This window comes from Vanacampus margaritifer, chromosome 5, assembly GCF_051991255.1.
Source record: "Vanacampus margaritifer isolate UIUO_Vmar chromosome 5, RoL_Vmar_1.0, whole genome shotgun sequence".
NCBI classification, from domain to species: Eukaryota; Metazoa; Chordata; class Actinopteri; order Syngnathiformes; family Syngnathidae; genus Vanacampus; species Vanacampus margaritifer.
The window spans coordinates 16,108,606-16,230,501 of NC_135436.1; the positions used below are offsets into that span (position 1 = coordinate 16,108,606).

Consider the following 121,896-nt stretch of genomic DNA (forward strand, 5'->3'; position numbering starts at 1 on the left):
TACAATTGGACCCAACTTTGAGTCAAGAAATGGGTCTTTTAGTGTAGAACAACTTATAAATATTGGTCAGATCCTTCCTTTGGGTCAAAATTTTTTGTATAAAATAACCCAGAAAGTTGGGTCAAATTGACCCATAAAGTGGATCGGTCTATTTTTTTTATCCATGATTGGGTTACATTTGACCCGGCTGTTTTAGGAGTGTAAAAATTAGTTCTTAACACTTTCAAGCTTAGATTCTATTGAACCATTTATGACCACAAAAAAAATCACACACATTTTTTCCTCAAAACAATGTGGTGAATAAAGATAATTATGAACATTAATAATTCTCAAGTAACTGTTTTAAAAATGGTCACTTTGCTATAGTTAGCTTTTGTTTTGGTTGTGAGTGTTGGTCGCTATTGAGTGCAGGGGCGGATCTAGTCTAGTGGGATACAGGGCCAAGGCCACCCCAAAATCTTGGAAACTGCTATAAATTCACTAGAAAATATAAACAATATATTGCTTGCTTGCTAAATTTCAGTGTGTTTAATAAATTAAAATGAAAGAATTTCAAAGCAGTCCTTGCATTATTCCTTGATACAACCTGTGGGGATTTCTCTTACACATACTGTACATTATTTATTGCCTTGGAAGCTGAACATAACTCACATGAAAAAAAGAGATTACAATCAACTTTAAAGTAACTAGCAGCACACATTTTCAAAAATCACATTTAGTTTGTCGAATTCCATAAGGTCAAGGTCAGGCCCATGCATATGAAACATCAGCTTACATGTAACCGCAGTATGTATAACAAAAACACTTCACTTGCTTCCCAATATAATAATAAAATATACAGTGAATGAATAAAATCTTGACTTTTATGGTGTTTACAATTAAATCATTCGGACAACAGCAAAATGAGAAATAATGCACACTTTTTGGACACTTTATAAAGTAATACCGTTAAAATTGAGGTTAGCATCATAAAAACTTCATGGCGGTGGTGTATTATCTTTTTTTGTAAAGGCAGATTTGTTGCTACAGCTCTTGCATTGGATCCTATTAGATTATGCAGGAATGTTTATTGTAGTGAGCTGGAAATATATAACAGCAAAACTGTGCGAGCTTGTGCGTAAAATTTGATTTACAATACAACTGAAGTAGCATTAAGTTGTAACCGACGTGACCAACTACACATTTCTTCCACTGTATTGTGCTCAATTATTTGAAAATATTACAAAAAGGAGTCCAGCGTTCACAACAATTTGGCCGTAATAGGCCTAAATGTTCAATAAGTACTGAGTGGAGTTTGATCATCCAAAGAAGAGTTATTTTCCTGACATTAAATTCAAGGGGTTTTAGTAACATTTGCCCAACTGGGGAAGGTGTTCAGATCGAACATGGCCACCCCCCACGTGTTAATGCCAATGTTGATGGTGAGGACTCCAAGGAAGTTCAGGATGAATCCAGCCTTGGCCTGAAAACACAAGCAATGCCATGGTTTAGCTTTTAAAGTGTATAAAGTTTATACACACGGATTCCAGTGTAGTATGTATTTTTGAGGTTTTTGTTTATACAAATAATTTATTTGATCTGATCAGACATAGGATTAATATAAGCGTCTTATGTCCCAAATTGGATTTCAGATCTCTGGATCCAAAGCGAACCAGCACCACACACTGAGACTTGACATTGCAGGAAGGCCTCACCATGTCCATGACTTTAAGGTTGCCGTAGGAAAAGGCGATGGCATTGGAGGGCGTGGCCACAGGCAGCATGAAAGCCAGGGAAGCAGCAATAGTGCCGGGAAACATCACGTACAGTGGGTGGATCTTAATGGCAGTGGCCTAAGGGAAACGACAGAAAACAGTTTCATGGGAGATGTTCAAATGTGATTAGAACTGTTGAAGAAATTAATCTTTTTCTTCCGCGTGTTTGTTTTCTTTCGGGTAGTAAGAATGTTGGTTATCCGAATGCAGGCTGGAGATCGGTGAACAGTTCCTTCGAAGGTTTTATTTCTACAGAATATTCTGGGCACAAGCGAGCTCCCAGCAATGGTGGCAGCCTCTCGCAAGTGCCCCGATTACAGACACTTACAACCTTTTTATACTATCTTGAAGGGTGGTACCACAACGCCCCCACCAATGAGATAAGACTTTAAAAACATCATTGATTACAGACACTTCAACCACAGACAATGGCCCATTGTTGTGGAAATTGATGAGGTCACAGTCATGACGATAAGACTTTAAAAACGTCATTGATTACAGACACTTCAGACAATGGCCCATTGTTGTGGAAATTGATGAGGTCCCAGTCTTGACGATAAGACTTTAAAAACATCATTGATTACAGACACTTGGCAGAAATTGCGACATCACTCACAAAGACACATCCACATATAAAAGTTCTACTGAGGAAATAAATAAATTAAAACAGTTATGACTAAATCTGGGCAGAAGACCCTCTTCAATCCCTCTTTCGGACTCAAAAGAGTCCGACACAAGCAGATAAGCATTTCAGAGAAAAATCCCAGCGGGATCTTCGTCCTCTTCGTCGGATGAGATGATGTTCTTGGGTTGCTGTTGGAGGGCGCTGTCAGCTTTTTCAGGTCATTAGGTTAGACTGCCTGGTCCCAGGATGAGTCACCGAGATTATTCTGCCCGTATACTGTGAACTCAACCTTTGTTGAATTGCTTCTCGGTTGTTGTTGGGTGATTGCCTGGTGCAGGGACAATGGCTTCAGCCGGTGTCCTTGCCGGTCGGGTGGAGGAGATGTGATACCACGTATCACCTTTTCCGTGCAGGCGAACTGCAGAAGATGTCCTCTCCGTCACCTTGTGGGGTCCAGTCTACCTGGGCGCAGGCCATTTTTGTTTAATCACTTTCAACCATACATATTCACAATCATTTATTTCTGAAGGCGCATCTGGTTGTTTTTCTTTTGTTAGTAAATGTTAGTTGTTTGAGTTCTGGAGGTCCTGGAACGTGCGTCTCTTCCAATGGAGATGTTGGAGCCGGAAAAGGTCTGATGGTGTGAGCCTTTGGCTGAGTTAAGTAACATTCGCACATTCATTAACGCAACAGGAAGAGCTTGTAGCCAATTCAAATTTGATGAGGCCAGTGCTTTAGCCAATTTTTCTTTAATATTTCTAGTGAAGTGCATCTTTGTTTCAATTTAATTATAACTGTTTTGATTTAGTTATAACTATTTAGAATTGGACATAATGGATTTGATTTACTTAGTATAGTTCTGTGTGAGAATTCAAATGATGTGAGGGGTGGATTTCTCTTTTCACACATTCCTGAACCATTTGATGGGGGCAAAGCAAATGTGTCCTCTCTGTCCACAAGCTTGTGATAATAAATCCTTAAGGAAAAACCTGAATTCACCGATCTCATTGTCTGTTTTGATAATCAACATCATGAACACGGGACAACAAAGAATCCTTCTTCCAACACTATTCATTCGCTCAACCTGTCCTTGGGATTGGGGATGATACACTGAACCAAATGTGTGTTTTAGCCCCAATGTTTTTTCTACTGCTTGTAGATATTTGTTTTTGAAATGGGTTCCATTGTCTGATCAAATTTTTGTAGGAAACCCATGATTAATCAGATGTTTTACCACGATATGTGCTGTTTCAGATTTGCAGGGATATGCCTCTGGCCATCCTGAAAAGGAATCCACTATTACCAGCAAATATCTGTATCCTGACACTGGTTTTATCATGTCAGTGAAATCCATCGAAACCACCTGACCAGGAGCAGTCACGTCCGGCCGGATCGTGAGTGCCCATGGGGAGGTTTAGATGTAGGCAAACTGTTATACCAGCTGCAAACACTGCAGTCCTGCAGTTCACTTTTAACAATTTGTCTCATGAAAGGATGCCATCGGGTGTGAAGTCGTTTCAGTGTTTCATCCACCCCTTACATGGCATTTTTCCATGGGCTTAAAAAATTAGACTTTTCAGTTGTTTCTGAGATGGAATACATTTACCTTCTTTTCACCATATACCTGATTCATCTTTTTGTCCCCCTTTGGACATCCACACACTCTTTTCTTCTGGACTTGCTTTTTCCTGCCACAACTTAGCTGTTTCTGTGGTTACTTCTTGTCCTTCTCCTAATTCACTTTCGCTCACCATCAATTGTAATGTTGGGCTGTAGCCCACCGCTTCCTTTGCCGCTTGGTCTGCCGAATCATTTCCTATCTCCCCCTTCTGATAAAGAACAGCAGAAACACTGCTGGGGTTTTTTCAGAAACATCCAGATAGAACATGCGACTGTAATCATGAATCGCAAGAGCTGCAGCAGTAGAAAGATGCTGTTTCAAGGAGATGAAGAGCAAAGACCTGGTGGCTTCAAGACAAGAAGTTTCAGATGGAGCTGCCAGCAAGAGGTCATCCACATGCTGCACCAGGAGAACAACAGGGGGTAGTTCAAGTGGAGACAGCAACTGGCCAAGACAGTCGTTGAAGAGTCCAGGTGAAAGGACAAAGCCTTGAGGCAGGCGATTGTAGGAGTAGCAAACACCATTCCAAGTGAAAGCAAAAAATTGCTTCATTGAAGGGTGAAGTGGAATGCAAAATAAAGCATTAGCCAGGTCAATGCAAGTGAAATGAGTGTGGGTTGATGCAATTTGGGACAATGCCGAGTGAGGGTTTGGGACAAACAAAGTAGGAGTTAAGACGGCCGCATTAATCGCTCGCAGGTCATGGACCATGCGAAACTTTCCAGAATCTTTCTTCTCAACGGGTAAAATAGGCGTGTTATAATCAGAGCCGGAAATTTCACACAACACTCCTGCTTTGAGCAAACCGTCAATTGTTTCCGAAATGCCAATCATCCCAACCTCTTTTACAGAGTATTGGGGAACATATAGTTGTCCTGGTTTCATCTAAAACACAACAGGTGAGACGTTACAGAGACCAACATCAGTGGTATCCATGGACCACAGCGATGAGGGAAAGAAATCAAGAAGGTAACCAGCAAAATCGCTGTCGGTTGTTTCACTTCCATGGTGCCTATCCAGAAGCTGGTGCTCCAAAACGGAAGTGGGTAAAAATGTATTAGACTGAATCCAATAAGCATCAAGTGACGAGAAATGAATTTTGCCAATCAGTGGCCTGTGTGCATGTCACTATAAGTACTCAGGCCTCAGGTAACAACCAATTGTGGCTCAGCTTGCTGACGTCACATGACCAAATTTAGAAAACAGGTGAGCTGTGATCGGTCGTGACTTGAGCCCATAGACACCATAATGTCATTTTCAGTCAACAGCAAGGGACAAAATGGCCGCCTCCTGAGATGGATAAAAGTGTGGATTTTGCAGCTTTATTCATATTCCATCAACACAATATTAATCAATATTACTCAGAATACCGCGCGTAGACTAATGGTGCCACACATATTGTAAAGATAATTTTTGACACGACGTTCACTTTAGAGGTCAAATGTTTGTTTTCCTTTTTTCACAATTTTTTAATTAAAGTGAAGAAATGTGACCAAAAAGTTGTAGTGTTATAACTTTATATCGATAATGAAATTTGTTGTGAAGACGACAAGAAGGGCAAGGGGCAGCGGCAGGGCCGCAGAGAGAGGGGGAGAGGAGGAGGAAGAGTGACGAGGGAGAAGGGACAGGGAGGCGGAGGACGGGCGCCGCCCCGGACACCAGGGAGAGCCCCGCAACGCAGCACCCCCAAGAGACCCAGGGAACGGCCAAGATGCAGCCGCCACCCAGCAGCCAACAGAGGGGCAGACCCGCCCACGGCCAGCCAGGGGGGGACAGCACCTATAGAATTAACCCACTGGCATGCAGTGAATCCGATTATTAACCCTTAGTGCCCATTGGAGGTGAATCTGCTCGATCCTGTTGGCAGCAACTGGGTTCCTGATTATAAAAACACAACCATTAGTTACAAATTGCCAAATACAGAAACATCAATGTAAGTTATCGCGATGTAGTGGCTCTCGCTAACAGGCAGAATTAAGTAACCAGATTTAGGTTAAAATATTCTATATACGTAGACCATGTTTCTATAAATTTTGATATTTGGTTTTTATTTGAGGCAGATATTTTTTCCATTAAAATGTGATTTATGAGGAGGTTAGACCATTGGTTGATATTCAGAGTTTGTTTATTTTTCCAGTTAACAAGAATTGTTTTTTTTGTGATAGTAAGGGCTATAAGTGTAGATTGAAATTGTTTATGTGGTAAGTCAGTTGTTGTTAGGTCACCTAGCAAACACAAGTTTGGAGATAAAGGTATCCTACAGTCCAAGATAGCGGAAAGTTTTTCTAAGACTTTAGTCCAGAAATACATAACCGGAGTGCATAACCATAAAGCATAAAAATAAGTGTCTGTAGTGTTTTGTAAGCACTGGAGACAAATGTCGGAGTCTGAGAGTCCCATTTTCTTCATCATATATTGAGTAATGTATGTTCTATGAATAATTTTATATTGGATAAGTTGTAAATTTGTGTGTTTTGTCATTTTAAAATACGTTTTCACAAACTTGAATCCAAAAGTCAGATTCCAGAGCTATAGACAAGTCTGTCTCCCATTTCGAGATGGGTAGAGACATTTTATCAGTATACGAAAGTAACTTATATATTTTTTAGAGGTTTTTTGTTGTTGTCGGAGAAAGCTTGGTAATATCTTTAGCTAAAACAGGCGGTTGGAGCGTGCCCCGAAGTGTTGGAATTTGTTGCTTTATCATATTTTTAACTTGTAGATAATGTAAAAAAAATTCCGTTTTTTATTTTATATTTTTGGAGCAAGGATGTATATGATATAAACATATTATCTGAGAAGAGATGGTGGAGATGTGTAATTCCTGTCTGCTACCACACACCTAAATAAAACGATTGGTTGTTAAGTTGAAAGTCGGGGTTATGCCATAGGGGAGAAAGCCCACAGGGCTCCACTTGGGCTTTTGTAATTTCTAGTGCCTTCCACCAGGCAGTCAGGGTGGCGGAAATCATTGGGTTTTTAAAACAATTATGTCGCTTAATCGATGTTGTGATAAAGAGTAAATCTAGAAGTCTGAGGTTATTACAATCCTTCTGTTCTAGTTCCAGTCAACAGTTAGTATCTCTGTTGGGTTGTGCCCATAGAATGATATATTGTAGCTGGTTAGCTATATAGTAGTGCATAAAATTTGGTGCCTCTAGACCACCTTTGGAAATTGATTACATTTCCAAGAACAGCACCTAGAGGAGTGAAAAAAATCGCAAGTGGTTCATGAAGCTTCATTTCCTCATCACGAGATGGTGGTCATGGTGGGAGTAAAAGGATTGACAGAACTGAGTGTTGGTTCTCACCATTGCGCCGAGTATTGGCAGAAACAAACTGGCGGTGGCGGTGTTGCTGGAGCATTCCGTGAACATGGCCACCATTAGACACAGCAGGATGCAGATAGCAAAAGGAGGGATGCTCTGCAGCGGTATGAGACTTTCTCCCAACCACTTGGACAGCCCCGACACCTTCACCGAGTGGGAAGAATACAAAGCTGTGTCCAAATATTTGCCGGAAACAATTTCGTCGGGAAAATGTGGTGTGAGCTTACCTCACTACCGTGGGCTAAAGCAAATCCTCCTCCCAGGAGCAAAAGTATGTTCCAAGGCATCTTTTTATGGACAGTGTCCCAAGTAAGCAGAGGAGGTGCAACATCAGCGGGGCCATCTATTTGAGCAAAGACGAGAAATTAGTTGGAAAAGTTTAGATGTGATCAACCACAGCTATGGTAAAAGCTTTCACACACAACATGCAAAGATCATAAAAACACACCTTCAAGAGAACGTAAAAGGTCATAAAGTAGTAAAAGACATATGTTGACAATTCATGGACGTTTTCCACAAAGTAAACACCTCAAAGTCTGCCTCTTAAAAGTGCCTGTAGATTAGGCACGAAATACGCTCAATTTGAGTTGGCCAAAAAGAGAAAATTATTCATACACACATTTTGCTTTAAAGTTTAGCATGTACAGTAGTTTGTCCAAACTTGACCTTGAAGATATCAGATTGCAAGTCCGGAAGGAGATCTGATAACAGTCATTTAAAAACACAGAATCGGCTATGTTGCTTTTAACAAGCCCTAAAACGTACAGACATTATCTTTATGTGTTAGTGTCCTTTGAACACATAAGCACAATTGTGAACTACTAAGATTTTGTTAGCGTACTCTCTGCTTGCGCACAGCAGACAAGTGCTGAAAAGCTTGCCTACCGTCCTCAGACGTCCTGCCACATCTGGGAAATTTGGAGGGGATGCAGAAGAACAGCGCTGACATTAAAATGGCCACAGTGCCATCTGTGACATACCTGATGAGTAAACACATGTATCAAATATCAATATTAAAAATACAGCCAATGGGTTATATTATGCTCACTTGACTCCTACTCTACTCTAGACCGAAACTATTTCTGTCACTGTTACTATTCCTGGTCATACTCACTTTTTATTTTGGTTGAAGAGAACAGTGGCCCAGCCTGGTATGAAGCCAGGCTCCCTGGTAAACCACAGAAGAACCAGCAGCGTGAAGATTATCAGCACACAGGCCTCAGCGAAGCTCATCTTGCCCAACTTTTTGTACTCATCTTTGATTACCTGGTAGGCCTCTTTGTCACCTGCGCTCTTTTCACCGCATCCAAATGATTCTTTCAGACTGCAAAAACACAATAAAATACTTGTAAAGGGGGTTGGCTGTTAAAAGGGAAGTCAACCATAAACATTTCTTGAAAATAATATGTTATATGTGACCTCACTAGTCGAAACAGGACATTCTGATTAATATTACGTTTGTGGAATATGAGTTATGCAGCAAAATCCAGCCATTTTTATCAATCTCAGGGGGCGGCCATTTTGCCACTTGCTGTCAACTGAAGATGACATCACAGTTGCTCAGGGCTCAGGCAACAACCAATCCGAGCTCACCTATTTTCTGAAGCTGAGCTGTGATTTGTTGTTACTTGAGACCTGAGCAACTGTGATGTCAAATGGCAAAATGGCCGCCGTCTGATATTGATAAAAATTTCTGCATTTAGCTGCTTATCCACTAACACAATATTAACCAGAATACCGTTTTTAGACTAGTGGGGCTGCATATTATTGTCAAGATTTTTGGGGGGTGTTGACTTCCCTTTAAAATTCGGAGAGACTTTGACTTACTTAAAGCCCAGAAACATAAACTGCAGCCACAAACACGCTAAGGCCAGCATGATAATCATGTTGGGGAATGCAAAGCCAAACCAGCTTGCAAAATTGAGGATGCCACCATTTTCTGGATAAAGTCTGTGGGTGAAGATAGACAACAATGAAGCTGCAAAATGGTGTCAATAAATTATCATAATAGTAGGCGCAAAAAACTTCCTAAACTCTTTTTCAAAACAGAAAACACTTATATGGCAGTCGAGTTTTGATTCCTAAAGCATACAAAAATTCTTGTTATATAGGCCTATCATAACAGTGGTCCAACAAGGTACACAGTAAATTCTGTAGAATAATTTTTCTTCTTAACACAGTCTTTTTGGTCCCACTCTAAACTGAGAAAAAAATTACACTTGGAAGAGAGTAAAATAAAAACTAGGGAAAAAAATAAGTCACTCAAGGGTTGAGGAACAAACCCACAGCTTCAGGTAGGGAGACAGCTAATCTACTCCCTGAGCAATGCCACTCCTCCTGTGTGTTAATTATTTTTCTGCCAGGATCATACGTACAGTATATGTTCCCTCCACTTACTCAGCTTGAATCTTCGTAACTTCAAGAGACTAAAAACTTCATTTTTGGTCTCCTTTTGGATATAAACATACAGTAAGAGTGGCATACCTCAGGTGGTAGAGTGGCAGTTTCCCAAGCTAAGGTGGTGCGTTTGTTCCCCAACCCTTGTGTTTTTTTAATGGGATCAGCAAATTCTCTCGTACACACTAAAAATACTTGGAATAAAATTTACTCTGAATATGTTACTCTCTTCTAAGTGTAAATTTTTAGAGTGAGAACAAATGTTTAGAGTAAAATTTACACTTTGCTGTGTATGCTAGCTCTAATGCGGAGCTACACTGCTGTCCCTTAATTCAATGGTCGGATGTAAAGTGAAATAGCTTACTGAGCTTACTGAGATACAATTAAACCTCTACAGTCATGTTCATATTTTCAAACAAATTTTCCAAAAGGAAATGAAAATTTCAAGTTACTCATTCACTCCCAGCCATTTTCACTGAAGCAATCCCCTTCGCTCCCGACTGTTTTACTGGATTTTGATTGATTTTGCAAGGCCCACAGAATATTGTGTTCTAGTATTATAAAAACATGGAACCTACTAAAAAAAAAAGAGTGGGGGAAAGAGCTTTTTGCAACATGGCCCTGATTGATGGCCGTTTTTGTAATAACTACCATTGCTTCAAGCATTCTCTGCAGCTCAGAGGCTCCATCAAAGTTTTCTGTATGCTCCAGCATAAAATAAAAAAACATAAAAACTTATAAATATGTCTTTGGGAGCATGGTAATATTTAAAATAGAACATATTTATACGTTTTTGGGAGCAAATGAGTAATTTTTTTGCTAATTTATAGTGTCAATCATAATCAAAATGGTCTCTCTTGGTCCAGTCTGTCAAATGGTCGGTGCGTCACATTATGGCAGGGAGTTTTTGGGGTACGGGTTAGGGTTAGGGTTTGAGGGTTGGATTTAGGGTTAGGATTTGGGGGGTGTTGGTTTTACAGTTAAGGTTTAGGGGTTGAGTATAAGGTTAGAATTTGGTGGCTAGGGTTAGGGCAATATCTGGTAGCTTAATTGTTACCTGCTAATATGATATGATCACTGTTTACGGAGCATCGCTAGGAGCAACCCGTCTAATCACTCCCCAATTATGATGTCATGCAGATCAGCAAAGGTGGTCACTTCCGTGTCTCTGTCGGCCTGTCGTTGACGGAAGCCCACCTTTTCGATGAATTCTTTATGACACAACGCCTCGAAAAAATACATCGACTGAATACCGACTTAAGCAGGTTTTCGTCCTTCTCATTCCGTGTATTTTTACGAGGCTTGGCGTCATAAAGCACTCGCCGAAAAAGCTGATGGTGAAACCAACAGAAGTGCCCACCATGAAAAAATTGGTAGCATCCAATCAGATCACTCATTCTTATATTACTCATCTTGAAATTGTTGCAATCTGTGATCTGTTAACCATGTTTTTTTATTATTATTAGATTTTCATATTTCTTTGACATAACTGACAGTATCTCCAAACCTCAACAATGAATTTCTAAGGGAATAGCATTTTGTAGTAATATTAAGCATCAACATTGAAAAGTAAGCACCCCCCTCCCCCCCACACACACACACACACACATACAGACAGGATGGATAGAATGAGCTTAGCAAATTTGTGTGCCGTATAATACGAGCACGTACTTATCAATCTGGCCCAGGAGGATGACGTTGGTTCCCGTGAGGGTCGCTGTCCCTCCAATGCTGGCAGCATAACACACGCACAGATTCATGCCTTTGGTCAGCTTCAAGTACTTCTGCTCCCGCTTGTTTTGATGTTGATCCGCCATCTCTGGACTCCAAGCTTGACCCTCTGAAGGGAGACAAATGAGACTTTCGGTGGAACTTTCTATCTAGCAACCAAATGAGCCACTATGAACATTCAAGGGATTTGGTACTTTGCATATTTGATGATATTATATTGTGTCATCATCACTGAATGAACAGGGGTTAATCAGGGTTATAATAGTTTGGGATCTTTCATTACAGGTAGTTAAAATTTTATTTTGATTTTTTTATTTTATTTTTTTATATTCAGTTAGTTTTAATTATTTTTTTCAAGCAGGATTGTTATATCTGTTTGTTTTATTTATTATTTATTATTTATTATTTATTATTTATTATTTATTATTTATTATTTATTATTTATTATTTATTATTTATTATTTAGTTAACTACAATTCCCATCTTTCTTCTGTACGGCAACACAGTAATACTGAGATAATATATTTCCTGAAAGGTCATGTATGAAATTAATTAGCAAAGATGAAAACATAGGACATTTTCCTATAATTATAGTTAGTTTTTATCTCAGTAGTTTCAGTTGGGTTTTTGTCTTCATTTAGTTTTTTTGTTTTGAGTTGTTACTACTTCTAATTATAATAACTTTGAGGCTAATAAGATGTACAAACCCAATTCCAAAAAAGTTGGGACACTATACAAATTGTGAATAAAAACTGAATGCAATTATGTGGAAGTGCCAATTTTTTATATTTTATTCAGAATAGAACAGGTCAAAAGTTGAAACTGAGAAAATGCATAATTTTAAGGGAATACTATGTTGATTTTTAATTCCATGGTGTCAACAAATCTCCAAAAAGTTGGGACAAAGCCATTTTCATCACTGTGAAGCATCCCCTCTTCTTCTGACAACAGTCTGCAAACGTCTGGGGTTCGAGGAGACAAGTTTCTCAAGTTTAGAAATAGGAATGGTGGCCCATTCAGTCTAACACGCGTCTCTCGAACTGTTCAACTGTCTTGGGCTTTCTCTGTTGCACCTTCCCCTTTATGATGCGCCAAATGTGCTCTATAAGTGAAAGAAGTGGACTGCGGGCTGGCCATTTCATACCCGGATCCTTTTCCTACGCAGCCATGATGTTGTAATTGGTGCTGCATGTGTTCTGGTATTATAGTTTTGAGAAATGCAAGATCTTCTCTGAAAGTGATGATGCCTGGATGGGAGCATATGTTGTTCTCCAATCTGAATATACCTTTGTGCATTGACGATGCCTTTCCAGATGTGGAAGCTGCCCATGCCACACACACTCATGCAACCCTATACCATCACAGATGCAGGCTTATAAACTGAGTGCTGATAACAACTTGGGTTGTCCTTGTCCTCTTTAGTCAGTATGATATAGCGCCCCAGTTTTCCACAAAGAACTTGGAATCGTGATTCGTCTGACCACAAAACAGGTTTCCACTTTGCCACACTCTGCCCTGGCCTGCGCTTCTTGGTCTGCTTTAGAAAGGGCTTCTTCTTTGTACTGTCAAGTTTCATCTGGCAACGCCAGCTGGCGCGGTGGATTGTGTTCACCCACAATGTTTTCTGGTATTGCTGTACCAGTATTGCTGATCCCTTTCTGTGATTTCCCTTACAGTAAGAATTCCTGCTTGCGGTGCTGTGCCGTTTAAGGGCCCGAAGATCATGGGCATCCAGTATGATTTTTTGGCCTTGACCCTTACACACAAAGATTGTTCCAGATTCTCTGAATCTTTGGATGATGTTATGCACTGTAGATGCTGATTACTTCAACCTTTTTGCTGATAAGCACCTTTCTGATATTTCTCCACTATCTTTCTGCGCAACATTGGAGGAATTAGTGATTCTCTACCAATCTTCGCTTCTGAGAGACACTGCCACTCGGAGAAGCGCTTTTTATACTCCAATCAAGTTCAACCAACCAAACCCCTCACCACACGCTTCTGCACTTCTCATTGAGGCATTTACATTTTCTCATATTTCTCTCTTGTTTAAATATTCTCAATGTTCAAACCTTCATAAATGTTATATAATAGGTACATTACTGTAAAAAAAAAAAAAGCATGCGAAATTGCACCCAAAAAAATCACTTCGAAGACTTCTCTGCTTCTCTACGGAACACCCACCATAATTTGTATCTCGTTAAAAAAAAAAAAAAAGTAAAAACCTACTTGAAACATCAATGTCTGTCACGTCCATATTATCTCGATTTGTAAAGACATAAGCAGAGCTGAAGACAAGAAAATGAACAACCAATGAATCACTTTAGTAAATTATGACACACTCACCCATGTTAATGCTGTTGTCCTTTTGTTTGACCTCCTTTCTTTCGTGAGGTTCAGTCATCTCAAAGCCCTGATTTTCCACGCCGACTCTGGCAGCATGGAGTTCTTTTGCTCGTTCTTCAGCATTGGCCTCCGAGTCATTAAGCTGCTGCAGCACGGCATTGGCGATGGGCAGCATCATGGCCGTGGACGCCGTGTTACTAATCCACATGGACAGGAAGGCCGTGGTGCCCATGAAGCCTATCATCAGGCTGGAAAGAAAAGAAACTAGAGGTGTCAGGCGATTACAATTTGTAATCGTGATTAATTGCATGACTTCAATGGTTAACTCATGATTAATCGCAAATTTTAGATATATTCTAAATGTACAATAAAATACGTTTTTCAAAGTTTTCATACTCTTGGAGAAATATTAAACTAATAGAAATATGGCTGCATCTTTTTGTCATTGATACAGTATTTTTTTTAGTTTACTTTATTTATTATTTATTTTAGTTTAGTTAACCAATAATAATGAAAAGAAAAAAGAAATATACATATAAAAACAAAGACCAAAAGGTGTAGACTGAAGCCAAATCTTATACTGTCTACCCTTTTTGCATAATTCTACTTCAAGGTAACAGAACTATCACATACATTCACGTACTGCATCTGCATAATTTCATAATAATTCATAAAATTGAGTTAAAATGTAAAAGAACTGTTAAAAAAAACTGTACAATAAAAAAACGATCTTGAGGTCATTTTTCTGCCACTAGATGGCATAATTGCATTTGTAAGATATTGGTGACAGCTAAGTGCATTTTTCTTTTCCTACGCCGATTTGATTGGCAGCTCATTGAGTACCTCTTTGAAGTTCGCTATGTAACTAATTAAGTGTCTTTAACACCATTTAACTACATAAATGTGTTCTCTTCTGCATGTTAGACATTAGTAGAGAACTTCACTAAAGTTTTGTGTGATTATTTGCATGTTTTGTCCCACTTTGCACGTAATGTCTGGCGTCAGTTTGGGACATTATGTTCTCACTGCGCGGCGCCATTACGCGACGTCCACAGCCGTAGTCGGCCACAATCATGTTTTGTGATTTGTTACTTACGTCATACTTTTGAGTAATTAGCTCATGTTTAGAATGTTGTACAACTTTGTGTGTGTTTATAGCCATTCATGTGCACAGTGTTGAGGGTCTTCTGCCCAGATTTAGTTATAACTGTTTTAATTTACTTATTTCCTCAGTAGAACTTTTATCTGTGCATGTGTCTTTGTAAGTGCTGTCGCAATTTCTGCTTGTGTCGTCATGTCTGAAGGACCTCGTCTGTTTCCACATTAATGGGCCAGTGTCTGTGGTTGAAGTCAATGTGTATTGGATGAAATGCTGTAAGTCTTATCTACTTCCGGCTGTCGTCATGTGTATTGAACTCATGGCTGGGGGCTGTTTCCTGGGGGTTTGTGGGGGTTTGGAATACTGCCTTTCAAGATAGTATAAGAATGCTGTGAGTCCGCTGTAACGACGCACTTGCGAGAGGCTCCCACCATTGCTGGAAGCTCGCTTGTGACCGGAATATTCTGTAAAATAAATCCTTCGAAGGACCTGTTCACCGATCTCCAGTCTGTATTCAGAAAATCAACATTCTCTCTACCCGAACAACAACGAACACGCGGAAGACAAAGATGGTCTTCTAACAACAGCTAACATAGTTCATGTAAAATTGGTAATATTGCAGCCCAGTTATTTGGCCAATCAATGTGTGCTGTTAAGTAATGCAATACTGTATTTGTGTTTATTAGGAGTCAAGTATTTACACTCATACGCTGTATTGTTTTTCTGTTTATTGCAGAACCACACACACGTTGAACCACACACACATAGATGATCAGACCATGCATACACCGGACTTTAGGATTACAAGCATCCATAGTTAGCCACAGTGCCTGCATCATAGCAGCCCATGCCTGTATGCCTGTACAATAAAGTGCAACTACTGTAACCGCCTCTTGCTGATGTTCCTGGATTAAAGCTGCCAATCCACATCTTCGCTCCACTGTTGCTTTGTGTTCTCACCGACACCCCGAGGGCGAAAAGAGATACTCTATTTGAACCGCACCTATACAGTCCAAAACTAGCCTCTCCAACAATATGCATTATTATTATATTTATTATTATGACGTTTAGGCACTAATTTTGACACCCTGAAAAAAACACATTCATTAGGCTGTTATTTTGAAAAACGGCTTCTGCAAAAGAAGGATTTGAAGTCTTACAGCGAAGGTTTGACACCGACAAACAGCAGAACCTGGAAGGCAATTCTCTTGTGCAGGTTCCAATGCTCCACAGCAATAGCCACCAGCATCCCACCGATGAAGAGCATGTTGGTGTCTTGCAGGTAATGGATACACACCTGGGCCACAGTGACATGTTGTCCACGTGTTAGTGAATCTTTAATGACTACTGTAGTCAGCCACTTCCTGTTTGGGTAAAGACCCACAAATGATCATACTACACAGTTGCAGATACCTCATCTGACTCCATGATCTTCATCATGGGGAAAAGAATGACAGGAAGCAAGGCCGTCGCAGCCAGGGGGATGCACTCTGTGCACCAGTAGAGTGCCATCAGGATGATCACAAAGCCACATTTAGCCTCCTATAATATATAATGCACCATTAATAGATATAAACATGTTTCCAGGCTGAAACTAGAGAGTAAAGCACATTCAGTTCCCAATTTTGTCACTGCTCTGTATTAAATATAAAACACGTTAGAAATAAAAATGCTGCTGATTACTTATAATTCAGTGGTCTATTGCCAACCCCAATGTGTTCACCATTGGAATTGTACTTAATTTTTTTGTATATCATTAAAACTCATCTCGAATAAATGACAAATACTGAACAGACGATGTTTGAATGATTGTAGAATTGATGATATGAAGAGAATGATTGTTTTATTAGGGATTATCAGTCTTGACAATTATACAATGAAAGGTCACTGATGGGAGCTTCTTCCTGGATATTAGCATCTATATAGATACACACACACATTACAGCCCATAAATGCAATAAAGATACAATAAAATGTGATTGAAATATTATGTTTTGATTATTTTCACAGCAACACAGTTATTAAGGTAAAAGATTCAACTCATACAACTCCAGACATTTCATTCATTTCTGCAATGGACATGTTACTTGAGAAATTGGAGTGTGAAAAGTATGTTAGCAGAGAAATAATAAGCCAGCAACATAATTATGACGGTTCATACATTTTGAACCAGAACTCAAATTTTATTTACACAAATGATTTGTTCTATGTTACCTATGATGAGTGATTTATTTCATTGAGGCAGTACATATTAATTACATTCATTTTGACATTTAACAGAAAAGTTGTCAATGAAGCCAATTGGTGTACTTTTAATTGCATGTACAAAAGCCAGAGTGATTACAAAAGCATCCATTTCACACCCTGACACCTCGCAAGTTGCCATCATCGTGGGACTGAAGTTTTATCGGTCAAAATCACCTCAAATGCATGATTAAATCACCGCAAAGGTCTACTAACGAAAATAATGCTTATTATTCCGACACAGCTCTTACATTGCATCTCATTAACGCTTGCGTGAACACCCAAAGAATTGTGCAGCGACTGAACATTCAACAGCAGTGGAGGATTTCCAAAGGTCTACAAATCAGCATCAATCCCAAATGTGAGCTGTTCTTACCGAGGTGGGGATGACGAGAGGCAGAGGCAGCAGTAGAAGAGGTGTGACAACTACCACAATATAATTCCTATACCTCCACAGCCATGTAAGAAATCCAGCCATGATCGAGAAGTTCTGCTACTCATTCAAAGTATTGAAAGAGTCAGCGGACCAAGAAAAAAAACATCAGTGACACAACTGTTTCTATCTATCACAGTTTAACTAGTGGTTGACTTCATGTCACTCTTAAATCCATTAAAAATTAACCTCAGAGGGAAACAGGGGCCCACGTGTGCTTCCATGTGTTTTCAGATAAGACAATGTGCTATAGAGACCATAAAAGCAGAGAAACTAATCTTAACCTTAATCTTAATCGGACTCTAAAACTCTTGTTAAAATGTTAAATGAATAGAATTGCTTGCAATGAATGTTACATTTATTGTCCTAAAAAAACAGATTCTCCCCAAAGCAGAATGGTTCGACCCAAACTGTTATTATGCATCTGTCAATCATTTCAAAGCTTTATTTAAAATTAAGTCAGTGATCTCTCTTTGAGAACAGATCTTTGCTATGACCCCAAAAGAGGTCAGTTAATTGTGATCATTTTAATGTGCACAAATCTTTATTTATAAATTATTTCCTTTTTTTTTAGTTATATATTCTCATTTCCAAAAGGGGGTTCTTGGCTGAAAAAAATATTCCACAGGGGGTGTATCAGTGAAAAAAGGTTGCGAACCACTGACTTAGGGCATGCGTTAGCATTAGCATATATACAGAACGTTTTGGATCATGTAACAAGAACAGGTTAGTTTCCCATTTAGGTATATTTAAAATCTACATTCAAAACCCGGCCCAAAAGAATACTGGAACAATGCTTGCAAGACAATCATCTCATGACATCACACAAAAGGGTGCAGGGAAAACAGTTGTCATTAAGCATCCAATTATGTCTTTACCAAGCCTTCAATGTGTCACAGGTCAACTAGTTGACAGACAAAAGAAAAGCAGATGTTTAATTACATACTGTACAAAAAAAAACCATCTTCTAGATCTTCAATTGGTAAGCAATTAAAGTCCATTAAAAGTACCACCCTGCAAATGATCAGGTTGATTATATACAGTACATCACTTAACCACTGTTGGAATAGACACTCTTTGTCTTTCCTCGTGTTCATTGTTGTTCGGGTTGAGAGAATGTTGATTCATTGAATACAGACTGGAGATCGGTGAACAGGACCTTCGAAGGATTTATTTTACAGAATATTCTGGACACAGCAAGTTACAGACAAATGGCTGCAGTTCCTCTCGCTCAGTGTGTTATTTCAGCGGACTCACAGCATTCTTATACTATCTTGAAAAAGTATTACAACGCCTCCTTTTCAAAATTAGACTAAAACCACTTAGAAGTGAACCTAATTTGACCTCTGAATATTTGAATACACATGTACAACTGTTTAAGGTTTCAGTACTTTGCACGTCTTACAAGGAGCTGAAAGGCAAAATTTACACAAATGATGTTTGACTAATCGACTAATACATCAACTGGTTCAATTACAGCAGATATTAAACAGATAAATGGATGGACAGACAGACAGACAGATTACATTGATACTTTACTCATCTCAGGAGTGAAATGAAATTTACACAGCAAAATGATTGTTTTTGTTTGTTTTGGTGTAATTGTGAATATTACAATTACACCAAACAAACGAGAGTTCCTACAGAATGGCAAATTGGGCAAAAATATATAAAAAATACAATACTGAAACATTGGACAGTACAGTTGGACACAAGTTCTCAGGTGGTCAAATCATGATCACTTATAAATTGTACAGTAGTGCATTTTAGTTTCATTCTAAAACTCAACCCAAAAGCCAAATATCCATAGTAACATCAATATTGGTGGGGCGAAAATGCTCTATATATCTATATCATAAAATGTGTAAAAGTAAGCTAATTTTAATTAACAATCACAATATAGATATAAATGTTTTTGTGTGTGTGTGAATTCTCAGTTATTAAGGTCGTGGTAATCCGGGTATAAAACCCCCAACCACCAAAAAAAAAAAGTAAAACACGTAATTACGCGACCATATTTTCTCAATAAAGCTTTGGAAACGCTGGATTCTTTTTCCTTTTGTTGTAATTCACGACTTAGTCCAGCAGATGCCGCAAAGTCCCCACCTGTAATAAACCAGAGCTTCCTTTTGTCATATCTGCTGAGCTGTACAAAACACTGCCATTAGCTTTTTTAAATAAGTGGCAAAAACTCAACGCGACAACAAAAACCCTTTTCATAACGACTGATCAGTGCAGCGTGCATGAAGGAGGATGTTGCAACAAGTAGGTGAAGATTCAAGTTTGTTCATGTTTATTTGATACGAGTCAACATGTACGAGCCGGACACGGCTGCTATCCTTCCCGGCGACGAGGAACTGAAAGCCGACGATTCCAATGTATCGCTCGGCCATGAGGAGGAAGCCCAGCCGCCGTCTTCCAAACCAGTGGGACCGCCGTTTGCATGCCCGCTCCCGGTGTCCGTGGAGCCCGTCATTTTCCTATCCGTGTTTGCGGTGGTGCTCCAGACGCCGCTGGCCACTCAGTATCTGTGGGACAGAATTAGCGAGGACCTCGGCTACAACGCTTCCAAGAGGTCGGAGTGCGGCAACAGCTCCGCGGGGCCGGACGCTCTTCACAAGGTAAACTTGTACACTAATAGGGGGACGTTGCAAACGTTGATGGTGGTTGCCACAAAAGCGTATCGTCCGATCCTATCCTGATTCGTTTATTTGGGGGTGAGTCTAGCAAGCCTCACCAGGCTTGCGAAGCCAATTATCCGTAACGAATGACGTCACGCGACGTGGAAGTGTTTTTTTGTTTTTATTTATTTATTTACTAATGATATTTCCTCAATGCAACGCAAGTTACTTTCACGGTGCAAACAAACGACGTATTGTATTGCTTTTGCCTGTGACTAGAATACAAACAGGGTGATTTTTAGTTTTGTTTTTAATCGTTTACTGTATTTGAATACGCTTCCGTTTATTTGAACACAGTAGTCAACATATAGTCAAAGTCAAACATGCAAAGTACACATATAGGCAAATTGTTATAGTCGCCAAACGACATATCATCACATTTAGAAATAAAAAATAATCCTCACAAATCAAATGACAATGATGCGAAGTCCAAAGCTTTTCAGTGGACGTAGGTCATTTCACCCGTATTTTGACTTGTGACGTAAGATAATAAAAAATAGGATACATTGGCAACAAAAGTACTGTTAAGTACAAGTAACAGAAAAAGAAAAAAAAATTGAAACTTAGTAGCTGAACTGTATAAACTAAACAATTTCCCTCTTTTATTAACCTTGTATTCGTGTGAAGAAGAAAAATGTTAAATTGAGTGAATTAAGTTTTTGATATTCTCCAGGAACTGCTGCACATTTAAAAAACCTGCATGTTCTTAAGACCCTAAATTGTCCATATGTGTGTTTTCCGTAGCTGTGTAGCTGTTTTCAAGTCAAGCTGTACTGATTTTCTTCCTCATTTGTTCGCTAGAGGATTTATTGTACTGTCCTTCTCCTTTCCTTCTCTAGGAAGTAGAAACACTGACAGCACACTGGAACCTGTACATCAATCTCGCTGGCTTTTCTGTCAGCTTGCTCGTGGTGCCTCTCTTGGGCTCGTGGAGCGACTTTGCAGGTCGCAGGCCGGTCCTCATCATCCCCAACTTGGGTTTGGCCATGCAGGTGGTGGTCTACCTGGTTGTGATGTACCTCAAACTGCCTGTGGCCTACTTCCTTGTGGGTCGACTGCTCAGCGGACTTTCGGGGGATTTCAATGCTATACTGGCTGCCTGCTTTGCGTATGTGGCCGACACGAGCGACCGAAAAGCCCGCACTTTCAGGGTGGCGGTCCTGGAGGCTTGTATTGGTCTCTCAGGGATGTTTGCCAGCATTATTGGAGGTCACTGGAAGCGGATGCAAGGGTAAGGAATTCTTACTTTTTGTTGAAATGTTTCTCAGTCAACAGTTGACCACCATCTTGTTTTTCTGGCTATTTGTAGCTACATCAACCCCTTCTGGTTGGTTCTGGCGACCAGCCTGGCATCGGCTCTGTATGCTTTCCTGTTTGTCCCCGAGTCTGTCAAGAAAGACCCCAGCGCCAAGCTTCTCACCCTTCACCACCACAAAGCCGTGTGGCACATTTTCTCCACCGGGGCTAGCGAGGGCGGCGGAAGGTTCCCGAGATGCAAGCTGTGGCTCTACATGCTCTGCTTCTTCCTGGTGGTGACCGTCCACATCGGGAGCCGCGAGTTGTACGTTCTGTACGAGCTTAGCCCGCCGCTGTGCTGGGGGGCAACGTTCATCGGCTACGGCTCGGCGGCTCTGCACTTGAGCTACCTGAGCAGCCTGCTGGGGTTGAAGGTCATGCTGCGCTGGTTGGAGGACTCATGGGTGGCCGTCATTAGTCTGGCCTCCAACATTACTGGGCTGCTGGTTTTCTCTGTGGCGGACTCCACTTTGCTCATGTTCACAGGTGACACGTCAGTATATTTTCTGTTGTGTTTCCCAGCGCTAATGTGTCTTCTTTGTCTGTTACCAGGATACGGTTTGTTATTCTTCTTTGTGGCTTCTACACCTGTACTCAGGTCCAAGCTGTCCAAACTGGTGAGCCAGTCTGAACAAGGTCAGCCATTTGCACAGGGGGCAAATCCAGGTCAAGAAAGTAAAAACACTGCCACAGTTTTGCTTTAGCCCATGTGCTAGCTAGCGAGCTCCTTAACTAGCTCCCCATATCATGAGCTAGCTAGCTAGCACAAGGGGTTAAAGCAAAACTGTGGCAGGGTTTCGACTTTCTGGACCTGGATTTGCCACCTTTGTCACATATCTGAGCAGCTTTAAGCATTTAAAATCTCAAAGACTGTCTACTGGCTTGTTGAAGTCTGCGTTTGCGTCTGCCAGGTGCCCTCTTCTCGTCTGTGGCCTGTGTGGAGAGTTTGTGCTTCCTAGTGGGTAGTGGCCTCTTCAACTCCGTCTATCCAGCCACTCTGCACTTCATGAAGGGCTTCACCTTCCTTTTGGCTGCTATCATCCTCCTCATCCCAGCCGGAATAATTGGGTGAGTCTCCTCTTCTCCTAATCAAAACACAAAAGACTTGAGTATTCAAAATGAATGCCGATGTGTCTCCAGGAGTTTGCGCTGTTTAGAGATGAGATAACTCAGCGACTCCACAGCATCCTGACCTGTACAGTCGGACCATTGTCTGTGAGTGTTTGGGGTGAGCAGCTCAACTAGAGACATGGGACCACTATGCAGCAAAGGGATGAAGACAAAGCATTCTTCCTACTAGCGCATTTTACTTGAAAAATGTTGGCGCCAACCAATTAGTGATTAAGTTCACTAAAAATGTCCTAAGAGTGCACAACGACAATGAAGGGAAATCTTTTTTGCTTTGATGCTTTTATTTCTTGGCTGATACGTTGGGAATCATCAAAGTGCCTGCAAGTGTTACTTAAATCAATGCATTTTTTCATATTTTGAATTGATTATTCAATGTCAACAAATACAATTTCAACACTGATTTTCATCCATTCATTTAAATGGGAAGTTAACCCTCCAATTTCGACAATAATATGTTCTATGTAGTCCCGCTAGTCTAAATACGGTATTCTGGTTAATATTGCATTAGTGGAATATGTGTTAAGCAGCAAAATCCAGCAGTTTTTATCAATATCAGAAGGCGGCCATTTTGCCACTTGCTATAGACTGAAGATGACATCAGTGTTGCTTAGGTCTCCGGTAACAACCAATCACAGCTCAGCTTCAGAAAACAGGTGAGCTGTGATTGGTCATTGCCTTAGCCCTGAGCAACTGTGATGTCATCTTCAGTTGACAGCAAGTGGCAAAATGGCCGCTCCTATCGATATGAAAAAAGTGGTCATTAGTTGAACCCCACTAATCTGAATTATAAAATACAGTATGATGCAAAATGATCTCTCATTTCATACATCCTGTTTTTTACTTAATGACATCACATGTTACAATACTGTACATATATTTCTGGTAACGGCATCATGAATGAATGTCCACTTTCATTCTATGGTACTTGACTACTACTTGCCATTTCTTGACACTACACGCTTCAGCTAAATTGTGGTTTGCAGTCCATAAAGAAAAGAAAAATCCATAATGGTCAATTATTTAACTGACAAATTAATACAAATTTACTGAAAATTAGCAAATGGAAATCAATTTCCTCCATCAACAGTGGGTACCAACAATTTAGCCTGAGTGTGTACATAACATAAATAATTGACAGCACAAAAAGGGGAAGAGTGTAAAGCAGACGCAAAGCAGCTGGTCCAACACTGGATAGTCCCCGAGCACACGGCCACACACAGCATGGAGCCGGCCGGGGGGTTACATCCCAGATGCGCTGTCAACTGACAAATCGGCTTCAAAATGCACAAAGGGAAGAGCAGAGGTTAAGCGGCATATTGGCTTGTTTGGATTGGGCTGCATGTTTTCTAATGGCTGTCTGAAGATACTTGCAATAAATACAAATAAGATGCATCATATTTGTTGTATCAAAGTAATAAACTTTACCATGATAATATGTCAGGTTTACAATTACGATTATGTTAGATTTTAGATTACTGTAGACAAACCAAAATGGTGTAGTTATTTTTTATTTGTAACACCGTCCTTGCTGTCCATTGAAAAGCATATATTGTTCAAATTGTGTGATTTTTTTTTTCTTTTCTACATGAGCTAGTTATTTAGTGGGCTGTTTAAGTCAATTGACAAACCCACACAATTTGGAGGTGCATGTTTTTCCTTGGACTGAGTTTATGTAGCCTATTTACAATGCAGTATGAGTGTGACAATGATTGTAAATGCAAAATGCTGAACAAAATGTGTTTGTCAGGCTGTAGCTGTTTTATTGAATAAAATATGGCATCTGACAAATATTAAAGCCGGCCTCGCTGCATCATTGCACAGCAGACTGCAAGTAATGTCAACAGGTCTTATAGGCCTGTGCTTTTGTTTGTGTTTTGTCTATTGATGTATGTACAGTACAGTTGCTTTCATTAAATACACAGAGAAAGGAACAACAATGAATTTTGCCTGGCTGACCAATATTTACATAACATATGGCGTAGACAGTAGGACCACAAATATCAACAGGTAGTTTCTTGGATTACACTATTGTATGTTCCAATGTCAAAGGCAAATGTTGTGATACAGTGTAAATCATTTATTTTAAAGCTACTGAACGCAGAAAATTCCATTTTGAATCGCTACTGCCACCTGTTGATGAAAAATGAAACTGCACACACCATTCTTCTGTAGACATCGCGCACACGACGTCATATCCACAGACAGAGGATGGGAAATACGAACCCGAATCCAGTCTGAAAACTATTGGCCAGAGGCTTGCAGGAGTAACCATTGTGAACAGCTAAGGTGTTAATCTACGATTTAGAAGATATTTCAGTCATAAATGGTCCCAAAAAAAAAGAGGCTATTATAAAGCTATTTTGGGGCAAATTGTTACAAAGATCAGCTTTAAATGTAATTCTGACAAAAAATGACATTCTGATGCTATGAGTATACTGACTGAACGACGTGAGTGTTAATCTTTTTACTGTTCCTGAGAACCCCCAAAAAAGGCATACACTGTACCTGACAAAACATTATTAAGGATAAAGGAGTCACAGTTTTTATGCACAATCCATAAAGACTTCATGTTATTGTTTGCAATATATTATTCGTATAAGCTTTTAGCATTGTCAAGTTAGCTTCACATGCGCATGGGCTGAGCTGGAGAACGTTTTTTTGCCATTTGATTTGGCATCAGAGTTATTCTCGCCCAAATGTGTTCATTTCTTCTTCTGCTCTTTGGAACTATCCAGAAGGTCTTGGTTTCCCTTCAAAAAGCGGAGGATCTTCTCTATCGAGGCCTCCTGATATTCATGCGACCACCTGTGCCGAGAGAAGGCGACATGCAGAATGTTGACCATCACAATGTGTTCATGAAATAGGAATGCGTGTGAGCAAATACAAAGACGTCTCAGAGATGGAATGCAGAAGATAATGGCTACTCACTTGATGCCATTGAAGTTGAGAATTGATCTCATGTCCTCAGGCAGAGACATGGGATCGGGCCATACGAAGTTATCCGTGACTGGCACAATGTTCTTCTTACCACCCAAAGCCGTGACTATTTCCTGTAACATCACATCCATGATAAAACCATAAAAGATTTTTGTACTCAAATCACATCATCAAAGATATTTGATCAATCCAACTCTCAACATGAAAAACGGGGCCGAGAACTGAACTGACCTTATGTACCCAGTCTTTCATAGCCGCGTCCCCCATGCACTTGTCCAGAGCGTTGGCAGACAGCACCAGGATGAAGTTTCGAGCCCGCTGGACACTCTGGATCAGTTTGTCCTCGAATTTGCCGGCCTCCAGCTTCTCCACATCAATGAAGACGCTGAATCCTCGAACCTGCAGGTGCACCTTTAGAAGGCTTTCAGTGCCAAGACGGGATGGAGAATATATTAGTTAGAACAAAGAAAATAAAAATTCATGTTTTTGGAATTCCCCTTCTTCCTCATGTCTCCTTTTTTTCCCCCACATTAGAAACTCGGGCGCTAATTAGCGAACCACTAGGCTTACCGTCCTGCGCCCCCTGTTGGTCATTGTCATTCTTTGTGTTTCTCTGATGGGTTGTGACTGTGAAGAATATTACTTATAATATATTTGATTCTGATTCTGAAATCTGATTCTGATCTAAATGTACACCATTGACAAAAATATTGTGTCTATAGGTATAACAATTATGAGTTTTGGTGATCGTGGTCTTGCGAGATCATAATGGACTGCACTACTTGGCTGTGACCAGCCGAGGCACGATTGATAAAAAGTCAATCAACTACTGGTTTTGTTAGAATAAATGTACATAAGTTATCCCATATTTACTCCTATAGTCTTGCAAGATAGCGGCTGAAACACTTGAACTTTGACAGTTGAAAGCGTCAGCGCCGAAGAAAGAAACGTCTGTATTATTATCTGCATAATAACTCATATCCTTGAAGGTTGCTGCTGTGTGTTCACCCTCCCCTTTAGAGCAGCAACATTTGTGTAAACTAGGGGAAATCCTATTAAAAATAGAGGACTCTGCGGAGTGTGCTCAGAACAGGTAGGCGATTGTAATCTCTCTTTACGAGCAAAAAATAATCTAAATCTCTTGTCTTCCTTCCTTGTCTGCTGTTCATTAAATGTTCTGGATTCACTGAACCTGAGAACCTTTAGAACACTATATGGAATTGGAACGTGTCTTGAGGCAGAAGCAAATTTGAGTGCGCTATTGGCTGTAACCAGTAGAGGCGCTCTTGATGCTACAGTGTTTTTTGTTTTTTTTTATCTAAAGAAGAACGTGACTGGGGAGGATGGCAACTCCACCATATTTTCCCCATGATCGATCAAGGACATTTAGTCAATATAGTTTTTACTTTTATCAAAACTAGGGCTGTCACTAAACGGAGAAACACAGAGAAGGAGATCAATACAAAGATCACATTAGAGCAACACGTTGTTTAAAAACCTACTTTTGTTATAGGTTTGGAGTCTCTTAGCCATGCACTTTATGTTATCAACATATTAGTTCTTACTTATTTCTTGAATGAGGCCTAAATTCTATCTCTATGCAGTATTGGTAAAGATAGGTGTGGAAAGTAAAAAAAAACATCTGATTATAACAGATCAATTATTGATAGTTGATGGCTTATACATTTTTAGTCACAATGTGCCCATCAGAGTCTATAGTGACGGTTAGCATAGTACAAAGTGATATCAATTAAAGTTTACCACATTGAATTTGGATCACACGTGTATTTAGTTCTAGTGTTTATATAACAATAAATAAAACAATACTTTTGAATACATCAACATTTATTATTTTCTAATTGATGTAGGCCTACTGTATAATTTACTGTAAACAAATATTTAACTAATTAATTATCATAGTTATTTAATATTAGAATTCTAAAAAAAAATTGTACGTGTAAAAATATGCCTTTATATATAATTAATGGATTTAGTATTTTAAATTACAAGTTGCCCAGCCATAAGAATGCGTTCCGCATGCGGCGTCGAGAAAAAATAGAACGCTTGCGGAAACCTTCCGCAGCGCCGCACCCCTTCCGCACCGCATACGCAACGCACTGCAGCTGGTGGGAATTGACACGCAGACTCGAATGCTTTTTATTCCTTGTAGCGGCCCTACGGAAAACGCACCGCGTCCGTTCCGCAGTCAGTGTAAATTGGGCGTAACCGTACTACTCTGACCTTGCGAGTTGTGATCCGGTGGTTCGGCGGTAGCTGATAAACACATCCGGTCCTGCAGGTTGGGCGTCTGTGTTGCAGGGTCTCAGCGGTTTACGGCTGACCGCCAGGATCTTGGCCCGGTGGACTCCGTTGAGTATGTGGCAGTCCTGCAGGAGCTGCTGATCCGTCAGACTTTGGATGTTGTTGCGGTCCACTCCCGACTGGACGAGGCCATATGTGTACTGGCGAAAACGAGGGTCCGCCTCCGTCAGCCAGTCAGCCATATTGTGTGGGTCGCATGTGGCGTAGTTGGCGTAGGTCTTTAGCACGCGAAGGTCTCTTAGGAACCTGGAGGAATGACGATGCAGCGATACTTTCATAAAGTGGTGCAATATGTCAAACTGAATTTTACTGGAAAAATATACATTTAGAGAATCCAATTGAGCAAAGATGGGAAATCCATGTGCAGAAATTAAAAACCCTGCCAATTTGGCCACAAACGAGCTCATTTACCCGCCAATTGAGTAGAAGCACCTGTGCCAGGGTCTTTACTTTCTGGAACGGGATTTCCCATATCTGCAACTTTGTGCCTGGACCTGGAATTTTTCCAAGCTCCTTTTGAATCATCCAGCATCATCTAAAGCAGTGGTCCCCAACCTTTTCTGTACCACGGACCGGTTTAATGTCTGACAATATTTTCACGGCCCAATCTAAAGGTTTAGCTGATAAAGACAAAATAAAATGACAAGAAAAAAACTGTGGTATTTTCTCTATAATAATAATAATGAACGTAAATCTACTGTGTAATCATGTGCAACTTTATTAACGATGTCCGTAACGTCGCACCAACAACAGAGTTGTCAAGTGAGACGGATGTAACAGACAGAATCCGGCCACTTTTCAAAATAAAACATAATTTTCGAAAAAAGTAAAAAGAATGCAATTTTTTTTCTTTCGGTACCAAATGACCCACGACCCGGTACCGGGCCGCAGCCCGGTGGTTGGGGACCACTGATCTAAAGGACTGGAGGTTTGCCTTAAGTACAATGAACTTACCTCTTACGACAGAGGCCAGCAGTCATGCCCAGGTCTGTGCTCAACTCTTGCTCTGTGATGTTCAGCAGGAGGTCTCCATCCACCTGTAGCTCCTGGCTCACCAGAAGACACACATTTATCAGACATATGTGTGAATAATTCGACGAGCAGGAAGTCAAAACTGACCTGGAAGCGGTCGCAGAATGCGCTGAAGCCGACCTGCTGCAGCCAGGTCTGCACCTCGCAAGTCTTCCAGTTGGGCACACTGGACAGGATGCGCTTGGGCACTTCCTCGCCCATCATTCTCAGCGCCCGCTTCGCCAAGGAGCAGGCCGTGCCATTGCTGGAGTACATGACGATTCTTTTAAGGCTCTGCACGGCTCCGATCTCTTGGAAAATCTGGAACCAGGCATAGGAAGTTGTACAGCGGACCAAATATAGGAAATTTTGTTTTATTTACATAACAAACACCACACTGAGTTTCTCCGTCTATGCTGTGAAGAGCTAAAGGTCAAGAGGTAATTAAATCTGCATCTGCAGTTTTGTTGGATGCACAGATTAGCATTCCTAACAGTGTTAGCTTCTGCTAAGAAGAGCGTACTTGAATGCTTGGTGAAGTTGTCAACCTGTGTTGGATGTGTCCACGTGCCACATACAGTACACACAAGTCCTCACTTAATTCCCCACAGTCCTCTGCTCTTGTCGCAAATTCGTATTACTCAACAGTTGAGCATGTACGGTAAAATGTGACACATTCACACTTCTTCATGTAGCATTCAATTAACTCACATTTGTTACCAGCTAATGCTGTTAATCTGTGCATCCAACAACATTCATTTGCCTTGCGCAAGGCCGCTACTGGCTAAATCATATCTCCCCTCCACGTACACACTCTTAAAGCAAGCGCTCATGGATTATCACTTGTGAATGCAGCATTTTCTCACCAAGTAAGAAAATTACTCCCAGTTAATGTAGCACAAATACCCCCCATGTTGACAATTAAGCTAAACGTTCTCATAACATTATTCTCAGAAGCATTAGCTAACGTTACTGCAGCTACGCTACGTTCCCCTTTTGGCTAGGATGACATCCCGGTTAACCGGGAGAGTCCCGACTTTGACGCTTGTGTCCAGGCAGATTTCGCCAGCCCCATTGTTTTGTCCCACTGTTTACGCAGGTCCCGTCCTGGTTGTGTTTTTTTATTTTTTTATTTTTGTCCAGTCGGCAAGCCAATGTGTTTGGCCCTGCCATGTGTATGCCAATCACACAGTTGTCATTCATACGAGTAACCTAAGATCTAATCGCGCATTTTCGTCATACCGTAACAAGAAATACTTCCTGCTTCCACATTTAAGAATCGTGGGAAAAAAGGTCTGATTATTGTGAGTGCATTGACTTGTTTAGCGCTGCTGAACTGTCAACCAAGATAGCATTTAACACAACCACTGGTCCTGGTGAGAATTTGTTCTATATTTAATTTTCATCTAAATTGCAGTGAGCCCCTTTTTAATTTTGAAAATCTGGTCACCCTACTTTTGTCTTTGACATGATAGTGATTTGGCCACTGCGGTTCTTTTCCACTGATTTCAGCTATCTTAGCTGATCATGTCATTGGCTAAGAAACTGGGTTTCTTAGTGTGGGAAAATGAAGCTTCATGAAACATTTGTGATATATTTTTACTGCTTTAAATTCCATTGCGCTAGCCTTTATCTTTAAACTATGAGCACCATCTAGAGGAGTCAAAAATATTGCAAGCGTTTCATTTTCTCATCACTATAGTTCTCCACTGTGCCACCACAAAAAAGCAGAAACCAAGTGTACCTTGGTGTTGCGTTGACGGGACTTGATGCTGGTCTCAACGCAGAGGTAGAAGGTCGCGATGCACTTTCCCTCTAGTCTCGTTCCATCCAGCAGCGGCAGGAGGTGCTGCAGATCCGACGCCGTCTTCCCCTGCATGCAGTCGGCGCTGTCCGACAAACTGCGAGCAAAATCGTCCGGGTCCAGAGATGCGATGAAAGGCTCCACCAGCTCCAGCGTGCCAGATTTCACCACCTCCTTCTCGATTTCTCTGTTGGCCGCCAAGACGGTGACGGCCAGGCAGGCGTGGAAGCGGATGAGTTCGTCCTCTTTGGAGAAAGCCAGAGGGAAGAGCCATTCGGCGGCCTGTTTTTCGATCATCCATCTCTGGCAGCGGTGGCCTCCGTACATAGCGCAGTTGGCCAAAGCCACGGCGCAGTGACGCAGCACGGTGGGGTCCGTGCCTCTGCACCAGTAAAGCAGAGCATCAAGGGCGCCGTTGGTGATGAGGTGCACGGATGTCTCCTCGGTGTGTTTGAACATGTGCTCCAAGATTCCTGACACGCTGCGAGCCAGTTGGGCATCTTCTTGCTGCCGAGTCAGGTTGAGGATGACCCCCAATCCCAGGCGGGCTACGTAATCTCTGGCAGAAAGAATTGCATTAGTATTACATACTCTATTGGAGTTTAGCTAAAATAAGAAGACCATGAACACAATATTAGAATCTTCTGTGTTAACTCATTCACTGCCATTGACGGCTATAGACGTCAAACATTCATTTGAACTATTTCTATTAGTTTAACATTTTTTCCACTTTTGTTAACAAGAGTATGAAAACCTAAGGAAAAAAAATATTGACCATTTAGACCAGATATAAAAATTTTGATTAATCGTGAGTTAACTATTAAAGTCAGGTGATTAACTACAATTAAAAAATGTAATTGCCTGACGCCCTAATTTTTAATAATCTTTTCTTTTTTTAAATAATCTTTTTTTCAAAAAAGAAAAGATTATTAAAAATTAGCTCATCAGGCGATTAAAAGTTTTAATTGTAATTAAATTGAATCGCCTGACGCCCTAATTAAAAAAAATATTTTCTTTTTTTAAATAATTTTTTTTCAAAAAAGAAAAGATTATTAAAAATTAACTCGTCAGGCGATTAAAAGTTTTAATTGTAATTAATCGCATGACTTAGTGAGTTAACTCGCGACTAATCTTAAAAAAGTTATATCTGTTCTAAATGTACAATAAAAACTTTTTTCTAGGTTTTCAAACTCTTGTTGACAAAAGTGAAAAAATGTAAAACTAATAGAAATAGTTCAAATGATTTTTTGATGTCTAAAGCCATCAATGGCAGTGAATGAGTTAAAAAAAAAAAAAGGCCAGTTGGTGGACTGTATACTTGGTGGGTTTGCTGTCACGTTATTGTCCTATGGGTCTGCTGAGTGCCTTTTATAAAATGTTCTTAAAGGGGAAGTCAATCTTAAACATTTCTTGACAATAATTAATGTGACCTCACTAGTCTAAACTTGACATTCTAATTAATATTACATTTTTGGAATATGAGTTATGAAACAAAATCCAGCCGTTTTTATCCATCTCAGGGCTCAGGCAACGACCAATCACAGCTCACCTGTTTTCTGAAGCTGAGCTGTGATTGGTTGTTACCTGAGCACTGAGCAACTGTGATGTCATTTTCACTTGACAGAAAGTGGCAAAATGGCCGCCTCTGTTATTGATAAAAACTGCTGGATTTTGCTACTTAACTTATATTCAACTAATGCAATATTAACCAATATACCATATGTAGACTAGTTTGGCTGCTTAGAACTTATTATTGTCAAGAAATTTTGGGGGGTTTGACTTCCCCAAAAATTTAAATCTGAATGTTTTTAAGGCTAAATTTAAAACATGTGTGCATATCAGCAAAACTAGACTGAGTTGATTTTTGTTTAAAAAAAAGTGATTTGATTTGTTATTTTTTTCTTGTCCATCCATCCATCTATTCATCCATTCATCCATTTTCCGTACCGTATTAACTTTAAAAAGTTCTGATTATGTACTTTATATATGACAGTATTCTAACTACGTGAAGCAGTTTGTGACTTCTCTCAGTGAAAACTGCTACCTGTGTATAAATAAACTTACTTCCCTTTAAGCACTTCACTAAATGGCTTGCACTTCCTGAATTTTACCTGACCCACTTTATCGCACCTGTTTTATTTTTATTTATTTTTTAATGCTTTTGTATATGCTTTTGCACTTTTTTTGATGCACATTATTGTCTGTCTGATGTAATGTCTCTCTGTTTTTTTTTTAACACACACACAATGGAACCAGCCAAAATCTAATGAGAACCAATGTAAGAACTCTATTGAACATTCTACCTTTACAAAGATACAGTTTTGCACTATAAGAGGTACATATTCATTTATTATTGTGGCTTCTCTGTGACTACCCTGAGAAGCAAAGCTGTACAGAAAATGGACGGCTGGTTGCATAGATTGATTGATGGACTGTTTTTTTATTTCCGGGATGCACAGGGACAGGAAGTTCTTCTGGAATTACACGTCTGACGCATCTTGTGTGTGTTTTCTTCTCCATGCTGGCCTACAGCCACTTTCATAATCACATCAGCTGTGATAGATCATCTTTATCATGGAGGAATGAACAATCTCAGCTAGAAACTTAAAATGGAGAAGTGACATTTTTACACTTTTGGTAGATTCTGATGGAGGAAGAATGTGAGTCTACTGTGGTAATAATAGATAGATTAGTGTATGCTGTACCTGAGCGGGGTTCAAATGAAACTAGTTGCAGATAAGAGTATGTCTGTAAAAGGTCAATATTGGCTGATAACATTGTGCAAGTTTGCATTCTTTATGTGTGAATTGCTGGTTTAATTAATGTTTACATTTATTTTATTTTATTTTTAATGAACTGATTTTCCAAAAATGAATGAATTAATTATTGACATTGCTATTTAATATAATTATCATTATTTTCTGGCATGCCATTAATATTTACCAATACAGCTTTTTATTTTAAATTCTATTTTGAAACCTCCATGTGATGTAATGTGGAGTAAGCACATTTTTCAACAAGTATTGGCTGTTACATTGCATGACACAAGCTCTTCTTCCTGCGATGTAAGCCAATAGGCCTACACGATGTGTTCATTATTTGTCTTATGAGTATGCATTTTGTTTAATAAAAGTGTGATTTTGTTTGCAGTGGTGCAGAAGCACTCCATCATTGTGGTAGGTGTTAATATGCCTTGCTACATGTGAGCTTTCTCAGGAGTGCATTTTTAGACATTCTCAGACAACTGTTACTGTATATACTGTATAACGTGTGTCTTACTTATTATATATGGTGCTATTATGTTTCGATTTTTGAAAGTTGGACCCAAATTGTGTTGTATTTGCGCCATATAATGAAAATAAAGACGTTCTGTTCTATTTCTATTCTAGGACAATTTTGCATCATCTAGTTCCAGCTCCTCTATTGGGTGATAAGGTGCAAGTGTACCGTATTGGCCGCAGAGTGGTCCATACCTGTTCTCTGCAACCAGTATCTGCTCCAGTAGTTTAGCGGACTCATAGGTGATCTCCACAGTAGGTGTCTGCTGGAGCTGCAGCAGGAGTTCCAGGCCTCCATCCAACCGGATCCTGTTGCATATCTCTTCGGCCACCTGACGCCCGACGGCGGGTAGAACCCAGGCCTCTTCTACCAGCTGGTAGATCTCCGCGATGGCTCCGCGCATCTCGTCGGAATCGGACGTTTCCTTAGCGCGTTTGAGCCGCTGGATGGCGGAACGCAGCGCGGGGAGAGAGCCGTCCAGAGCCGCTTGCACGTCGGCGTGGATCCCCGGAGACACCGCTCTGGGCTGCTCGGCCCCGGAGCCGCTCCTCCCTCGCTGGAGCCGGCTGACGTATTCGGGCACCGTGAGGCGGTCTGAGCTGAACATGACGGACAAGTGTCTGTAGAGCCTCCACAGGAAGAAGGTGAGAGAAAAGAGCATCTACCGGCAGAAGCAACGGTGACTGTCTTTGTTTACAAGAGCATCAGATTGGCTGACGAACGTGTTCGGTCGAGTTGGTTAATAGCAAACAAACAAGGCCTCTGGTATTAATCCCAAGTGACAACTCCCTCCAAATTATTAAATGATCAACTCTCCATCGATGTGTCCTAAATCCGCCAATATTTAAAATAAACATAACATCATCAGAAGCTGGCATGCAAATGAAGCATCAAACACACAGCAGTTCCTTTTGTCTCTTCCTGGTGTCAAGTCTGTTCACCACACTTTCTCACTCCGACTCGCGCTTTGTATGTTCTTGTCAAAAGAATCAGATCAAAAAATAAATAAACATACACCGCTGCTCCAGTTACAGAAAATGACTTGTCACTGCATTGGCATCGGTCAGCAGGACTCAGCAGCATCCGCGAGCTGCTGGCCTGTCCGCTGCATCCTCCGGAGACTTGCTCAGGTTGCACTTTGCACCGCCCGCCGCTCGCGGAAACAACCGGGACGTAGCTTCTACTAAAATAAGCAGCCCCTCCTCTCCTCGACTGCATCGTAGCAGCTAGCTGGTTGTGTTGGAAACAACAAGTAGGCTGGCCCTCTTCTGGACGCACCAGCATATACAATATCTATCTATCTATCTATCTATCTATCTATCTATCTATCTATCTATCTATCTATCTATCTATCTATCTATCTATCTATCTATCTATCTATCTATCTATCTATCTATCTATCTATCTATCTATCTATCTATCTATCTATCTATCTATCTATCTATCTATCTATCTATCTATCTATCTATCCTTATGGTTGGGCAACTTGTAATTTAAAATACTAAATCCATAAATTATATATAAAGGCATATTTTTACATGTACAATTTTTAAATAATTCTAATATTAAATAAATATGATAATTAATTAGTTAAATATTTGTTTACAGTAAATTATACAGTAGGCCTACATAAATTAATAGATAATACATTTTGATGTATTCAAAAATATTGTTTTATTTATTGTTATATAAACACTAGAACTAAATACACGTATGATCCAAATTGGGGTCAACTTTAATTGATATCACTTTGTACTATGCTAACCGTCACTATAGACTCTGATGGTGTTGCCAGGCACATTGTGACTAAAAATGTATAAGCCATCAATTATCAATAATTGATCTGGTAAAATATGATGTTTTTTTACTTTCCTCACCTATCTTTACCAATACTGCATAGAGATAGAATTTAGGCCTCATTCAAGAAATAAGTAAGAACTATTATGTTGATAACAAAAAGTGCATGGCTAAGAGACTCCAAACCTATAACAAAAGTAGGATTTTAAACAACGTGTTGCTCAAATGTGATCTTTGTATTGATCTCCTTCTCTGTGTTTCTCCGTTTATTTACCCAAGCAGAAAGAATGCTGCAAACTTGGCAAAAGCAAACCCCGGAAGTGGGGTGACTGACACATGTTTCTAATGATTGGGAGCACACAGTCCATCGTTTCCATCTCATTCTGTCCTCTCCCACTGCAGAGGAAACATGAGGCGGTGGGCCGTGCTGCTCCTTGCTCTCGTCGCTCGAACCTTAGCGGCAGACGGTGAGTACAAGCACAATTTACATTTACAATTCAAATAAAAGATGGTGAATATAAAATTTAGAGGAGATTATACTGTATGTATTGCCCAGCAATTGGCTGCCGAAATACGCCTCTACACTGTCAGATGGAATTAATTATCTTTGTTGTTCTGCTTTGTAGTCAAGCAGAACAGCAGCCATTTTAAACAGTAGGCTTTGATTATCAAAATAAATAAAACCATGATACTTTTAAAAAAGAATGTGATCTCTAACATTATAGGTAAATAATTTGGTATATATGGAGAAGTACATGTACAGTAAGATGGTCGGAGTAAGTGTGCACACCCTAAAATAGTTTTTTTGTTTATTTTGTTTTTCAAATCCATGCCAGACATGAATGCTTTTCTTAGACAGAACAGTGAAGTGGTTCCCTTGTCTGACTTATTTGCAGGTTCAGTTCCTAGTACTCAGTAGCCACTTGTAATCGGGTTATGGCAGCTCACTTGGAATTTGACAGTATTATACAGAAAGTTATAGTCTTACACTAAAGTACGATCGTCTTATGGAATCAATTTTTAACTCTCTGGCCTGACTGCCAAGCGTCAAGACAGCGAGGCACCATTCATCACTTGGCCAATAGCAGATAGTGAAGACGTTGAAGTCTGACGGTGGCGACATCAACATGTGACAAGTCAGGATCAAGCAAAACACAGCTAGATTTTTTTACAAAAAAATTCCTCCTGAGGGCTATGGATCTAAGACTGGAACAAAGGTTTACCTTCCAATAATCCTAAACACACAGGCCAGATAACAAAGGAATGATTCAAGGACAAGTCTGTGAATGTCCTCAAGTAACCCAAACCCTTTCGAAAGTTTTTTCAAGGCCTTGTTTTTTTTTTCTCATCAGATAACTGTGTATGTGTGTGTTGACTTTCTGTAGAATAGTAACGTGACTTCTTCTCGCCCTCAGAGTCCTGCATGGGCCGCTGTGAGAATGGCTTTGACTCGGAGAAGAAGTGCCAGTGCGACACCATGTGCAAGTACTACAAAAGCTGCTGCATCGACTTTGAGGCCACTTGTGGCATGATGAGTACGACTCCCCTCTTGTGGTGTCACTGAGCTAAGCTATAATATTGAATAATTGAAAAAGAACATTTTTACTCTCTTCCCTCAGCTCGCGGAGACACATTCGAATTGGCGGAAGACGATGAGGATTATCTTGAAAGTACCACGCCATCCGCGCCTTTTGTCCGTCCCACTCTGCTGCCTTTCTCTGACTTTGTCCTCAGACCACAACAGCGACCAGAAGCCACATTAGAAATGAATAAACCCCCGCCAAGAACCACCTTGCTACCATCAGTAAACCCCACAAACAGCGCTAAAGACAGTGTTACCGCGAGGCCTCCGAGAGTCACCGTCCCACCATCAGTAAAGCCTCCCATTAGCACCAACATCAATAACGCAGCAGCTCAGACAACCGCACCTCCTCCTACTACACCTGCAACCACACCCGGCACCACTGCAGTTCCTGACCCTGATGCTGAGACGTGCAGCGGCAGGCCCTTTGACGCGTTCATGCAATTGAAGAATGGCTCCATCTTCGCCTTCAGAGGTGACTGGCGCCGCTCTCTTTTCATATTCAAACCTTTATTAGATTTTTGAGCAGAGGCAGTGATTCAAGAGTAAATAGAGATAGAACATTAAAAAGTGGGTTCAGCTCGGCCTCACAAGTGTATCCGAATTGCTCCACTCACCCTCGCTCATATTTACTGTATAGATCTATCTTGCGTGAAAAAGGGGAATTGAGCTTTGAAATTCAGCTTCGGCGTTGGCTCCTTTTGCTCTCAGTTCCTTTCAACCTTCATCTCCCACACCAGGTATCTGCTCACAACTGCAGTTCCTGTCAACAATCCTAAAAGAAAGAATTCCCTAATTGCCCAAAAGGGGGTTACCAATAAGACATGAAAGGCGCGAGGCATCTACCCACACACTCTGGCCGTGAACAATTATCTATGATTATGAGCCGTGAACTGAACGAGTGGAGCATGTGAAAAATGAGTCGGCAACTGGAGCTTTTCAAGCGTTTTTAAGAGATATATATTTTAAAAAATCTAATCTGAGGAACTGAGCAGTAAACAGTCACTTGAACTTGAGTGGGGTTTTTTTGTGAGATCAGTGCCCGATTGTTCAAAGCACGGTCTGAATATGGTATTCTGGTTAATATTGCGTTAGTGGAATACGAGTTAAATCCAGCCGTTTTTATGCATCTCAGAGGGTGGCCATTTTGACACTTGCTGTGGACCGAAGATGAGCTCCGGCAACAACCACTCACAGCGCACCTGTTTTCTGAAGCTGAGCTGTGATTGGTTGTTTCCTGAGACCTGAGCAACATTGATGTCATCTTCAGTTGACAGCAAGTGGCAAAATGGCCGCCCCCTGAGATGGATGGATTTTGCTTCATAACTCTTATTCCACATTTGTAATATTAATCAGAATGTCGTGTTTAGACTAGTGAGGTCACATATAACATATTATTGTCAAGAAATGTTCAAAGTTGACTTTCCCTTTAAGGAGATTTAACCGACTGTTAACTTTCATGGCACCGTTCATGGCATTTTATTGTAAAGACAATTCCTCGTATTTGTTTGTAGGTCAGTACTTTTTTGAACTGGACCAGAACACGGTACTTCCTGGCTATCCCAAGCTCATAAAGGACGTGTGGGGCATCAGCGGGCCCATCGATGCCGCTTTCACCAGGGTCAATTGCCACGGGAAGACGTACATATTTAAGGTACGCAAACGTGGACCCCAAGTAGAACTTTCAACATTTGCTAAAATATCTCATTCACTGCCATTGACGGCTACAGATGTCAAAAATTATTTTCAATTTCAATTAGTTTAGCATTTTTCCCACTTTTGTTAACAAGAGTATGGAAACCTAGAGGGAAAAAAATGGTACATTTAGAACAGATATATAAAATTTGTGATTAATTGTGAGTTAACTAGTGCAATCATGCGATTAATTACGGGGAAAAAATTACGCCCCTAATTTTTATAAATCTTTTCTTTTTTTGGAAAAAAAGAAAAGATTATGAAAAAATTAGGGGCGTCAGGGGATTAAATTTTTTAATCATAATTAATCGCATGACTTCACTAGTTAACTCTTGATTAATCACAAATTTTATATCTGTTCTAAATGCGCAATAAAAAAAATGTCTAGGTTTTCATACTCTTGTTAACAAAAGTGGGGAAAAATGTTAAACTAATAGAAATAGTTCAAATTAATTTTTTACGTCTATAGCCGTCAATGGCAGTAAATAAGTTAAGTGTACAAAGAGCACTCACGCTGAAATAAATTCAAACAGGGGAACAAGTACTGGAGATTTGACAACGGCGTTCTGGATGAAGACTACCCTCGTGCTATCAACGTGGGCTTTGACAATATTCCGGATCATGTGGACGCCGCCTTCGCCCTCCCCGCTCACAACCACAATGGCAGAGAAAAGGTGTATTTTTTCAAAGGTGAAGCAGGATTTCTCTTGTAATCATGTCACACACCTGCTTATTCTTTTGCCTCTTTTTGCTGTCGTCATCAGCGGATCAGTACTACACCTATGAGTTTTTGCACCAGCCATCCCACGAAGAGTGCGTCACCATGTCTGAGATGTCGCCATCCACGCTGTTCAGACGCTACGCTAACATGTACTCCAGCAACTATGAGAGCTTTTTCAGTGATCTCTTCTCAGACAGTGAGTTGTACGGCTGTGATTGATTCCCTTGCTCAAGGGCACATCAACAGTAGTCATTACAAAGACTAGCGCATGGTTTTGTGCTGTGATATTGTTTGGCTGAATCAAGGTTGGGAAACACTGCTCTAATGTTTTTTTTTTTTAATGAAGAGTGGGTGGCATGTTTAATTGGATTCCTTTGTCTAATGTGTTCTTCAGTGCCCCAACGTCACAGCCATTACCACTTCATTGACAAAGACTGGAAGGGTCTCCAGTCACCGGTGGAAGCTGTCATGGCGGGCCGTCTCTACGTCCCTCCAACACGACTCCAGCCGGACAGACAATGGGGCCGGTACCAGCAATACGGTCAGCAGTACGGACAACAGTACGGACAGCAGTACAATCGGCAGTACGGGCGAAGGAGGTGGAACCGCTCGCCCTTCTGGGACTCCATGGCCGACAGGGGCATGAGCATGGGCCAGCAATTTGCAGAGAGGGGGATGGACATGGGCCTGAGGTTGGCTGAGAGGAGGATGGAGATGGAGGAGAGGCTGGGACGAGACTGGAGCAGACTCTGGGATCAGGACTGGGACCAGGACAGGCGCAGGGACGGCTACCGGCAGAACAACAGAGACAACTACGACTCCCGATACAGGAACGATCGGTCCCACGGGAGGAGGCTGCCTGTACAGAGCGTTTACTTCTTCAAAGGAGGTATTGTTGCTTATACAGTGGTACTTTCACTTACATGCTGCCACTCTTTTTGTTGACTACTTGACTGTAAAACAAATACAGTTTTTCAGAAAAGTCACATTTCTGCAGATATTTAATTTAGGGGTGTCAAAATGAGTACATGAATTTTAAGTTAATTTTAAGTTCCTTTAGCAACACTTTTTTTTTTTTTATGCATGACTAATGAGCGCCGCCCCTTACTTGGAAAGCCTGGACTGGACAAGTTACTTCATGTTAAAGATTAGATAGCTCTTATATGAAAAGAAAAATGCACTCATCTTGTGGCAGAAGAATGATCTCAACACTAATCAATATCACACTCGTTTTTTACAGTACAGAACATCTTTTTCATTTTAACTCAATTTTAAGAATTACTATGAAATCACTGTATAATTGACTAAAAGATGCAGCCATATTTCTATTAGTTGAATTTTTTTTCACTTTTATGCTAACAAGAGTAGGAAAAATATTTATATGTACATTTTCTTGTGCATTTAGAACAGATATGAAATTTGTGATTAATCGTGAGTTAACTATTGAAGTCATGCGATTAATTACGAAAATTTTAATCGCCTGACACCCCTAACTTATTTATATATATTTTTTGGTTGCTGTCACTCACACAAACAAACATGGTCTCCCAGGCAGGGAAGCGAACCCATGCCATCCTGCATCATAGGCAAGTGACGGTACAACTCCGCCACCTGAAGCCCTGACACCCCAAATTTAATTACATCTTTTTATGGGGCAAGACTGAAAAGTGTACTGCTTATTTAACAGTGTAAATTTATTGTCAAAATCACTCAAAATACAGCCATTAATAACTAAACCACTGGCAACAAAAGTGAGTACACCCCTAAGTGAAAATGCACCATTCACTTTTTTTTTTATTAAGGTGTGTTTTATCGGTTTTACATTTTACAATGGCTTACTTTTTACATTTGTACAACAATTAACATGAAACATGACACGTGAGTAGGCGCATGCACAACGTGAATAACTCATTAAAGTGTCGGCTTGGTGCTTTATTGTTTTTCTGTTTTAATATTAACATTGGGTAACTCATTTTTACAATTGTACGTTAGTTCAAATGACCTTTTCAGTAAAACAGTTTTTATGATGACAACAGTTTATGATGGAAGCATTTATTTATTATTTATCACTCGTGATGGACACGGCTTGCATGCAGTGTAATGTAATAGTCCACATGACAAAGTTCTCGTCACAGTGACTTCTTCAGTAGATCCGTGTTCTTACAGCTGTCAATAAAAACTTTTATTCCCCTGTCATGTGCAGATAAATACTACCGAGTGGACCTCAGCACCAAGAGAGTGGACCCGGCCACGCCTCCCTATCCCAGATCCATCGCCAAGTACTGGCTGGGCTGCAAGGACACAGCAGGAGCTGAGAGGAAGTAACCCCAATCATTTTTTGGGTGGACATTCACACTACATTTGCCTCAGATGTGATCAGTGTAACACATAAGTAGCTTGCTTGTCAGTTTGAGCAAACATTGATGATAATCTACAGTCCAAAGTCTAGCTGACCCACTTTGTTCACTTCCATTACGTCATAATACAGTACAGAAGCTTTAGAGGTACTGTTTCTGAGTGTAACTGAGTGTAAAAGATTAAAACCACCTGCAATGGTGGCATTCATAATTTACACAGCAGGGTATAATTTATGATCACTTTATTTGCATTATAATTTCCATTTACTCATTTATGTGACACCCTTGTGTAACAAGTCATAGGCTTTTATGATTTTTCTTTTTGACTTAATCAAGTAACTTTTTTGAAACTATTCATTACATTTAAAAGGCTACAACATATTAATCTGAAATCACGTAGATGTAATCCTGTAACAATATCTGTAGGAGAAATGAGTTGTGGGTATTGATGGACAAATGAAGCTTCATGAAACACTTGCGATATATTTTGACTCCTCTAGATGGCACTCTTGGTTTAATGATGCAATAGAAATGTATTCAATTTCCATTACGCTAACCTTTACCTTTAAATCAAGAGCACCACCCAGACGAGTCAAAAAGTATCACAAGTGCTAAATGAAGTTTACTAGTTAGTAGTAGGAAAATGAAGCTTCATAAAGCACTTGCGATACTTTTTAACTCCTCTAGATGGTGCTCTTGGTTTAAAGATAAAGGTTAGCGTAATGGAAATTGAATACATTTCCAATGCATCTTTAAAACAAGAGCCCCATCTAGAAGAGTCAAATATATTCAAAGAAGTGCTTCATGAAGCTTCATTTGTCCATCAAGTAATAAAATTTATCTTTAAACCAAGAACACCATCTGGAGGAGTCAAAGAGTATCTTCATTCTTCATGAAGCTTTATTTTCCCATTACTACTTAGTAGTAATGGGAAAATGAAGCACTTGCGATACTTTTTGGCTAGTTACTAGTTTACTAGTTAGTAGTAGGAAAATGAAGCTTCATGAAGCACTTGCAATACTTTTTGACTCCTCTAGATAGTGCTCTTGGTTTAAAGAAAAAGGTTAGTGTAATGGAAATTTAATACATTTCCAATGCATCTTTAAACCAAGAGCACCATCTAGAAGAGTAAAAAAATATCACAAGTGCTTCACGAAGCTTCATTTGTCCATCAAGACTAGATGGGTCACAAATCATACACTGGGTTATCTTTTTTTTACACTATTAACAATGTGTTTGTGTTTATCTGTGACGAATAAAGACATTACATAGCTGCACCATTGTTTTGCCACCGTGTCAGTATTTTGAAAAATTCAGTCACAACTACAATTGTATTTCAGTCTGTAAGCACCACGGTACAATGACCAAAATGAAAAACAAAGTTGCAAAATGCACTATTGAATTATGGGAACAAAAAACAAACAAAACAACTGTCATAAATAATAGTATAAATGTTACACCCAATATGACATTACTGTTTGTTTATTTCATGATTAAGTATTAAGTTTGTAAATATATTCCAAAAGTCACCATTGCATTACAGTACAGTACTTTTATGGATTTGTGTTTGAGATATACGAGTGTGTAATCATGACGTTTTCATAGCACGGCTCATCTTTCACACTCACCACTTGCCCGTCAACGGTCCTGACCTGAATGAGAGTGACAGCGTCCCCTGCTGGCCCCACAGTCAAGTAACTGCTCTCAGTTTGTGCCCCATTGGAGTCATGTCCCTGAAAGTCCGTCGATGCCACTTCCGGAACGCTCTTCAAAATGGACGACAGCGGTCTTTTTAGAGGAATGCTCTCTGACGACCCCGTGTCAGTTGAAGCCGTTTGAGAGGTGTTTTGTGAAGCGTGTTTTTTCCTCACGGGTTTAGTGATGGTGGTGGGCTCGACACCCGAAGGCCCGCCCTGCTCCCACAGACTCCTCCGTGCCCCAAGTTTCTTCCTGGGGGGTTTGGCGACGGCTTCGTTGCCCTTGGGTTTGCTTTTGCCAGGCTCCTGCTCCCTTTGTCTCTGGAGACTTCCGAGTCGCCTTAACATGGCCTGAACGGGGCCTTCTGAGCTCGATTCCAGCTTGGACGTGGGCCGCCCCGTCTTGCCCACCGTCACGTACACTGTGGTGACCTTGTTTGAGACACCAGATGGATGATCAGAAGCGGAAGGGGCCGACGCTTTATGTAGAACAGCTGTGCTGGACATGGGACGTCTTCGCCCTGATCCGGTTCGGGTTGTGTTGCTGGACTTTCGATCCTCCTCCTGGTCCACAACCTCAGAGCTCAAATCTTGGTGATCCCTTACCTGAGCTTCTACGCCATCTTCCCTCTCCTCAGAATCACCTCCATCTTCCTCACCGGGTCCTGCAGAGAGCATCAAACCGCCCCAGGTGGATTTGGGTTTGCGCTGGGACAAAGAGGCGGCGTCTTGCGCCGAGCCGCGCCTCTCCTTGGGGCTGAAGCGGGTGCCCTCTGCAAAAGAGACAGACGGCCGCTTGGATTTGGCAATGCTGGAAGTGCGGGGGATGTCGAAGGGGGAGGTTATGTCCTCGCAGCTGAAGCCCGACGGGTCCAAGAGCATGTTACACTTGGAGCTCATCTCCTGGAAATGGCTACCCTCCATTCCTGGGATGTCTGTTAAAAAAAAAAGAGCGAGAGTAGATTTGCAGTTTAGGACCACGAAAGGTCATGTGAAGTACCTTCTCTCGGGGGCACGCAGTAAAGAGCCTCGCCCTCCTCTTCATCACTGTCGAAGGACGACCCTTCAGTCACCCAGCCGGATGAAGGAGGCTCAATGAAGCTGTGGTTGAAGGTCAGCTCTGGGTCATGGTGAGACACTGCGTGGAACATGACATACAGTCAATGCAAATATTATCAGCGTTTAGCAGTCCAAATGTTTGAGAGGGGATAAGAAGTTTTTTTTTATAACGGACCAGTGACACGAGGGAGGCCAGAGGACCAATCAGAGATGCAGGGTAGGGCAGCACCAATGTTAGCCAAGACACTGTAGACGTGATATTTCATCCGCACTGACAGTCCTCCGTCTGCCACAGTCATCCTGGAAAGGTGGACGGTACAATAGCTGGTTCAACCCCAAACAGTTACTGGAGTACTTTGAAAAACTTTTTACATTTTTATTACGAACTTGGTAATATCCATTCATTCTTTTTCTATACCACTTATCCTGTCGAGGTCGTGGGAAAAATGAATGTCACATGTCTCACAACAAGCATTTGATTTCTCCCAGCCAATTAGCAAAAGGGATATCATAATAATGAAAACAAACATAAAAATTCTTAAACAAATTCATGATTCTTTTTTCGAATTTTTGAAAATGTACAATTTTATGAGTCCAGCACATATTTTAAATTAATAAAATTAAACATAAATGTCACAAAAGTATATACTGAAATAAAGATCTCATTTCTGGGCGTGTTCAGTTGAACAAAAAGCTATTATTCTTATTGTTACTTATCTTATTATTATTATTGTAGTGGCAAAATATGGATACACGGGTGCCTTCTGCCATCTATTGGAAAAGCATTTTATTGTTCTGCCTGCCAATATGTTGCTGGCATATTTGGATCAATAATATTATTAAATTCTGTAGAGCAAATTTTGTTTTAAACAAATTTACACTTGAAAGACAGTAAAATATTCAAAATAAATTTTACTCTAAATATTTTCAGTGTGTACAAGAGAATTTACCTATCGCATAAAAAAAACCTGTTAAAGATTTTTCAGTGAGAAATTCAAAGTAAATTTTGCAAGGAGAGATTTTGACTAAATGTACACAAGGGTTGAGGAACAAACTCACAACCTTCAGCTTGGGAGGCTGCCACTCTACCATATCCAAAAGGAGAGCAAAATCAATGTTTTTGGTCTTGAAGTGACGATTCCAGCTGACACGAGCAATATACTACACACAGTAGGAGCTGCATGGCTCCCAACCTGAAGTTGTGGGTTTGTTCCTCAACCCTTGAGTGACTTCTTTATTTTAATTCAATGTTTTATTTTACTCTCTTCCAAGTGTAAATTTTACTCTGTTTAGAGTGGGTCCAAATAGTTTCGAGTCAAATTTACTCTACAGAATTTGCTGTGACTTATTTGTGGTAAATTATGGTCAAATTATGTGAAACTGAATACGTTTACCGCTTGGCCATTGACAGAGGCGGACACTTTTTGCACTGTTCGCCCTCCCCCTTCTTTATAACCACTCTAGCTGCTTTTGTCTCGTGTCTTAACGAGTTCATCTTCCCCGTCTCCTACATGTACAAGTCTTCAGATTTGGTGTAATGTTGATATGAGTTTTTTTCCCCAGGCATCTTCCCTTCTTATCTCGGGGAGCTTTTTAGCGAATATGACCTTTTACGTTCTGTCTCTCTCTGTTGGTCATTGGTTTTCATGTTTCTTGGACGGTTTGAGCCTGTTATGTGAAATGTGCTGCTTTGTGCAATGACAATAAAGATATCAGTTTTAATTTGGAATTTCAAAAATGATTTGACAAATCTCTGCCCGACTTTAAACCAGGTGTTAAGGTCTGACTGGAGTGCAACATGTCTCACAGAAATGGTAAATATGGATGAAACAACCACAGCAGAAGAGGAGGAAAAGGAGATCGTGTTTTAACTGATAAGTGTAACAAATAATACATCCACAGTGACGTGTACACTGTACACTATGTATGCTCGTTTGATCCTGACCTGTCTTTGCCATCTGCTGGACCTCCTCCACAACACAGACAGCAGCAGAAGACCGCAAGGAGCAACAGGAGCAAAGGAACCAGTAGACCTGCCAGTAGAGCACCTCGGCCACCTGAAACAAACACATCAACACTTTTACACATCACAAATGTATTGATATGGGTGGCTGAAAGAATGAGTGCCTTTAAAGACATACTGTTGGGGCAGGCACCAGTGACCGGGTGGCAGCTGACGCCTTCGCCACAGTCACAGGCTGAGGAACAGTTGAGGCCAAATTGTGCGGCAGAGCAGCTGTAGTTGCAACTGAAAACCATAGTGACCAAAAAAAAGAATGATGTCATTTCACAACAGTAAAATAGGGCCTCTTGTGTTTAAGCTCTGAGTCACCACCTCTTTTTCTGCTTTCAACAATATAAAGGCTAATAAAAGGGCTGACATCAGAGAGTAGAAAATAAAACGTATATGCTTTTTTTGCCTTCTCTTCTGGCACAATTTGTAAGGCATGTTAGGCGTTCTGGCAACCCAAGGGCATTTGCTATTGCACGCCCTCAGCGCACCTGACAATTTGGTGACAAAAAGTAAACTTGACCTTAGACTAGCTAAAAGCAGGTCTAAGTTGTGGTGCATATGGAGTTACAAAGTGTTGGTGAATTTGATCGAGGCGCAGATTCTGCGCTATTTTATTCAGTAATGTGACGACAGGATGCATCGAAACCCCTATTATTATTATTATCATTATTATTATTATTATTATTATTATTATTATTATTATTATTATTATTATTATTATTATTATTATTATTATTATTATTATCATCTTTTTTTATTACCTTTACTATATATTTATTTGCACTAGACTTGCATTGAAAACCCTAAAAGCTTTTCACTGAAGCTGCTAATAATAACAAAAAAAACCCATAATGAATTAAAACATGTAAAACTTAAAAAAAATAATAATAATCCTGCTACAACTGCGCATAAAGTCTCATCTAAAATATCTTTACTCAGCACTTAACTGAGGCTTTAGATCAGGCTCTTCGCCTTTAACATAGAGGTGGTCAAGTTATTGATTTTGGCCAATGAAATATTGGTCCACCCCTCATTAGTGGCTCTACAAAGTTGCTGGGTGTGCAAGAACCGGAACCTGTAGATATCAATCTAAAGCTTCCAAACAGGTGACATCAGTGCACTGAGTGAGCAGCCCATATGAGAATAGGAATGATCTCAGCTTCCTGAAATAATAATAATAATAATAATTATTATTATTATTATCATTATTATTAAGTTTTGATAAATTTTTGAGTAATTGAAGTACAATTGAAGTACAATAGTGGAGGAATTTGACGGCGGAAAGTGACGTCGCTGTGACTGTGTGTGCGTCTGTGTAGTGAAATGCAGCCCACCTCTCCCCCTGAAAGCCTGGCTGACAGACGCATTTTCCTGTCACGTGATGGCAGTCACCATGGTAACATGGACTGCACAGGAAGCGGCAAGCCTCTCCATACGTCCTGTCAGGGCAGACCTCCTCACACCTGGCAATGGAGCAATAATGACTCGCTTGAGTTAATACATCTATCACGTTTCATTTTTGGGAAAACATTTTTGTGTATATTGTCACGGCACGTACACACAATCAATGGAAATGACAATATCATCGGACATTACGTTAAACGGACTGAAATATGTTGAAATTCAAAATCTAAAGAGGTCCTAAACAAGAGTTGTGTGGAACACCAATAACAATATGTTATTATTTTTGGTTGGTTGAAATTTTCATTGGATCACACTTTCCACTACTAAGCTGATTCAAAAAAGCTCTTTGTATTGGACCTCTTTTTCTTTTTCTTTCTTTTCTTTTTTTGCCATTTTTTTTTAACACACCTTGCTCCTGTCCATCCCGGATTACAGCTCCAACATTTTCCAGTCTTGGGATCGCAGGGCTCGTTGCTTCTGCACCGTGGGCACGTCTCCTGGCAGCTGTTACCATAGTAACCGGGCGGGCACAGGCGGTCGCACCGTGTCCCATTCCAGCCGGTCTCACAGGCCGCGCATGCGCCGTCGGTGGGCGAGCACGGTTCGTCTCCTTTACAGCGTCCACAACTGAGAGCACGAGAAGAGTTACCGTATTTTCCGCATTATAAGGCGCACCTAAAAGCCTTTAATTTTCTCAAAAAACGACAGTGAGCCTTATAATCTGATGTGCTTTATATGTGGATCGATATTAGTTAAGTAAGCTCCATTTAGTGGATGCTTAACGCAACTCCAGCCACTACAGTAGCTTCTATTCTGTGTGCCTTAAAATGCGGTATATATAGAAAAAGGTTTTAAATCGGCCATTCATTGAAGGTGCGCCTTATAATCCGATGCACTGCAAAAAATACGGTATGTAATATGACTGGTTGGCCTCGGGAATGATGAACACACGAACCTCATTTTACAACCTCTGCCGTACATCCCAGGTTGACACGGCTGGTTGCAGTAGTCGCTCTCGTACCCCGGGTGGCACAAACACTGTCCGGTGGCGGGGTCACAGCTACTGTGCGTGAGGTCACAATTACATCGCCGGTCACAGCTGGGCCCCCACCAGCTGGCCTCGCACTCGCACACGCCGGTGCGCTGGTTGCACTGCGACAAGTAGCAGTTGCAAGTGACGGGACATTTCAGCCCCCAGTGCCCCTTGAGGCACTGACAGCGGCCCGTCAGTTGGTCGCAGCCGGGACCCACGGAGCCCCCGGGGATGCACTGGCACGGCTTGCTGCAAGTGGACGTCCACCAACCCTCGTCGCAGGTGCAGTTTCCGTACACGGGGTGGCAGATTCCATGGCGGGTGCATTTGCAGGCGTATTGACACAGGGGGCCCCAGCGGTTCGGGTAGCAGGTGCACTCGCCGGTGACGGGATGACAGTGGCCATGTGGGTGACACGGGCACACTTGACGGCAGTCTGATGCCCAAAACTCAGGAGGACATCCTGAGACGACAAGATTAATAACTTTTTTTTTTTAAAGACAAGACTAATAACTAATAATTTTGGGGATCCAGAGACCCCTTGCAGAGACAATTTTTTCCAAAAACGTCCTCATAATCCTAACGGCAATTAATGATAGCTATTAATGATAGTGTTCCTTTAAATAAAAGTTTGACTATTTTCGATAGAAAGGGTTCAGTGTTATGGTAACAGATTCAACTGTTTAAAGAAAAAATTATTAAATTAAAAAAAATAAAAACTGTTAGAAGAACCTGTCTCTCTCAATATTTAGGCATACACCTTCTTTAAATGATGCAACCTAATAATTTAGAGCAAATTATATACATAAATATTTGAAACTCCGAAAATTATAGCATTATATATATTTATATCTCTCTAAAAACCATGAGACACGTAATGTAGAGAGCTCCCTATAATCTATGAAAACAAAACAAAAATCTATACACACATTTAAAAACAAATTTATTTAAAAACCAATCAGACTTAAAGAATATTACTTAAACATGAATATTACTTCGATTGCCCGAGATAAAAGGGGTGAGCAAACTTTTGCAAATTGTGCTGTAAATGTGATAAAAACAATATATATTAACAAAGAAAAAAATGTGTATGTAAAATTGGAAAAATGGTTTGTTAATTAAATGATGACACATTCTCAGTATTAATTTCATCATTAATAATTAATGTAATTAAAATATATTAAATGTATTAAAATATTTCATTTTTATTTACAAATTTAATTGACATATTAACCAATCACTTAATTAAATCAATAAATAAAAATACATAAATAATGAATAATTGACTAATTACCCCCCAAAAAAGGGCTGAACAAATGCAACAAATTGTACAGTATTGAACTCTAAAAATGTAAATGCTTGGTGGAACAGCATGAAAACTTTGGTCCTCCTACACTTGTAACATTAAAGTTTCTCAATAGCATAATGGCGAAAACATCCACCATTGTTTGTCTACTCACGTGTTTTACAGTGAGCTCCATAGTAGCCCGGTGGGCAGCGACAAACCCCAGGATAAACACAGAGCTCATCCTTCAGGCAGGCCTGCTCACCTTCACACACGGCTGTAAACATACACACACACACACACACACACACACACACACACACACACACACACACACAAACAAGACTTACTATAGCCAAAGCCTCCATAGGATGTAGTAAACAAATGAGTACGCACAAACTCACGTATTGTGCACTCTTTTCCATCCTGACGCCAGCCTGTGCAGCACATCAAGGTGGATGGATCCCTTTAAAAGCAATTGATAGAGTGAACATTTAACAAGTGCTCATAAATGAGACAAACAAGTGACCTCTGAACCTGCATGAACACAATCCAACTCCCATTCCATGTTTACGGGCGGGTAACAAAGATGTACCTGGGATTGTGGCAGACGTTCCTCCCAGCAGGATCCGGCACGAGTGAGCAGCACAGCCAACAGCAGCATAAGGTAGTCAGAGTTGTGAGGAGCTTCATCGTCGACTAATTTCTATTTAAGAGTTTGTATTCCCAGCTCACTCAAGTGTCTCGGTTTAACCAAAGACACCCTCCACCCTTCCCTCGTTCTTTTTCCCTCTCCACTGAGTCGTCTTGTGGCAGCAATGCAGGGGTCAGAGCCACCGGGTTTCCTCTTCCCATTTCCTGGGGAAGCTGAAGCCGCTTCCTCCTATTCAGCCTGATGGGACTTTTTAAAGATGGGGCCGCACGCATCAACAGGGACTTGCTAATATTGAACTAGCACACAAGCTCAATGTTGCCGGTCTTGTTCCCAGAAGCTACGCCGGTCCCGTCATCCGGGAGATGATGCACAAAGCCACAATGTAGCCTACTGCAGGAGGTTACCTGGGTTCAAAACCCGCTTGGGCCACATTTGAGGACATCCGTGTGGTCCGATATCAACTGACTATCAGATCAGGAAATTGATTATAATTTCTAACCTTAGACAGATTGCAGTTCAAGTTTTCTTTTTATTAATTTGTCATTTAACTACAGGTAAAAATTTGTAATTTTCACATAATTTATCTTTCAATTTACTTACTTAGCACATACATTCAAATCTTAGCATTCAGCTAATAGCATTAAGCTTTTAAGCATTTCCACGCAATTTCTGCAGAAATTGCTCTTTGTCTAGTTTTATTTTATTTGAAGTTCTTGAAGTGGTGGATCAAACCTTAGCAATTACATTAATAATGCAAACATGTTATGTGTTGAATAGACTTTAATGATCAATGTGTCGGTATCACAGAAAAATGTGCATCTTATTTGCATTCAGATGTAATTCCATTTCTTTTCGGCATAAATAAAACTTATGCTTACAAAAATAAACAGCAAATGCAGTTGGAGGAAAAATGACTGGTATGTGTGGTTCCAATAGTGATCACTGGCCATGCATTGCTGTGGGCAACAGAAGCAGTTTAAACTCATGACTGTCATTTCTGTCATTTCAAATATGTATTCACATCCATGGCACACCAGCATCAAATACAGACCCACTAGATGACATGTGCAAGTACCAATGTGCTTTCAAGAGTATTTACAATACCAAGAAATGAAACATGTTTTGAAGCAAAAGATTTTGTTGCAACTGGATTGTTTTCCACCACCATTAGCATCTGTGTCTGTCTTACAAATGAAGGCTGAGCCCCGCATAAAACTCCAGAAATACGACATGTCACAGTGGAAATGTTCCATTTCGCCACAAAAGTCTATGTTTATCATAATCTTGAAGCAGTTAGAGTTTGGGAGTCATGGCAAATTTTGATATATTTTTTATATATAAATATATATATATTTTTTCTATAACTTAAAAAAAAGTTAGGTAGCCCATAAAATATGCCTTTTCTGCTAATTACAGTGCATTACTTTCTGTACAAAATCCGAGTAAATCCTTGTGAGAATAGGTTCAGAAGACATACAAACATACAGTATATTAAGATAAGATAAGATAAGATCAGCAATTAAAGCAGCAGTTTAAGGCGCAAAAAAACAAAAGAAAGATAATACCTCATCAGAATTCAATTGAAATTCCTCAAATGAAGTAAAACTTCCAGAATGGTATTGTGGTTAAATTGCTATTACAATTTTGAAGTGCTTTTTAAGTGCTTCCTATCCTGTTAAGAGTGCACTTCTCATTCAAAATACTTCTATTGGTTAATCTTTGGTTTTTAAAAGGGAAAAAAAAGGATGCATAATATAAATATAATTTTTCAAAAAATTAAACTTGATTCTTCTAAGGAGAATACAATTACTTACATATTTTCTTAAATGAATAAAAAAAAAATGTGGGATATAAAATGAGAAGGAGAAAAAGGTGAGAGAAGTTTGTCTCTTCGTATAGTTGCATAGTATTTTTGTGAAATGCTGGGAAGCTTGCAGCAGCGCATTGAAGTCATATATTAGAACAAGTAGTGGGCTAAAAGTAGTGATGGGAAAATGAAGCTTCATGAACAACTTGCGATACTTTTTTTTTTTTACTCCTCTAGGTGGTGCTCTTGTTTTAATGATGCAGTGGAAATGTAATCAACTTCCATTGCATCTTTCAACAACAACATCTAGAGGAGTAAAAAAAAATATTGCAAGTGGTTCATGAAACTTCATTTTCTCATCTAGCTAAAAGGGTAGCGGGATTGGGGGTGGGGTTTGTTAAAAACAAACTTGCAACAGACTTGTCATGTCTGTCCATGCCTCAGGAGGCCCGTTAGTGCTGTGACTCCCCGCTGGCCTCGGAGTCTGCGATGATATCCCAGCTGGACGCGGAGTTGCTCATGTGGGCGGGGCTCCGGCCACTGCCCGACCACGTCAGGAAGCCTAAGCTGCACCACACAGAGACAGACAGACAGACCTTAGGTCAGCTGCATGGGCGGGGATTAAGGCTAAATATAGCAGAGGATTGGCAAAGCTCTCATGATAATAAACAGAAGGAAGACTAATGCACAAAAGACCACCGTGGTCAGGAGTTACTTTTTTATTTTGAGAGTTGCCAGCAGTCTTCTTGATTTGCGTGTCAATACAATAGCCAAGTAATTCCTTTCTTCACAAAGCATATTCTGCAATTTTACCCTCTTCTGAATGGTCAGGAGTTTTCTCTGTTTTCAATACAGAGTAAATTTTACTCTAAAATGAGTCAATTTGGTCCCACTCTAAACAGAGTAAAATTTACACTTGGAACAGAGTAAAATTAATTTTACTCAAAGTATTTTTACTTTTGTATGTACGAGAGAATTTGCCTATAACATTAAAAACATTTTTTTTTCACTCCAAAATAAAATTTTGCAAGGAGAGATTTTGACTAAATTTGACTAATTTATTTAAAAAAAAAAAAGTTACACAAGAATTGAGGAACGAACTCACGACCTTCAGCTCGGGAGACTGCCACTCTACCGCCTGAGCTATGCCACTCCTACTGTTTGCTTAAATCCAAGGAGAGACCAAAAACATCTTGGTAACTCTGAGCAAAAAGTTACGAAGATTCCAGCTTACATGAGCGATATACTAAGACAAAGCAGGAGCCGTGTGGCTGAGGGAGTAGATTGGCTGTCTCCCAACCTGAAGTTGTGGGTTTGTCCCTCAACCCTTTAGTGACTTTTATTTTTATTTTACTCTCTTCCAAGTGTGAACTAAATTTTACTCCATTTAGAGTGGGACTAAGTAAAATGTACACTACATAATTTATTGTGATATGTAAAATGCTATAAAAAAATAAATAAAAAAACACTATAAAGCGCAGACTTCCGCAAAAATACAGATTTCTGCATCAGAAGTACAAGGGTTCCACCCCCAAAAAAAATCTGTGATACACATTTTACTCACAGGTTTCGAATACGTGACTCTGCTGGCTTTTCAGTACCATCCACTTCTGTCACAGGACCTTTGTCTTCCTCGTCGTCACTGAAGAGAAGAACAAATTATTGATTCAATTCATCTTTGAGATGAAAACTTTCAGCAAATACACATTTCCGATTAGTTGGGTTTTGGAACGTGACGAATGAAGAGGCTTGACCTGCTGCTATCAGGCGGCGGAATTCCAAGCATCTTGGCTTTGATGACTTTTCTTCTCTTTGTGATGGCAGCTCGCACGGCTTCCAGGAGGAACCCAGGACACCGTTCCTCGTTCAGAATCTCCCTGGAGACACAACACAATGGATGGTAGCTGCTTTCATTTGTAAAAAAAAAAAAAAAAAAGTAAGCCAAATTTTTTACAAACATTTAGGATAAATCTGCAACTAAAAGGAACAAATGGAAGATGTTTTGACATAAATTGATAATGAATATGCCTTGATTAGATCCTGAACAGATAGAGTGTATGTTCTGAGCAGCATTGACAGTTTTTGCTTCATATTACTGCCCCCTAGTGGTATATAGCAAGACAGCTACTTGTTCCTGTTTGTGGGCCCTTATGAAAAGACAAAAGAAATTGTGACATTTCAAGGCCTTGAATACAAAAAATATGGTAATGTAGAGCATTTAAAGTATACAAAACATGAAGACTGCACAGACATAGACTGAATATATCAAACATAAGTAGATAGTTTACCTACCTTTGATAGTAGTTCAGCTCTTCTTGCACCAGGAAGAGGTTAGTTTTGAGCTCATTCCGCTCAAAAATGATGTCCCGCACTTCCTTCTTGGTGAAGCAAGGCATGTCAGGATCCTTATGGTCAGCTGAAGGCTCTTTCTTAATATTCTCCTGACTCGTACTGGACTGGATAGGATACAAAAAGGCAACCTTTACTGTCAAAAGAGCCATTTTAGGCCAAATATATAACAAAATATATGTCCGGAGCCGCAAAACCTTTAAACATTGTGATGAAGGAAAACAGTGTGCTAGTGTTAGTCTAGTGTACTGAGGGCTCAAGAGCCAATTAGAGCCACACCATAACAGAAAATATGCAGCATCCAATATTTTGAGATTCATTTTTCTTCTACCTTTTGTCTTCCGCTTTTTGGATTTTTTTATTTTTGTTATTTATCAGACGTAATCATTCAGACTTTTCTGCCTTACTGTCAAATTTTGGGGCAATTTTACGGACATATGGTCATTCCTGCCTCTCTTCTTCCTTTTTTTTTTTTTTAAACATTTTCTTTCTGCCTTTTTGCAATCAATTTTTTTGACATTGTTGGCAACTTTTATTTATTTTATGGTAATTTGGGGGATTTTTTTCATTTGTTTTTAGACATTTTATAGTGACTTTTTAAATGTCTTTTCTTCCTTTATGTTTTTGGTTCGCCCCCATTTTAATAATTTTTGACTTTTTTTGGGGGGGGGGGCAATTTTGTGTACTGGTACATTATATGGTCATTTCCGAGATGTCTTATTTTGTTTTTGGAGATTTTATAGTTACTTTTTGAAAGTTTTTTTTTTCCTGCTTTTTTTTTTAATGAATTTTTCTGACTTTTTTTTTACAAAGACATTTTATGGTACTTTTCTGCCTTCTTTTGTTTTTGGACATTTTATGGTTACTTTTTGAATGTTTTATATTCTGCCTTTTAAATTTTTTTAATTTTCTGCCTTTTTTTGGGCAATTTGTGTACAGTATATGGTAATAATTTTATGCTTTTCATCTTCATTTTGGACATTTTATGGTCACTTTTTGGACATTCTTTAGGTACCGGTATTTATGCAATAAAAGTTTAATTTCTACTATTGTTTTTAGATATACACAGTGATCCATTGGAGAGAAAAAACTCCACACAATTACATTTCACTTATGTTGGTTATCCTGCAGTTGTTTGAAATAAGTTCAGTTTTGTTTTTAATTCTATCACTCTGACCTACAGTCAAAGGTTGTACCTTTCCCCCAACCTATAAATAAATGTGCACTGTTTTTAATGAGCGTACAAATATAATGGCTCAAGGTGAGAAATAAGCACCATACATGGCTGTTGCTGTTGGTTCTGTCCATCTGTGCTTGCAGCTTTTCAATCACTTTGACTTTCTCTTTCAGGTCGGCCTCCATGTCGGCCTTTCTCTCCACAGTGCTCTTGAGCTGGGCCTGCAGCACGTTCTGCTTGTGCCGCAGCTCCGCATTCATCTTCATGAAGCGCTCCAACTGCTCCTGGAGCTGCACGGGAGCACATGGCTATCAAGTCCAGGACAGATCACACAATAATTAAAAGAAAACTTGCCTAAATGACAGAATAGACCAAGTACATTTACCTCATTCACTGCCATTGACGGCTATAGACGTAAAAAAATCATTTGAACTATTTCTATTAGTTTAACTTTTTTTCCACTTTTGTTAACAAGAGTATGAAAACCTAGATTTTTTTATTGTACATTTATCATGAGTTAACTAGTAAGTCATGTGATTAATTACAATTTTAAAAAAATTAATCGTCTGACACCCCAAATTTTTTAATAATCTTTTCTTCCTTTTTTTTATTAGGGGCATCAGGCGATTACAATTTTTATTTGTTATTAATCACATGACTTCACTAGTTAACTCACGATTAATCACAATTTTTTATATCTGTTCTAAATGTACAGTAAAAAATGTTCTAGGTTTTCATACTCTTAACAAAAGTGGGGAAAAAATGTGAAACTAATAAATAGTTCAAATTAATTTTTGACGTCTATAGCCGTCAATGGCAGTGAATGAGTTAAAAAGGAAGTCAACACAAGTAGATCACTGAGCGTCTATTTGATCACACAGAGAAATGTGTTTGTCTAACCTGTGATTAAGGTCACCGGTCTGGATGTAAATAACAAATACACACCCAGTAATGACAGCAACTAACATCATGTGGTACAAATAGCACGGCACACGCTCACAAATGGAGGGAAAAACCTGTTCAGACCTGTCTAAGGTGCAAGTTACCCTTAACCAGGAACTCTAAAGGACACTTGTCATACAGCTCCTATTGTGAGTTTAATTTCTAATTCTAACGACATAAACTGATGCACTGAACTTTGCATCTGACAAAACGTTGGGTTAATCATGCATATTTTACTTCAAAATTACGTTAAAAGAGCGTTATATTTGCATCATCACTACGCCAAGTAAATCGTTTGAATGTGTTGCAACAGGTGAGTCACCTAGGAGCCATTTCAAAAATGGCAGCTGAGAAAGCATGGAATTTTGCCAAGGTTTAAGCATTTCAATTTTGCAAAAATCAAGAAGCATGTGAAAATTTCCAGATCAAAGTCTGGATCTGGAAGAAAATTGCCTATTTTTATGAATGAGAATAAAAAGCTGGAAACTGATCTGATTATTTCACAAATATTCAGTAGAACCATCTGATCAATTAGAATGATTATTTAATCCAAACTAAACATGCAGATTTTTCTCAAATCAATAAAATAATATTACAGATTTGTGTAAATCAGGATTTATTTCAATTAGTATCATTATATTGTGCAGAATTTTATGAAGGGAAGAGCTGATCCATCCTATAATGTCCATGTTGACATATCAAAACCAAAAACAAGCTTTATCCAAATAAATAAATGTGGAACCCCCACTGTTGAAAGCATACGCCCTTTGTGCACGTAATGGGATGAACCCCACAACTTTTATGTCCGCTTACCGCCTCCACCTCCTTGGAGATGGTGGTGACCTCTTGGACTTTAGCCCTAAGCTCGTCTCTCTGCTTGTCCACCACCTGCTTCAGCTTCAGCATCACTTCTCGCTCCTGCCGCTGGACACGATCTGCACTCCACAAGTGGACAATGAAAAAAATGTGAAAAAAAAAATACCCAAATACAGAGTACCTGATTAATAACTTAAAAAAAACAGAATATAAATATTACTGTAATAGACAAAAATATTAATTAGAAAGTGAGCACATGACATATTGTAGCTACTGTATTCTTTTTTTGTTTTCTGTAAAGTAAACAAATTGAAGCCAGTGTTGTAACACTTTTGACTGTGTCATTTTTTCCTCGATTTTTGCCATGCTTCAAGTAAATCAGCCACTTTTTGAAAACTTTGCTTCTGTGTGGAGACTTTGTGTGCGGTCATGTGACTGTCTGGCTACATTTGATTTGATTGGAAAGGAGTCAAACGGCGCTATTGTGGATCTACTGGAATGGTGGCACAGTCATGTGACAACGCCCGAGGTACAAATCTCTCTGACGAATCAAACTAAAAAGATAGATACAAATAAAGTAGCGAGCAAAATGTTCCTCAGTGTAATGAAGTGAAAGTACCATTTCTTCTTAACAAAAATACTTAAGTAAAATTAACAAGTGTGTGGCATTAAAACTACTCTGACAAGTACAGCTTATACAAAAATTTACTTACATAATAGTAAATGCTTAAAAGTGCCGTGTTACTACCAACCTGTGTTTAACACACACATAATAAATCTGAATATTTTCTCACTGACCACTCACTACTCAATGTTACAATGGAAACTAAACAAACAAAAGCTAATACAAAAGTTTTATCTTCACACAGAATTTCTCAGCAGCTGTTCCGGAAGGGAAACATGCCACATAGCACTTGTTATTTTGCTCCATTGCACTGAGGTACAGACAATTTTCAACAAATAAAACCAAAGTTAACACAACGTGACATAACTGGCAAGTGAGTTTTGAAAGCCTTTAATTATTATTTTTTTTGTACACATAAAGGTTTGTTTGTAGCTGCAGTACACACACACACACACACACATTTATATAACCTACATTATTTTGACTAATATATTTTAACTCATTGACTGCCATTGACGCCTGTAGTCGTCAAAAATTCATTTGAACTATTCCTATTAGTTTAACATTTTTTCCACTTTTGTTAAGAGTATGAAAACCTAGAAAAAAAATACTGTACATTTAGAAAAAATTTGTGATTAATCGTGAGTCAGGCGATTACATTTTTTTATCATAATTAATTGCATGACTTCACTAGTTAACTCATGATTAATCATTAATTTTATATCTGTTCTAAATGTACAATTAAAAAAATTCTAGGTTTTCATACTCTTGTTAACAAAAAAGGAAAAAAAAAATTAATAGAAATAGTTCAAATGAATTTTTGACGTCTATAACCGTCAATGGCAGTACATGAGTTAAACATCCCAAAATAGTAACTGTCGCTATATTACACTGCAATTGCAACGCTATACTGTGAGGCGTGGGAGCCTGAATTTGCAGTCATATTCAGTTACATGTCCTCCTGCCCCAAGTTTTGCTTCCAGAATGACAAAATATGAGTCATCAACTCCACCCTCTTACTTGACATAGTTGACCGAATGATGTCAACAATCTGGGAATCATTAGCAGACACGGCAATAATGTAACTAGTACATATTCAGCCACATGATTGTAATACAAAAATTCATCCGTCCATTTATCCTCATCGTGAGTGTGCTGGAGCTGACTTCAGACGGAAGAATACTAATGAATACTGGATATGAAAGTATATATGTATTGTGACTTTTTTTTTAGTTTGATGGTGTGTCGTGACTCGTGAGATATTTCTGATGTAAAATACATGCCATGGCTAAATAATGTTGTCTTAGACAGATGGGTGATGCTAAATTGATCAACTTTTAGACCATATGTCATCTAATGTGGGGTTTGATCATGGTGTCAAAGTTTGATTTGCCGTGAAAAAGGGGTGCGAGGGCCCATTCACCGATGCTTTTGACGTACCATCCTGCGCATGGCTGCCTTTTAGCCTGCTCTGCAGCTGCCCGTTGTCTTCCTGGAGCTGCTGGATTTGCGCTTGCAGTTCCTCACACTTGCTCCTCCACTGCTGCTCCTTTCGCTGCTGTTGCTCCTGCTTGACAGAACAAGAGGCAACGTCAGACGGATGAGACACAAATAGCGTTTCAACGGTTGTGGGACACACAGCCTGAGCAACTTGAGAACTTGTATTAACACGTTCTCTGGAGAGTTTTTAAGGTGCGGTCAGACTTGGATACTGCACAGTAATGTGAATTGCAATTTGCAGGAACCTATATTTTCAGAAATGCCAGTAATGATAAATATTAAATGTATTATAGCTTTAACAGAAGTGTAGTGCTACTGTAACATAAAAAAGGAAGGTACAAGGTAACAGTACAGTCAAAATTCAGCCTGTGTCAACTGTCAACATGTTTTATATAGTGTAAGCCAGGGGTGCTCAAGTTCGGTCCTCGAGGGCCCCTATCCAGCCTGTTTTCCATGTTTCTCTCCTGCAGCACAGCTGAATGTAATGATCAGCTAATCAGCAAGCTTGCCCAGAAGCATGATAACGAGCCTGATCGTGAATCAGGTGTGTTAGCGGAGAGAAACATGGAAAACAGGCTGGATAGGGGCCATCGAGGACCGAACTTGAGCACCCCTGGTGTAAGCTTTCATAGAAACGAGGAAAGTTCAAAGTTTAAATTCAAAATGTAGCACAAAGTGTTTGAATGCTGTGTAGGTAAACGTAACTGTAATAGAATCAAAATAAGTACAAGTGACAGTGCAGCCAAAATGTAGCCTGTGATAATTATGTTTTTTTAATTAATTTATTTATTTTTAACTAGAGATGTAGTGTAACTGTATTGAACCAAGGAAAATACAAAGTAACAGTACAGTCAAAGTTCTACCTGCTTCAACAAGACTTATATATTGGCCGCACTGTCACTGTAATAGAAGTGTAGTATAACTAAAACATAACCAAGGAACGCACAACGTGACAGTACAGTCAAAATACAGCCTGTGTCAACATGTTTTCAGACTTGGATTTCAGTCTGCTTTGAGAACTTTGCTAAAAAAATATATCAACACTGTATTGTACAAGTAGTATTTTATACTGTTTACACATGGTGAAAAAAATACATTTTCAAACAGAAGCTGCATAGAGCAGTAATTCATTAACACGGGTTCATTTTAATTCAGCTTTCAATTACTATTATTATCTATTATGGTAATTTCGACCATGTTGTGATGTAATTACAGATTATTATTTTTTTCATATTTAAAAGATACATGCGTTACTGCTTTTTTGCTTTTGTTTCATCAAAGGAGACAAATTTTAACTGACTTTGAGTCATAATGTTGCAAGCTATCTGTGTAGCTGGTCCACGTGCATGTAATAGACGGCCATTACTTTTGTGTTACTATTACTGTGTTGTTACAATATTCAACACACCACTAGTCACAAGTGAAAGCGACACATTCCGTTCTCACCCTGGTTTCGTGATTTTCGTTGATTTCGTCGCTGTCCTTGCCAGCCCGTTTCTTCTGCTGCAGCTGTAAGCTCTCGAAGGTCCGGAGCAGTTCTTCCTCCCTGTGTTTGTGTGCCTGATTCCTGGCCGTGAAGCTCTCCAGAAGCTCCAGCACTTTCACCACCCTGGGCACCAGGCCTAGGACGCTCTCCTTGCCGTAGCCGTCGATGAGCCTCTCCAGCTCGGCGCCGATCACTTTGGCGATCTCGTAGACGTCGTCCACCGTGAGAGACGAGCAGCTCTTGTCGAAGCGGCCGCCGTTTGCTTGGCTGGGAGACGCAGGTAGCTCCATGTCTGAAGTCGAACGCTCCAGCTTGTCATATTCAGCGACAACGAAACCGAAGGTGGCTCATCGGAGCGATCAACCGTAAAACAAAATGTCCAATTATAAGGGGTGGAATGGAAATAAACGTAAACAGCTCATACGGTCGCGTAAATAGAAGGGAGGAGAAAACTGGGGCATCTGATACTGTGTACTAAAAGTGTATGATAATACTGGCGAGCTGAAGTCAACCCGCTGTTGGACCCTCCCACTTTCTAACCAATGTAGCACAAGCGCGCGTACAAGCAGAGGATTTGCGTGACAGGTTGTGTGGTTGTACATCCACCTGAGCGTGAACAGTTTACACTTAAAAAAAAAAAAGAAAGAAAAAAAGTTGTATCATTTATGTATGAGGGTCACTATTAGACATTTATGTGGTGTAATTTTCAGTATTTTTTTTTTAATATACAGTATGTGAATAATTTATTCGTAACCAGTAAAGCACCTCATATAACCCTGATCAAGCAGACTTTGAAGCAATCAACTGAGGATACGCTCGAAAGGATCAGTAGGTTGGTGAAGTCCGCTCTTGTCTTCCAAGTCACAAGCACTTATACAACTGAAGTGGGTTGAAACCTTACCACTGAATGACTGACCTATTCTAGAGGCAACGTTGATGCTTGCAAGTTAATGGATTCAAGCCATTCAAAGCTATTGCAAGGTGTTTGAAAAATAAAGGACATAAGCACACTTTAATGTAAATAAAAAAATGCCATCTTTATTTAAATCCAACCAACGTCGCAGAATAGCAATAGGGAATTAAGTGACAGGGAAATCAACATTTTACTTCTCAATTGGCAGGAACAAATACTTCTGCCTTTGAAAAAAAAATCATGAAATTACAACATCATAGTCCTGTAACCGAATAACCAGACACAAATGCACATTTGATGTAGTAGCACTTCCCTCAAGAAAACAGACTGCACATTGACTGCAACTAAAAGGGACTGTGGAAACAAACTGAATATAGGAGGAACAACAAGAGGTGTCTAGTTTTAACAATAAAATGTCCAAACAGTTACACACATTTCAGGAGAAATTTTACAAGAGTGATTCTAACAGGGTCGCATAAAATGAGTCTTTCCGCTCAACCATACATATCCTCACGATCGGCGTTGTAGATTTCACCCTCCTGTAATGAAGCAAAATTTAGGAAGTGCGATGGTCGATGGACTTCGTGGTAGAACTCCTTGGGGTTGGCCAGCTGCAGGTCATACTTCATGTTAGGGTCATGACGTACACCTGAATAGGAGGCGGGGGGGAAAAAAAAGTATGGTGAAAATCTTATTTTTAAATGCTGAAAAGAAATATTATGGATGATGGCAAATGACACCTCCACTGAGAAGTGCAATAAAAAGGGTACTGACCCATGAAATTGTAGTTCCAGGAAACTTGACCTGGTACCATAAAGAAGCCCAGGAAGCGATCAGAGAGCAGCATCTGGACCCTCTCGTAGTGGGACGGCAGGTAACCTTTCGGGTTGTTGCCCTTGTCTGTGTTTTGCCGCCCCCACTCGTAGCCGCTGGGCGTCAGCTTGTAGGCTGTCAGTGTGCAGGAGCCAGGTGTGAAGCTGGAAATTAAACAATATTAAGTTGTTGCCTTTGGAATAAAGAAGTTGCAATCACATTACCACTGTTGCAGGTCCAGGTTAGATATTGATTTTTCGCTCTCTCATTAACTTAAAGGTGCATGTCGCAACATTGACACAAATTGGAGTGTTAAAATAACCAACACCCACACATGTTTTAAGAATTGTATAATGGACAGGAGGCACTACTGTGGCACAATGGCTGCTGCCCCGATTTTCCTGTACAGTCAAATAATGATCGGCGGTTCGGGACCGAATCTTAAGCTTTTGTCAGGCAGGCACGTGCACGCTCTCTCGCACCGCGGAAGCGCTGGGAAGGCGGAAGCGTTTGGGACAAGCGTGTGCCACAGCAGATATAAAAGTGTGTCCAAATAATAATAAACCAAGACTGCAGTGCGACCCTTTGTCTCCCGGTGGCTCATTTTGTTCGACCATAGGGCCGAAAGTTTGGCAACATGCAACGGGAGCTGTCCACGGAGGATCTCTCTTCTGTTCCCCGACCACGGTCAGAATAACACTGTCTAATGTGACAAAAAGGGCAAAACTGAAGTCGCACAAGCGTCGCAGGAGGACGTGGATCAATTTTGGTGCAGCTTTAATATTGGAGTAGGTGGGAAAAACCTAAGAGGATGAAACGGGACCCACAGCTTGCTTTCTTCCTGCTAAAAAGGTAAGACCTCGTCACGAAAATGCGATAGGGTCTATTGATGATAAGGCCTTTCCAATCCACTTTCTGCCAGAGGGGTTGCAAATCTGCAAAAACTCGGTAACTTGTGTTACCCCTTTAAATATACCAAATGCAATCAAATGTAGTTCACTGACATTCGACAGCTTCAAGGCATAAAAATAAACAGTTTTTTAAATATCCTAACTTCCTCAAAATACCCAGAGATTAAGTTTACCTGCACGTGATGATGATGGTCTTTTCTCCATCCCAAGATGGGTTGTCAGCCATGACCTTGGCGTGGGTTGTGACATCCTGGGGGGACAGCTGTGGCGACTCATTAGGCTGTGTGTGAATCCAACCGAGGGGTTCCATTTCCTTTTGGAGAGGAAGATATGTCAGTTTGAATACTTTAATATTTTAGACATTGACTATATTGTACCCAAAACAAAAAGAGTCCTTGCGTAGAAGGAAGGGAAGTTTTTCTAATCTTACTTTCAGATATTCGTGTCCTGGCAGCTGGTTGGGCAGGTGGACAGTCTGGTGGGTGCCCCATTGAGGCACCATGACGATACAGCGGATCTCCTTTACCTGAGGGTTGTCAGGTGGGCTGGTGCCGTACAGGTAGCCTGCAATCTGGATCACAAAACAGTCCATTGAGGTTGATTCTGCATAGGTGTCAATCAGGATCCAAAGTCACCTGTAATCATGACGGCTCTGTAAAACTATTAACCACTAGGACATACCTGTGCACGCAAATCTGAAATGCAGATAAACTTTTTGAGAACATTCTTGGGGAGGATGTAGGTGTATCCTGTCTCCTTGATGTCATCAGAGGACACATAGATGTGGTTGGTGCGGAGATGGAGGTTGGCAGCAGATATAGCTCTGGCAGAGGACGTACAACGAGCGTTGAACTTATTACTCAACAGAAACTACAGTAAAACCCAGAGATAGTCTAGCTCTGATATTTGTTTTTTTTATGTCTGCATTACTTTGAAGGGAAAGTAAAAAATGTTATTTACAATAATATGTTCTAAAAAATGTCATTTTCATTAATACTGCGTTTGTGGAATATGAATTAAGCATCAAAATCCACCAGTTATGATCCATCTCAGGGGACGGCCCTTTTGCTACTCATTTCCAGTCGACAGCAAGTAGCAAAATGGCCACCCCAAGATAAGACAAAAAGCGGTGGATTTTGCTACCTAATTCATATTCCACAAAAGCAATATTAATCAGAATACCATGTTTAGGGTAGTCTCTTTACCATATTGCATTTTTTTTTTTAACTTGACTTCCCTTTCAAGCTGTTAATATATAACACAATATAGAAACAATAACATTTATATTTACATTTGCTATTAAAATATATTTAGACAGTGACGTCTCTATATAGATGGGGGGGATTCTCAATCTGCCACATACCTGACCCTCCATTCTGTCTTGGAGGAGAACGTCTGCGTCTCGTAGTTCGATGTGGTTGAAGTGATGATCTCATCTCCGTGTTTGTTGACGGTGCGCGTTTGCGTGGCTGTGAGCTGCGATTGCTCTTTGGTCTGCTTCTCAATCTCAGCGATCTGCTGGCGCTGCTGCGAGGGAGCCGAGATCTCCATGCCCAGGATGATGTCACGGATCTCAGATTGGGTGAGTGATGCCACGTTCACACTGGAGGGGGAAAAGCAGCAGACGTGTTGGGTGCTCGATTCTTTTGTCCTGTTCCTCATGGTCCACACAAAATTAAGCTTGGTTCAGTCCACACAAGACTTACTTGTTCTTTTTGCCGTAGTCAGCCAGAATGAGGTCTTTGAGTTGCACTTCTACTTTGATCCATTCCTCATCCGTGAGAGTGGGCCAAATGTGATGAGGCTCAGTGATGGTGGTCTTATCAGGTTTGAGAATCACTTTGGCACGGTCATTGTTGACGTGGAGTGCTCGTAGGATCAGGATGAGTCGAGAGAAGGCCTAGAGATGGAGCATATAAAAACTTCTTACACACAGACAAGTAATCAGTTAAACGTTTCAGATAATTAATGTTAGCCCAAAAAAAAAAACATGAGGGAAAATACCAAATCTTAAAATCATAGCATTTTGTGGTTCTGAGGAAGACTCACTGTGTAAGAGGAAATGGTTTTAAGCCAGTCGTCGTAAAGATTGAACAGCACCATCTGGGGCTCGGTGGCTTTGAGGATGAGGTCTCCAAACTTCTCTACCTTCAGACAGGCCTGGAAGGGCAGCTGCAACTCAGAGCCCTTGATAACAATGTTGGGGAAGTCAAGCAAGTGGACCTGAGGAAAGAGAAGGATGCCATCAGAAATGTAACACATTCAAGTTATATGAACATTCAGAACTAATAATTAATCATGAATCAAATAGTACTAGGTTTGACTATCATACCTCCAGAGGGTCCAGCATACCCTTCCTGGTCACAATGATCTGCTTCGGTTGCTCTTCCACAGGGAGAGAGCGGATCAAGGCAGCAACTTCTTCAGCGGTCTTCCATTTAGCAAGCTACAAGGAAATGAAGCTGCATTATTAGTGGGTACCAACATTTTTATTTTCATGTCAAATCATCGACTTGTTCATCACTTGCTAATTGTTGCTTACAAAGAAGCAGCTAATGGTGTCTTTGTTCTAATTACTCTCCATAGCCAAGAAGAAGTCCATCACTGTGATCACTGAACTTAAGCGTGGGCAATTTACGGTCAATGTTCTTACCTGCCCAAGACGTTTCTGTCCGGCCCACACAGATGTGTGAATGATCTTGAGGAAGAGCTGTCCAGTCCTGGGGTTGAAGATGAAAATGGCTCCATTGATGGGTTTGGTGGTCAAGTTGCCCTCAAAGGTCTGGTGAAAAATGAAAAAGCATCTGAACATTAGATGAGTCCATAGCAATAACTGATACTTTACTTGGTGAATATTGTGAATCATGTAGAGCATGAGTCAGCACACACCTTGTGGATGGTGACTCTGTAGACGTTTGTGTCGTCCACAAACCAAATGATTTGGTTAGAGAAGAGCTCCCCGTAGTTCTGTGAGGACAGATAGGGCTCAGTGGGCTCAGAGGAGTAGAGCTGGAGACCCTTGCGGATGCGCTCCCTCAGCACATAGAGGGCGGGGTTGGCCTTCATAATCTTGGCCATAGCCTGCTGAATCAAAGGCTTGCTGCCCGGAAACCAGTTTCCATAGCCGCTGCACGAAGACAGGAAATGCAGAATTTGGCCAATCGTGTTGATATGTTGAAGTTTAGATTTACACAAGAGCATGCAAGGTGATTTTATGCTTAGTTCAAACAATGCTAACCTGTGGAGGTTGTAAGCCAAGTCGATGGCAATAAGCACCCCAGTGGGGGAAGGGTAGATACTCATGTTGTCTGTGGTGTAGTCCAAGAACTTGGCCCTGGCGTACCGCTCAATGTCATGCGAGTCGTAATCGCCCCAACGCAGCTGAATGTCAATCCAGTATTTCTGTGTGGTGGTGCTGTCCATCACATCCCTGCAAGAAGAGCAGCAGCAATTTACTCAATCTTTATTTTTATGATCATACAGACCATTCACATTTGAACAGTTTAGAGGTATTTTAATATTATAATGTCTTACTTTGAGTCCGCAAGCAGAGATGGTCGAGAGACGTTCCACTTGTAGGATGCAAAAAGGAGGATGTCGGCACAGGATGAGTTCATCTTGTACGATTTCCTGGGGTGGATAGTCTCCTTTTGCACAGTCTCGATCTCGAGAGCATCTAGCTCCTGGTCAAACACCTAAAAGCACAAACAGTCACATTTGTACAAGAAGAAAATGAGATTATAATCTTTCATTTTCTGTTATGCCACAGGAATTATATGATAGAAGTGAAATAAAACCAACCTGACAGAGATCCATGACAACGCTCTCGTGGATCTTCTGCCACAAGTGAGCTCTGAAGATCTGAATGAGTGAGATCTTCAAGGTGGGAATCTTTCCATGCATGAAGATTCCAGTCAGGTCAAGCTGCACCTGGAAACCCACATAGACCTACAAGAAGCGGGAAAAAACTATTAGCTTGTATTGCGCTTTGAACACCCAATATTACGTTTAACAAAAACTAATTATAATAAGTAGAAGTTCTATAGCTGGACTTACATTGGCTCTGTTGATTGTGGGTGACCACCAGAGGGTGAAGCGACGGTTGGGAATTTGGTTGAGACCAGATCTCTGAGCATTTGTCAGCTTCTTCCACTTCATGGATTCTTCAAATCCACTGGCCTTCTCCCTACATGCCAGAAAGAAAATTGTTTTGCTATGTGTATTTATTCCATTGTCAACTAAGATGACTGCATTCCCATATCTTCTCACCAGAAGAGACCCTCCCAGGTAGGGAAGTAAGTGCCTTTAAAGAGCGTGTGTTCCAGGATGCCCTCCACACCACCTAAGGCCTGGATCATGTCTGTGCGATAGTTGTTGAGGTTCCACAGTTTACCATCATGCCTCTGGTGGGTCCACCAAAATGGATTCTGCTTTAACACCTGCAATCCACAGACAAATCTAAATACGGATTCACACGGATGTTTGCCATCTAATGTGGAGTTGTCACATGTAGAGATGTAACGATAACGGCAATATTGTGATATTAAAACTGCCACAATATTAAAAGCAGCATATCTATCGGTTTGATTTCCATGCAGTTCTAGAACCCTTCGGTGGCTATTTTTTTAGTACAGTTCAATTAATTTTCACAAGGCATGTTTTGGCCCTTCTATGTTTAAAATCCACGCTAATGGTTAGATGAAGGGGAACGTAGTATGTGGAAGAACTCAATGTGTGCTTGCAGTAGCAAGTAAGTGCCTCAATATATATATATATCATATTTTTATAATATTTTTTAATTGCTGTAATGTACAAAAGCACAATATTGTGTGTGTGTGTTTTCTTTAGCATGAGCTCTTTTTTAAAAAAAATTTTTTTACAATATATTGTGACCTTTTTTGGTATTGCCAACCTCCCCACAATATCTTGATAATTATCGTATCGTGACCTTCATATTGTATTGTGATGTTTGGATATCGTTACATCCCTAATCACATGTCCAGGCTGACAGGAAAGGGGTTAAACTTGAAATATAACATTTCAATCGCACGTCCTTCTGTTGTACCTGGTATTGTTTAAAATCCGTCCTGACTCGCCAACCCTTATCATAGGCCAGTGTGTGTCTGTCCTTTTGGAAAAGGGTGTTGATACGCGGGATTCCTCTGTCCCATGAGTCCTCTAAATCCTCCAACGTCAGTCGCCTGGCAGACAGACACAAAGGGGTATTTGTTTCAGTTGGAATTCTAGCTCTCTTTCTGTATTGTTAATGAAAACTAGAAATGCTTGGGTGAAGACAACCAAAATGGCTCCCATGTGATCGCTAACGAATTCACATGCATTCCAAAAATATATAGCAGGGGGAAGTGAATCGCCATTGAGGGAATAAAATTATGCATTAAAAAAAATAATAATGATAATAATCTCAACAGCAGATACATTACTAAATCCAATGTTACCTGATGAGACAGATTTAAAACCAATAAGCCGCAGAAGAGCATACCTGTTCTGTGCAATAGCCTCTTGCCTCTTGAGGGCATACTCAGCCCACACCCTCTGGGAGTCAATGAACTCACTTTCCCATGGCTGAATGTAACGGTACAAATTTGGAATGAGCTGGTCCTCTTCATGACTCATTCCAGACCTGAAGTGGGTGATTCCCACATCTGTCTGCTTGGACCAACTGGTGGGGAGAGAATGGTTTAAACATAACTTAACCAATAATTAGTTTAAAGTAAAGTAAAATATATGGATCCTGACTTACCGCAGATCAGACTGTGGAATGAGCACATGGCCCATGGACAACATGCCCAGGCCTCCTAACTCTTTGGGAGTATAGAAAACAACGGGCGGGAAACGGCTAGGCATTTTAGAGTTCAGCCCGATCTTGATACGGGTCTGAATCTTGTTCTCACACTTAACCAGCAGATCCAGCAGCTCCTGTGTGTTGACTACTGCTTCACGGAAGTAGGTCATCAGGCCAATAAGAGCTGTGTTCCATTTGTTTACAATCTGGAGGTAGAAATAAGGGGACATTGCAACATTTGACAACCACAAGTTTCAGTGTTTAAGTCAGCAGGTTTATAGCCTAGTTCCGTTTTACCTTTGTGAACGTGGTCGAGCCTGAAGCCATCAGAATCTGGCGCACTCTGTTGTGGAAGCGCTGCATTGATTCATCATCCACACGCAGGAAACATTGAGCTGTCCTCTCTTTGGTAACCTATGAATGCAAAAATAGTAAGAATTAACCAAGGTAACAGGATACGCAAAAAATCATCCGGTTATTTGATGGAATAATCAATAGAATAATCGGTTCGAAAAATACATGATAGTGAGAGACCTAAACTCTTAATCAATGAGAGACGGCATTTTCTCACCTCATTCTGCAAATTCCAGACACCATCTTTGTGGGTGAACTCCTCGTAGCTTGTTCGACATTTGGGCAAGATGCGGCACTCAAAGCCACACATGTTGAAGAGCAGGTTGGGATTGTCTTTGCTATAGACGGACACAAAGCTGTTCTCCCACTGGACTGTGGTCACAGACCTTGGCAGGCGATTCTTGATGTCCCAAAAGACGGCACGTCCACTGAGAAACATACAACAAAGTTATGCCATTTGTCACAGACTTCTCTAACCTGTAAAAACTGGTGTAAAAAGGCGGATTAAGACCTACAGATTCACATCATGCTTCATCAGTCTCATTCGGGCATCACGTGGCCAGCACTTTTTGTTGTTGTAGCCCACAATGTTTTCATTGTTTGGGTCGGGGTGCTCTGTCAGGTACCTCTGGATGAGGTCCCTCGCCTCATCAGCAGAAAACCTGATGAAGGCATAAAATCATTATCATTTGGTATTTCAATTAACAAAAACATTCCATTAGACAAAGCAGATATGACAGACAATGACATCAATTCAAAGAATGTACTTTTGTCCATCAGACACGTACTCTGCCAGAGTTCCATTTCAAAACATACACACAGGAAGGGCCGAGTCAATCTAACCTGAAGAAGATGTGAATGCGGTCAATGTAGCGGCAGTACAGCCTGATCGGGTGGGCACTTTCTGTTGCCGTATCTTGGAAACTGAGGAAATCGTTGGGCATTTGAGGTGGGCCTGCCATCTCGCTGGCACGGTGCAAGCCCAGCACCAGCAGATCCATTACCAGGCCGTAGTACTGTACAATGAACGAGGCAAACTGGAGGCCCCGGATGATGCCGTAAGAGTTTGTGTGGTTCATGTCCTAAAAAAAGAGTTGCACGCACATAAAACAATCAGGTTTACATTTAGTAATGCAGAAACTGAACATTTTGAGTAAATCACCGTTTACCTTGTAGTTGATGACAACATTGTTCTTGGCTGTCATGTAATCAGCAATGTTGTGGTCAACAATGAGACGGAGCAGCCTATTAAGCAACGTCAAGTCGATCTTCTCATACATCTTTTCATAACGTGACTCAAGCATCACATTGCACTCTCCTTCTGCAGTTTCCCAAACATCCTGCAAGTTGTTAATGCCTGCAAAGAACAAGATAATTTAGTCCAGATAGAGTTGTATAGTTTAGAGCTTATGTTCTAAAAGATTCAGTATGTTGTGTAAAGATTCTTCTATAAATTGCTTATATGACAGGTCTGACCTTGGCACCACTTGTAGACGAGCAGCGGAGGTGGTTCAGTATCAGCCGGTTTGATCCAGGGTGGGAAGAGTCGCCTCTTGTCTGCTTCATACCATAGATATTGATCAAGGTAGGCATCTGTGATCTTCTCTAGTGGCTCCACGTCATACACTGGCACCAGGTGGCTGTACAAGTCCATGAACTCAATACCCACCTATACAGGGGGGGAAAAAACAGGGCTGATTGTGATGAAGTGGCTTTAGATTCAATGGCTAATGGCATCAGAGGGGAAAAAAACATATCTTTGTCATTGTCACGTATGGAGGCATCCATGCAATGTGAACATTGCTTGAATAAAAATAAATAAATGTTCTTTGCTGACCTCTTTGAAGGCTCGCTGTGTGAGCAGATGACGCTTGATCCTGGACAGAGCCTCGTGAGGGTTGTCATAAGCCTGCTCGATCAGCCCGAGCTCTTCCCTCTGAGACTGGTTCAAGCGAGATTTCACACTAGAACACACAGACATACAAAACAGGACATCAATGAAGGCATTTTTTTTTACATGGCAATTAATATCAAATGTTCAATGAATGCTTACCTGTAAGCCTCTTTAAGCCTTTCCAGAGCCAGGATTAACAGCTTGGTATCATGTTTGTATGACAATGGAGGGAAGGGGATGGGTGAGAAACGTCGACTTTCCAGCCAGTGCACAGTTGTGGTGTAAATGGCTACAGCTTCCTCAGCTGTGATGTAGGGACCATCCTGAAAGCAAATCATAATTACTTAAAAATGTGAAAGAACAAGATACAATAGTAACATTTGAGACTACCTTAAACCAGAAATGAAATTGATTATTGAGTAATGAGTACTATAAAGCAACGTCTTAAAGGTGACAGGTCAACTGCAGCTGCAGCCAAGAAACAAAAGCCACCATTAAATGTAATAGCCCCCCCCCAGTTCTTAGGCATGTGCAAGCAGACCAATGCAAGTGCGTCTCAGTAAGAAGTTTTCACATTGTTTTTAATAATACCTTCAAGTAGTTGTGCTGTCTCTCCTGCTCAGCCTTCAGGTACAAACGCGTCAGTCTTCCCAGGTTCTTTTTGCAGACTGTCTTGTCTACAGTGGCCCCACGGCGGATTCGCTCACGATTGTAGTGGGCTGTGTTGGTCCACCAGTCAGCTTTGGCCTTCACGTAGCGCAGGATCATGTTCTCAATGGGTGTTGGCAAGCCAGGTACCTGCAGAATTTAAACTCTTGACTTTTATAGTGTTAACAAAAGTAGTCCTTATTCCACATTATGGTAAATGGACTGCTTTTTATATCACGCTTTAAACTACACCATATGGTGCCCAAAGCTCTTTACAATTGTAGCCTCATATTCACTGTGGCCGGCTGCTACCATGCCAGGCGCTGCCAAGTCCACTGGGAGCAAATGGGGGTTCAGTGTCTTGCTCAAGGACACTTCGACATGGTCACCAGGGGTGAGGATCCAACCCACAACCTCATGGATGGGAGGCGACCACTCTACCACTGAGCCATGCCACCCCAATAGAATATCACATAAAAACTATATCGTGATGTCCTTTTACAAAAGCTTGCATGCTACCCACCTTCCACGGGATGTTGGCCTTCCAGCATCTCCAAGACTCACTGAGGTGCTGCAAGATGGTTCTGGCTTTGTTCTGTTTAATACCCTCAGGCATCATGTCCAAAATGTCGTGCATCACAGCAGCACGCAACTCCAGGTCAAAGTGCGACTCCACACGCTGTTTGGTAACAGTCTTGGCCACACCCTTGGAGTGACGCCCTGCATGGAAATTTTACCAAAACGGTTCACGCAAAATGACATTTCAAGTGTTCAGAACTCTGCTGTTTTAACTTTGCATTACGTGATCATGATGAGAGTATCATTAACAGATCAACTGATCCTGTATGACCTGCTTGGTAAGGTAAATCACTGGGTCTTGTAGCATCTTTAATTTGTTAAGTGAGGCTAAATACAAGAAAATCATGAACATCATAAGAATGTGACCCACCTTCAAATTGCCTGGCCAGCAGATTTCCAAGCCACCTCTCCAACAGTGGCGTTATTCCCCTCATGAAAAAAAGCCACACCCTCCAACCAGGTGCCCAGAAGCCACAACCTGGTCCTTTGCCAACAGGACCCTGAGTTAACAAATAAAAAACATGACTCAAAAGGCACTGAAGGCTTTCAGAGGTTTGCGACAAAAACAAACAACAAAAGATTATACTTACTGTATTGAAGCGGTAGTAAATGAGATGTTTCAGATCTTTGCACATTCGGATTTGTCTCATCAGCTTGTACTTGTAGCGGTACATGCCAGTCAGCTGTCCCACATGAGCAAAGATGTACTGCAGACCATCAGACAGCTAAAGTACAAAGACAGTTCTACATTTAGTTCTACAAAACTGCCTAAAGTATAAAACTCAGAAGGATTAAGTTTTGGGGTATAAATAGCTAATATGACCTGGAAAGCATCCACATTTCCCAGTCTGTACTGCACATGACTGTCCACCACCAGCTTGCTGAGTCGCAACACCTCTCTACAGAGATGGAAAGCATTGCCAAATCTGGACTTTTTACGTTCCTGGGGGACAAAAATAGTGTCAGGTGGAGGAAAACAGACAAGTGGGGTTCCGAAACAACGCTTCAAATGTACCATTTACAGCTTTACGTTGGAATTATTCAAAAAGGAAATGTTCTGGCTTTTAGTCTGCACCTTTGTGGTCAGTGTCTTGACAGGCTTTAAGTTGAAGTTGTAGTCCAAATGCAGGTAGTTGAGGTTCTTTCGGTGGATAAGCAGATTGAGCATGTTGTAACCCTGTCGGCAGACCTGCAGGCCCACCTCCACCCAGTCGAGCTTGGTGGACTGAAAGAACTTGGTGGCCTTGAAGGAGCGGAAGAGATACCTACACAAAGGAGCAAGACAAATTTTAATACGCAATCCGATCTGACGAGTAAATATGCTTCAATTAGAACATGAGACATTTGAAATATCCAGTGAGGCACACCTCTTTTTCTGGGCCTTGGGCGGTCTGTGTTTGAGAGCATTGAGCACGTAGTACTTCAGCAGTTTCTGGTATGACACACGCACTTTTACTGGTTGTCCTGCAGGGCAGTGCTCACGATACCTGTAAAACAAATGACAATCCTATTAAAAATAATATATAAATAAAGCTCAAGGAGCCTAATTCTACTTAAGATTGTAAATTTGTCAATGTTTTTTCTTTCACTCACCAGTTCTTGATGAGAGGGATATCTATGGCTCTCCTGGTGCGACCTGAACGCAAGTTGAAAGGTCTTGGCGCCCACAGCAGAGCAATGCCATTGGCTGTGTTGTCAGTGTAGAGAGGAGTCTCCTTGAGGAAGGGCTCCACAAACTCAGGAAGCTCAAACTCCTCGTCATCATCAGGAAGAGGCTCTTGACTCTGAAAGAAAGCACAAGGTAGCAATGAAAATGCAATGTAAGAAAAAATTGGAACGGTCACAAAATCTCATAAATTAGATATTGTGTGCAATATATGAATGATGGCAGGCTAACTGCAACTGCGGCCAGTGATAAATGAAAGCCATCATTCACTTTATTATTCCTCCAGCTCTTACGCACAGGCGCGCAGATGCTGACAACTTTGCTCAAAATTTTGAATCAAAATAATTCACATACGTGCATAAAACATTGGGATTATCTTAGAAGCACACTTACCTTGACTGAATGCCTGTGTGAAATGGGGTTGATCAGCGGATCAAAATAAAATGCAGGAAGATCTGGGTCCTCCGTCTTGATGAACACCACATTTGGTGTGTGGTACCTGCACACAAGGCAATCAGTGGAAGTTTTTTGTTGTTATTTACAACCAGTGAAAGACAATTTCGCTACTTTTAATACAAAAAAAAAACAATGGTGAAATATGCCCCAACAACAAATCACTTGAAAGTTTGTGATGGTAAAAATCAAACCAAATGCCACTGTAGAGGAAAAACCTACCAGGTGAGGTGGACATGGTGCGGCAAATTGTTGTACAGGTAAGGGAAAGCAATTTTGTACTCCGTCCTGATAGGCTGCCTAATGATTATCTTGTTAATGTCATTGAACTCATTCCAGTCTTCATCCCTATTGAAGAAAAAAATACATTAAACTTGAAACAGTACAACACAAGATATGTGTTTAACAACTGAAAATAAAGTTGCTGAATAATGTGTGCGTTTTGGTGACGCCTGACAGTTCTTACTGGAGGTTAATGTCTCGAACAAGAGGCTCAAATTTTGGTCCTCCAGGTATGGCCATGTTTAAAGCCTTGGAAGTGAAGAAGGCCTTAAGATCAAACAGATAAAAGTAGTTGTAATCCACCAAGTCTGTTAGCAGCTGGTTGGCCAAGCGGTACAGCGTGGACATCATGGGGAGTGAGAACTGCCATCGACGGTAAGTGGTGCCATTCACAAACCTGAAAAAATAAACGAAAAGCAGTGTTAGAGGGAATTTGTGTAAATAATGAAATAACTTTTTAAAACACATTTCAAAAGGCCTTTTACTTTGTGGTGTCTTTGAGGGGCTGGTGCTCATACAACCATTCCACAACAGGACCATCCTCCTCTGTGTCCAGCTCCATTTGAATGGCCTCCAGAGGTTCGACATCAAGGATGTTGTCTGCGTAATCTAGCGGCGGCTCCTCATCATCAAAGGGTGGGAAGCGCATCCTCTTGAAATGTCGTCTGTCACGCTTCTCTCGACGCATCATGATCCACATCGTGCTGAGAGAAAGCCAGGATTACTAAATATTCTAAATCTCAAACATACGGTCGGTAGCAGAGGCAGAAAGAAATATTTAACATGCAATGCCAGCGTCTTCAATTTAACTGACAGCAGCAGTTTAATTAAAATAGATGGGGATACTCCTCCTTACCCCCATTGGGCGATGTAGACTGGCTCGATAACCCATGGTATTTCATTCACAAATGAAATGGCTCCAGTGATGTGGTAGAGTACAGGTACATCTCTAATCTGTTCCCAAGGCATCGGCATGTTTTCCAGCAGTTTCAGCACAGCATGTGGCATGTACTTGAGGGCACTGTTTGAAGGAGGGGATAGAAGAAAAACAAAAACTGTATTAAATTTAGGTAGAAACTGTTGAAAATTTTAGACCATTGGACTCATATTTGATTTGAAACATGCATGCACAGGTATTCTATTCTACTGGATTTTAAGATGATAGCAAGTAAAGTGACTAATAAGAATGTATTACGCAATTAATGTTGTGTATTTCAATTCTTACCCTAAGTAGACCCTCTTGTCATGCCGAAACTTCCTATTGGTCATGTCACCATGGTCCCTGATGATCTTCCGGACATGTTCAGGAGGCATGTCTTCCTTCTGAGCATCCACAAACCCAAACTTTCTCTTCTCCGAGTAGCGCTTTGCCTGCAACTGCTGCCATTTCCTCGCTGTGTGGTTTAAAGACATTTTACACATTGCGACATAATCCCACAATGTCTCATCTTGAGCATACGTAAATAAATGTGCGGATAGGCAGCAAACCTTTCTCTTGGAGTTTCTCTTCGGTCATGTAGTCTGGGACTTGTGGTGGAAGGGGGACACCCGGAGGTGGGATACCTGCTGGGACCCCGCGAAAGGGGAAGGCAACGGCCATGGTGCCTCACAACTACAAATAAGACCAGTAAACACGCAACGTCAATAACGGGCACATACTGGTTTCTCGCAGTCGAACCCCTAACTATTGTAATTCATGCTGCGAAAATCAAATCTCTTACCAGTTGAGTATTATTCTCAAGTAGGTTATATATTCTAACGTTGAGAAAACACGTTTTACTGTGGTTAAAATGATGTTGTTTTTCCTGTATGATAGATGGCACAAGAGCCGATGTTAGGCTAACATGAGAACTATTTAGCTAGTTAAGCTAGCCCATTGTGGAACGGCCACAGCGTAAACTTGAAAAAAAAATCAGATTGTATGAATGTTTAAAGTGAAAGTAAAGTAAGATAGCACTATGTGTAATTATTTTATTATGGGGTGGAATAAAAGTCCTCGTTTCGACTTTTTCTACTAAGCGCAACAATGGCGCTAAAGGCCAAACGTGGTAATGGCGGCGCACAAGCTAAACGCTAACCAATTAGCACAGCAGCCAAGGCAAGTAAGTTACAAACACAATCAACGCAGCGTCGCTCACCGTGCTCCCTTCGCTCCCACGACGATTTGCTGACCTGGAAGAACCTTTTTTTATGCACGCTCTTGTTCACTAAAACATGTTTCTTTCGATGCAGTTAGGTCTTCCGAAAACTGCATCACACATGAGAAGCAACGATAGTCATACGACGTACGCTGACTAGTTAAATTCCCGGCGGAAAATACGTCAGATGAATGACGTTTAGTACTGAAACGTAATGAGACTACGCTGAAAAAAATGCGCAAGCGCTACTCACTGATACCCGGATGAGAATTTCCGGCTATCTAGTGCCATCTACAGTGTTGGAGTATATCCAACAGCATATATCTTCAATACATCCATCCATCCATCCATTTTCTTGACCGCTTTTCCTCACAAGGGTCGCGGGGGTGCTGGAGCCTATTCCAGCTGGCTTCGGGCAGTAGGCGGGGTACACCCTGAACTGGTTGCCAGCCAATCGCAGGGCACACAGAGACGAACAACCATACTCACAATCACACCTATGGACAATTTGGAGTGTTCGATTAACCTGCCATGCATATCTTTGGAATGTGGGAGGAAACCGGAGTACCCGGTGAAAACCCACGCAAGCACGGGGAGAACATGCAAACTCCACCCAGGAAGGCCGAAGCCCAGACTTGATCTCACGTCCTCTGCACTGGGAGGCGGACGTGCTAACCAGTCAGCCACCGTGCTATTTTCAATACAGTATATATTTATTATTTATAATATATATTATTTTCGTTCTTCTTTTGACCCAATGACTTGACGTTGGAATTTGTTCAGGTACATATTGGACTCACATCACAACTCAGCTCATAATTCAAGAGATCACATAAACATTATTTATGTTTTGGTTTTTAATTCACCACCATAATTAAACCATAAAATGTCATTACAAGTGCAAATTTTAAAGACCCCATAAGACATGATATTATTATAATGAAATGTTTTAAGAGAACTTATATACGATGTAAACAATGCACACATATAATGATGATAAAACAATCATGGACATTGGAGCAAAAAGAAATACAGACTAAACAGTCCTCATCCATTTTTATACTGCAGAATGGTATTGGGTTACCACCTGATTATTGATGACATTTTATTTTCAAGTTGTCAGTGTTTACATCTTTTCAAAAGGCTATATACCTGTTTATGTTGAGCTTTTTACATCATAAAATACTAGACTAGACTGTCACTGTAAATCAGTAACACAAAAGACATGAAGCCATCTTCATTCTAAGCTACTATGAACAGTCATTATGTCTGAATAATGTTTCTGGCTTTTTTTTGTTGCACCTGATCTTTTAAATAATACAGTACGCTGTAACTGATGCATCTTCAGAAAGCGTTTAGTGGCTTATTTGATATATATTAACTGGCAGTGTATATCGTTCAGTCAATAAGATTGATGACAAGCATGGACAACATGTCGATACATTCTGATGTTGGTGTCATGGTAACAATAAGAAGCGTTAAGTAGGAACAGGCCAGAAATTGACCGTCTTTCAGAAAGCCCAAGGCAGCGAGGGGATGGGATCAATACAGAAGGCGGCTGTGTCCTTTGTCAGTGAGATGCAATTCGGACACCTTACATCTGGAGCCAACTCAGGTCTTCAGCTCTGGATAGAGAAAAGTCATACGACATACAGTACATGTAAGAACTTACAAATATAACTATAGCTGTTCAAAGAAAAAGCGGAGGAAGCTGAACCAAGGTCTCAAGCGGTATGCTGACATCTTGTGTGGCATCATGTTAGATTTTCATTTGGAATAGGTGAGACAAAAAAAAGAAGCTACAAAACGGCTTAAAAAAATCAAACCCCGAACAATTAGTCTATATGCTCGTGTAGTGCTTTTTGACTTTAGAGGTATTTTATCCCAAACATTTTTGTGATTTTTGGCGCTTGAATTAAGAGGTTCTACTTTATGTTGCTGCTTCATCTTCCTAAAACTAAACAAATGAGTGAACAAACGACTCATCCACTTTGCACATACAGTATGTAGCTTCTTTTGTATAAGTGAATAATCACACTTACTGAGTCTGCACTTTTGTAAAGCGCTGGCCTGTTGCCATCAGTTCCGCCAGCCGGGCCACAGCGGGATCAAACATGAGGCTGGCCGCCGCCACCACCGCATCATCTCTGTGGAGAAACAAGAGAAACAGAAAATAGTTAGACAAAGAAGTGTTTCTTGATAGTTCATATTTCGCATCTACTTACTTAATATAAAACGCCAGGAACTTTCTTTCCTCCACTTTGCCTTTAAATATGATTTCAGTATAGCCTTCCCCATAACCTGCAGAAATAAAAATTAAAATGGCATTAAGAGCTTGACTGATCTGGAGAAAAAAACACATTACCTGTGTATCTGATACTCTTTCCAAGCAACACTGTCCAGAAGAAAGGAACGGACTCCATTTTGGTCGGTATATTTAGCATATTGAGGGCAGCAACTCTTCCTGAGGGGAATTTTTAATTTTAAAGGAGCTTGATGATGATTGCAAGCTCACCAGGATGAACCTAGTTCTACCTTGAGCTTGTGACATCTGCCAGTGACCCACACTGACCCGTTGATCACCTCGAATGGTCAAAGGGAAGGAAGTGATGTCTCCCGCACTGAAAACATCCGCTATGTTGGTCCTCATGAACTGAAGAAAGCCGTCACATACACTCGTCACAATATGCAACAGGCACTCAGTCAATAACACAACAGTGACGTTAACGTTACCTTGTCTACAACTACTGCTTTTCTGGAATCTATTTCAACTTCACTATCTGCTAGGAAGTCAGAATTGGGGATCACACCTGAAAAATACACAGATATAAGCCAAAGATATTAGATCATAACACATCTATATCATAAATTGTGCATGTTGAGCTATAAATGCATAATATCCAGAATTTCAATGTGTTAAGGCAGCAAACGAGTTTTTGTTAGATTTGAAACTTCCGCTATTAACTACAGACGTTTTTTTTTTTTAAAGGTTACCTTAATTGTAACCCCGTGTTGCATTGAAGCCAAATACAGAATTGGGTTGTTTATTTCGCCTTTTGCTGCTATAAATAGTAAATCCTTGTTGTGGCGGATGCTACATGCTAAACTAGCGAGCTAGCTAGCAGCAAACTAATGACATACGTCACACATTAGTTGACATGACTATTTGCTCTTCTATTCTTGCTTCTTTTTCTTCTTTGTATTCCATTTCTTCTACTTTATTTTGGAAGCTAGCAAATTATTTTGGTGCATTACCGCCACCTTCTGAAATGGAATGCGTGCGACAATATCCAATAGTTCAATGGCACCTTCTCGAAAAATGTGAGTAGTCCAGTGCAACTTATGTTTGTTTTTCTTCTTCATAAGGCATTTTTTGACTGGTGTGGTTTATACTGGAGCGACTTAAATCCCAAAAATATGGTAATTACCAATGCTGCAGCATAAACATTACATTGGGTGGAATACAACCTGATTAATTACCTATTCCTGCAATCACCACATCAGCTTCCAGAATTGTACCACTCTTCAGCATGACCTCTTTCACCTGCAAAAACACAATTTTACCTACAGCAATTTATCCAGGTTTGAGGTAGTTGTAAAAAAATACAATTACCAATCCATTCTCTCCTCTGATCTCAGTGACACTGTCATTCATGTAGAACTTTACATTATGTTCCTCCAGCATCTGAAAAAGATGGTGTTGTAGAACAAACGTCATTGCAATCACTGTTCTTTCACAATCGTTTCTTACTTGCATGGTCATGTGACCAATCTGGGAGCCTAGAGAGCGCTCGTATGGGTATTTGGTGGTTCCAACAATGGCCACACTGGAAGCTTTGTTGGCTAGATAGGATGCCACCTCCATACCTAGGATATAAGGTAAAAATAAATAAATAAATAAAAAGAACAAACAAAAAAAACATGAGAATAAGGTGCGCTTGTGTGGATTTGCTCTGGGTAATCTGGCTTCCTCCCATTCCAAAAACATGCAGGTTAGATTAATTGACTGTTGAATGTTTGCCTATATGTGAGTGACCTGCAATCGACTAATTAACAGTTCAGGGTACACGGCACTCAAAATGTGTGCGCATTTTGTTGAAACTAAAAATAAAAAAAATTGACAACCTATGAAGGAGGTTCCAACGACAACAGCCTTGCGGCCCAGGCAGGAAGCATGAATGTCTTTGCCGTCTTCGTACCTCTGCAGTAACTTCACTCCTTTCAGGTCACTACCGGGACAACTGAGTGGCCTCGCTCTGTGGATGTTAACATTTTTCACACGTTTTCACAGTCTGAAAAGAAAAAAAGGTGTAGTGAATGAGATAACAAGTCTTGCCTGCAGCCTGTTGAGATAAGAAGCTGGTCATAACGCAGCAACGAGCCGTCCTTCATCGTCACCGCTTTACCTCGCGTGTTTACATTCACCGCCTGAATTTAGACCAGAGAATGTAAGCATTCATAGAACAATGTTCAAATTTAGCACATTCTTTCTTTGTCACCTCTTGCTCGGTCCGTACTTCTATCCCATATTGTTGAAAAAATTCACTGGAGCGGAGGACAATGTTGCCACTGTCCTCGTTCAAAGCCTGAAACAAGATTAACATTTTCCGTTGCTTTTTTTTCTTGGAAATCTACTAGCTAATGATACGAATGGAAATACAGTGGAACCTCTCCAGTCGAATGCTTTTAGTTTGGTATTATTGGAATTTGACCTTAAATTGTGGGGGAAATACTCTTTTAATGCCACACAAAACTTTGAAACCTCAAAATGAACGTAAGGCAGGACATCACAAGATGAGATCAGAAGAAATCAAGTTTGACCTCAGGATAATTGTATTTCCAATTTCCACGATGTCCTATGGGAACAAGTATTCTAAATCTCAACAAATCAGGGTCAACCAGCATCTTGGAATAAATTGTGTTCAACCTTTGAGGTTCCACTGTATAAGACGTATGTAATGAAAGCGCAAGGAGGGGCAAAGTTTTACCTTACTAAGCTTGGGCTTGTCATAAGGAGGCAAAGAGTCTTTGGTTACCATGACGATTCGGCCCTGGTAGCAGTTCTGACGGAGAGTCTCAGCACACACCAAGGCCGCAGGGCCTGAACTCACAACATATCAGTATTGAGCGAATCCTGCAAAGTAGATCCATTCACAGACAGAAACATGAACCTGTTCTTACCCCCTCCTACGAGCAGGATGGTATGTGTGATGTTTGGTAAAACACTGCACATCTCCTTCACACGTCTGGTCTGTTTAAGAGTCTGAGGTGAGTCGGAAAGAACTTTTTTTTAACATTAGTTCAATGCAGCATTGCTTCAATCTACTCAATCTGCCTTCACTTGCCTTTTTCCTGATTGCAACATATACCTTTCCATCTCGAACGGTCACCTGTGTTGTACATACAGATAGACAGGACCATTGTCCATACATACCAAATGACGCTTTAGTTGAAAAAAAAAATAGGCATGTTTAAATTTGAGATGAATTTTACCTTGTGGCACGGAAGAGAGTCCAGGCCAGGATACTCCTCAATATCTCCAGTTTTAATATTGAAACAAGCACCATGGAATGGACATCTCACTCTGTAACCCACCAGTGCTCCTGGAAAGTCAAACAACATGCATTTGCTCATGGTAAAATGACACATCTTTGCAGCTGAATGGTGTCAATTTGGATTGATAAAAAAAAATACCTTTAACCAGAGGAGCATTATAATGAGAACACTGACTTCCGATTGCATTGTACCGACCCTCCGTGCGGACAAGCAACACATTCTGGTCTGCCACAGAGACTACTTTCATCCTTGATTACAAACAAAAGGGGGGAGGTCTCATATATATATATAGCCCGCAATCTTAATCCTCCTATGAGAATGTACGTGGTGTGTCAGAAAAGTTCCAGGACTGGTGTCACAAACGATACATTTCAAATACAAAGTACAAGGTACAAAATGCCTGTTCATGTCCTTCAAAACCTCTTGAGCTTGGTGAAAGAGAAAAGATGGGGGGGGGTCGGATGAGTAGGTACAAGGGAGGTTGCTCCAGCACAGCAATGTTCTTCTTGGCCAGGAAGAGCGAGATGCTCAAGGCATTGTAACCAGGTGGGTTGTCAAGATGAAACAGCCTTGAGTTGTCCTGACAACTCTCACCTCTTCTCACGTACTGAACGAAGCAAATGGCAAATGATGCAGGATGTGTTTATATATATGCTGGTTAGTTGTCTAGCCAACACTGAAGGGGAGAGCCCTTAATTTGGATTTTAAATTTTGTGACAACAGTCCCGGAACTTTTCTGACACACCGAGTAGCTTTCTGCCAGAAGCGGTGTCATGTGACATACTGGCCATCTCTGAGGTCAGCCTCCTGACAAACCAGTTCCGTCACCGCCTCCGAATCTTCACCTTGATCTTGTTCTTCGTTTGGATTCATACTGTCGAAACATGGATCATATGTCATGAATGCACCATTGTTTGTCTTAATGGATAGATTACAGCTGGCTTTGCTGCTACAAACACTTCACTGAACATTGTGTGATAAATGAATCCTAAATTGCATTTACCCCAAAATACAATTAAGATATGATTGACTTGGAAAATGTATATTAATTCCTTCTGTGAAGGAAACGCGATGAGCTTAAACATCAAACAAAAATGTAACGCACCCACACTGTAGTCAAGTGACATACACACACTCGAAGATGCTACTGCAAGTAAATGCAAATTAATAAAAGTGCTCATTAATGTAATGACGTATATATTAACGTATTTTTTACTTTCAATAAATTACTCTTCACCAAATGTTTCAGTTCTCTGAGTGTTATCAATGTTAAAAAAAAATTAAATGAAAACGAGTGTGTTAAAAAAAAAAAAAGACTACACGCTCAAAAATGCTCACCTTTTCCCCCTAACGATTAGATGCTTGATACAACTGGAAGAACCCGGTAGGTGTTTACAGCAAACAGCCAACTGTGTTATGCGTGCAAAAGCATGTGACGGGTGGCCGACTCGACTGTTCTGCTCTTCTGGTTGTGACCGCCGTTATGCCATAGTGCCTTCAACCGGAAATCGGTCTTCTTTGTTGACATACTAATAACTACATTTCCCACAATTCCGTGGTACATGGTGACGTCGGAGGTGTTTTGTGAGACGTTCAAGATCTATTCGTAATTTAGTGAAGCATATGACGTCACTTGGAAAAAATACTAAATCTCCGGTTTCTCTGGGGGAAAAATGGGGGGGGGGGGGTGGCGGGGGTTGGAATAACATTCGATTCAAATTTAAATTCTGATTTTCAATTAAATTCAATTGTAAACAATAAAAAAATAAATAAAATAAAAACAGGGAAAATATTCAGAAAAAAGTAAACAAAAATATAACAGGAGTTTTTTTTTTTAATCAACTGAATGCAAAGTTGCGCGGTACCCTATCTTAAATCAGAAAGAAAATGTCTGTAAGTGCCAAAAGTCTTTGAAATCATTAATGCAAATTACTGCAGGCCTACTGTATGTGGAAAAAGTGAGTAAATAAGAAACAATGCGGGTTTTTTTTTGTCTCTACTTGTAACTTTGGTGTTATAATGTTGGTGGTATATGTGTTTTTGTTGTTGTTGTTTTTGTGGTATGATTTGGAATTGAAGTTTTCCCTCACTACTTCACTGTTCAATTATTACGGATTCATTGTAACGCAGATTTTTGTTTGCGACCATTTGTGAAGAGGCTGTTATGTGGTTGCCATGTCAATCCAAACTACTTATCTCGACCTAAATGCTCTTGTCTTCAAGCCCAATGGAAGCAACCCTGTTGTTAAACCAGAGACTGCGACTCTTCTACCCGAGGAACAGAAGTTTATTCAGTATTCATGCATTTGTAGTTGCCAGACGTGTAGGTATTTTTGATAAGGGAAAGTTATTTGATTGACTAGAATGTTGATTGTTAGAAGCTAAAGTTATAGAGTACTAAATGTAAAATGTTTTGGCAACATTTTCTTTATTTTAGTGGGGGACGGTGTGGCGCCCTATAAATTATAATTTAAAAATTAATACATTTGTTATACCTTTTAAAAAGGCTAAATTGATTATAATACGACATAATTCATTTAATTCATTCATTTGTTTCCATGTAGCATTTGTGTGCTTTTGTAAGTATTTGTTTTATATACCTTTAAGAGACACACGAAGGGACTTCTGGGAATGTGAGTCCAGACTGTTTTGAGAGCGTGAAAAAAAAAAAAAGAATGGAAAACTGTTTAACGCCACTGAACTGAGGATTGGAATAAAAGTTGCCCAAAACGAAGAGAGCGAGTCTTGTTGCTCATTTCAGGGGGGCAACAGAGACATTTGTAACCCGGTTTCTAGTTAAGGTAACCCCATTTAAAGAGAAAAGAGGAAAAACTTGAATGAAGTTATTAAGTGAAAAGGAAGGGAACACTTGGTTTAGTTACATTAATTTAACGATTTTTCCCTAATGCCCCAAACTCGCAAATTCATTTATTAAATATACATTATTTATAGTTATTATTTATTGATATTAAATAATTAGTTAGTCGATTTATTAAAATGTTGAATATACTCTAATGCTCTTGTATGTGGTCAAAGATGACACAGTTGCTGATGCACTTCAGTCTCATTTATTACTATGAGTGGTAAAAGAATGAACATTTTACGTTTATTCAAGAGCAGCGATAGACTACATCTCACGCTCAGGAACTCCACACACCTGCCATTAAAGGACTGGACTCAGGGCCATATATTACAAGACATTTAACATTGGATTGTTTTATTTAAGACTTGGTTCATTAGTTATAATTAAATTAAGTATAACAAATACAACAAGATGTCAATAAAGTAATTTATTTTCTAATGCAATTCATTATGTCAATGTATATAATAAATCATATATATATATATATATATATATATATATATATATATATATATATATATATATATATATATATATATATATATAATTTCAAATGAAAAAAATTACATACACATGGTTACTTTTTTAATTTTAGTAATATACTGTAATAGCCCGGTCATGTTTATCCTTATCCATCGTTATATGGTATGAACAGCATTTTAGAGAATAACAATTTGTATTTTCTGGGGGCATATGAACGCAGCACCGAACATGCTTGCGCGTGGCCGCGCCCCCTTGTAGTAGGGCGGGGAGAAGCAGTCTGTTTGGTTTCACTCAGTGTCAAAAAGTTACACAAGCCACGAGTGAGATTTTACAACAGGGGCTGTTTCTGTGAACAAGTCGTCACGCCTTTGCGGTCTATTTATCTCTCGCGGGGTGTTCAGGGCACGAGGCACGTAACACATCCAGTCCCCACGCGCCGCGTTACCCACTTCACGTCATTTCAACACGTTTCCCATTTCTGGACCGAAGAGCAACTGATCAAAACAAAGCTTTTTCGGGCTTTCACGAGCGCGTGTGAGCGTGACTTCACGGGCATGTGATTTTGTGGAGTTTGTCTTTACAAGGAGTAGGTAGCCACGGCGGCCAGTGCCACAGTAAGCGCAATTGGTCGTCAACCCTTCGCGCTCTTCACGCGTTTTTTGGGACATGGAGCTGAGCTCGGTGCTTCTCACCGTCGGAGGATCCTACGGATTGTTCCGAAATATCAACACCGGAGTGGGGAGACTACCTGTGCCGGAAGCTGCCAGCAGGAATACGATTAAATGGAGAAACATATCCACGTCCTTCGTGCACAGTCTTGTCACCGCGATATGGGCAGTGCTTTGGTAATAAGAATCACATTCTAATGAGCGATTTAATCATAATATTCTGTGTGTATTATTATTATTTTTAACTGTTGAGACATCAAGTGACTGAACTTTTGGTTTTCCAGCTTTTTCCAGCAACCAGAGATGGCTGAAGATTTGATAGAAACACACTCTGTGTTTTCTCATGCACTGGTGTCTTTTTCAATTGGTGAGTCTAATCAAACATCATGGACAAATACAAAACGAGTTGGGTGTGTGTCTGTCTGAGAGGCCTCGTGGTGACGATGGAATTTCACCCTGGGTGTGCCTTCACTGTTAATATTGTTCATATTACCAAAGGATAATATGGGAAACCCGTCATGTTCCTCCTTGGTGTATACTAATGTATAGCAAACACGCACACAGACAACATAGTCTGTACCAGTTACTGCACATTTATAATGTACTTAACATTTAATGTAATGGGATCCACGGGTTAGCACATCCACCTCTTAGTTCTGAGGTTGTGGGTCTTCCTGTGTAGAGTTTGCATGTGCTCCCCTCTGCTTCAGTGGATTTTCTCTTGGGACGCGGGCTTCCTCCCACATCCTAAAAACATGCATGTCAGGTTCTTTGATGACTAAGTTCTTACCATAAGTTAGTAGTAGTAGGAGTAGTAGTTTTCATCTTACTCATGACCCTATGTGTTTTAGTCATTATTTCATATTTAGTTTAAGTATAAATCTTTGTACCTCCAAAATGGTCATTTTTCAGGAGCCATTTGTAAAGTTCTAAATATAGATCAGTATTAAGCATCCAACATCTTTACCAGTTAAAAATGCACAAAGTGCTTCCTGTTGTTCAAATTAAACAAGGAAATGGTGAGTAATTCTGCGAGCATAATTAACTCATTCACTGCCATTGATGGCTATAGACGTCAAAAATTCATTTGAACTATTTCTATTAGTTTAACGCCCCCCCCCACACACACACTTTTTTTAAACAATAGTATGAAAACCTGGATTTTTTTATTGTACATTTAAAAAATATATAAAATTTGTGATTAATCGTGAGTTAACTAGTGATGTCATGCAATTAATTACAATAAGACAATTTAATCGCCTGACGCCCCTAATTTTTTATAATCTTTTTTTAAAATCGTGTCAGGCGATTAAATGTTTTTCATTGTAATTAATCGCATGACTTCAATAGTTAACTCACGATTAATTGCAAATTTTATAGCTGTTCTAAATGTACAATAAAACTAATTCTAGGTTTTCATACTTTTGTTAACAAAAGTGGGAAAAAATGTTAAATAGAAATAATTCAAATGAATTCTTGACGTCTGTAGCCGTCAACGGCAGCGAATGAGTTAATTGCAGCATCCATTAGTCTGTTAGGTTTGTTTGTTACCCCCGCCATGGTTTTGGTATTGGTATTGGTTTTGTCCTGCCTAAACAACGCCTGATTGGTCCGACCTAAAAAAGGTCTGCTGCAAACGTATCAGCGGGAGCGGTACAAAATGTATTCTCCGGGGTTTGTGAACTCACAAAAACCACGAGAATTCATCTTTCTGGCTAGGTTAATATATTAGTGCCTGGACGCGCATCTAAAATCAGCACTCACTATTTTTATTTGCGCGAACGAGCGAGTCCTAAATCCGTTGTTTTACTTTTCCTGGAAAACCCCTCATAGTCCAACGAATGAAAAATCTAATTTTCCCAAAATATTACATTGTAAATGTCATGCACTTAACAGTGCATTAGCTTCGTCAATACATCCATATTCCCTGATCTCATTCAAACATATTGACGTGTAACCTACACTGGCCTATTATACGCAGCGAACCAACCCACGGAAAGGTTTTACTTTTCAATTTAAAATACCCTCCAGGATCCCGCATCGTACCCTGGCCAAGGGTAGAACCCAGGATGTTTTTTTTTAATCTTTTGTGCCATTTTAAATCCATCCATGTTGTGTTGTTAGCCTCGTCTTGGCTAGCGCTAAGGGAGTTCGTCTCTCAGCTCCCTTTCGTTTATTGCTAGGTCTCACTCACACTTGGAACCTTTTATTTATTTATTTTGTGAAATCTCATCTACATTTTTTTCCAATATTTTAATTAAAAATTTCAAGCTTCCAATGACAAAAAACAACAACATTTTGATTGTCTGTTGCATCTACAGCATTGCAGTGCCATTCATGGGCATTTCACTTTTTGAATTGCCACAAAACCAGTTGCAGACGGTCAGTCTCACATAAAAAGCAGTTTTGCAAAACCACAGATATTGTGCAACAATATCAATTCAATTTTGGCTGAAATGTGTGGTGAGCTGTGGGCCTAACGTACAGTATGTTTTTGGAATGTAGGAGGAAGCCAGAGTGCCAGGAGAAAACCCACACAAGTTCAAATAGAACATGCATGAAGAACCCAGAATCTCGTCATAACTTGGCTCACAGCAAAAAAGCTTGAAAGTGTCCGCTCGGACCCTTGTGTGATGTTATTGCTTAGTTTTTTTCCCTTTTAAAAACAGCAATCTGCCCAACCCAAGTCCACATGCTTGTCCACAGTCTTAAAATAGCATCTGTTGCTATTTTCCAATTAATCCTTCAACAGTTTAAGGGCTGCCCCCTGAACCACAGCTTAATTGGCCGCGTGCCACGCAGCTCGGGCTCCCCCAAGAATTCCCAGGATGCTTAACATTCCGCCAAGAAGCCCAGCCCTGGAAGCTGGCAGCATGAAGTGCGTTGCTGAGACGTGAGCCTCAATGGAGGGTATTATGACCGGTCTGTGGCACCGCATGCCACCCCCCCACACACACACATTTGTGTGACGTCACAAGAGCAACAACAGTGCAAGAAGTCGCTGGTTTGTATAGTTTACTTTCCACTGGAAAATTGAGCCCCCCATCAACGATTGTGGTGTGATTCTGAGGTTATGCTCATTTTTGAAGAGAAGTTGGCTCCACATGTGTTTATTTGCTGTGATGCCACGCTACTCTTGTGGCATTTAAACAATAGTTTACAGTTTAGTGAAAGAAGACCTTGTATTGGGACTCCGCCACCATCTCCATGACAAATCCACTTAGTGTTACTGTTAATGTGTGCTTCTGTTTTCTCTTCATGGGTGTGCATAGATAATTGTGTTAAACACGATGCAGCCACAAGGCAGACATTTAGGAGTAATTGTTGAATCTGTCATGTTTCCACTTGTCAGTCACAGAGCACATTTACTGGCTTACATTCCCAATTCCTACAATATTTTCTACTACTAAAAAAAATATCTATACAATCCATGTAACTGTACTGGAGAATAAATAGTTGAACTTTGGAGGACTAAATGGTTGAGGATTCTGTGAGACCGTGAGAGGAAAAAGGCTCCATCTTTTTTCAGCCAAGTGCTCCAGTCATGGTTTGGATGGAAGTCAGTGGAAACTGTCTGACTCCAGTGCTGATCATACACAGAAACATTATTCCGGCATCAGCAAAGTTTAGACGCCCTTCTAATTTTCCCTCCATTGAGATATTGCAAGACTCATCATGATAAACTCATTACAATATATGTTTTCCTCACAGTACAATGTTCTTACAATATTTTGAAGAGCGTTTATTGCAATTGATTCTTATTTGTGGAAGAAACACGAGCAGCACAATAAATGGTGGTTAGCATGTCTGCCCCACAGTTCTGAGGTTCGGAATTTCTGGGTTTGAATCTTGGCTCCGGCCTTCCTGTATGGAGGTTGAAGTGCTTGCGTGGGTTTTCTCTGGATATTCAAAAGCATCTTTAAATACGTTAAGTTTTACATTGATGTGATTGGAAGTGGGAAGCTGTGACCCTAATGAGGTCAAATGTGAGAGAAAACTGATGGATGAAGTCATTTAAAAGTACATTTAGGGCAGTAAATGGAGAATAAACATTCAAAATGGAAGCAACTGCACAAAGATAGATATAGTAATCTATCAATTGAATGATATGGAGATTTCAATAAGCAATTGATGATAAACAGGAAGTTTTTTTTCCGACCTCGCAAGTGGGATTTCCGAGTTACCGTACACACTTCCTGGTTTGAAGTTGGAAAAGTCTGACTTCCGACCGTCCTCGAATGCAACATAAAACCAAAAAAGCAATGGTCCTCAACTGCAATCCTATCGTACCTCAATCCAGCCTGTTTTCCTTTGTCTCCCACAAGCAGCGCAGGTGATTAAAACGATCAGCTAATCAGCAAGCTCTGCATTAAGCCTGATAACGATCCTCAGCTGTGTTGGCTGGGGAGACATAAAAAACAGGCTGGATACGGGTTCTCGAGGACCGGGGTTGAGAACCAGTGGTCTAAAAGCTTCTTGACTTTCAGTACTAGCAACACCCGAGTCTCATCATCTCATTTATGCAGACCTTTGGCAAATTGGCGCTACTGCTCCCCCAAGTGGTGGGAGGTTTACATCCACAACATCCATCCATCCATTTTCTTAACCGAAAGGGTATCACATAATAAACACCTTACAGAAATGACTTGTATAAATGTTAGTTTTTTTTTAAATGGCTACATAACAGCAACATGAAAACACTGAAGGATGATTTCCTGAATGGAGTACTGTAGTCTGTAGGTACTATTTCCTGGTTTGCTGTGACGTACAGGTTTTAGGTTTGACCTAAAACCTTGATTGCAGTTTAAGGTGAGAATAAAGAAAAACATGACACCACATCACGCACGCACGCACACACACGTATATAATGGTCCTAATTCTATCCGCAACAGAGCACCTCACTCACCCCCTACTCCGCCGCCCTCATCCTCACCACTCCATTATTTTTTACAGCGTTCTGAAAAGCTGTCACCATGGATACGGCTGGTGGCGGCGAGAGGGTGGTTGGGTGGGTGTCGGTGGATATGAATAGCTCCGCTCTCCAAGACGCATCTTAGTTGCCATCATGGTTGTCATGGAAGCAGGGTCCCCCTGGATTGCCGTGACATGCCTATAGCAGCTGTTGTGACAGTGAACGTGTTGTTTTTTTATGAATGAAAAAATTGCCAAAAAATAAGTGTGACATTCATGTTGGCTAAATGTTTTCTGTCCCAACAGGTTACTTCATCTATGACCTGTTTGACATGTTGAAACACCAGAAGTTCAGTCAGTTCTGGGAGCTGGCCTTGCATCACATTGTAGTAAGTCTTAATACATAATAAGCTCTTTAAGATGCTTTAAGTTGGGTTGCATGAAAGGTCAATGTGAGGTCTGTAAGAGGACAATCTAGCTGTACACAACATTGCTATGAATAAAACATAGAGGTCGTCGTACAAAAGCTCCAGCACACCCATCTCAAGTGTAGACGAGGCAAAGACAAAATACCCGTCTTTCTTGTCTTGTTACAAAGAACAAGTGAGGGAGGGACAAAGCAACAATTGCAAAATGTGACAACCCACCCCAGGCACTTTAGGCCTTGACAAAGTCAAATTCTCACCGTCTTGCCAACCCGGCCGTCGTCATCAGAATGAACAGGTTGGATCACCTCAACATTCTCCTTGGCCTGCTGGAAAAGGAAGACACAAGGAAATTACATCATGTGAATCATTTGGAATTTCTAACCAAAGTGATTTATATCGTCAATTTTTTTTAAATATAGTGATGAAATCGAGTTTACCCATGATCCTAATGAAGACGAGTGAGTGAAAATGGTTAGCTGGATGGCTTCAACGAAGACCATCACATCACATAAGGTGCTGATGCTACCTTCAAATTGGTGAATTCTGGTGTAACTGGTGAAATCTGAACTAAAAAAATAATCTCTAGAATGTTCTTCTCAACATATAAGAGACCAAAAACCTTATTGCAGTTTCTGTGTATCGTACAAGATAATAATAGAGTGCCTTAATGTCCAGTCCCACTGGTCTGGAAAAAAAAAACCTGAAATACTTGTACCAACTGCTACAACAATGTTAAACATTAAGACTGGGAACAGTCAATAGAGAGCTGTTAACGTTCATCATTCTTGCAAGTATATCAACTCTTTTAATCCACAAGGTATTGTTTTATTTTTTTTTCGGTGGAAAATTTACCAAAATATTTTTTGCAGCGCTCCCAAAGAATTGCTGTTATAATAAAAGAATCAGAGCATATTTTACATGATTTTGTAGTACTCCTTAAATGTTAATTTTATATTAAATTATATCAAATTTTAGAGTGCCTCTGACATGACGCCATGTTGGAAAAGTTATTACATAAGGACTTGATTAGCGGCACTTTCAGGGGACGATTTCAAATGACTGTGAGCCGGTTCTCGAAATAACCGGTTTTTAACTCCTGTCCTAATCCGTCAATAATATTTTCAAATATTATAACTGCATACCTTTGTCAAAATGTTTTTTTAAAGAGCATCATTCTTAAAGACTTGTGGTAACTGGCTTCAGCACCATCCCAGTGTTGGGTTAAAAGACGATTGCTGATCACATTTCTTTCCTTCCCCTCCTGCAAGGCCATGAATGGAGGCTTTGGTTGTGCCAGCTGGCTGCAGATTGTCACCAGAGCAATGAAGGGATGAGACTTTGCTTTTATTCAAATGTCCCCGCCACCAACTGTTATTCACATTTGCTCCCAGTTTTCTTGCTTAAAAAAACACCCGCTTTTGCTTTTAGGCTTTCTTCTCCTCCTCACTCTTTTCCTCCAGCTATCGAGATGCAACACAATGTCAGTGAGCTAGCTAAACTGGAGAATCTCCAATATTTGTACAGTCAAGTTAAGTTTGGACAGCCAGCGTAACTGCACACACCAGATGATATCCTGGGAGACAGTTCGGTGGCTTAGTCTTAAGTAAGGTTAATTAATTAGAGTTGGTTGTACAAGCGTGCAAACATCACATTATCACAGAATATTAAATGAATGCTGTCCAATGTGCCTCAGTTGTAAAAATTTCCGAGGGCATTATAACCACAATCTTTATTTAAAAAAAAAAAAAAATTTTGGGACACTATCTGTATTTACCCTTATGCAATGCAAGTATAAATGAATGTCTTTATATCATCTACAGTAGTCTTGACAGTTGCTGTTTTTGTCTTTAACGTTTGCACTGCCTTGTGGTGAAAGTTTCAAGCCAGGACAAATACTCAAATGAAAAAAAAAATCCATGGAATCCTTTTACCCTTTCCTATTGACGGAAGAGGATGTTGTATTTTATTGCTACTTGAGAGCTATGTGGCCATACCACAGCCATTATTGATGGCCATTCCACAATGCTTCATTTGGAAAATGATTTCTGATTAATTTTTGGCCAGAAATAGGTTGACCCCAATTCCATAGGGATGTAAAAAGCATGTGCAGGTTGATCACTCATGACCTCAGTGTGAGGGGCGGTTAGTATATTTACGTACTAAGTTGGCATTAGGGCAAATCCAATTACTCATTGGCCTAGACGTGTGTAATACTTTTCTGTCGCCGTAAATTAACATTTCCAGCTCAATGATCATTCTTATATTTCCTTTATGTCATCTTGAGCACTGTAAAAAAAAACAAAAAACGGAAAAAGAGCTACCGGTACATACTTGTGGAGTTTGGATGCCAATGGAACTGACGACTCACAAGATATGTTGAGGTCTTGATTGACATCATGTCTGTTTTTGTGTGACTTTGGAGGCTTATTTTTTTCAGAACATGTTGGTTGAACGTTGCTGGCACATTGGATTTTTCAAGTTCCAGGGTATTTTATTTGGCTGCCTTTGGACTCCTCGGCCTTCACTAATTGACAATATAAACACTGTGGCTTGCAAAGTACGACCTTTCATGGTATTCAGAAATGAATTCAGCGCTGTGGTGGTGTGACAGTGAAGAAGGTTTTGGATGTGGATCTGCTCATGTCCACCCATGTGGCATTTGCGTGACTCTGGCTTCAAACACTTTACAAAAATGTGCATGTTAGATTACTTGAAGATGACAAATTAGTTGGTTGTACTCTGCCATTGACTGGCCATCAGTCCAAGGTGTGCCACACTTCTTGACAAAAGTCTATTGGGATATGCTAAGAGGGTTGGATGGTTTCAGTGAGGAAGAACAAGGTGCCGATGCAACATTCAAATTTCCCAAATCTAAACCAAATAATTATATGTAGCATGTTTCAGGATAAAAACTACTCCTAAGAAATAGAAACACTGTCCTTTAGTCTCAGGGCCAGACAGCGTAGTCATCTCTTACTGTCTCCGGAGTCCACACTTTCGTGGTTATAAAAGGGGACTTCCACAAGATTAGGCAACAGTTTGTTTGTTTTTTGTTTTTTTTTCCCCCCTGGAGTTTTTAACGTGTGCGCCTAACATGTGAGCTTGTTCTAGTCAGATGCTTTCTGTTTTTGTTTGAACCATGTTTGCCTCCAGAAATTTGTGTTAACCCGCTTTTATTAGGCAAAATTACAATTCCTTACTGAAGTGGGCCCAAAGCACACACTCGTCAAGCAGCTCAGGGTGTGAACAGTATTTGAGGGCCAATATTGTACACAAAAATCTGGGTTGCGCTTTCTGTATCTTTTTTTTTTTTTTTTTTCAGGAGAGCTCAGTATTGTTCATTCGATTTGACATCATCATTGCTCTCCTTTTTATAAAAAAAAAAAAAAAGTTTTTTTTTCTCTTTTTTTTTTAAAAATATATATACATATATATATATATATTTTTTTTTTTTGTATGTGGGTGAGCATGTGCGTGCGTGTGTGTATTCATCAGTTCACCTAAAGCCCATTAAAAAAAAAAATCCCATACTAATAATATAATATAATATAATATAATAATAAATTGCCAAATGCAGAAACATCAATGTAAGTTATCACGATGTAGTGGCTCTCGCTAACAGACAGAATTAAGTAACCAGAATTAGGTTAAAAAATTCTATATACGTAAACCATGTTTCTATAAATTTTGGTATTTGGTTTTTATTTGAGGCAGATATTTTTTCCATTAAAATGTGATTTATGAGGAGGTTAGACCATTGGTCGATATTCAGAGTTTGTTGAAAATTACAATTCCTTACTGAAGTGGGCCCAAAGCACACACTCGTCAAGCAGCTCAGGGTGTGAACGGTATTTGAGGGCCGATATTGTACACAAAAATCTGGGCTGCGCTTTCTGTATCTCTAATTCAAATCAATTACTGTAGTAGTCTTTTTGTATAAAATTTTTAGTGCTCTAAATGTGTTTGGTTGTAAACCATAAGCATGTCTCACGTTAGCTTCATGTGTCATGTGGTGGCACCCTCGGATAGGAATAAAACATGTCCCATTTTTTCAGCCCTAAAAAAAATTGGTGTTTCCATGAACTGTCAGCATTGTATGATGAGTTGACTTAAAATAGCATAGGGAACCTCCATCATCTTATGCAATCCATTACAGGATGCTGATCAACTACTGATTTTTTCACTGCAGGAAACAGTGTAAATTCAAGTTATGTATTCAAATGTCAAGCTGGCGCTAAAACCAAACATTATTTTTTTGAGTACCACTTATGTGTCGTACGAGTGCAGAAATAAGGCCATCATTCATGTAGTCAGTCACATTGAACTGTGATGTGCGACAAAAGTCTCTTTTGGCTAAAACAGTATTGTATTACTTTTAGTATACGTAGCATTAGCATATTCAGAGTGAAGTTCCTACTGGTTCATCCTTGCTTGCTATCTTGAGGCATGTAGTTAATATAGCAGGTGTTTCTTACACAATCAAATGTATGTAGATGTATGGTACTTTTTTTCCCTTTATAATCATTTGTTTTGCTAACTGTTAACTCCTGCTATTTTCCCCTTACGGCATTACTATTAGATTATGCCTCAACACATACTGAAGCATGGAGAACAAAAATTTCACAGAATGAGGGAGGCAATGTGGACATTTTTGTGCGGTAAACAATGTGATGGGTGTGTTTATGTCTCAGCTGGCTCATTCCTTTAGTGCGGAACCCCTCGGGTCCCCCCCTCATTTTTAGTGTGTTGACCCAGACAAGAGGAGAGACATCTGGTGTCCACTTGAACCTCAGGCTCCTTTGGGAAACAACACACCTAACACCGAACCTCCAGCTTCCCGAGTGGCGTTCCACAAATATGTGCACCCCCTTCAAACATTTGTGTGTTGTAACCTTACTCCATATTTTACCCACAGTACTCTCTTGCCCCCATATCTTTGTACTGCTTCAAAACATCTTACACCATCCCCCCGTGTTCACCCACTCTTGCAGCTTGTACAGCCCACTCTTGTGGATACAATAGCGGCGCTCCTTGTTCTATTAGGACTTTCTCTCCGGGTGTCACTGTCAAGGAATTTCATTGACAAACAGCCTGCAGGTCATACCATTTGCAAACCGCACCAACATTTGGCGGGAAAATATGCCTGAAAACCCACACAACAAAAATATAGCAGCCCGGCCATCAGGTTTAGTGAACTTAACCTCCCTTGCCTGCGCTAATAGGTGTTGTATATTTCAAGGCATCTTAACTCATTCACTGCCATTGATGGTTAGACGTAGAAAAATTTGAACAATTTCTATTAGTTTACATTTTTTTCCACTTTTGTTAACAAGAATATTAAAACCTAGAATTTGTTTTATTGTACATTTAGAACAGATATAAAATGAGTGATTAATCGTGAGTTCACTCATGAAGTCATGCAATTAATTATGATTTTAATTGCCAGACGCTGCTAATTTGGAATTCTAATTAATCACATGACTTCAATAGTTAACTCACGATTAATCATAAATTTTATATCTGTTCTAAATGTACAATAATACTCTTAACAAAAGTGAAAAAAAAAGTTAAACTAATAGAAATAGTTCAAATGAATTTTTGACGTCAATAGCCGTCAATGGCAGTGAATGAGTTAAACACGCTTGCGTTGAATTATGATTTTAATTGCCAGACGCTGCTAATTTGGAATTCTAATTAATCGCATGACTTCAATAGTTAACTCACGATTAATCATAAATTTTATATCTGTTCTAAATGTACAATAATACTCTTAACAAAAGTGAAAAAAAATGTTAAACTAATAGAAATAGTTCAAATGAATTTTTGACGTCAATAGCCGTCAATGGCAGTGAATGAGTTAAACACGCTTGCGTTGAATTATGATTTTAATTGCCAGACGCTGCTAATTTGGAATTCTAATTAATCGCATGACTTCAATAGTTAACTCACGATTAATCATAAATTTTATATCTGTTCTAAATGTACAATAATACTCTTAACAAAAGTGAAAAAAAAAGTTAAACTAATAGAAATAGTTCAAATGAATTTTTGACGTCAATAGCCGTCAATGGCAGTGAATGAGTTAAACACGCTTGCGTTGAATTATGATTTTAATTGCCAGACGCTGCTAATTTGGAATTCTAATTAATCGCATGACTTCAATAGTTAACTCACGATTAATCATAAATTTTATATCTGTTCTAAATGTACAATAATACTCTTAACAAAAGTGAAAAAAAATGTTAAACTAATAGAAATAGTTCAAATGAATTTTTGACGTCAATAGCCGTCAATGGCAGTGAATGAGTTAAACACGCTTGCGTTGAATTATGATTTTAATTGCCAGACGCTGCTAATTTGGAATTCTAATTAATCGCATGACTTCAATAGTTAACTCACGATTAATCATAAATTTTATATCTGTTCTAAATGTACAATAATACTCTTAATAAAAGTGAAAAAAAATGTTAAACTAATAGAAATAGTTCAAATGAATTTTTGACGTCAATAGCCGTCAATGGCAGTGAATGAGTTAAACACGCTTGCGTTGAATTATGATTTTAATTGCCAGACGCTGCTAATTTGGAATTCTAATTAATCGCATGACTTCAATAGTTAACTCACGATTAATCATAAATTTTATATCTGTTCTAAATGTACAATAATACTCTTAATAAAAGTGAAAAAAATGTTAAACTAATAGAAATAGTTCAAATGAATTTTTGACGTCTATAGCTGTCAATGGCAGTGAATGAGTTAAACACGCTTGCATATTGTCTTCTGCAGTCATAATCCAACCCCCCAGCCCCTCCCCAAAAATGTTTTACTCATCAGGGCACAAGTGACTCAGAATAGAAGTTATCAACATGAAGGGCAGAACTGAGTGTTTCGATGTCCGGTTCTGCCCCCACAGAACTGAGCCAAGCAGTCTTGCTTGTCTTTAAGAGGCCTAGGATGGGTCACACAGTCCGACACGTATGTGCCATGCATACCAAAGAGGCTGCAGGCCGGGGAAAGCCAAGCATTAATGAATTCAATGAAAGAGGTGGTATTTCTTTCAAGTTGACGTAAGAGTGGTATGTGGAGCCGCCTATTCACTTAAAAATATGCTAACAGGCAAGGTGGGGGCAACCGCACCGTTTCACGACTCGATTTAAAATGTCATTTAAGCAAGGGCGAACAGTGTGCTCCACTGAGTGCTATTCTAGTGATCTCTTAATTTAGTGCATTCATTTTAAGTACAAGAACATTTGTTCAACTGTATAATGATGTTGAAATGTGGAAACATGCTAGATGATCTTGTTATGGCTCATCCGGTGAATTCCATCCAAATATGTCTATGACTATTACGTGACCTGCTGTCAGGCGACAGCAGTTAACTCAAGTCGCATGATCCCGGTCACGGCCACCGCCACCCGCTCTCCTCCTGAAGGATGCGTATCTTTTGAAACGTTGAACTCTGGTTTAATTATTACTGTTTCTAAGGAGGGGCTGCATGGTTGCCATTTCGCTGTTGAGCTTCTTCTTTGTTTCTTCACGCTCGTTTTTTTCCCCTTATGACTTCTCTTAAGGAACCGAGCATACACAGGCTGGTCCCCACGTGATGCTTTGAGAAGGTTATTGATCTTTGAGCTTTTGCTCGTTTTATGTAAGCTAAGTGTCCATCTGCTCATTCATCCAATAAGAATGTGCCAGATTGCCCATGGCACATTTCAAATTTTATGAATGAATTTTATGAAGGCCTTCTTTAGTTCCAATTTCCCTTGCCCCGTCTTTAGACATGCTGCTCACTTGCAGCTGCCATCTTCTGTAGTTTTGATGTCCTGACATGTCCAGGCAGAAAGAATGCGGGTCCATTTGTATTGAAACAGCTACCGTGGGCTGTATCTCGGAATTCCTTTCCGATCTGATTTATTTAAAAAAAAAAAAAACACCGGGAAAAAGTTTCATGTAAAGAGAACAGCTTTGTCAAAATTGTCTTCTGGTTACTAATCCCTTGAAGAAAGCAAAAAAGACAGACAATGATGTAACTTACGTCTTTGTGATGTGCCCTTTAAAGGTTTAAGAATGTAGACACATCCCCAGCTCTAAAAGTGTGCGCGCACTTATTTATTTTTTGCTTCCCCACGCACGATTTATTTTTAATTTTTTTCAAATGAGTCATACAGTTTAAAGGTGACGTTAATGGTCTAAAAAGTATTGATCTCATTTTTTTACATAAAAAAAACCTGGCATTTGAAAAGGGGTGTGTAAACTTTTAATATCAGCTGTAACTCACAATGCTGAGCGTTAGCCCCACTATTCCATATTGTTGCAACTAACTCAGAAGAGTGACCTGGAATAACACATACCTGAAAAGTGGTTTGTGTGAGTGATCGGTCTTTTTATGAGATTTTATTTTTTTGTCTTCCTTATCAGGTTCAGCGTATCCTGTTATGTTCTTATCTTTTAATGCTGAAGGTCAAAAACATTCCTATCATCTTAACTTGTTGGGTCGCTGATGATTGTTGGATTGTTTTCTTTGGTAACATCTTCATCCCTCCCATGCAGGTGTTCTCATCCCGTGTTGATGACTTAGTTTACTTAATTGCTACTAATGCTTCCTGCTTGAAATTGGAAACACAAGACGGTCCTGTAGCAGTTTGTCCAGGGAACATTTAATTGAGTCCGCAGAGTGGCTCTGGCTGCAACAGTTGTGAAGGATCACATTCAAACCAAAATTTATTTTGACTTGCAGTATATCAAAAAGTGCAAGAACTCCTCAGCACAACATTACACATATAACACTTTTTTTATTATTATTATCAACATACTCCAGCAATGGACAAGGGCAGCAATATCCCTATAATCGAAAATCCAAAATAAACTAAAGCACAACACTATACACACAGCATAAGTGCAACAAGAGAATTGTAGTCCACAAATGTCTTAACAAAGATCAATGAAATTCAAAGTCCTAAACATTTGTTATTTGTATCTCTCCAATGTTCTATCTCACCTATTTTATTCATTATTCATTTCACTTTTGTTTTTATGATCAATGAAAATCTATTAATAGCTTTTGGCATAAATCCATTTCCAAAAGAAGGACACAATATAACAATGCCAAAACAAGTATGTCAAGGACTCCTCTCAAAAATGACATTCATCAGACTCGACCAATATCCAAATACTGTTTTGTACATCTATAGTGGTATTATAAATTACCTTAAATATCTTGTCCCAATCAAAGATGTCCTCACACCTCTGGCATGCATTTTACGGAGCTTTATTTTCAATCCTTTTAACCATTTTGAGTAAGTCTGTTTGTGCCTTGATTCATTTTCTCTTTCCAACGTCTTCCCACTGTTGCAATTAATTGCATGTATGGGTTGACAAATAACGGAGCATATACGGATCTAAATGATTCATTTTCCATTATTTTGCGGTTTTCACTACAATATCAAGAAAACTTTGCTGACTCATAAGGATAAACATTGTAACCTCTGCCTGTGTGGTCGCCTCGGATTATGTACAGTATTGATTTAATTTGTTGGTATTGGTACAATTAGTAGGGATACTGGCATAACATATTGATGGCAATCCATTTGTTTAAATATATCTAAATCAATTAATTGCTTTTGCATGATGTGTAGGAAAGTCAGTAAAAAAAAAAAAGCTGATATCATCAATGTCAAATATTAGATCATGTTGAAATTAATTTTGCTTATATTATATAAAAGGTCTGCACAATGTTTGAACCTACTAGTTGGGCATATGAAATTGATACAGAATATAAACTTGTAACTATTTTGGGGACTCATGCTTGATTGTATTTGTTGTGCCCAGTAAGTGCATAAATTCAAATTCACCAATGAAGTACTATAATATTCCTTATGCTACACCAATCTGATTACGCATATTGATTATTAAAGTCTTGAAACTGCATATGTAAAACTGCCGACCCTCATCCTGTATCTTTGTTGACAGTTGTTGAATCTTGCACAAGTCTTTTCTAAGAAAGTAGAAGCTGTTATAGCTACCAGATGGTGGGAAACAACTCCACACTTTCCCATTTTTTAGTCGTGAGTTTGAAAGCCCAGGTGCACAAAAACATCTGTCTGGCTGCAACATGGCTGCCTTTTCTGGTGGTGTGATGTAACGCGTGCCACATGGGGTTCCATCTGATGCTGAAGTATTCCAAATGTCCAACATTTTCCAGGAGCTGTTGGAGAATTACTGGGATTCCCCTTCTGTCAGGGCAGTAAACAGCAGCATAGGAATTGGCCTCTCTTTGTTTCACGAATGACTTCCAGGCCTCACTCAAACTCTGAGAACTTTTGTTGCATTTACATTTTTTCTCTTACTACTTTTCTCCCTTTTCGAGTTATTTTATGGTCTAGTCTTTATATTCCTCGCCACTTCTATGCAATGGCCCTGATAGATGCTTGGCTATCAGAGTTTAACTACCTCGATTAGGAATGGGAGATTGTGATTGGCTGCTGACAATATGCACAAACATCATAACCATAAAGGAAGGATAAGCCACCATCACGCTAGAAACTATTTGACGTACGTGTGTTTTCAAGGTTGTGGCTATACAGTATTTTCTTTTGTGTCATACTTGAATAAGCATACATATATTGATGACTTCATACACACCCACACACACACCATCAACACACAGTATCTGTTTTTCATCACAATCATAAAACATTGACAAAGTGTACAGGCCAAGTTTTAATTGACATTGTAACACAAGTGCAAAATAACTAATTAGCCTTCATGAAATAATAAATAGTATTAACTTTGAGAGCAAATGGCAATGTGTGCCTTCGTGTTTTCTCTTCTTTTTTGTTGTTGTATTGAGACAATTTCCTGTCATTGCCAACCCTTTTTAGCGTTGTGCCGCATTTGCGGTATTTTTAATTTTTTGTGAACTACTACAGTCCTCAACATTAGTCATCAAACTATTGTAAGGGCCGACACCCATCTTCCAATAGACCTACTTGTGGTGGCCTTGTTTGAGCCACACCCATTTTTCCAACCGCTTTCACTGACTCCTCTTGCAAAGTGGTGACATTGTTGCCGTATAAACAGACATACTGTACAGTAAATACCTTGCAAGTTATTAACGCTACCTCTGCAATACTTCCTGTCGGAGGCGAAAACAAAGCCAGACGTGCTGTCCCGAGGGCCTCCCAATGTTTTTGTTCTAAAATGACCACCTCATCAATGTGCCTTTTGTGTAGTGCTCAACAGTGTTGTGTCCTATATACGTTGCTCTTTAGCCTTTGGTTGTGACCCTGCTCTCATAAATGGATGTGTTTGTCATCCAGTCCAGAGAGTGTGGATGTGTGCTATCAGGGTGTGGAATAGAAACAGAAGCAATTTTGGAATCATTTTATTGTCAGAAATGAGGTCACTCCTCCTTGACTGTTACTTTTATTAAACACGAGTCAGCATTTTCATAATGCTTTTTACATTTGTGCCACCAGCATTTGTTTTCTGTGTTTTTTTCAATACTAGTTTTTAGGGCTGTCACGAACAAAAACATTTCAATATTGTTTTTCTTATAAGCCAGGGTTTTGTGTCTCTCATAAACACAAGTGCCACTCGTGGCCATTAATGGTAAAATACAGTGTTACATTTTCAAGACGCATTACCAGAAGTGAATGTTCAGCACTTTACTCCTATTTCTAGGAGTGGCCCGTTTTTTTTTTAATACACATTTTAAAATGCCATTCCATTGAAAATAAACAAGCCTGTGCTAACTATGGACTCTAGTGGGGATTCACAAATAAAATTTGAATCAAGTCTTTTGCCAAAGTGATGGCATAAAAAACTCAAATTGTCTTTGGCCACTCGCTCACATGATGTTTTTTTCTCAACCTGGCCCTATAATGTCAACTTATCACACTTTCTTTGTTTACTTGCGTCACTTTGAGTTGGAATGGCGAGTGGGTGGGCTCAAATATCGGATGTTATGGTAACAGGAGCAACGCGTCATAAAGGCTCGAGTTGTTGAATTGTTTGTGTTTTCGATGCTGCCACCTTGCGGCGATTTAGTGTTAGTTGTTATTCAACCGAATCTTATAACAACTGCTTACCTAAGGTGTGTTGTTGACCTTTGCTCTAAATCCTGTCACACACTGAAATAAACCACTATGTCTTCGATACTCTTTAATATCTCAATGTATTTTAACTTCAGGTATACATAAATCCTCAGCTGACTGACAAACGTAAAGCTTTAAATCTATTTAGTAAATTTTTTAACAGACATGTAAGTGTAAAATGATGTTAAATCTGTATAAACATGACTATGTCTTAACTTTGACCGGATTTACACTGCATATTTCAAGTAACATTTATTTGTTTCTAATTGAAATAAGCATCATGTCAATGTAAATAGAAAAAAAATGCATGAAATGAGATATCAACCCTCCTCCAGATGTTCATCAAAATCAGACGTTGCATCTGGAGCATAAATAGACTGAGAGGCGATACCCCATCAATGCAAACTATTTTTATCATACAAAAACAGCTTGTGAACATCACATGACCAAATTCTGAGCCGTGATTTGTCGTTACCTGAGCAACTGTGATGTCATTTTCAGTCCACAGTAAGTGGCAAAATGGCTGCCCCGTGAGATGACTGTTTGTTGCTTAATTCATATTCCACAAACACAATATTAATCCATGTTTCCATGTAATCCAAGCCATGTTTAAACTACAATTTATTGGCACCATTGTGTTTTCTTAGTTTTTTGCTCCTTCCTGTGTCTCCCCCTAGGTGATCACCTGTTTTGGCCTGGCCGTATTGACGTACCGCTACATCGGTTTCGCCGTGGTGGCCCTGTTGGTGGAGATCAACTCTGTGTTCCTCCATCTCCGGCAGATCCTGCGCTTGGCCAACCGAGCCGCCAACACCGTCTACCGGGTCAACAGCATGATCAACCTGGGCACCTACGTGGTGTTCCGCATCAATACCCTGGCCTGGATGACCCGCTGGCTGGTGCTTAACAGAGACAAGGTGCCCCTCATGGCTTACACGCTGGGCAGCGTGGGCATGGCGCTCATGACGGTCATGAACATCATCCTGTTTTACCGCCTGCTCAGGAGCGACTTCCTGCAGAGCAGCACTCGGGAGGCCAAGAAAGAGAAGGAAACATAGGGGGAATCCATTTTGGGACGATATGCTTAGGTTTGGTACATTTCTTCCAAATTTTTTTTTTGTTCCTGTTTGGCTTCACTGACAGCTACTCGTTTACATACTAACGCGACTACTGCATCACTGCACAGACTCACCGGGTGTTACAAATGTAGCTCCTCCATTTGAAGCAACACATCATGGCGTTAATGTTTATTATCATGTATATGTCGCGTATGCGTTAACCAACCAAATCTAAACTTGATTTAAACTAGTTATTCAACGGTGATGTCTTTTCTCTGATCTAACGTCAAGCTACCTGCTACCTCAAAGCGTTTAACACTCGTCTGCCTCTTTCAGAACGAGCGCTGTTAATCATTGTCGAATGTGGCACAACCAACCCCCATAAAATGATAAACGTGATCTTAACCGTGGCTTATTATGTTTGGCTTATGCGGACAAACTGAAAAGATTCTGTGTAGTATTGTTAGCGCTAGTCGTTGCCATAAGCTGCCCTCTTTTGTTCATGTGTGAATCCAGCAGCCAAGGGTCACCACTCACCACTATGTTTGTAAGCAATGAGGAAACCTGTGAAATAGTCTCAAATAAGCCTTTTTGGATGTATTCTGTCTGCTGCTTTGCTGCAATTATCAGGCTGGAGGGAAGTGCTATTCTAATGATAGCCTTTAAAGGGCAGCACACTCAGCAGTTACCTCAGTGACCTAAAGGAGACAACATGCTTTTTTTTTTGTCATAATTTAAAACGGTTCCCATTTGTCTTAATCAAAGGTCTGTGATATTCTTTCTTCCATTAAAATACACACAAGAAAAATAATTATAGTACACTTAATATCCTCATGTCATATGCTGTTTGGTATCACTTGGTTATAGAGGGCCGTTCTGTCTAACTCACGCCAGTTTTTGTGGCGTTATGAGACTAAAAGTTCTTCGGTTCCACACTGCAAATCAATGGCCTTTGTGAATAGGTGGGCAGGCACTCCGCAGATCCAAGTAGTCGAATACAAACAATAACAAATTCAAATCTGGAAATGTCTCCTTTAACTCATTCACTGCCATAAATTCTTAAAAAAAAAAAAGATTATTAAAAATTAGGGGCGACAGGCAATTCAATATTTGTATTGTAATTAATCGCATGACTTCACTAGTTAACTCATGATAAATCACAAATTTTATATCTGTTCTAAATGTACAATAAAAAAAATTCTAGGTTTTCATACTCTTGTTAACAAAAGTGAAAAAAAAATGTTTAACTAATAAAAATAGTTCAAATGAATTTTTGACGTCTATAGACGTCAATGGCAGTGAATGAGAAAAGAGGAGAGGTATCTTCATCACTTTGCAAATCCTTTGATTTTGTAGATCTATTCAAGTATTTCTGTTTATAAGAGTGTTAGATGCCACGTTGTGAGGTTTTCTGTTGGAATAAAAACACTTGAGTTCTGTGAATACTTTGAACGCTTGCTCTTCGCAGGGGACACGGACTGAACCCTGTCGCGAGTAGCCAAAATCTTCAAATAACTGACCCCGCCCCCGAAAAAGGTTTGCCATTACAGATGGCGATAAAGCACTTAAAACGGGAAGGATGACAAAACATCTAGCATGTACACAATCATGAACAAACAAACTACCTTCACATGAGGTTCATATAATAGCTTGAATTGGGAGAAAAGCAGAGACACTTTCAAGTTTTTGACTGTGCACGAGGTACATTCATTGACCACCAAGAAAACAGGATATCTGAAACGCAGTCGGAAAAACACCATCAGTAAATTAAACCAATAACAGCTCGATGTCACCAAATGGTGCTTAAGTCATACCTAATCTGCTTTATCTTGAGAACAAAAATGGCTAATTGTATTTTGTTTTGGAGGTTTAATTGTGTATATTTGTAATTTATTTGTTCTAAAAGAAGTGTTGTGTTACCAATGAAATTACTTGCTTAAAGCGCTTTGAAAATAGTAATTGTAATTGCGTTTTTGTTGTCTCTGTAGCTAATATTTTTTTATGTCAACCTGTTGCTGTCAAAACGGTCAGTGTTAAATCCACCGATGCTGCCGGACTAGAAAATTGAAGCTGTTTTTAACTTGCAGTCCATCCAAATTGTTCCCAATTGAACGCATACCAGCAGTTCTATTTTCAAATCGGAAATAGAAGCCCTAGTCGTTCTTGATCACAGCAGCCTTGTATAAATATCAGTTTACTGTTAATTGATTTTCTAAAAGTTTTTAGCAAATGTAGGCAGTTCACTGTACCTCTTTAAATCAGTGTAATCGAACTGTCTTTTTTTCTTTTTTTTTGCTTCTAGACGTGTGTCTGAGTGTGATTGTCTTATTGAGAAGCAATGTATTGATGAGTGGCAGCCAAATTCAGATACACTGTTGAAAGTGGTAGTTTTTTGCAATATTAACACTGTTATTAACTAAATATTGTATATATGTGAAAATAATATAAATTACGACAAAAATAAACTTTTTAAAGGTGATTACAGCGAGATGTGTGAGGTTCGCATTAATTACAAAGCACAAGGTTCCAGTTTAGTTGTCTGAGAGCCATTACCCATTTCTTCTGGCACAGATTATTTTGTATCTCGTACTCCAATTTATGTTTAGAAAAATAACATTATTTCATGTTATAATAAAGAGACTCATTCTACATCTTTTTCCTTGTCTTTTTTATGCAAACGAGTCGAACCACTATGAATTTGTCATGCCGTTGTTGTAATTTGAATCATATCCACAAGAGTGCATCGTAGTGCCACAATCAAGATGTAATTTTAATCTCACATACACGAGCGTTTCTAGTACTGACATCAGAATTGAGGTTGGTATCATTTGACAGTAAATTGATAAGTCTGTTAATAGCAAAAATTGCAACTTGGCTAATGACACCTGTTCCGTGCCAACACATTTCAAACAAATATGTTTTGTAACTAACAAATAGCAGTAAACTTCTCTGATGGGACTGAGACAAATTGGCATCACTACTTTTCCAAATAATGTCCATTTCTTCTTCTCACTATCACTTTTTTCTTTTCATTCTCTTGTTATTCCTATCTTTAAGATCTTTTTTTTATGTTTCCATTTTAAAAATACTTCATGGTGTAGAAAACGAACAGTGAATTGTTTGTTGTGGTGTGGAATATTTCTAATATGTACCGTTTATGGAACACTGCTTAGAATATATTTTAAGTGAGTACTGTGTGCCCTGGCCCATCATATCATATTTTGGTACGTTTGGATCTCTCCAACCACTGCCACGTCGCCTACGTCACTCCGTGGTCCGATGTTTGTTCTCGCGTGATTTCATCACGGTGTCTCGTCGTCGCCCCTCCTCCTACCCAGACAACCAATCCCCCGCACTCACCAGCAGCAAGCAGCATCCATCCTCAGCCGTTCGACGTCTCACACCAGGGGCGAGACGAGCCAGAAGGATGTTGCGCATGTTAGCGGTGGGCGCTTTGATGCTGGATAGAAACGAAGCAGTCACCGTGTTCGAGAGGGAGCCATGTTCGGTTATTATGTGCAGCCGCAAATGAGCGCTAACAACACTTTGCGACTGCTTCACAGTCACTGGAGCCGCATGAAGGATGCAGAGTACAAGCTCTACACTGTCTATTGTCTTAAATACTTTATTTTAAAAGCTAAGGTAAGTAAAATAAAATAAAAACAGTTGTGATGTTTCTATTCAGCTGGACTCAGTGTTAATTTCCTTTCCTCCCTAGGATAGAACCTCAGCAAGAACTTCTCATGTGATGACGTATTTAAAAGCAGTGATGGAGATCCACAGGGTTGCACATCCATAAAATGTGTGTTCCATTTAAAATTGCAAAGTGGGACATTTCCTTTAAATTTCCAGTTTATTTTTCTGGGAATTTAAACTGGAGGATTTTAGAAATATTCCAAATGAACTTTTCATGAGGACTATGGAAATGAATGGGAATTGACTTGGAATTGAGGGTAACATGTAACAACATCCAAAATAGAGAGCTCTCCTTGTCTACACGTGAGGGCATTACAGCATTATTACTCCAAAAATCTGACAAGCGACGGCTCGTAACTCAAGATACCACTGTATGGACTTGCATCAAATCTGGTCATCTTACTCAGTATTATGCTAAAATATGATTCTCCCAACTATATTTAAGTTCCCTCATAAGAGCCAACCTTCAATTATGTGAATTCCTGTTGTTTCCCATTCATTCCCATTATTTCCCATGGAAAGTTTCCAACTTCCACCACTTGTCCCATCCTGGTGAGCCCCTGTGTGCCCCCCCCCCCCCTGTCTCCCTGTGAGTACAAACCCCAGCCATGGGTGAAGAGAGCGACATGGCCCGTCAGTTGGAGAGCGTGGAGAGGAGCGTGGTGTTCCTCAGGCAAGAGCACCTCACTTTACTCCACGGGCTCCATATGGAGATTCGTTCCCTCCAGAGACGATGCTCGGGTAAGTGGGTTATTAAAAATGTATGCATCAAATTATGTTTCAATTTTTTTCTTAATATGCGGTTGTGGGAAATACTTTGCTACTGTACTTAGTAGATATTTCACATATTAACTTGAGTGTGTATTTTTCTGAAATTGTTTTACTTTTCCTTCCCTCAATGAAAAACAGATGTCTGTACTTTCTAATCTTACATGCTTATTACTTTTTTTAACCGTCACGGATGACGTCAGGATGTAAAAAAAGATGAAAATACAGAGAGGTGACGTCAACCACAGTCGAGGGAGAATTAATGATGACAGCAACAGCTTTGGAGGAGCAAGATTGTCGGCTGCAAGAAAAAAAATGGTGGCATATGTTTTGCCTTTATTCTACGTCATTTAAAAAACACATTTTTTACATACAGTTTTTGCGTTACTCAGTTCTAACGTTAGCACAGCTGTAGGAACATATTTTGATAGCATAAAAATAGAGCCAACCAATTAGCTAGCATTTTACTTTTTATGTACAGTAATTTACTTGCCTGTTTATCTATATGCTGCTCTTATTTTGATAGAATTATTTAAATCATATTCAATTTTGTAGTAATGAGAACACCAAATATTGTCTTCCTCCCTGGCATGTTGTAGATTACTATTAATGAAATTTCTTGAGAATAACATGCACTTGTATATTATATGATCCCCCTCTTGATTTTGAATGATTTTTTAAGTGTGTTATTGTTAAGAAATTACAGTACAGTCGCGTTTCAGCACCCGCAAATTTGCATATTTGCGGATCTATTTTTTTCACACCTTTTTTCAATATATTTTTTTTTTGGGTGGGTTTGTGTTCCAGCATATTTTGCCTCATTCCCCTCCTTTTTTCGTAGAAAACAATACATGTATTTAATGTTAATCATTATCAGTGTTTAAAAAAAATAATAATTTATTGGGTTTTAGTTTTTCCCCTTTTCCCAATGCATTTCAAAGGCTGTAAATTATACACTGATTTTCGTTATTCACAGACCGGCCAGTTCCTCCCTCCGTCAAACATAACCGAGCTCATATAACTGCTCACATATGATGTAAAGTGAATTGAGTTATATTGCAGGCCTAAACCCTAACCTATGCTAAACTCCAAATTGTATAATTTTATTTTATATGTTTCTATTTTATATGTTTTTGGAGGTTGCGAGGAGTCCCCCACACTGACTGGGCGGTGGATAACCTCATTGCCCTTAAAAAAAAATGCTTTAAACAATAAATAAATAAATAAATACCATTGGTATGGATAGCTTCTTCACACAAAAAAACAGTTGTGTAAAATGCTTACTGCCCCCCTTGCCAGGATCCTAACTGACCTTTTGACTTGAATCAATGCCAGACAATGAATGATAACATACATGGTGATGTCATGCTACAATTCCCGGAGATGACATCATTTTCTCTTACTGGCTAGTGGATCCATACAGTGCAGTTGATCAAATTAATGGTCTTCAGTTTACATGGAATGCTATTCATTCTCTAAAACCTTAAAAGCCACCTTAATATACGATTTCAATGGTAACCATATAGGGGATTCGTTTAGTCTTAGCTATTAGAATCCATGCATAAGTGCCGTAAACACATATAGTATATAGTAGGGCTTTAGATAGATATGCAAAGTATATCCTCTGTGGTTAATCTAAGGTTGTAGTAATCCATATGAATTGAAGGATTTGTCTGATAGAGAGGCAGACCTATGTATGCGAATGCATGTGTGTGAGATGGCTCAGTGCCAATGTCAGCAATTATTTAGAAAACACCCTCTTTCCTCAGTACGTTGTTCCAATCTGTAATCGTGTGGTACGTGCATTCCTGTTCTCTTTACTGTATTTATCACTTGGGTCTTACACCATATCACACATGCTCAGAGAACTCATGGTTTATGATCATCAAATGTCACCAGAGAGTGAATGACCTTTTAACCTCGCTCAGGGTATAGGCCGTCACAGGCAACAATCGGTAATGTGTTGCTTACAGTATGCGTTTGTGAACTGAAACGCTCTCTTCATGTTCAAATTAATGGAAATAGGGTTAATCCATTCCAGCCAGAACAAAGTTAAGTTTACCTAGTTTTAATCGCTATGGTTGAAAATACGGTAATAAATGAAAACACACTTTCTTATGAAGAAATAACATGATGTGTTCGCTAGCAACTCACTGTGTAAGGTCTTAGCATAAAGAGGCTAAATACGGTATGCTAATGCAAAAGCTCTCCTCAGCAAGCTGTTTTTCATTAATCCACACCAACAATAACTTTTCTACCTCATCAATAATTTATGGTTTTTACTCTTTTATCCACAATAGCTGCCTTCAGTGCATGTTTGCCAAGCCAAACAGATGGATCATGATCACAAACACCATTATCATGTTTTGCGATTATGTCCTTCTTTTTTTTCATTTGTGATCTGCCTTTCAAGGAATGCTTTCTGCCTGCTTGCTAATGTGCTGCTTCCCGAAGGGCACTACAAGGTTGATCTCATGTCCGCTGTAGTGAAGCGTAAGAATGTTGGCTCGCTCTTCTGGCACAGACCTGTACCTTTGCGTCCCTGAAAACACAATTCATTAGTGTCTCATTGTCATGATACGGAGAGGTTTGGACTGCTAGTAATCTCAAGTATGCTAAGCTAGCTGTACATTTCAGTTCTGTGTAATGGTCAACCTTGATTAGGCTTGTTTTCACCAGTGGGTGTGGAGAAGGGAATGAATAACAATAGTGAGATGTATTGTTGCGCAACGTGGTGTACCACGGCACAGATGGTACTCAACGTAAGTATGGTGCAGTATGGCGTGGTTATTTTGTTACTCTCTTGTTGTCAAGATAAGTGGCAACGGTGAACATAAAGACTGTACTGCTAATTATGATTGAATCATGAAACACTCTCGATACATTTTAATTATGTGGCAACGGTGAACATAAAGACTGTACTGCTAATTATCATTGAATCATGAAACACTCTTGATACATTTTAATTATGTTTATTATTATGCAAGAGGGGAAAATCAGTTAAGGCGCCCTGTATAATGCAACCACAACCATAAACATTAGGTTAAATTAATAGAGTAGTACTATGTTACTCTACCTGATGTTGCAACCTATGAGTGGAAATGTTTTAAAGGAAGAGTCAATCTCCAAAAATGTTTTGACAATAATATGTTCTGAAATATGAGTTAAGCAGCAAAATCTAGCCGTTTTTATCCATCACACAGGGCGGCCACTGAAGATGACATCAATGTTGCTCAGGTCTCAGGTAACAACCAATTACAGCGCAGCTTCAGAAAACAGGTGAGCTGTGATTGGTCGTTGCCTGAGCCCTGAGCAACTGCGTTGTCGTCTTTAGTCGACAGCAAGTGGCAAAATGGCCGCCCCCTAAGATGGATAAAAACGGCTGTATTTTGCTTCATAACTAATCTTCCACAAATGTAATATTAATCAGAATGTCATGTTTAGACTAGTGAGGTCACATATAACATATGATCATCAAGAAATGTTTAAGGTTGCCTTCAACTTTATGGGTTGCTGTTGTTTTGAAGTCAGACCATTTTCTTTCTCTTTCTTGGGCCTTGAAATGGGGCATTTAGAATTACTGTTCTGCAAAATGAAAGCTGCATGAGGCCTGCCACCTATGGAAAATCTCCTAAAAAGACTGTTAAGTCACACACTTGCAGAATAATGTGCTACTTTAATCCATCCATAATTCTCAAAAGCACAGAGCATTAGTCACGGTATTTGGTGAGCATCAGATATTATCCACCCAAAGCGTCCCAGATGTTTACAGGATCAAATGTGGATGAGCTTGCCAAAAATGTCAGTTATAGTCTATGTCCTATTTAGCTTTGTAGTCTGACGGTCCAATTTGCAAATCAGACAGCTTTAGATGTGGCTACACAATGAATAATATTCAAATTTTAATTGTGTGCTAACCTGATTGTGGATAATATTTTGATTTAAAATGTGGACCCTGCTGCCTATCGAATCTTGCATTTTCTCAACCATAAGTCAGCCAAGCACATGGTTAAGCCAGGCTTCATTAAGTGAGCAAAATGGATCAACATTTGTTGTCTGGACATAGCATATTTATTCAGTCATCCCTTGGCGAATTTAAAATGTCTTGAGGAAATCACTTTTAAAAAATAATTTATTTTTATTTTATCATTTATTTGAAAATCACAATTCATTTGTTTTAAAGATTGTTGTTGCACCGAAAGCTGTTTTTGTCTGTTGCGAAGTAGTGCAATAAAAATAGATGTTTTTGCTAACATGATGAAAAATTGGAATTAATGATCATTAGTACAATATTGATCAAAATAATTGTGATTACCATTTTGCCCATAATCGTGTATCCCTAGTGGACAGCGTAAACCCCATTTAATGTTCAGGAGTATATGAAATGTAAGTTATATAGACATTGTATGTATTCGGACTTTTCACACAGAGCTTGTGAGGTCTTCGTAAAAAGAAGAATTAAGTCTCTCGGCCAACACTTGGATTTACTCAGGGTGTCTATAATATGGTGTGTAATTAAAATATATTACAATTACATAGTTTGAACTTGACTGAAGTTGTTTTCAATTGCATTGTTTTGTGTCGCTTGTCTTCCGTCATTGTGCATAGTAAGAGTGCACACGCAGCAGTTTTTCTTTAAGTACATACTGTATTGATTTCTGAGTGCAGTACTCATAAAGCTGCAGCTGTATGTCTGACTGCAATAAAGACAGTTTTGACAAAGTAATGCAACTTGGCCAAGCCTTTGACAGTGATTCTTTAATGCAAAGTCTCCGATTTAGCTTCATTATTTATGTATGAACACGTGGAAATGTACTTGGAGTAGCATCCAATATCGGTTAACTTGAACTGTCTGCGTCGCTTGATGTTTTGGCTCAAAAGGACACTCCATCATGATTTCTAAATGTTCTTGTTTACTGCTTTTCAGAGTTATCAAATGATCTGAAGGTGAAACCTCCGGGTCGAAGCCAAATAGGTACGTAGAAAAGATGATCTAATCTCTTATAGTTCGTTGATATCATTTATTGTACATGTATACGGTCGTTCTTTGAACAGCCTGCATCACTCTGAGATTAAGCACAACCCCCAATGCAGTATCAGCAACATGCCTGCATCAGTCCCTGCCTCCTCCCCATCCCCCATGGGACATCTCTCTCTCTCTCTCCCTCTCTCTTTCTCTCTGTCAAACCTTAGACGAAACAATCTCCTTTCTTTTCACATATCCTGAATGTGCTTTAATGGGAGCTGACCCAGTAGTCTGAAATGAAAAGAGCAAATGGGTTACGGCTTTATGAGGCCAGTGGCGATAACAAAAACTGCTGCAAAGACAGCCTCAATTTAGAGATGTGCACCATTTTGTCAAGGCGAGCAAAAAAGAAAAGAGAGGAGTCAAAAGGCGAGCAGTGCCCGTGTTGCTGCATTACTCAGCCATTAGCGCCATCTCTTTTTCCAAGGCAGGTCATGTGCCTATCCATCAAAAGAAATGCACTCTCCTCCCACCCCGGCAAATTGATCCGTCCTCGTTTTTTCTCCTCTGCTATCGTCTCCCCTTGTTGTCCCATGGGGGGGGGGGGGGGTGTCTGTTTACAACAGACAGCGAGAGGAAGCAGAAGTACGCAATGAGAGGTAGTAAGATGCAACGAAAGGGGAGAAACGAAAAGGCGGCAGACGGGGGTGGAGGGGAGAAGCGTGTGGGGTGATATGAAAATCACATCATGAAGTCTCGAGTATTATGAGCTCAACCTGGGTGTGGTGATGATAGGCGACCGGCAATCTTGGGATTCGATGTCTGAGCAGCTTTCCTGGAATGCAGACGAGAGAGACTGTGTCCAGGAATTGCATGCAAAAATTGGAGCTGCACTAAACTCAACTCGCTTCACAACAAGCAGCAATTTGTCAAACATTTAGGAATTATAATGTGAGTGTAGTATTGATTCATTTTGCTCTGTTGTAATTCTAGGTGATTCAAAGGATGGGATTGCTTCAGCCTATTCCTTTTCCGGTTAATTGATTTGTTGAAAATTATTTTTGTGTTTTCTTTTCTGTGTTATGCACGGAGCCGGAATAAACCATTCATTCATTCATATTCTAATTTATCGAGATGCTTCAGTATAATTTAGTATATTGTTTGTCATATCAACACGTCTGTGGTTCTACATTTATCATTAGTTTAGATCCACCTTGAGGAATGACCAAACCTCTCCCCACCCTTGGGATTTTCCCCTTCAGCATATCTGACCTACTTCTGGTATTGTGAGGCTTCAGTACTGGCCTCAAAGGATGTAATCTTCTCCTTTGGCCAGCTTTGCTCAGTCAGCCCCGCGGCCCAGTTCTGACTCTGCTTTATGTGCAGTGCGCCGCCCTCCTCCTCTCTTCCCTAGGAGAGTTTGACATCAATGAAAGGCGCAAAGGTTGTATACAGAGCAAGCAAGCAAAAATAAAATACTGTTGTCAGCTTTAAATTCATGTGAAGAGGAAGCTGCAGGCTCTTGAGACAATATGTATCAGAACTATCTGAATGAACTTTTCAGATCAATTTGACATCATTATTTTGTCTTTGTCTGCGTTAGAAATACAAGAAGAAGAGGAGCTGCTGGATGTGCGCTGCAGGGACATCGGAAACCGTCTGTGTGAGCAGGAGAGCACCATAGGAGAAATTCGCAAGGAGCTGAGCCACAAGGGCGCGTTGGTGGGAGCCCTTCGAGCCAACCTGAAAGAAAAAGAGCGCCACTTCCTGGAGGAGCTCAAACGGCGCAGCCACTGCTCCACCATCTTGAACACGGAGCTGCAGAAACAAACCGAGGCGGCGGCGTACCTTTCCTTCCAGCTGCACGCTGCCAAGCAGAAGTTGCATCACCAGCGGCTGCAGCAGAGGCACGCCCTCCTGACCAGAGCTTCCGGTCAGGGCCCCCAGTACGGCGGCGAGCACATCTCCCCCCAGCAGTTGCTCCCGGCAACCTCCAGCGCCTCTCCTGTGGTTAAACCCAAGCGCAAGAGCACGAGAGCCTACTCCCGAATGGAGCGCGCCCGGGAATGTGTGCCCATGGAGAAAGTGACGGGCCCTGCGGAGCCTGCAGCAATGCCGGACCCCGCCCTCTTCCTTCACCCCTGGAGGCTCCGAGTGCGCTCCAGGCAAACGGTGACACAGAGACCACCTCCATTTGGCGTGGAGGAGGAAACGGATCAGCAAGGGCCAGTGGTGCTTCAAGAAGATGCAGCTAGACTGGTGTCTGCAACCACAGCGCCCCCTGCTGCTGAGGCACAGGCAGATTAGCAAAGGACTGATCTTTTTTGCTTTGTTTGTTATTCTGCACCTTGACTGAATTACACCATAGACCAGGGGTGGGCAAAGTATGGCCCCGGGGCCACATACAGCCTGCTTCATTCTTTAATCCAGACCACCAAGCATTTACAGTATCAAAACTCCTGTCTTATTTGTTGCCTAAAATTAATTAATAAAAATGTGTTTATTCCTTTTGTATTTTAATTTTTATTAATTGAATTAAATAATTGGTTAATGAATTTCTTGCAAATAATAAAATATGCAAAATATTACTCAACATTTGTATTTATTTTATTAGATATTAAGTTAATAATAAACAGCATTAATTAAAATGATGAGTTATTGACTTAATTAAAATTACATTTTTTTAATTATATTTATAGATAAACATATTAAAAATAATAATTTATATATTTATTTCTTCATTGTAGTTTTACATACACATTTTTTTTACCTCATCACCAAATGAACTGAGCCATGTTTCCTTTTTGAAAATCAAATGTGGCCCTGAAGATCAAAAGTTTGCCCACCTCTGCCAGAGACCGTTTTTAACAAAACTCAGTATGTGTCACTTTAAGTCAGGCTTTGATTCAAGTAGAATGATATGTTTACACGGGTGTCACTTGTATACTGTGGGGCCTTAATAGTAAAGCAATCCCTTTTTTGGAGTCCAGCAGAGGTTGTGGCAGCCATGTTGGGCAGACGACAAGTTTTTTTTTTGTGTGGCCGCGACCAACTGTGACCTTTCAAGGTGAACCATAAATCATCCCCACACTGTGATCGTGTGACCTCAAGACGAGAATCACAGCTGAAACTTGAGTGTGTGCGTCTGTGTGAGTCCGTCGCTGGATGACCATATCTGTAGTAAATGTTGTGTATTTAGATTGGGAGGTGGTGGCAAAATATCTATGAGGTACTGCAAGTTGTATGCTCCTCACACAAAGAAACATTGGCACTAAACAGTCCACTCTTACTGAACTAAACTCACTGTAGACGGTTGTTATTATTACCTTTTGACAAGTGAAATGCGTAATTTGTCAGACAGGAAAATGTTTGCATTCTGTAACACGCTGTGCATTTTAAATGAAATTTTATGAAAGTGAAAGTCAAACTGCTTTAGTGGCTTTTTTAAGGTTAGTAACTTGTCCTATCTAATTTTAAATAGAAATACCAAACGATTTTCTTAACGCTCGCTCGTGAATGATAAATGTTTGTTTTTTTTTAACTGTGTGTGCTTGGTACATGAATTGCATTGTATAAACAGTTGCTTAGTTGTTATTCAACCCTGAATCACTCACCACACTTGAATTTTGTGTTCCACACAAAAACACTGGGGGCAACTAATCTGCTCGAGGGACTTCCTTTTATTTACATCTCAGGAAAAAATAGACCAACATGAACGTGACTGCAGGTTAAGTAAGACATTTTTATTCAGTTGACATTTTTTTATAGTGTACAGTTATAACTCTTAAATACTGTAGCAGTATCAACATGTGCAGGGCGATTGTCAGTGAAGAGAGGAGATTTGCACAGAATATTGTTAGTTATGCAAGTGTAAGAACTAGAAACCTCTATGTATAAGAATGAGCAAACTGAATTTAATAAGTAAACTCCAGTTTTTTGTCAATATTGTTAATATTTTTTCTGTTATTCATTTAGAGCTCCATTGTAATGACTGCCTTATCATACAGCAAATGATGTGTTTTGTTTTCTATGAAAGAATATAATGAAGTTTATATTTTGGCTTTTTTATTTTCTTTCTCAGTGTAATTTATGTGAATGTGTCCTGCTTTGAAACGTATTTAACTTGTAATGAGTCATGTGAGGTTTATCAGAACTACTTACATCTCCTGATTAGAATTTAAATATTCTGTTTTGTCTTCAGTCGATCAATATATTCCTATATTTATATCTAATCTTTAGGTTGTGATAGCTGTCTTAAGACTAAATATGTTTATATTTCAATACTGCTGTCCATTTTGCTTCGTGTTTAATGCCTCATTGTTTGACTTTTGTAAGATTCTGTTGATCTGATCAATAGTAGCAGTTAACTGAACCTGGGAGGACTGATTAGATGCTGCATGAGTGGCACCAATAAACGTGGGCATGTTATTATGCCATATATGACACACATATTGTCAGGATAGGACGCCAGCTCAAACCCTTGTCCCAAAATGCTAAGCCATTATAGCATAACTGTGTGCACTATTTGAGTCGAGAGTCTTTCTTAAAACATCTTGGTAACATTTTGATTTACAGAAGGATTCTAAGTTAAGACTGTTAAGCTCACTGTATCCAAAAATGAAACATCAGGTAGTTTAAACTCTTTAACCATCCACTTAGAGCTTGTTGTAGCCCTACAGTACAGTAGGTCCCCTTCAGGATTTATACACATTCAGCTTTAACAAACTTGTTTTGTAATCGAGTTTACCTCTAAAGCGAGTGCCCTTATAATGAATTGTTTGCATTATTATTTTTATTTCAAGTCAATAAGCATCCATTTACTGCAATATATCCCCACATCCCTCAGCCAGATAAAGCGTCTTCCATCTTTTTATCCAGTTTGGACTTATTAGAACAATTTCAGTCAACTCTTAGCAGCACCATAAAGCTTCTGCAGTCCTTGCAGAAGCTTTATGTTTGACGCCGTCAACCACAAAGGCGAAGTTCCTCCTAATATGCTCAATGTCCTGGGGAGAGCTGACAACTGCATCAACTCTGTAAACTGCACTGTAAACGTGACTGGAATAAATAAATAAATTAAAACAAGACCTGTCTGCTTGTTTTGAATGCATTACAATACAATTGCTGGAAAGTTAGGCCATCTAATGACATCCAATAAAAAAAAACTGAATTACAATAGAAAATGATTTGACGTGCTTGTCATAAATATGCACATTTAGTTAACGGTATAACTTTTTATATTCTCCTATAGAGATACCGGTACTTAGTGCATGATTACCTAACTAAGTAAGCATTGAATAAATGTATTAACAGAAAATGTTAAGTCATAGACATGACTGCAATCACATTTTCACTTATATTAATCCAGTCTTTAATATATTTGCAATGTAATTAAATTTTGAGGGAAATTTCATATTTAAAAGTAAAAAAAAAAAAGCAGCTCAATTAGCTTAATGTAATTAGACTAATTAAATATTTGGCAAAAAAATAAAAAATCTCATCCCCACCCAATGGCTGGCCATGAAACTATTGCTGAATGTATTTTGACCCAAAACAGAGCCACACTAAATAATTATGTTTTTATAAAATGCGACCTGGTCATCCTGGAAGTATGGAAGGGGGATCCCCTTCTCAAGGTTTCTTATTTTTCACCTGATGTGTTAGGTTTAAAAAAAAAAAGTTTTTCCCTTGCCCTCCTGAGGGGTGAAGATCAAAGGATGTGGTTAATATTTGTCAATTGTGGGTGTGTGAATCCCTTTAGACTCTTTTGTGATTAATATAAATAAACTTGACTTGACAAATATAATAATACAGTATCGGTATATTTAGAGATACTGTCAAATGGAAGCTATTAAGTAGAATTACATAATTTAAGAATTATTCGGCTGTGTCAAATATTCATTATTGTA

At 39.9% G+C, this 121,896-nt stretch overlaps 10 protein-coding genes across 16 annotated transcripts; 4 read left to right on the forward strand and 6 right to left on the reverse strand.

The window, feature by feature from the left end:
* Nucleotides 1–695: 695 nt before the first annotated feature.
* On the reverse strand, nt 696–17,695 carry LOC144052119 (solute carrier family 13 member 2-like). Its single transcript, XM_077565954.1, has 12 exons — nt 17,523–17,695; nt 16,316–16,444; nt 16,063–16,199; nt 13,804–14,051; nt 11,398–11,566; nt 9,157–9,279; nt 8,444–8,653; nt 8,215–8,309; nt 7,557–7,672; nt 7,312–7,473; nt 1,695–1,832; nt 696–1,462 (listed from the first exon to the last, which is right to left on the reverse strand). The coding sequence occupies exons 1-12, from the start codon at nt 17,622–17,624 to the stop codon at nt 1,334–1,336; spliced, it is 1,758 nt and encodes a 585-aa protein (XP_077422080.1). The 5' UTR covers nt 17,625–17,695; the 3' UTR covers nt 696–1,333.
* Nucleotides 17,696–19,691: 1,996 nt separating this feature from the next.
* On the forward strand, nt 19,692–24,476 carry slc46a1 (solute carrier family 46 member 1). The gene is made up of 6 exons (XM_077565522.1): nt 19,692–20,200; nt 21,100–21,491; nt 21,570–22,042; nt 22,109–22,192; nt 22,468–22,624; nt 22,697–24,476. Exons 1-6 carry the CDS (start codon nt 19,892–19,894, stop codon nt 22,722–22,724), a joined length of 1,443 nt encoding a protein of 480 aa, XP_077421648.1. The 5' UTR covers nt 19,692–19,891; the 3' UTR covers nt 22,725–24,476.
* On the reverse strand, nt 24,423–35,199 carry sarm1 (sterile alpha and TIR motif containing 1). Its single transcript, XM_077565519.1, has 8 exons — nt 34,235–35,199; nt 30,702–31,320; nt 29,066–29,278; nt 28,901–28,992; nt 27,866–28,192; nt 25,856–26,045; nt 25,616–25,737; nt 24,423–25,492 (listed from the first exon to the last, which is right to left on the reverse strand). Exons 1-8 carry the CDS (start codon nt 34,699–34,701, stop codon nt 25,390–25,392), a joined length of 2,133 nt encoding a protein of 710 aa, XP_077421645.1. The 5' UTR covers nt 34,702–35,199; the 3' UTR covers nt 24,423–25,389.
* On the forward strand, nt 34,446–43,469 carry vtna (vitronectin a). Its single transcript, XM_077565521.1, has 9 exons — nt 34,446–34,684; nt 36,240–36,304; nt 37,253–37,372; nt 37,457–37,894; nt 38,934–39,073; nt 39,648–39,804; nt 39,879–40,031; nt 40,230–40,724; nt 42,039–43,469. The coding sequence occupies exons 2-9, from the start codon at nt 36,247–36,249 to the stop codon at nt 42,158–42,160; spliced, it is 1,683 nt and encodes a 560-aa protein (XP_077421647.1). The 5' UTR covers nt 34,446–34,684; nt 36,240–36,246; the 3' UTR covers nt 42,161–43,469.
* Nucleotides 43,466–51,420, reverse strand: scarf1 (scavenger receptor class F, member 1). 3 transcript variants are annotated; one of them, XM_077565518.1, is made up of 12 exons: nt 51,280–51,420; nt 51,089–51,150; nt 50,860–50,961; nt 49,322–49,862; nt 48,775–48,993; nt 48,297–48,425; nt 47,090–47,196; nt 46,894–47,005; nt 45,124–45,248; nt 44,890–45,027; nt 44,496–44,824; nt 43,466–44,321 (listed from the first exon to the last, which is right to left on the reverse strand). In XM_077565518.1, exons 1-12 carry the CDS (start codon nt 51,375–51,377, stop codon nt 43,746–43,748), a joined length of 2,538 nt encoding a protein of 845 aa, XP_077421644.1. In that variant the 5' UTR covers nt 51,378–51,420; the 3' UTR covers nt 43,466–43,745. The 3 variants fall into 3 exon arrangements, with proteins under 3 accessions (XP_077421644.1, XP_077421643.1, XP_077421642.1); XM_077565517.1 differs by having other exon boundaries at nt 43,466–43,958; nt 44,064–44,824; XM_077565516.1 differs by having other exon boundaries at nt 43,466–44,824.
* Nucleotides 51,421–52,041: 621 nt separating this feature from the next.
* rilp (Rab interacting lysosomal protein) lies at nt 52,042–62,559 on the reverse strand. 3 transcript variants are annotated; one of them, XM_077566924.1, is made up of 8 exons: nt 62,002–62,559; nt 60,496–60,625; nt 58,428–58,549; nt 56,777–56,980; nt 55,439–55,602; nt 54,901–55,023; nt 54,711–54,788; nt 52,042–53,713 (listed from the first exon to the last, which is right to left on the reverse strand). In XM_077566924.1, the coding sequence occupies exons 1-8, from the start codon at nt 62,329–62,331 to the stop codon at nt 53,599–53,601; spliced, it is 1,266 nt and encodes a 421-aa protein (XP_077423050.1). In that variant the 5' UTR covers nt 62,332–62,559; the 3' UTR covers nt 52,042–53,598. The 3 variants fall into 3 exon arrangements, with proteins under 3 accessions (XP_077423050.1, XP_077423052.1, XP_077423053.1); XM_077566926.1 differs by having other exon boundaries at nt 52,044–53,713; nt 60,496–60,622; XM_077566927.1 differs by having other exon boundaries at nt 52,044–53,713; nt 56,777–56,962.
* A 493-nt stretch (nt 62,560–63,052) lies between these two features.
* On the reverse strand, nt 63,053–78,664 carry prpf8 (pre-mRNA processing factor 8). Its single transcript, XM_077565976.1, has 43 exons — nt 78,496–78,664; nt 77,846–77,969; nt 77,583–77,751; nt 77,214–77,378; nt 76,843–77,061; nt 76,542–76,754; nt 76,298–76,423; nt 76,016–76,121; nt 75,550–75,740; nt 75,324–75,443; nt 75,032–75,221; nt 74,780–74,899; nt 74,547–74,681; nt 74,327–74,456; nt 73,901–74,097; nt 73,321–73,527; nt 72,889–73,052; nt 72,673–72,799; nt 72,312–72,504; nt 72,005–72,192; nt 71,679–71,917; nt 71,351–71,497; nt 71,053–71,263; nt 70,779–70,895; nt 70,440–70,687; nt 70,179–70,358; nt 69,744–69,879; nt 68,948–69,117; nt 68,735–68,864; nt 68,480–68,626; nt 68,213–68,373; nt 67,917–68,108; nt 67,568–67,805; nt 67,332–67,460; nt 67,011–67,124; nt 66,728–66,901; nt 66,385–66,578; nt 66,042–66,281; nt 65,360–65,501; nt 65,109–65,249; nt 64,852–64,991; nt 63,729–63,931; nt 63,053–63,603 (listed from the first exon to the last, which is right to left on the reverse strand). The coding sequence occupies exons 2-43, from the start codon at nt 77,955–77,957 to the stop codon at nt 63,449–63,451; spliced, it is 7,020 nt and encodes a 2,339-aa protein (XP_077422102.1). The 5' UTR covers nt 77,958–77,969; nt 78,496–78,664; the 3' UTR covers nt 63,053–63,448.
* Nucleotides 78,665–79,545: 881 nt separating this feature from the next.
* Nucleotides 79,546–85,557, reverse strand: aifm4 (apoptosis inducing factor mitochondria associated 4). 3 transcript variants are annotated; one of them, XM_077566847.1, is made up of 19 exons: nt 85,390–85,557; nt 84,836–84,925; nt 84,190–84,299; nt 83,989–84,098; nt 83,841–83,885; nt 83,677–83,758; nt 83,484–83,596; nt 82,995–83,081; nt 82,832–82,923; nt 82,621–82,751; nt 82,247–82,362; nt 82,109–82,180; nt 81,976–82,039; nt 81,229–81,305; nt 81,031–81,148; nt 80,861–80,959; nt 80,721–80,796; nt 80,538–80,642; nt 79,546–80,120 (listed from the first exon to the last, which is right to left on the reverse strand). In XM_077566847.1, exons 2-19 carry the CDS (start codon nt 84,922–84,924, stop codon nt 80,090–80,092), a joined length of 1,617 nt encoding a protein of 538 aa, XP_077422973.1. In that variant the 5' UTR covers nt 84,925; nt 85,390–85,557; the 3' UTR covers nt 79,546–80,089. The 3 variants fall into 3 exon arrangements, with proteins under 3 accessions (XP_077422973.1, XP_077422972.1, XP_077422974.1); XM_077566846.1 differs by having other exon boundaries at nt 82,109–82,362; XM_077566848.1 differs by lacking the exon at nt 84,190–84,299 and having other exon boundaries at nt 82,109–82,362.
* A 2,107-nt stretch (nt 85,558–87,664) lies between these two features.
* On the forward strand, nt 87,665–109,208 carry tlcd2 (TLC domain containing 2). Its single transcript, XM_077566672.1, has 4 exons — nt 87,665–88,242; nt 88,350–88,432; nt 93,283–93,365; nt 106,177–109,208. The coding sequence occupies exons 1-4, from the start codon at nt 88,064–88,066 to the stop codon at nt 106,555–106,557; spliced, it is 726 nt and encodes a 241-aa protein (XP_077422798.1). The 5' UTR covers nt 87,665–88,063; the 3' UTR covers nt 106,558–109,208.
* A 712-nt stretch (nt 109,209–109,920) lies between these two features.
* ccdc92ba (coiled-coil domain containing 92Ba) lies at nt 109,921–121,072 on the forward strand. Its single transcript, XM_077566693.1, has 4 exons — nt 109,921–110,199; nt 110,276–110,994; nt 115,949–115,996; nt 117,591–121,072. Exons 2-4 carry the CDS (start codon nt 110,862–110,864, stop codon nt 118,292–118,294), a joined length of 885 nt encoding a protein of 294 aa, XP_077422819.1. The 5' UTR covers nt 109,921–110,199; nt 110,276–110,861; the 3' UTR covers nt 118,295–121,072.
* The last annotated feature ends 824 nt before the right edge of the window (nt 121,073–121,896 follow it).

What these genes read in the sequence shown, in the direction of transcription:
- ccdc92ba (XM_077566693.1), top strand. Translation starts at nt 110,862, where the DNA reads ATGGGTGAAGAGAGCGACATGGCCCGTCAGTTGGAGAGCGTGGAGAGG. An exon ending in CCTCCAGAGACGATGCTCGG is followed by an intron (nt 110,995 to 115,948) that starts GTAAGTGGGTTA and finishes ACTGCTTTTCAG; the next exon opens with AGTTATCAAATGATCTGAAG. An exon ending in TCCGGGTCGAAGCCAAATAG is followed by an intron (nt 115,997 to 117,590) that starts GTACGTAGAAAA and finishes TGTCTGCGTTAG; the next exon opens with AAATACAAGAAGAAGAGGAG.
- LOC144052119 (XM_077565954.1), bottom strand. Translation starts at nt 17,624, where the DNA reads ATGGCTGGATTTCTTACATGGCTGTGGAGGTATAGGAATTATATTGTG. An exon ending in AGATCATGGAGTCAGATGAG is followed by an intron (nt 16,200 to 16,315) that starts GTATCTGCAACT and finishes ACTGTGGCCCAG; the next exon opens with GTGTGTATCCATTACCTGCA. An exon ending in ACCTTAAAGTCATGGACATG is followed by an intron (nt 1,463 to 1,694) that starts GTGAGGCCTTCC and finishes TTGTGTTTTCAG; the next exon opens with GCCAAGGCTGGATTCATCCT.
- tlcd2 (XM_077566672.1), top strand. Translation starts at nt 88,064, where the DNA reads ATGGAGCTGAGCTCGGTGCTTCTCACCGTCGGAGGATCCTACGGATTG. An exon ending in ACTGGTGTCTTTTTCAATTG is followed by an intron (nt 88,433 to 93,282) that starts GTGAGTCTAATC and finishes CTGTCCCAACAG; the next exon opens with GTTACTTCATCTATGACCTG. An exon ending in TGGCCTTGCATCACATTGTA is followed by an intron (nt 93,366 to 106,176) that starts GTAAGTCTTAAT and finishes GTCTCCCCCTAG; the next exon opens with GTGATCACCTGTTTTGGCCT.
- prpf8 (XM_077565976.1), bottom strand. Translation starts at nt 77,957, where the DNA reads ATGGCCGTTGCCTTCCCCTTTCGCGGGGTCCCAGCAGGTATCCCACCT. An exon ending in CGTCTACAAGTGGTGCCAAG is followed by an intron (nt 72,193 to 72,311) that starts GTCAGACCTGTC and finishes TGTTCTTTGCAG; the next exon opens with GCATTAACAACTTGCAGGAT. An exon ending in CCACAATCAACAGAGCCAAT is followed by an intron (nt 68,627 to 68,734) that starts GTAAGTCCAGCT and finishes CGCTTCTTGTAG; the next exon opens with GTCTATGTGGGTTTCCAGGT.
- vtna (XM_077565521.1), top strand. Translation starts at nt 36,247, where the DNA reads ATGAGGCGGTGGGCCGTGCTGCTCCTTGCTCTCGTCGCTCGAACCTTA. An exon ending in TCGAACCTTAGCGGCAGACG is followed by an intron (nt 36,305 to 37,252) that starts GTGAGTACAAGC and finishes TCTCGCCCTCAG; the next exon opens with AGTCCTGCATGGGCCGCTGT. An exon ending in CTCCATCTTCGCCTTCAGAG is followed by an intron (nt 37,895 to 38,933) that starts GTGACTGGCGCC and finishes ATTTGTTTGTAG; the next exon opens with GTCAGTACTTTTTTGAACTG.
- aifm4 (XM_077566846.1), bottom strand. Translation starts at nt 84,924, where the DNA reads ATGAATCCAAACGAAGAACAAGATCAAGGTGAAGATTCGGAGGCGGTG. An exon ending in TAATGCTCCTCTGGTTAAAG is followed by an intron (nt 84,099 to 84,189) that starts GTATTTTTTTTT and finishes TTGACTTTCCAG; the next exon opens with GAGCACTGGTGGGTTACAGA. An exon ending in CGTTGGAACCTCCTTCATAG is followed by an intron (nt 82,363 to 82,620) that starts GTTGTCAATTTT and finishes CTTATATCCTAG; the next exon opens with GTATGGAGGTGGCATCCTAT.
- sarm1 (XM_077565519.1), bottom strand. Translation starts at nt 34,701, where the DNA reads ATGCTCTTTTCTCTCACCTTCTTCCTGTGGAGGCTCTACAGACACTTG. An exon ending in ATACTGGTTGCAGAGAACAG is followed by an intron (nt 31,321 to 34,234) that starts GTATGGACCACT and finishes TCTTTCTGCCAG; the next exon opens with AGATTACGTAGCCCGCCTGG. An exon ending in CATTCTGCGACCGCTTCCAG is followed by an intron (nt 28,993 to 29,065) that starts GTCAGTTTTGAC and finishes CTGGTGAGCCAG; the next exon opens with GAGCTACAGGTGGATGGAGA.
- slc46a1 (XM_077565522.1), top strand. Translation starts at nt 19,892, where the DNA reads ATGTACGAGCCGGACACGGCTGCTATCCTTCCCGGCGACGAGGAACTG. An exon ending in GGCCGGACGCTCTTCACAAG is followed by an intron (nt 20,201 to 21,099) that starts GTAAACTTGTAC and finishes TTCCTTCTCTAG; the next exon opens with GAAGTAGAAACACTGACAGC. An exon ending in ATCCCAGCCGGAATAATTGG is followed by an intron (nt 22,625 to 22,696) that starts GTGAGTCTCCTC and finishes ATGTGTCTCCAG; the next exon opens with GAGTTTGCGCTGTTTAGAGA.
- scarf1 (XM_077565516.1), bottom strand. Translation starts at nt 51,377, where the DNA reads ATGAAGCTCCTCACAACTCTGACTACCTTATGCTGCTGTTGGCTGTGC. An exon ending in AACGTCTGCCACAATCCCAG is followed by an intron (nt 51,151 to 51,279) that starts GTACATCTTTGT and finishes TTGCTTTTAAAG; the next exon opens with GGATCCATCCACCTTGATGT. An exon ending in TGGAGCTCACTGTAAAACAC is followed by an intron (nt 49,863 to 50,859) that starts GTGAGTAGACAA and finishes TTGTCGTCTCAG; the next exon opens with GATGTCCTCCTGAGTTTTGG.
- rilp (XM_077566924.1), bottom strand. Translation starts at nt 62,331, where the DNA reads ATGGAGCTACCTGCGTCTCCCAGCCAAGCAAACGGCGGCCGCTTCGAC. An exon ending in AGGCAGCCATGCGCAGGATG is followed by an intron (nt 58,550 to 60,495) that starts GTACGTCAAAAG and finishes TGTGGAGTGCAG; the next exon opens with ATCGTGTCCAGCGGCAGGAG. An exon ending in GAACCAACAGCAACAGCCAT is followed by an intron (nt 55,603 to 56,776) that starts GTATGGTGCTTA and finishes TATCCTATCCAG; the next exon opens with TCCAGTACGAGTCAGGAGAA.